The sequence below is a fragment of the Adiantum capillus-veneris genome, chromosome 21, assembly GCF_014529385.1.
Source record: "Adiantum capillus-veneris isolate H3 chromosome 21, ASM1452938v2, whole genome shotgun sequence".
NCBI lineage: Eukaryota > Viridiplantae > Streptophyta > Polypodiopsida > Polypodiales > Pteridaceae > Adiantum > Adiantum capillus-veneris.
Genome location: NC_140951.1, coordinates 100755682 through 100899860, shown reverse-complemented (window position 1 = coordinate 100899860; position 144179 = coordinate 100755682). Strand labels below are relative to the sequence as shown.

The window sequence follows — 144179 nt, the reverse complement described above, 5'->3', positions numbered from 1 at the left end:
TTATTTGGACAACAAAGATTAAATATCATTAACTCATCCATTAACCCTTTTATCCTACCCATGATACGATATGATCGTAATCTCGATGTTTTCATTTTTGTTTTGTTCTAACTATCTTTCATGAGTTCTCTCCATCACGTGTGTGTTTGTAAGGAAAAGTGAGCGGCTTCTTTGGCTACATTTCTTCTTTAGCTCTAGAATCTATGTTATCTACATCTTAGCTCTTTCTCATAACCCTTGAGCTTCCTCACAAACTCTCACAGCAAGAGGCCCGGTGCCTTCCTGGCAAGACCGCCTACTTCTTGACATATTTTTGGTGAACCCGACGTGAAACTACCAGGGTGAGAGTTTGTGCGTAACCATGGGTGATCATGTTGAGCAACAGGGTATGCATTTTGACCCAGCAACAATGCAAATGTTTCAAGCATGTGCAATGTTCATGCAACAACAACATGCTTCTGAAAGAAGGGAGATTTCAGCAATGAAGGCCATACAAGCGGTCGTCAACAGAATGGATCGGTTCAATAGCAAAGATGTAACCAAGTACTTACGCGAGTATGTGAAAGAGATGGAGCTGCATCGCGTGTCAGAAGGAGAGATGATTCAAAGCTTTGAGCTAGTTGTTGCTCTAGAAATTAGGGAGCATGTTAGGGCAATGAAATTGGGAAGAACTCAAAGTAGCTTTAAAGGAGGAATATTTCATGGAGGACTCGGAGAGAGTGACCAAAAGGACATTCTTAGAATGGGTATTTAAGCCAAAGCAAGGACTATCAATAACAGAGCTACTTAAGGAATTTGAGCGGCGCTGTGCACAACTCACTAGAACAGAAAGGGCCACACTAGATGTAGAGAAGACAGATCTTTTCTTACAAGCTGCAGGTAAAGAGTTTCAAGAAAATTTGGAGCTTCTCCTTGAAGATAAAGATGTTGAGCAAGGACTAAAGACCGACTAGAATGAAGTTAAAGGTGTTGTCTCATTGCTTGCCAAACGACAAAGAAGAAGGGACAAGATGGTAGTAAACACTACAAGACCTTCAACCTCAACTTCTGAATAAATGGTAAAGTCTACTTATATAGCTCCTAATTTTGATGATTCTATGCTAGATGAACTTGTGAAGGGAATGCGCGACTTGAAGGTGAAACTTGCAAAGATTGAAGAAAAAGGCACACCATCAGGGTCACTTCTTAGGCAAAGACAACAGCCCAAGGAAGGGTTTGTTAATAGATGTATTTGGTGTGATAGTACAGACCATGTAAGAAGGGATTGTGATGATTTTCGTGATGCTTTGTCAAAAGACGTTGTCTTTTTTAAGGATGGTAAAATCCACTTAAGAGAGACAGGTCTACCCTTGAGAACTAACTTTGGTAAGGGGGGAATGCAAACCTTAGTTGAAGATATGGCAACTAACCATGCCACCTCTTCAGTTGAGGCAGCTACTTATGGAGTAAAAATTGAGCATCTTACTGATGAAGAGGTGAGTGACCATCATGGTCAAATTTGGCCAAATGTCATGCAATTAGCTAAAAAGGGAAAGCTTACAAAAGAGATTCTACATGAAGCAGGTGATTGCATACGTCTAGAAATAGGATGGAATGATCCAGTGGACTCATTGTCAGTGCATGCCTACATTACAAAATGCCAACAAAATGAGGCGATTGTAGAAGAGAAGCACAGGTGTGAGAATGCTGATGAAGGACCATCAAAAAGAGCTTTTAGAAGTGGGGGAAGAAGCGACTCAATGCCTTCTCAAACACCCTCAACACAAGGAGCATCTCCACCTGAAGTACTCATGGAGGAGTCTACAACAGTAAAGAAGAAAGAGCCAACAAAAGGTAAGACAAAAGGCCCAACTTATAAACTACAATCTGATATTGAGGTTGCTACAGATTCTTGGAGGAAAGGATCTTGAATAGCAAGATTGAGTTTACTCTGGGAGAAGTTCTTGGCATTGCAAAGCGTGAATTCCATGAGGAGATCATTGACATCATCAAGAGGAAGAGGCAAACCCTTGCTGAAGTTTCTCGTCCACAGGTTGAAGGGGAAACCTCGAAGACACAAGGGATGCAGCTGCAAAATAAGGAGGATGATGGAGCTGTGGTAGGATGCTACCAATCTAGTGGGAGAGTGAAGCAAGTGCATTTCTCAAATGATGATGAAGAAGTTGAAGATATTCCTAGGAGCTACTATTCACGAAGTCACTGGGCAAGGGCTACTACAGAAACTTTGGTCAAGGTAGGTGATCTTGAAGAGCCATTTGTTGCCTTGATTGACCATGGTTCAGAAATAAACATAATCTCAAAGAGTCTCTACAACAAGTGCAAATGGCCGATGGACACAGATCATGGCTGGATGGTAAAAGTGGCAGACAATTCATCCGGTGAATTGTATGCAGCATGTCCAGGTGTGAAGGTGACAATAGGTGATGTAAAGATTGACCAAAACTTCTTTGTACAGGATACATCTTCATATCATCTCATCCTTGGATAGCCCTACATTGTGGGAGTTCGAATGGAAACAAAGGTAATGGACAACGGTTCATCATATTCTAGGATAGGTAGCAAAGATGGTAAACGTGCTGTCCAATTTCTCACAGTTTGTGTGAACCATGAAAGGAATAGTGACAACCTCAGAGAACATCCTCTACCAAAGGTGAGCAAAGAGTTTCATGACCATAGGGAAATGATGGGTTTTGGCCAAGTACCATTGTAAAGAGGGATTGCAGTGGTACAGAAAGAAAAAGGGTCTCGCCTGATCCAAAAATAGGTGAAACTTTTTCAACGAGCTCCTTGGTAACAAGGAATGGATCAGTATGTTTTACAAAACTTGAAGATTTGAAGAGATGTGAGAGGCAATATGTGCATAATGTACAAATAGGCATGAAAAAGAGTGGGTTGCTAGAGCCTACTGAAAATGTTTTGGGTTTGTGTGAACAAGTTTCTTTTGTAGATACTATGGGTGAGCTTGATGCTATAATGGGGTCTAGTTTGCATCTTGAAAATGAAGTTGTGGAAGTTTGCTCTATGGAACTGTATCAAGTAATAGAAGCCTTTAAAGAAAATCAAACAGTTGGCCCAGAAGTCCATGTTGAAACTAAATACAAGAGTGTAGCAAAGAAGGTGAAACCAGTAGCTTCACCCTTACCACCCAACAATAGGGAAAAGATTGAGCAGGCTTCTTTACAACCAAGTTTGAGGAATCCTAAAAAGATTGGGCATACCTTCACAAAGGAGTCTTTCCAAGAGTTGCAGATTGGTCGTGAGGAGTTTCTAACACAGGAGGAGACAAAGTGCTTCAAAGAAATGCTTTCAAAGCATGGTAAGGCTTTTGCATTTGAGCCACATGAAATAGGATGTGTTGATCCTTCTATTGTAGCTCCTATGGTAATTTTCACAATACCTCATGTGCCTTGGAATCTGCGGCCTATTCCGGTTCCAAAGGCTCATTTGCCAAAGTCAGTAGAGCTACTTAATGAGAAAATCAAAATAGGAATCTTGGAGCCGTCTTGTGCTCCATACTCAAACAGGTGGTTCACAGTTCCAAAGAAGAATGGTTCTCTACGCTTCATCCAAGATATGCAACCAGTGAACAAGGTGACAATTAGAAATGTAGGTACAGGCCCAATTGTGGATGAGTTTGCATAGGCGTTTGCAGGGAGGGCAATCTATTCAATGGGGGATCTCTACTCAGGGTATGATCAATTTCATCTTGCAATCGAAAGCAGAGACTTGACAACCATGAGGACACCTTTGGGTTTGGTAAGGATGTGTACCCTACCACCGGGAGCAACCAACTCGGTTGCACATATGATGAATGGGATGAATAAGGTCTTATGTGACTTTATTCCTCAAATCACAATGCCTTTCATTGATGATTTGCCTATTAAAGGATGTGAAGAAAGTGACAAAGATGAATCTTTGGATCTCAAGGGATGTTGCAGGTTTGTGGTAAATCACATAAATGATTGTGATAAAATTTTGTGTAGGCTGGAAGAAGTGAATCTTACATTGTAAGGGAAAAAGTCTATGTTTGGTGTCAATGAAGTGCTCATTGTGGGGCACATGTGCGGGCCATATGGTAGGAAACCTTGTCCAACAAAGATAGATTCCATCCAAAGAATGAAAGAAACATGCACTAGCATCACTGAGGTTAGAAGGTTTCTGGGAGCATGTGTCTTCTATGTTATTTGGATTCCACATTATGCACATGTAGTTGATCCTCTTTATCAGTTGCTTAGAAATAATCAAAAGTTTAAATGGACAGAAGCACATGTAAAATCCATGAAAAAGCTAAAGGAGTTGCTCCAGTCAGCAACAACGACTTTGAGAAAGGTAGACTATGAGTGTCACAGGCCAGTAATTGTGACAGTAGACACTAGTCCTACAGGGATTGGATGGGCAATAGGGCAAGATGACAAAGAAGGACACAGGTATGTGGTAAGATTTGGATCAAAGGTACTAAGTGCTCGCCAAAGAAACTATCCACAGATAAAGAGAGAGTTATGGGGTATGGTTATAGCCTTGAAAAGTGGGAAAGAGTACCTAATTGATGCATGTGTGGTTGTAGAAACAGATTGTCTACCACTTCTTGGGATGATTACAAGCTGCTCAACGCCACACATTGCTATGTTGCGGTGGATTGCCTACATTAAGTCCTTAAATCCCGAGTTCAAGCACATTGCAAGTAAAGACAATACAGTGGTAGATATGCTATCAAGGGCAAGGTATGAAGATGAGTCACAGATGATTGATGAGGGAGATGATGTGGGCACAAAGTTCTATTCCATCTCTCATGTCAAAGGTAACTATGTCTACATGACTAATACACTTGAATTGATCTTGAAAGATCTTTATGAAGGTGATTGGCTTCTTATTGGAAGCTACTTGAGTACTCTTACAAAAATGGATGATTGAACTGAACAAGAATTCAAGAGGATACGCAGGAAAGCATATGGGTTCTTTTTGAGGGATGGTTACTTGTGGAAGCATCCTAAACAAAAGGGTGCTACACCACAACAGGTTATATGTAAAAAAGAGACTCAAGTAAAGCTCATGCAAGAGTTTCATGAGAGTCTATGGGCTGGACACAGGGGTGTGTGGGCAACCTTCTCCAAGTTGAAAGAAAAATACTGGTGGAAGGGTATGTATAAAAATGTATCTCAATTTGTAGAGTCATGTGTAACCTGTCAAATGTATTCAAATGTCCGACATCGTGATGGATTGCACCCTACATATCCACTAGCCATGCACTATAAGTGGGTTGTGGATCTAGTCACAATGCCTTTAGGACTCTGGCAGATGAGATACTTGGTTCTTGTACGAGAGGACCTAACTAATCAGGTTGAAGGAAGAGCATTAAGAGCTAAAACCACAGAAGCTGTGTGCAAATTCCTTCTTGATGAGGTGATTTGCCGTTATGGTTGTGTGGGAAACATCACTACAGATAGAGGTGAGCTGGATGCTGAGGAAGCAAGGGAGTTCTTTACCATATTAGGAATCAAGCTTTCTCTTACCATAGCTTACAACCCTGAAGGAAATGGAAAGAGTGAAAGAGGGCATCCTCCTATCATCAAAGGTTTGGCCAAGGCTTGTGAAGGAAGAGTTGGTGAGTGGCCAAAACTGTTACCATATGCTTTATGGGTTGATCGTACAACACATAGCTCAGTAACTAGCTACATGCCTGCGGAGCTAATGTATGGTCAAAAGCCAGTGATGCCGATTGAAGATACAATTCCCACATGGAATGTACTACCTTGGCAAGAGGGGCTTAGCAGGGAAGATCTCCTTGCACTGCGTATAAGGCAAATAGAGAGAAGACCTAGAGACATTGAAGCTGCAAAAGAACGACTCAAAAATGAAAGGTTGAAAAACAAGGACTACTTTGATAAGCGACATCGACTCAAGAGCAAAGCAATTGACAATGGTGATTGGGTTTTAGTGTATGATAGTAGCCTTGATAACCAGCACATAGTCATGCGTAAGTTCTCAAAAAGATGGTTTGGACCGTATGTTGTAAAGCGTGTGCATGAAAATGCTACTTACAGCTTGTCTGAACTAGATGGTACAGAAGTAAAGATTCCCATTGCAGGAAAAAGGATCAAAATGTTTAAGAGAAGAGGAGACCATGATCTAGAAGATGTTGATGAGAAAGAAGAGCAAAACAAAGGTGAAGATCAAAGTGAACATGAAGCTCTGGAATCATCCAGTGAAGAAGAAAGCAAGGAAGATGTACAAGAGGGCAGATCTTACAAAGAGACAATATGGCACATAATGGAGGATGTGCAGGTTTAGAGGGGGTGGATGTCGTGTTGTGGCACGTATATAGTGGGAACAGGCATTAAACGATTTATCTTGTGACTTTTTGACGCATAAGTATACTTCATATAATACTCATATGCATAAATAAAAGCTTTCTACCATACCTTAGTATTAACCTTTGAAATAATATAAATGTACATTACTATTAGAAAGTACTACAAGCAAGTATCAATGATTGTGCCTCTTTTTGTCTGGGGGAAAAGAATTTGTATATTTCTTCTAATATCTCATCTATACCCTACCATATATAAATTATTTTCTTCTTTTAACATTTATCTAATAATGTAACCCTTCAATAATGCATACCTTCATGGATACATACAAGAGGGAAGGGCCTACTAGAAGACTTTATGAAAAGGAAGATCCAAAGCTTCTTGGACCATCCCAATTTGAAAATTTTGACTAAGGGCGTGGAGAAAATGCCAAAACCAATTCAATCTCTTTTAGTAGGCCAATTTTTCCTTTTGAAGCATGTCAATCCGAGTTACAGGTCAAAAGTTACAAGGAAACCAGTGAAAAACCCTCTCACAACTACACTGCAAGAAGAGATGGTAAACAAGTGAATCAAGTGAAAAGAGGTAATCTTGGTCTTTTTCCATAAAATAAGATATTTTGAGGATAAAATACATAAGCATGTGAATGTGACACCTCAAAGATGCCTTGAAGGACAAGACACACAAGTTGGGACCCCCTGCTGGAGCCACACAGAAGATGCCTAGGTGGGGCCCATATACATCATGCACCCACATGGAGCCTCAACGGCCAAAAATGCTGAATTTCACGATATTTTGAGTCCTAATCTAACCCATTTTAAGAAATATCCAAAGAACATTTGATTTGGGCTAACTCTTTAGCCTAATCAAGTGATTATGTAAAACATGGCTCCCTCACCTATAAAAAGGGCAACCTTCTCTTCATTGGGGGCAAGTTATGAGTGAGTGAGAATAGCTCAATTCCATAGTGACACACTCATCTTAGTGCCACTCTTTCTCTTGAAGAAAGGCTGAAGTCTTGCCTCATCTTCTCTCTCCATTAAGGTGGTGGTGATTGCTCTCATGTAAGATATATGTTGCTAGTTTTACTTTCATTTGCATATCTAGTCCAATACTTGTCTCTAACTCTATCTCTATCTCTCATTATCTATCTTTAATACCACCACCACACTTTAGATCTATCTCTAATTCTATCTTACTCCTCCTTTGATCTCTCTTGTTGTTTCCCAATTGTTTCATTGGAAGGTATTCAAGCAGCAACCTTGTCAATGTAATGGGTACAACCTTCTTGCGGGAAACAATTATGAGCACAAGGTTAGTAACCATATCTTCATCTTCCACAAGCATCTCTCTTTCTTAAGGTTCTCATTCTGTTCCACAAACTCTAGAATCTCCTTGCTGCATGTACTTCTCTCCCCGCAGTATCCTTATTGCCTAAGGGCAACAATAGGGCTTGGGAGAGAAACTCTCTTCTTCTTCTCCTTTCACTTCTTTCACACCTTTATCTTTGAACATACTAAGTATATCATTGATGAATAACCATAATCCACATAGAGGTAATTTCTTTCAATTCCATTCAGTGCAATCTATTAGGGTCAACATTTGGATTAGTCGAAAGATTCACTTTCAGCAACGCATAGTGTTTCTATTTGGTCCTGAAAGGCTCAACGAAATACTTCTCTCACCAGATCCCATCATACTACCTATTATTGACTATGACTTCTCTTTTGATGTGAATGTGGTTATTTTATTATGAATCAAGAGGATTTGTACTCACAACTAATCCCAATTGCTAGACAAAACATATCCATTATAGTAAGCACAAAGCTACAGTTCCAAAGAGCAATCCGCAGCTTATTTGGACAACAAAGATTAAATATCATTAACTCATCCATTAACCCTTTAATCCTACCCATGATACGATATGATCGTAATCTCGATGTTTTCATTTTTGTTTTGTTCTAACTATCTTTCATGAGTTCTCTCCATCACGTGTGTGTTTGTAAGGAAAAGTGAGCGGCTTCTTTGGCTACATGTCTTCTTTAGCTCTAGAAGCTATGTTATCTACATCTTAGCTCTTTCTCATAACCCTTGAGCTTCCTCACAAACTCTCACAGCAAGAGGCCCGGTGCCTTCCTGGCAAGACCGCCTACTTCTTGACAACGTGTCGCATCATAAAGTGTGACCTCGACAGCTATATTCAAGAAAATATAGTCGAAGCTAACCTAAAGAGAAGTGATACAAGAGCTATATGTATGTTGGACCCATGTTGACACCCATAGCTTATCAAGCTCTAAGAATGATTGATGACCTTCCAAAAGCAAAGTCCCAATTGGACCTTCTATAAAAGTAAAGCATAGTGTCAAAACGGTGGGGAGTGCTTCAACAACACCAACAAAGAGAAAGACACGCGGATCGAGTTCAAGAGTGCCCACCAAGATAGTGAAGCAACGGAGTCTGACATAGAGATCCACAAGGAGATCAAGAGGAAAGAGGACATTGCTTCTGAGTACCAGACAACAAAACAAGAAGAAAAAGAGACTCCTCTTATCAAGAAAAGGCCGTAGTAGGCGGAGTGCATTCCAAGAACACAAGTGAAAATATCAATGGAAGAAGCTCAAAGGCTAACAAAGGAATGGATTGCAAAGAAAACTAAAGAGCAAAAGAAAGCCATTGAAGCACACCATGTTTTCTTTTCCTCATATTCTAATGACTTTCAACTAGATACAAGGTTACAAAAGCTGAAAGAAGAGAGGACAAACTGCAAAAGACGACCGCAAGTTAATAGATGTTGCAAGATAGAGAATCCATAATTAGTTGAATCATAAAGCGGAGCAGAAGGAGGTGGAATCCAAGAGACATCAAATCTCAGAGCTAAACTCAATCCTGGATTCTCCTCAAAGACCACCTACACAGCATAAGGAGACTATTCCAAAAGCTGAAGCCACTGCAAATATAGTAGAGGGAATGGGGAAGACCACCTCTCCCAAAGAACCTTCTCTACCAACTATAAGTGTTCCTACGAAAGGACAACCATCTACACAACCTCTCTCTCAAGATAAAGCTATAATAGAACAACAAAATCTAGAATCTCAAAATGAAGAAGAAGTGCAAGACCAATTTGATGTAGAACCGCTACATCTAGAAGAGCATTACCATGCACAAGACGTAGTTGCCAACACATAAAGGTCTCCTCCACAACCAGAAGGATGTGTTGAGATATCACAAAGACAAGAGGACCAAATAACAAGAGATGTTCCCTCACTGTAGCCAGCATATGAAAAAGTGTCTATGTAGATAGTGGAAAAGTTTTAACCTCCGAAACACCCGAGACATGTTAGGAGGAAACTTCAGAAGAGCTTAAAGCATTCAAGGTTGATATGGAACAAGAGAAGTTGTAGAGGCAACTATTGATGGCTGGAATGCTCACAATTTAATTCCCAAAAGGAACAACATAACAACTTGCCAAAGCCATAGTAGATTGGATTGCCTAAGTTGAAATGCATGCTAAAAAGATAAAGGCCAAAGATGTGGATTTGGACGGTACTTCACAAGAACCTGTGTAAGGGTGCAGGCCATACTGGTCGGGCACCAACCGCCGCCCATCTAACTACAACATTACTTTTAATACAAAAAGAAATAAGGAGCAATGGATAGTAATCCACTATAGCTCCACCCACATAGAGTGTACACTCTTCTACACATACACTCCTACACCTGCACTCGCACGCATCTGCTCTACCTCCCAAGTGGTATCAAAGCACGGTGGCTCTCCCAGGTCCAACAACGATGCATTCACGAGTAGTGTTTTGAGCTAAGGGTCAAAGCCTTATAGTAGCTGATAATTATACAGACCTGTGAGGAGCTCGACTCTTTGCAGGAATGGAATTTTTTATAAGGAGCTTGGTTTGCAGACCCGATTGAAGCTAAATGTAGAAACATTTTAATTTGTCCTAATGTTGGCAGCTTGAAACAAAAGCACTACACAATAGCATTGCATTGGTATCTTTGCACTACAGAAGCAACTTTTACAACATGAATTTTAACGCTAAGAGCTCTCTGTAGAAAACGCTATGCAAGCAGTGCAAAAACAGTTAAAATTTCAAAACGTTGTGGTAGTGCTATAGTAGAGTTTCTGCAGCGCTGGGTTTTTTGCAGGACTACAAAGAGAGAGAGAGAGAGAGAGAGAGAGAGAGAGAGAGAGAGAGAGAATTTCTAGATGTGTGTGTAGAGAGAGAGAGAGCATAGAGATTATCACACACACACTATGTGTGTGGGATTCTTTGACAATGGCATCCAGTCTCCGGCTTTGGACTCTCAGCCATCGAGTCCGACTTCTCCAGCTCCGATATTGACACACATAGAGTGTGTGTGCACATCCAGCTTTCAACATCGATCAACTCCATCTCACATACTGTTGGTTTTCGGCATCAACTCTACTTGATATCAGTTTTTTGGCATCAACTCTACTCAAATCTCAATGTTCAGCATCAACTCTCATCGACAATCATTTTTGAATTGACTCTTCTCAACATCTCTGACATCCTCTTTTACGGCATCGACATCACTCTCAGACCCCAAACAAATTTTGGATGTATGCCTTTTGTGGTTTCTTGATGCATACACCTGTGGATTTTGCCTGAGTCCACGATTCCCACTATGAGCCATACTTTTGCTCGATTAGTGGGACATGGAGAGAGCAGCTAATTGTGCGCGTATGTCGCACGTGTCAATGCAAGGAACTTGCCGATACACCATGTGAAAGCCACAAATGGCTCCAAGCACACAACAAGCCTAAACTAGTAAGCTCAAAGAAAGCGATGGTGTGTCACTCACCGCTCTACGCTTGCTTTCGTGGAGGATTCCTCGCCCGCGAAAAAGAAGGAGCCGCCGTGCCGTCGTCGCAATGCTCAATCGCACTCTCTCTCTCTCTCTCACTCTCTCTCTCTCTCTCTCTCTCTCTCTCTCTCTCTCTCTCTCTCTCTCTCTCACGCATACACACACACACAAGGAGATGAAGAAGAAGAAGATGGAGATGGAGCAAGAGCGCTCTTCTATTGCACAAATGAGAGAATGAGTGAATTTTAGGTTTAGTTGACTTTTATATGAGCTCGCCCATTCACACTTGGGCGCCCATGCTTAGCCAGCTAATCCCTTGAATGTTCCAGTTAGAGTGCGCCTCAAATCCGCGATCACTCTTACTCTTTTCCTATTGGACCGACAAGCCCGGTACCTGACTCTACCAAATAAATAATACAATGTCCGCCGTAGGTTACAACGTCCATCGTAGGTGATAGGGTGTCCGTGAGCCGTGAGGGTTAACATGCCCCCCTTCCTGAAGTAGATTCCGTCCTCGGAAGCTATTGAGTTGAAGCTCGTTCGTCGAGGTGGAAGAGCATTTGAGATGAATATCCTTAGCCTTCTTCAGTCCTGCAAAATCAAACAACATTGGCAGAGTAATTGCATTCTCATAAGCGATTAAAAAGCATATGCAGTTTTAGACAGACAAATTGATTGGTAACAGAATTTTAAACAATTTGTCAGCAATAAACGTTAAATTGCAATATAATCAAATGCATAAACAGATGTAAAGGTAAAAAATTAAACAAGTCTGGGGTCGCTAATTTAACGGTCGAAAGGCACTAGAGATTGAGTATTAATACCATGGGTAAGCTTCTTAATTTTCTCTGGTCAATTAAGTTGTTTAATCGCGAGAGCCAAGTATTTCATGTTCGAGGGCTGACTAGAGGCTATACCTAGAAGACCTTGTAGTTAAGCTATGATAAAAGGAATTTCTCATGAAATCATTGCCTGACTGATTACCTTTTCTTTGACCCCCCAAAGTCTTTTCACAGTGATTCAATTTTGATATGTGTGCTTATTTTGTATGCCTTGGGTTTTTTGCTTTTCAAGGAAAAGCGCCCACACTGGGAACCTCTAGGGCTCTAGTACCATAGACGATACATGTGAGTGAAGTACCCAATCAAGCTGAGATTTCTCTTCCAGCTTAAGATTTTACAATGTGACACTTTGATTTTTTGTTTGTTCATTTTCAGCATTTTGATTTTGTAACTTTGGGGGGTCATATAACATTGATACACCTCCCCATGCTCATCACACAAGTAAACTCCCTTTATAATACTTAAGCTAAAGGTCAATAGGGTCAAGCCCATTAGAAAGCCCTAGTACATTTCACACAATGCTGCCTAAATCGGATTAAGAACCTAAGTAACCATTGATTATTAGGAAGGCATTCCCCATGGTATTAAGAGAAGATCTCTAACACCTAACTTGGTCAAACTAGCTTAGTCGGACTGCTTGATTTTTAAATCTAGACAAGTGATTATGACAAAAAATTCATTGAATTTAATGTTTGGTACTAAGCAAATGCGCTGAATATTATGCTACCAATCACAATCAAAGCAGACAAACATGGATGCAAAAAGATAAGGGGCAATGCTAATGGACAAGAAACACCTGTTTTTGTCGATGGTCGCGCTTGATTTGAAGTGTGAATGAGTGAAAGATCCCATGAAGGTCCAAATCCTAACAACAGCAACACGTTCTTGTACACACTAAGAAACACAAAGAATACCTCTAGGAGGCACATCAGTGGGAAAAGGTACCAACACTTATTGAACACAACAAAAAAAACATAAGGAATCCTAAACTAATTATTTGCACTCCCCCTAGAGAGTCAAGGGAATAGGATATTGTAGAGATTGGGGGGAAACCCTAAGGCTAAACCCCTATCCTTGTCGTCGAGATAAACAAAGTCATCATCCATGAGACCATATGTGCCATCCGTGTAGTCATGTAAATCTTCTTCTTCATCATAGGTACCCATGTTTACTAAGAAGGTCACTAGACGCCTATAGTCATCTTGGTCAAAAGGATAGGCTTGTGCAATGGGAGAAACGCTCTCTACTAAGTATGGATCAGTTGTGGTCAAGAGACGTATCAGCCACTCTAACTCCTCAAAATTCCTCTCACGTGCTAGCGTACTTACCAAATCCCATTCACATACAAGCACCAGAAAGACCATGTGAAACATTTGTGAAAAGTAACGAGGGTACCTCTCACCCAAGGCAAAGAGTGGATGACTCTAGCGTACTAGCCATATATGTACACGCAAATAGATGATGGTTAGAGTGCAAATATTACAAGGGTCGTGTTCTTGTGCATAATGTGTTTTTATGATTTTGTGTTATGGCTCTTGCTCTTTTACTTTTTTATCTTGTTTTTGTGAGTATAAGGCTTTATATATACATTCCCTAAGATTGGAGATTAAGAGGTCAGGGAGAAAGGTTGAGAGGGAAGCAAGTGAATGATGGATGTCAACAAACACTCCCCCCTTCCTTGGGTAGATCATACCGTTCGAAATGATGTCGTCACCCTTTGAAACCAGTTGTTCCAAGTTGTTATAGGTAAAGGCTTTAACCAATATTTTTCTATTACCTTAGGTGCCTCGTCGAGTCGCAAGGGTGGTAAGGTACTCTCCCAGGATCGAACTTGAAGTGGTTCACAGGTGATTCTTGAACACTGGGAGGTGTGGATTCCTTTGTAGCTTCATGGAGGTCCACTATTGTAGGTGGAGGCTGTGGAGAAGCTTTTACCTCTATGGTTGCATTACATGAGGAGCTAGAAGATTCATGGGACTTCCCCCTTCCTAAGCTAGATGGAACAAATTTTTCTTTCTTCGGTACCCAAACTAGCTCTGGAGCGGGTGTGTAGAAATCTGTGATTTTTTTCTTTCTATGATTGTTGATTCGTTTTGGAGCTACGGGATTGAGCTCACATGGGCCTGGTGACAAGTAAGAGCACAATTTACGTTTGGGCACCCAGATTTGATCATTTCCTTCATAGTAGCCTTGGGCTTCCAATAGTTTTTTAGGAATACACAGCAACGTTTCTTTACATTTCTTGGGGTGAATGGTATGTTTCTTACAAGGCTTCTATTTTTTAGCACTAGCTATGGTTGCTAAAGAAGTTCTAGGGACCCACTTGTATGTTTTCTTTGTTATATTGGGATGGATCTTATCAGAAGCTATATGCATTGCTTCTAGCATATTTAAGGGTACAGGCATTTCATCCCTCTCAGGTGTTACCCAGGTCGTCCCCCTATTTCCCCAAGTGTCTATGGTTGCTGCTAGGTGGACCCAATCCACATTGTCCGACTCAGTCATCCCAGGTAGTACATCCATATAAGGAGAATCTTCCCCAACATCAGTGTCCGCTTTACACGTGTAACAATACTGCAATGGGGCCGAGTGAACTGTGGTTTCAGATCTATGATCAATTATAAACCTGTTTCTAGAGGATGTGCTCGACCCATCACAAGATCCACTCGAATGACAGAATCTTGGAACTGCAGGTAGACATGGTTTTTGGACCAGTCATGCACCATTTTTGCTTCCCTCATGAAAGGACGTCCTAAGATCATCTCCGATGCCATAGTGTGTTTGGAGAAATCCATAACAATAAAGGTAATCCTTATTTTATGTCCAAAGACCTTGATCTTGCGATCTTCTAGCATCCCAATAGGTTTAACAATAGACCCATTGGCCATCTTCACTACTATGGTTGTGGTCACAAGGTGAGGTCTTCCCATAGTTTCCCAGCAATTTTTAGTCACAATGCTAACCCCAGCGCCACCATCAAGGATTCCCTTCACAGTTAATCCCTTAGTAGTGATTGGTATAGTCGCATTGGATTCATCACCCTCAAAGTATTGTCCCAACTTGTTAACAGGTATTTCTATAATAAGGTTCTCATCTAGGTTGGGTTGTGGATCTATGTATTCCTCCTCTATTGGCATCTCCCAGCTCCATCCATCTGTGCAAATTGTGGTAGCCCAAACTTCAGTTCTCCATTGAGGAAGGCTCGAAGAGCTGAGACTAGCTCAGGGTCTTTATATAGTTTGGACATGATGGTGGTTCTAACTTCTGAAGACATGAAATCCATCAATTTGGCAATGTTTAAAACGGCACCTTTTGGCCTTGAGTCCCTTGACGTGGGAAAGATGGGATCTCCATTTCTTCGATAGGATCAAGTAGTCCCTCTGTAAACATTCTTTCCATCAAGAAGTGAGTACGCCCACTTTCCCACGACTTTAAGTCACTTTCTTCTTGGATGACACTAGGTATGTCCAAGGTTCTATGGACTTGGTGAGGTTGTTGTTGCGTAGGGAACACGGTGTCTGTAATCTGGATCTTCCTAGGTGTTGGTTCTAGATCCCTTTGGGTATGTTCTACCAAACTCCTTAATTGCTTGACTTGCTCAATCTCCTCTATAGGGTTTGGGTAAGTTCCTATCTTCTTTTTGGATCCTGGCCATTGTGGCTCATGAAGATCTTCCTTGTTGGTTTCTATCTTAGTGGTCATTTTGGTCTCCATGGTTTCTCCTCAATCAGAATCCTCTTCAGCATCGTTCATATATACGGGGTCGTCACCAGTCCCTATGTTGGTCTTTGAATTGGGGTCTGACTTCGCTGCTTTTTGCGATCTCTTTCTTCGTGTTTTCTTCTTTTTCGTTTGAAGCTAAAATTCGTGTGAAGCTAAAATTCGTTTCTTAAAAAGGCGACTAAGGCCTAGGCGTGAGCGTGAGCTTGGACTTGGGTCTGGGAGATATTCTCGATCCCGGTCCTACCTTTAAATTTTTATTTTTTTTTTATTTTTTATTTTTTTTTTTTTTTTAAAAAGGATAAGGTCGCCGCAGCGTGCGCGAGAGCACACACACACTCTATCTACCTACTTCTAACTAATACACCTACTATTACACACTAACACACTCTATTAACTCTCACAGATCTACTTCCTACATACTGTACACAGAAAACTAACAACCTTAGTACACAGAGAATAAACACAGTACCTTTGAAAACTCCATTAACAAAGAAAACTAACAACCTTAGTACACAGAGAATAAACACAATACCTTTGAAAACTCCATTAACAAAAAAGACACACAGTATAACACCAAATCCGTCTTCTCAACACACACACACTCCTTCCTTACCTTTCCTACAATAGAAATTGCACCACGGAGGAGCACAGAGTGCTACTCGAGCTTAATGCACGGCAATCCCCGGCAACGGCGCCAAAAATGTGTGCGTATGTCGCACGTGTCAATGCAAGGAACTTGTCGATACACCGTGTGCGAGCCACAAATAGCTCCAAGCACACAACAAGCCTAAACTAGTAAGCTCAAAGAAAGCGATGGTGTGTCACTCACCGCTCTACGCTTGCTTTCGTGGAGGATTCCTCGCCGCGAAGAAGAAGGAGCCGCCGCTTCGCCGCGCTCAACCGCTTTGCCGCCGCCGTGCCATCATCGCAATGCTCGATCGCACTCTCTCTCTCTCTCTCTCTCTCTCTCTCTCTCTCTCTCTCTCTCTCTCTCTCTCTCTCTCTCTCTCTCACGCATACACACACACAAGGAGATGAAGAAGAAGAAGATGGAGAGGGAGCAAGAGCACTCTTCTATTACACAAATGAGAGAATGAGTGAATTTAGGTTTAGTTGACTTTTATATGAGCTCGCCCCATTCACACTTGGGCGCCCATGCTTAGCCAACAAATCCCTTGAATGTTTCAATTAGAGTACGCCTCTCATCGGCGATCACTCTTACTCTTTTCCTATTGGATCGACAAGCCCGGTACCTGACTCTACCAAATAAATAATACAATGTCCGCCGTAGGTTACAACGTCTGTCGTAGGTGATAGGGTTTCCGTGAGCCGTGAGGGTTAACACTAATCTCCGTGTTAGCGGTCTCTCAAGAGATGCAATTACTGAGCACACTACTCGCAGGTGTAGATTTGGCAACGACATTACAGGCATGGTGCTAGCGTTGGAGATCTGACCGTAGATCGCTTTTCAATCAAGGCATGGCATTCTGCATCGACATTACAAGTGGAGTTTTACAGGTTTACAAGTTTCCACATACACACAAGTACAACGTCTTTCATGCATTTTTTGTCCTAGCAAAATCTTGATTATGTCCCTTTTGTCGGTTTATGTGTTGATTTTGTCCTGTCGGGTTTGAGGAGACTCTACCCGATTTTTCTCGCGAGTCAACCATATGCATTCTTGACACACCTGAGTGCTTATAGCCAATGATTTTACCGTATTTTATCTTCAGTGTTTGCTCTCATTCTAGAGAAAACTTTGTCAAAATTCTCCCTTCACTTTTTTCCATAAATCTTTGGTCATTTTCTCTTCAGTTATGCTGCTAGTAGTGCTTCGGAAAGGGAAGGCTACTACATAAAGAAGTTTGGTGGCACAAATTTTACAATTTGGAAGCAACACATGCTTGATGTCTTGGTCAAAAGGACCTAGCAATGCCATTGAAAGAGCATAGAGAAAATGCTTACACCAATGATCAATGGGAAGAGCTAAATGTCCTTGCTAGCCACAATTAGATTACATATTGGTGAGACCATATTCTTCAAAAATTACGGACAACACTAATCCGGCAGAGTCTCCTTTGTATAAGGAGTCAGAACTCAACTCAAAAAGGACATAAATTGCTCAAAAGAACCACTGGGCATCAACTGCTCAAAAACCACTGATGTGTGACTGCCAACTCGGCGTCAAAAGCACAAAAAACCATGCAGATACATGTCCTATGGCGAGGGTGTCCTAAAGGGGAACTCCAGCTACCTGTATCACCAACGGTATCTCAACATTTGAGAATACCCCATCTCAAAGAGAACCTCAGGCTATCGACCCTATAAAGGCTAAAGGAGACACAAAAGGACTAGCCACAGTTTCAGAAAAGGCTCTTCCGGTTCGAGTCTCAGAAATGGTTGAGAAAAACTGCCAAAATAGCCAAAAATGGCTCCACATGAAATACAATGGGTAGTGTCCCCACAACTCAATGTACATGAGTGAACCGTGCTCAAACAGGCGCAAGAGTTGTTGCATGAAGTAAAAGTGATCTTTGCGAGGATATCTGCTCTCAAACAAGCTCAAATACCACTATGGTGTGCTAAAGCAAGCATGCATCTGTCAACGCATCTATCCCTGCAGAGAAACTGCTTTCGAAATGATTGCCAAAATTGCCTGAAAGGTGTTGTGTCTATAAATTTTTGGTAACCTAGAGAATCTGTTTGTAAACAGGCTTAAAAGTACCCCTTCAACCTGTAACCTGCATGCTGGTGTAGATATGTGCCGATTTTCATCGCCAGGCAAAAATGCGCTAGTCAAATAGCCACCAAAGGTTCTCAAAGTTGAAATGGTGCCGTAGAGCGTGATAAGTGCACTCGGTGCCAATGTCGGGTGCCACTCCTCTAAGGTAGAGGCACCTCACCCGTGCGTGTGGCAAGCATGACCATCCGCGGGAAGCACTCGTCCAAGAGAATGCTCGGTATGGGGATCGGATGTCAAAAATCCATTGCAATGAGAGGTGATGTTGAGCCAATGTCAAATCACAAGAGTCGGTGTCAAAATCGATGTGCTGGTGCGGAATGGCAAGTCGCTGATGTTGAGGCGGATGTCCGTGCCAACGTCGAGGTCGCTACACGAATGGTTATGTCAAAAATTCCGATGTCGAGGTTGCCAAAAACCTGCTCGTTCGCACTATCTCTCTCTCTCTCTCTCTCTCTCTCAAGTAGTATTCTATGATACTTCTGAGGAAATGCTCAGAGAAGTGGATTTATCACAAAGGGGGCTTACTAGAAACTCACAGGATAAAGAACACACTGATATGGGAGACATCTCATGGAGATGGCAACTATACATGGTTTGGCCATACTTAATGGTCTAGAGAATTTCCCTTTATCTGGGGGATTCACATGCTTCCCGCACAGGCATAGGGCCAGTACAGTGGATTATGTCATGACTTTACCAAGCTTTATGTCTAGTATCGAGGACTTTAAGGTGGGACCCAGACCGGTTGGGATTGCAGTGGATCAGGCTCTCTTGACCTTATCAATCTCCTTCCAATACAATGCCTCTCAAGTACAAAGGAAGAAGACACACACAAGATATACTTTCACGCCAGAGACTGATTCAGTCTATGTGGCAAAGATCTATAATAGGATGTGGGCAGCCGAGCCAGTATATACTGTAGAGGAGATTACTTCTCGTTAACAGAGATACTACATGGAGCAACACAAGAGGCATACCCACATACTCAACATGATCAGAAGAGAGGATCTGGGAACATGCCTCAAAACAGTTGGTATGACGAGGAATGCAGAGAGACGAGAACCTAGGTCCAGAAAGAGCTTACACTTGGGATCATCGCATATAAGCAGTCTCGGATTGCTCTTCGGCGTATAGTACATCGCAAGAAAAGGGCATTTTTAGCCAAACTGGAGAAGGATTTATATCAGCTCTTCTTGAGTCAGGACTCACATGAGGCCTGGCACTTATTTCACGAGCACTCACCGCCTCCGACGATTACTTCTGCTGAGATTTGGGGTCAATATGTAACATCATTATATATGGTATCTGGACAGCCTCCAGTACCAGATCCACTAGAGCCATGCCCTGCTACTAGTACTTTCTTTACTACGGAAATGGTGAAAAAATCCATTGATAAGATGAGGACAAGAAGAGCATATGATCATGATGGTTTAGTAGCAGAACATCTGATCCATGCTAGGGATCTACTTTCAAAAGTCCTTGCTTGTCTATTTAATCGGGTCATGTGTGAAGGATTACCTGAATCTTGGAAATTATCTACTATCGTACCTATTTTCAAGTTAGGGGATCCTATGATACCATACCATTATGGCAGGTCACACATTGACCCGACTGTACGCATCCATTCTTGAAAATAAATTGAGTAGATGGGCAGAGAATGAGGGCATAAGGGCAACAGGACAAGCTGGATTCAGGAGAGGATATTCCACTTTAGATCATATTCTTATGCTCAGAGCCATTATTGAGGAAGGAAGAGCAAGCGGGAGAAGGATGTATTGTTGCTTTGTGGATTTCCGGAAAGCTTTTGATACAGTACCAAGGGCCAGATTGATGCGCAGGATGCAAGAGTTAGGGGTCCCCAAAGAGATTATTTGAGGGATCATGGCCTTATACGGGTCAGTAATTATGTACGTACTCCAGAAGGGGATTTCGACATTGTTCATTCCACCGTTGGAGTAAAGCAGGGATGCCCACTGTCCCCTACTTTATTTGGTATGTACATAGATGAGGTATCAAATTACACTGATAGAGAGGGTGACAGAGGTGCTCAACTTGCAGGGTCATGGATCCCTTTGTTGTTGTATGCAAATGATATTGTATTGATAGCACAATCACCAGATGGAATGAGGAGGCAGCTACATGCATTACATAAATTCGTGGAGGACAGTGGACTGTCGGCAAACTTGGGTAAAACCAAAGTTATGGTGTTTAACACAACACCGTTTTGGGTTAGGAGATCGGCACCTACATTTGCATATGGCCAGGATACAGTAGAGTACACAGATGCATACACATACCTTGGTGTGGTATTTGCAGGACTGAAGTTTACTCTTAAGACAGCAGCGGATGCTAGATTGTCCAGAGCCTCTGCGGCCTTGGGAGGGTTGGAGAGGATGTGTTCACAAGTGCAGTTTCAGGAACCACGAACAAAACTTTGGCTCTTTGATACTGTGGTGGCTTCGGCTATGCTTTATGGGGTCCAGATTTGGGGACCATCTGTGGATCAGGATAATTGGAAGTCAATGGAGAGACCTTTGGTATCTATGATTTCCCGAATGATTAGAGTCAAGGCCTCCGTACCACATGCGATTACCCGAACGGAAATAGCTGCCCCTCCGATAGAAATTGAAGCTCTTACCAAATCATTGTCCTTTATACATGGTTTGTGCGATACAAATAATTGCCGATACACTAGACTGGCCCTCGAATCCTCTCGACAATTAGCAATGAAAGGGGATACATCATGCTGGTATGCACAACTGTCCTCGTGGTTTCAGAGACACGGTGATAGACCGCCTTTGGCGTGTACAAAGTAGCGTTTATATGCATGGTCATATGTACAAAAAGATGTAAATACATGCATTTGGGAGCTTTGCAAAGTGGTTTCAAGTTTGAAAAAAGGTGCAACGTGTGCACATTGTAAATATGCGTGCTTGCGTGTCGGCTGTCGTGCATACGTACATGCTTGGATAGGGTATCGGGGCCTTGGATATGGTTCTAGGTGGCTTATTTTGGCTCTAGATAATGTGTTTCACCTTTCTAAAATGTAAATAATGCAAGTGACAAGTGTGGGTACTCTCATCCCGCTCGAGAAGTTTGACACATGCGGTAACTGTCTATTTGTGGCGCCTGATCTACGCGGTGATATGTGCATCACCCTAGAAGTGGTCAAAAATGGAATGTGGGGATGTGGAAATGTGCTTTGGGTATCGAGGATCAAGTGAGAGAGTTGGTGAATTTTGGAGTCCGTTTGGGGTTTTTGCTGCGAAAAATGCCCGCCAGGGGTCAAAACTGGCCAAAAAAGGTCAAAAAAGGTGTGAAAAGGCATCAAAGTGCCACATCAGTGACGCTGCCATGACTTCTTGGGAAAAAGGAGCATTTTGGAAGCCAATTTTTGGCACTTTCACGTCTCTGTGTGGGGAGGGAAGCAGGGTTCCTACAGGTGGTCTAGTGCAGTCCCGTCTCGTTCGTGTCCTGTTTTCGAGCGTGTGGAGGAGTGAATGAGAGCTTTCTCTCTTCAATTTTGCACTTGGGAGAGTCTATGGAAGTTCTAAGGTTTCCATGGATGTGTGTGTGCGAGGAATTGAGGAAAGAAGGTGCGGCTTTCTGCAAGACTATGTGACCCTGTATCGGTGCCATTAGGATAGGCGCTACTCCAAAGAGTCCAACAGAGTGGAGTTTGGTGAAGCGTTTGCAATGGTTTGAGAGTGGACTTTTGTGGCTGGATTTTTTGGGTTTTTGATGGTTTTTCTTGTATATTTTGGTCACCATCAAGCGTGATTACCAATGTTGATCACCTCGACTCACCTTGTAGTGTCTGCGGGCAGGCAAGGGCTTGTAGGTCGAGGCGTTTGGAGTTTGAATTGAGCTTGTGGGTAGAGTTTTTAGGGAGCTTCTGAGTGGTAGTGAGTGAGGTGAGGAATTCAAGTAAATTCCTTGTGTTGTGTTGAGTTTTCTGGGTGTGTGAGTGTGCGCACGACATCTTTTGCTCCATCATCCTTTGGCGATCCCGCTAGGGAGCGGAAATTTGCCGGTTGTGCACGACATCTTTTGCTCCATCATCCTTTGGCGATCCCGTTGGGGAGTGGAAATTTGCCGGTTGTGCACCCAGGTGGAGCGGTTGTTGGGGTTAAGGCCTATGTGCCTTGACCGGTCGCCCAGATCATGGGCGCCCGCCCACTGTTACCCTATACTTATAGTGAGTATACTGTATAGGGGGAGCTGCCACTTCACAGTCTCCCCACCCACATCGTGTGTGTGTCTCCTTCTCTCTCTCTCACTCTCCATCTGTGGTGCTCCCCGATCCCCTTCAATTGGTATCAGAGCTATGGTGACCGCGGAGAGCATGACTGCTTTGAGAGCTTCGAGGCGATAGCTCGCTCGCTCTCGACGGTAGAGAGATTAAGAAAGCTTGGAAGCTTTGTGAAAATGCAATGGGATCTTCTGAGCTCAGTTGAGAGTGATGTATGCTCTTGTGGAAGCTCAGAAAGGAGTGTGGAAGACTGTGTGTAAGTGAAGGTGCTTCCCTAAAAAAAACTGTGTGCGCAGCAACACTGTTTTCAGATTCGTTTTTCTCCTTGTAGAATGCAGATCCGAGAATTTTGTCCAATCAACCCATCTGTTTCGACGTGGTCTACAACTTTGCAGAAGAAACTTTTTGCAAATTCCTCACCGTTTTGCTGATATTCAGCTCAGACTGACTGTATACAGAAATTCCAGATTTTCTGTTGTCGCATTGTGTGCGAGTTTGATGCACTTTTGGAAGCACGGGAGATGCTTGAAATTGAGTGCATAAATTCTGAGCTGAAGATGCAATTGCAGCTTGTGTTAAGCTTGTGGTTTGAGGGTTTTTTGGTAGACTTGGGCAACGAAGTACGGAGGCGTTTACACACCACCGAGGCGGTCTCTTGAGAGACGCAGTACGGAGGCGTTTACACACCACAGAGGTGGTCTTTGCGGATGGTTTGCATATGGTTATGGCGCATGGTTGATGCCCATTATACATGCATTTTGGCGAGCACTTTCAAGTGCCGGTGAGCTCTCTTGAGAGCATTGTTTTCGCATTGATCAAGTTTCCGAATTGCAAATCCTTTGGCGCTTGCTTATGCGCGGTCACTCCGTCGATGTACGTTGAGTGCGGATTGCCATTGTATGTGAAAATGTGGAGCCATTTTGGCATTTCTACTCATTGGCATTGAGTAGTGTTATGGTTTATGGTAGAGATTGTACTTGAGTTTTTTGCTCAGTTTTCAGGGGAAATTCTGTCAGATTTTTCCCAGATTCTCGCCATAGTTTGTGATCGAGTGTTTACTCTCACTTTGACAAGTTTTGTCAGTTTGGACACAGTTTTGTGTTTTTGTATCCACTCTCGCAAGGGTGAGGAGTTGTGTATCTTTCTTTGCTTGAGATAGTGGTTTGCTCTTGGGTGGGAGAGTCTTGTGATCTCGAGCATTGTTTGCCATAGTTTTGCAGAGCTTATGCATGTATGTTGAGTGTAGTTTGATGCACATTGATTGCTCATTGTATTGAGCTTGCAGGACAATGGTTATTTTGTGTTGATAGCCATTGTGCATCGAAACTCTGGCGAAATTTTCCCAGGAGTTTTATGCGTATCATTTATGCGATCTAGGTAGAGATTGCGGGTTGCACTCAACATTTGCGTGCGGTGTTCTCTGCAGGTGGGAGACTTGTGCGTGTGTATGCATCGATACCGCATAGTGTGGGCTTGGTGATTAGCTCACAGATTGCAGTGTGATACTAGAGCAAGCGAGGCTTGTATTGACATTGCGGGAGCTCTATTTTGGAGTGTGTCTCACAGGTTTTACATTGTGTTTCTGGCCATATTTGTAGACAGTTTCCAGGTGTTGTTGGTGAGGTGGTTTTGCTTTTTAGTTTGCTACATTGTGCTCATGGCAGAGACAGGTGATCGCTCAGATTATGATCTCTCCGAAATGTGCATGTTTGATGGGTCAGACTTTGCAGCATGGAGAGAGTGTATGCTTGATGCATTGACACAGCGAGGGTTGTATCGACCATTGAGTGGTGATGCAGGTAGACCTTCAAACATGTCTGACGATCAATGGCAGGAGCTAGAGGAAGGAGCTAGAGGAGATGGCACTATCTACACTCTCTTTGCACCTTGCGAAATCTGTATATGGTCTTGTTATGTATGAGACTACTTCGAGATCACTTTGGTGCACATTACATGATATGTATGATAGATCTGAGTCATCACAGACTCGTGTGAGACATGTACATTCACGAGCACGCCGACAGGTGACATGTTGGTATTGTGGTCATTCTGGACACGTTAGACGGCGTTGTTTTCGTCGTATGCGACATCGTAGGAGACATGGTAGTCTCAGAGATGTATGTAGTGATGCCATGGACTCAGTTGCTTTGACAGTTGAGGCAGATGTAGTGTCGGAGTATACTAGTGACGGGGATGTAACTTTTACCTCGAGCTATGCACGAGATGCTATACATGTGGATAGTGTTCGCAGTGGTTGCTAGACGCAGATGCTATGTTTCATGTCACGCCGCATCGTGAATGGTTTTGTAGCTATTCTAGCGGGATGCTTGGCAGTGTACATTTGACCAATGGATCGGTGCATGCGATAGCAGGTGCAGGAGATGTGAGACTGTCATTACCGAGTGGTGCATCTTACTTGTTACGACATGTGCGCTATGTACTAGATTTGACAGTGAGTTTGATCTCGATTGGTCAGCTTAGAGATTGTGGATGTCAGATTTCGCTACGAGAGCGAGATTTTGTGATGCATTTGGGTTCGCTAGTGATTGCGAGAGGTGCCAGGAGTGGTACGGGTTACCCATTGCATGTGGATCACGGGAGAGACGGTGTTGTCTCTGTGATCACGCAGCCAGGTAGAGAGCGAGAGAGCAGGCAAGTCTCTTTTTCTTGTGGGTTGCAGGATGCTTTGCATGGAGTGCAGAGCAGTGACTTTGTTGTGCAGGTTGCGTCTACGGATGCACAGGTAGAGCGGGACAGCTCTAGTGAGTCACAGCAGGATGAGTCATCAGAGGTGATGACAGAGATGACTCACATGGATGATGAGATGTCGGCTATTATGGAGTCATTTCTTGATATGCTTATGCCAGAGCTTAATGCAGATTCAGGACAGATGGATACTCTTGGTACACATGTGATATGTGGTGGGCACGAGGAGTCACTCCAGAGCTCGGAGTCAGAGTGCCATGGTCTCTATGATAGGGGACAAGATTTCCATGAGTTGAGTTCTGAGTTGGAGGTGGCAGAGGTTGCCAGGGTTGCATCAACGTTTGGTGTCCTCATGTACGAGATGCTGATCTCGAGGCCCGACATAGCAGCTGCAGTGGGAGTATTTGTAGCAGGGTTGATTAGTTGTTCGATGACTGATCTCGGCATAGAGCATAGGGGAGGTTTGCAAGTATTGGACCGATACTTGCAGGAGTGCATGAGCTCTTGTAGACTATTTGCAGAGCTTGGAGCTAGCTCTGTGTGGCTTCCGTAGCGGGATGTTTGTCTATCAGTAGAGCCGGATGCACTAGCTCATCGAGAGTCAGTGGGCATAGGTTGAGAGAATCTCTCACCTTCTATTAGTTGTACTCTAGTAGATCTTGCTTAAAGGCACATTGGCCTTTAAGTGGGAGGTTGTTGGGGTTAAGGCCTATGTGCCTTGACCGGCCGCCCAGATCATGGGCGCCCGCCCACCACTGTTACCCTATACTTATAGTGAGTATACTGTATAGGGGGAGCTGCCACTTCACAGTCTCCCCACCCACATCGTGTGTGTGTCTCCTTCTCTCTCTCTCACTCTCCGTCTGTGGTGCTCCCTGATCCCCTTCAGTGGTTTTGCTGTGAAGTTCGAGCTTCATTGAATAAAAGTGGTAGTTTGGTTAAGGTGAAAGACTTCAAATTTTGTGGAATTACTCACGCAAGGGAGAAGGGACTTCAAAGGGATGGCGTATAGTTGGTCAGTGTTTACAGGGAAGGAGGATGTGAAGGACTGGATTGCGGACTTTGAATGGCATACACTTGGTATGCACATTGTGAATGACGAAGCAAAGCTTCATGTATTTCCTCTTGCGTTCAAAGAAGAAGCTCGGGAGTGGTTTGAAGGTTTAGAGGAAGAAAAAAAGCAAACATGGGAGCAGGTGAAGCTGGCAATTTTTGACAGGTTTGGAAAGAAACTAACCGCAACAGAAGCGACAACAAAGTTGAGAGGTTTGCAGCAAGATGTTCATGCTAACTTTAAAGAGTTTTTGCAACACTTCAAAGGGATTTGGGTTCAATTAGAGGCGGCATCTCAAGTACCTCCAGGGGATTTTTTTAAAGTACGTCAGTTTATGGATTGTCTCCATCCAAGTGTAAGGGAGAAGGTCGATCAAGAGGAGCCTACTACATTTGAAAGAGCTATGGAAATTGCCGAGGCCAAGAGCAAGAAGATCAAGAGAACGTGGGAGCAAGGCCTGACACATACTAAGCCAGTTGTGGTGCAACCAATGGTCCCTGTGACAACGGATGATAGAGTGGAGCGAGTGGTTCAAGGTTCAAATCCCGTTACGGCCCGGGTTTTGCATGATCTTGCTGGTCAGTTGCAAGAATTAAGAATTAACATAATGAATAGGAACCAAAGAGAGGGGCGGCCAGCTGGGAGAGGCAGGGGACAAAGGCTACAAGGTAGATGCTACAATTGTGATGAAGAGGGTCATTATGCCCCTGATTGTCCTGAACCACCAAGGGAGAGAGGAGGGATATACCCCCTATATGGACGTGGTCAAGGAAGAATAGAAGAGAATCATCAAGAGCGGGCACTAGAAGCACCGCCGCCACAACAACCACCACAACTTTTGCCTGGAAATGGAGAAGGTAGGGCTATCAACATCATTACCCTTGAGCATCAAGATGTGGATGTTTTGGCCAATAAGAGAGCTAGGCATGATAGGGAGAAAGAGACAGAAGAAGAGAGGGAAACAAGAGCAAGGAAAGGAAACGCTAAGGTAGAAGACAAACCAGAAAGTAGCAAGAGGCGGCGAAGAAGGAAAATTGGTCCAAAGGACTACCTCCTTGGCCAAGGTGTTGAAGACTATGATATTGTCGACGACATATGAAATCAAAAGGCAAATATATCTTTTGGTCAGTTGGTGGCTTTGAACACTAAATTGAGGAGCCAATGGACCAAGTGTGTGAGTACGCGGCTTCCTTCCAAGAAGGAAAAGCGTCAAAGCATGGTGTCATCTTTGAGGGTTGGTCACCCAGTGGATATGGTGCCAATAGTTGAAGCTATGCTGGGAAAGAAGACGGAAGTGCAAGCATATGTGGATGGTGGTGCCCAGGTGTGTGTCATGACTGAGGCTATCATGAAGGAAGCAGGCGTTAAGATGACCGTGAATGCTTCGATCTGTATGAGGATGGCCAACCACAAAAAGGATGGCCAACCACAAAAAGGCAAGGTGTCTTGGAATAGCTGAAGATGTGAAGATAAAAGTCTTGGGGATTGAGTGCTTGGTTGATTGCTACGTGATGCAAGCGGGTGAGCTTATCCGATCATTTTAGGGAGGCCATGGCTTATAACCCTTGGTGCTAAGCAAGATTGGGGCACGGGCTTGATCACCATCCCCGACAAAGAGAAAGGAAGGACCATTGTCTACAACACGAAGACACACGAGAGCCGTACACAGCCCCTAGTGGAGATGCAAGATACGGATTCAACGGAAACCACATCATACGATAGTGATGCTTCGTCTACATCATCAGAAGAAAGTGTAGAGGAAGGCTTGATGCAATTATGTCCTGATCTTTTTGGGATAAGTGTTGAAAAGGAAGCATCAATGCATGATGTGAAGGTCAAGGAGGAGAAGGATAGTCCAAAAGCAATTGTAGAGCCTGCCAAAGTGAATGTAAGGAGCATGCTAGGAGAGGACTTGACAGAAAAAGAAAAAAAGGAGTATGAAGACATGTTTATAGAGTTTCCAAAGCTATTCGCCCCACTGAATATACAGAGTTGCAAGGAGCTAAAGGAGTCGAGCATAGAATTAATCTAAAAGAAGGTGCCAAGCCAAAGGTTCAAAAGCTTAGGAGGTTGGGGGTCATTCATGAGAAGGCACTTCATGAAGAGGTGACGAAGCTTTTGGAAGCAGATTTCATCTTTCGAGTGGAGGAGTCCGAATGGGTCTCTCCAGTTGTTATTGTGCCCAAGAAGAACGGAAGATTTAGGATATGTGTCGATTTCAAACCTTTGAATGCTGCCACAAAAAGGAATCATTATCCACTACCCTTTCTAGATGAAATCCTCAATCAGGTTGCAGGTCATGAACGTTACTCAATCATGGATGGATTTTCTGGCTACTTTCAGATCTTGATAGCGATTGAAGATCGATTGAAGACGACCTTCATTACTCCTTGGGGTTGTTTTGCCTACGAAAGAATGCCTTTTGGGCTGGTTAATGCATATGCTACCTTCCAAGGATGGATGAATAGAGTTTTTGGTCCCTACTTGGGTAAGTTCATTCATGTTTTCATGGATGACATTGGGTGTTATAGCTCAAGGGTCACACATTTGGAGAAGCTGAGGTTGAGTTTTGAAAGGCTTCAACAAGAGGGTGGGCAACTCAACCCAAAGAAGTGTAAGTTTTCTCATGCCAGAGTCCATTTGCTAGGACATGTGGTTTCCCAGAATGGAATAGAAGCTGACCCAGAGAAAGTTAAGGCTTTATTGCTTATGGATCCACCCAGCAACACAAAGGATTTGGCATCATTTGTGCATAAGCTCAGGTACTTGTCACGTTTTTTTTGGATGCTATGTCAGTATGTGTATCCTCTCCAGAAATTGAGTCAAAGAGTTCAAGGGTTTGAATGGAATGAAGACATGCAACAGCCTTTTGATGGCATCAAGGAGGTATTGTGTGCTTTACCAACAGTGAGTCCTCCCGACTTGCAGTAGATTTTCTATGTAAGCAAGGAAGGAACTTAAAGCCAGTTTATTTTGAGAGCAAGATGAAGAATGTAAGCGAGTTCTCCTACACGGAAATGGAATAGTGGGTATTCACCTTGATTCTTGCTTGTCAAAGGTTTAAAACCTATTTGTTGCCCCAAAAGTTCTATGTGCTCACCACATTGAATCTTTTGTCGGATGTAGTACAACATTTGAAGCCTAGCAAGCGCATCTTAAAGTGGACTTTGGAGCTTCAAGAGTATGAGTTTGAGTTTAAAGTGGATCATTCTGTTAAAGCTCACTTGGCAGACATAGTCGTACATAAGGGGGGCGAGCTTCCATCTTACCCAAGGGTTGACAAGGATGATCATGAAGAGGAAGTAGATATTACAGATGCGTATACAATGATGTTTGATGGTGCATACAGGAAATTTCTTCAAAAGGCAAGTGGTGGGGTAGTCATTAAGAACCCAAAAGGCGATGTAATCTTTTCTAGAGCTTACAATCTTGATGAAGCTGAAAGTAACAATGAGGCCGAGTATCTCACGCTTTTCCTTGGGTTGAAGCAGTGTTTTGAGTTTGGACTAAAGAGGGTCATTGCAAAAGGGGATGCATTGCTAGTCATGAATCAGTTGCTTGGTTTGTGGAATGTTAAGAAAGACAATTTGAAGGAGTGGTTCTATGGCATCAAGAATCTTTTGCATGAGTTTGAGAAGATACAGTTTAATCATGTTCCTCGTGAGCAGAATAAAGAAGCTGATGAGTTGGCTAGGGACAAGTTGGATGCATTGGTAGCTCCTTTAAAGGTCAAGGAAGCCTTGTATGCAGGAAGGGAATCATTGCAAGATGTAGAAGTATTTCTTAGTAAAGGGACATGTCCAGAGGGCATGTCAAAAGTTTGGCGTCAGAGAATAGTTGCAAAAGCAAGAAACTACACATTGGTAGGTGAGGATCTCATGCTTTATGGCAAGGATAGCATTTTGAGAAAAGTGCCGTACAAAGAAGAGATAGGCTTGATTTTGGAGCACTGCCATGAAGAAACAGGCCATCAAGGCAAGGATCAGGTTGTCTTTCGTGTTTTGAGAGTAGGTTACTGTTAGCCCTCTATGATGAGAGATGCTTATTTTTGGTGCAAGTCATGCCATGCATGCCAAGTAGTTGCAAATCGGAAGCTTTTGGCTGAGCCTCAAAAAGCTATAATGTCTTTTGATGCATTTGCAAAATGGGGAGTAGATGTTGTAGGTCCAATGCCGAGGACCAACAATGGCAAAAGGTATATCCTTGTGGCTGTGGACTATTTGACAAAATGGGTGGAGGCAAGAGCAATAAAAGATGTAACAGTAGGAAGAGTAGCCTCTTTTTTATATGAACAGGTGTGTTGCGGGTTTGGAGCTCCTATGGTTATTATTTTTAATCGTGGACCAGGGTTTAGGGGAAAACTTGTTGCTGCTCTCATGGAGAAATTGAAAATTCAACATAGGCACTCTTCTCCTTACTACCCACAGTGCAATGGGCTGGTTGAGAACTGCAATGGTCAAATTGTAAAGATGCTATCAAAGTATGCTAGAGAGCATCCTAAAGAGTGGGACTTGTTAAGTATGGAGCCTGATTTACCCTTGTAATTTTCTGTGGTAAAAGCGCACATTTATAAGGCCCCCATTATGACGAGAAGCCATCGTGCGTGAAGGAAAATCACTCACCGAAAACCAAAATTTTCACGGACAAGAATCAGGGGCAACTTTAAAGGCCTCGGGGGCGGAGGCCCTCGAAACCTTTTTTTTTCACCGGAATATTCCTTTTTGTCGGAATATTATGGCCGAACGGCGGTCGGAAAGTGGTCGGAAAACAACCGGTCGGTTGGCCGGTGGTCGAAAGTCAATGGCCGGTGGCCGGTGGCCGAATTCAAAAGCGGACTTGTCTTCTCAAGGGCGGCCACACATGGGCGGATTGGAGGGTCCGATTTGGACTTATTCGCACAAGGGCGGCTACACATGGTTGTCTCTCATAAGAGAGGACAGCCCTTTTGGCCTATAAAAGGAGGCCATTCCTACAAACATTTCATAGTGTGAAGTTGATGCAACAAGGTGAGTGTGAGGTGGTGAGAGTGAAGCAAGGCGGGAGCTCTATCAAGGGTTTACTTCCTTTGTAAACTACTTCTTCTTTTGAAGTGCTAAAGCCATTGAGTGGCTGCTTTCCCGTGGACGTAGCCCACATTGGGTGAACCACGTATATTGTGTGTACTCTCTCTCTCTCTCTCTCTCTCTCTCTCTCTCTCTCTCTCTATAATCTCTTGTGTGTGAAATCTATCTCTCTCCATTAAGTAATCTACTCAAAAATATATTTAGCTACGTCTTATTTCCTAACAGGACTTGGACTTGGAAAAGTGTTTGTGGGCTTATAGAACTGCGTATAGAGTGTCAACACAGTTTACACCATATGAACTTGTTTATGGAAAAGAAGCTCTTATGCCCATACAAGTGCAGTTAGATGCCTTGAAGTTGTTGTGCAAAATGCAAGGTGAGCATAATGACAAGTTGCAAGAAAGAATTCTTTCTCTAGAGTTGCTACGAATGAATAGAGAGAAAGCCAGTGATTATTATCTTCAACAAGCAGAGACAAGGATGGAAAAAATGAATAAGAGGCTACCAGAAAAAGAGATCAAAGAGGGAGATCTGGTGATGAAGTATGATTCTCACTTGGATTTTACTTTTCAAAAGAAGTTGAGGGACAAATGGTTGGGTCCCTACAGAGTGAAGCATGTATTTCATAATGGCACCTATGAGTTGGAAAAATTGTCTGGTGAACGTTTGCGCTACAGAATAAATGGGTATCAATTGAAGAAATATTTTGCAAAGAATGTGGTTCCAGATGCAAATAGTCTCTTGGTTGAGCATAAATGCTCTACCTAGAGGGTGGGCAATGATGATAGACCGCTTTTGGCGTGTACAAAGTAGCGTTTATATGCATGGTCATATGTACAAAAAGATGTAAATACATTCATTTGGGAGCTTTGCAAAGTGGTTTCAAGTTCGAAAAAAGGTGCAACGTGTGCACATTGTAAATATGCGTGCTTGCGTGTTGGCAGTCGTGCATACGTACATCCCTGGATAGGGTATCAGGGCCTTGGATATGGTTCTAGGTGGCTTATTTTGGCTCTAGATAATGTGTTTAAGCTTTCTAAAATGTAAATAATGCAAGTGACAAGTGTGGGTACTCTCATCCCGCTCGAGAAGTTTGACACATGCGGTAACTGTCTATTTGCGGCGCCTGATATGCGGTGATACGTGCATCACCCTAGAAGAGGTCAAAAATGGAATGTGGGGATGTAGAAATGTGCTTTGGGTATCGAGGATCAAGCGTGCGAAATTTGGTGAATTTTGGAGTCCGTTTGGCATTTTTGTTGCGAAAAATGCCCGCCAGGGGCCAAAACTAGGCCAAAAAAGATCCAAAAAGGTGTGAAAAGGCATCAAAGTGCCACATCAATGACGCTGCCGTGAGTGATTGGGCAAAAAGAGCATTCTAGAAGCCAAGTTTTGGCACTTTCACCTCTGTGTGTGGGGAGGGAAGCAGGGTTCCTACAAGTGGTCTAGTGCAGTCCCGTCGCGTTCGCGTCCTGTTTTCAAGTGTGTGGAGGAGTGAATGAGAGCTTTCTCTCTTCAATTTTGCACTTGGGAGAGTCTATGGAAGTTCTGAGGTTTCCATGGATGTGTGTGTGCGAGGAATTGAGGGAAGAAGGTGAGGCTTTCTGCAAGACTATGTGACCCTGTATCGGTGCCATTAGGGTTGGAGCTACTCCAAAGAGTCCAACAAAGTGGAGTTTGGTGAAGCTTTTGCAATGGTTTGAGAGTGGCCTTTTGTGGCTGGAGTTTTTGGGTTTTTGATGGTTTTTCTTGTATATTTTGGTCACCATCAAGCGTGATTTCCAATGTTGATCACCTCGACTCACCTTATAGTGTCTGCGGGTAGGCAAGGGCTTGTAGGTCAAGGCGTTTGGAGTTTGAATTGAGCTTGTGGGTAGAGTTTTTAGGGAGCTTCTGAGTGGTAGTGAGTGAGGTAAGGAATTCAAGTAAATTCGTTGTGTTGTGTTGAGTTGTCTGGGTGTGTGAGTGTGCGCACGACATCTTTTGCTCCATCAATGGGTTCAGTATGGAAAGATTACCCCCCTTCCAATACTCTCTTGAGGCTCCATCACTGGCAATTACACGAACGGAGATTAATAAAATCATCCATCAGGATCTTATACAGTTGGATACTAAGAGGACATGGGTAGACCCTACACAAGAATTGGGCACGAAGATGGCCGACTACAAAGAAAACTTCCTACAGCTATCTGAAGACGGATTTGTGATTCGCCCGAGCTATATGGATACCCACCTGTCTCATGGTTTGAGATGTGCTATTGGTCAGATCCGTACATCCTCACACCATTTGGAAATTGAATTTGGCAAATTTAGGGGAATCCCACCTGAGAGCAGAATTTGCAAGTTATGCGGAATGGAGCCGGAGACAGAATTACACTACATATGCCACTGCACCGTATACTATGAGATATGTGGGCGCTTCCATTGCCTATTTAAAGAAGGCTTTGGACCTCTTGATAGAGTTATGCAATACCAAGATCAAAGATGCTTAGGCTTGTACCTACTGGAACTACATCGGCACAAGGATAATCTAATGAGAAGACAAAGAGCACTACAGCCTCAGAGGCAGATCACAGATTTCTTCGGATCGAGAGAAGCAAGAGGCCAGTAGCCAGCACAAAGGAGTACCCACATTCATACCAAAGGCACCCTCATTGACAGGGCGATTGAGCTTAGGAAATCGAGACGACCACGATCGAGATGCAGAAGCACGCTTCACCGGAGGAGACTACAACAGAGGATTAGAAGCATTCTAGCCAGACACCCAGAAGGCTCATAAGAAGTTTATTTAATACTTTGTATTTAGTTTTGCACATTTATTTTCACACTTAGTACTTTAGTGCTAAGGTACCCAGACATTGTAACAGATTCACCACTTTTGTATCAGTTTGATCATATAGGTCATTCTGGCCTTATGAAGACGTTAATATAACATTTCATTTCATTTCTCTCTCTCCTTTGCTATCCCTCAAGCTTTAGACGAGAGTCGAGAGGAGGCAGTGAGAGAAGAGTGGATGGTCGAGGGCTCGGGGTGGGAGTAGCCCCTTGCACACAAGGAAGTGTGTGAGCTTAAAGTTTTTTTTTAAAAGAAATCTTGATTTTAAGCTCCCTATCGACTGTCGAATTTGGAATTCTAATGAAAAACTGAGGTGTGAGGCCGTGCTTCTTGTTGTTGACTTGCTCATGCTCATGGACCTGCAAGCATTAGCATTGACTTTGATTTGGATCTCCATGACTTGCTCAAGCTTTGCTTGCAAAGCTTACTTGTTGATGTCTGCTCCCTACTTGCTCACTTGCAGCTTCCAAAAGCTTGCTGAATTTCTTGCTGCTCGACATTGGTCAAGCTCACAGAACCCTATTGGGAGTGTGTGTGTGTGTGTGTGTGTGTGTAATCACACACATAAGCAAAAATACCTCTCTTTGCCTTAGACTTGCTCGGTGTTGCAGCTCACAATGCCTGTCTCCTACTTAGTGCAAGCAAATTTCCTCCTCTCTGCCTTGGTTGAGCTCGATTCACTTCGATTGCACAAGCTCATGGCTATGCTCAAAGCCGATTTGCTGCTCTGCATGTCTCCCTACTGCTCATGAGCCCGCTTCCTGCTGCGCACTTCGATTTGCTCTACTGCACGGCTACTGTCCAAGGCTTAAAGGCTTTAACACTCAAATTGCAGGGCTTGATTTCATTCACGCTGCAAACTGATCCGACTGCTTGCCCGAATCTCTCTTTGCAGAGCTTCAAGCTCCAATTCCATTTCCCTGACAGGGGTTGCTGCACACGCGGGTTCGAGCCCCGGTACCCTGTGCTCTGAAGGATCGTGGTGATCCATGCAAGAGAGGGAAGGAGAGAAGGGGAAAGGGAGCATGACAATAGACACAGGTTTTGGTGGAGCTTAGTGAGAAGTCTTTCTCACTCTCCTTATCAACCTTATAACCAAAAGAATAGATGGACGGACGCCATAACCGGCCACGGGCCATTGGCTTGAAACCTAACATAATTGTGGAATTTTGTGTTGGAAATATTGAGATTCTAGATGGCCTAGTCAATGGGGTCGATGGTATATTCAAAGTAGTGATGTGCAACTCCACAAAACAGACCATCTAGATTCACTTTCAAACCACTAAAGTAGGGCAAAAAGCTAGATATGAAAACCAACAACTATACAAAACATCAATACATAAGCAATGGACACCAATTCAAAAATAACACGTGAATTTCAAGTAAGAAAGAACTCCTAAACTCTATTACTAGAACACGATTCCCAATTCAACCTGTAATAGTTGTTAGGACCATACATCGTGCACAAGGCTTGACACTAGACACCAGCCAACATTCAAACTCACGGTCTCATGTACACTACCCTCTCTTGCATAAGGGATCCTAGTCATCTTTACCTCCTTACGAAATTTACTTTTGCCCATATTAAAGTAGACCAATCAGTTTTAGATGAGCTGCATAGCCTTAGAACACGAGCCAGTTGGCAACCTTCGCAACTTGACCTCCACTCTTTGCACGACAATCACTTGATAATACAATCTCTTAAAAATGCATCGCTTAAGAAACACTACAAAATCCTCATTCAGGATGATAACTTAATGGCTTCAACATTCTTTGTCTCCAAGGAAAAAAACTACGACATGCTGATACCATAGTGCTACATGGTTACAAACACACTCAAACATTCGGCCCCATAAGAGTGTCCCTCTTCACGTCAAAATAAAACATACATCTACAACACCATAGCATCATTTCCAAAAATGACATAGAAAGTATTACAACACTCTTCAGTACAACACATAGTCTGTCGATCACTCTAATAACATTGTACCGTAGACCCTCCGGTCCCACTCCCTTGTTGTTGCAAACATTGAGCACACTACTCACACCTCACCACCGACACACTCCTACCATTATGCTCGGTGACTTCAACATCAACGCTAATCACCAAACCACCGAATACATTACTACTTCTAACCTTCTCTCCACGCACAGCATAACATAGCAGATAACTCACAGCACAATGATCTACAATTCAACGTTGGACCACATTTGGACTACAAATTTGTTGTTTGGCATTGCAATAGAGACTAACTTCACATTTTGGTCGGGCCATTCCACTGTTTACTTACTGCTTCCACTACCCTGAGGCTGCGTGTATTGGATCCCTCTCATTGTGTTTCCTATCCGCGCATACAAATGCACCACCCTCCCTTGTGTTAAGAAATAAGACGTAGCTAAACTTGATTTTTGAGTAGATTACTTAATGGAGAGAGATAGATTTCACACACAAGAGATTATAGAGTAGAGAGAGAGAGAGAGAGAGTACACACGATATACGTGGTTCACCCAATGTGGGCTACGTCCACGGGAAAGCAGCCACTCAATGGCTTTAGTACTTCAAAACAAGAAGTAGTTTACAAAGGGATTATACCCTTAATGGAGCTCCCGCCTTGCTTCACTCTCACCACCTCACACTCACCTTGTTGCATCAACTTCACACTATAAAATGTGTGTAGAAATGGCCTCCTTTTATAGGCCAAAAGGGCTGCCCTCTCTAATGAGAGACAGCCATGTGTAGCCGCCCTTGTGCGAATAAGTCCAAATCGGACCCTCCAATCCGCCCATGTGTGGCCGCCCTTGAGAAGACAAGTCCGCTTTTGAATTCGGCCATCGGCCACCGGCCATTGACTTCCGACCACAGGCCACCGGCCATTGACTTCCGACCACCGGCCATCGGCCATTGACTACCGGCCACCGGTCAACCGACCGGTTGTTTTCCGACCACTTTCCGGCCGCCAGCCGGCCATAATATTCCGGCGAAAAGGAATATTCCGGTGAAAAAAAGCCTCAGGGGGCCTCCGCCCCCAAGGCCTCTAAAGTTGCCCCTGATTCTTGTCCGTGAAAATTTTTGGTTTCCGGTGAGTGATTTTCCTTCACGCACGATGGCTTCTCCTCATAATGGGGGCCTTACAAATGTGCGCTTTTACCACAAAAAATTACAAGGGTAAATCAAGCTCCATACTTACACCTTGCCCTTTGCAAGATTCCTTTCATTAGCAGGCCCTCGTGATCTCTCACCTTGTTTTATATAGGTTCTTCCATGTGCCTCTTTCATCTCTATTTCTTTCAAGCTTGTTGTAAACTAGAAGTTTTTTTTTTTTTTTTTTGATAATGAATTGCAAATCAAGTGGCATTCTATAAAATTTGGCAATCATCTAGCTTTTATACACCAAGAAGAAAGTCTATAAAAAGAGCTATTTCATCAAATAACAATTTTTTAAAATTCAAATTATTGAGTTTTTTCCTAATAACGAAGGAGTATGGAAAGTCTTTGAATAGAAAAGTTTCGATAACCAATGCGTGAGAAAGGTTTGCATCCAAGAAAAGACCAAATTGCTTCACCATGAATACTTGATCAAAGGACCTCAATGGGAGGAAATGGATGTGGTGATTAAGCACACCCAAAATACAATGCATGTTGATGATGATCAACACTAGCACAAGGCAAGAGTGTGAATTTCTTTCCCTGTGCAATCCCATACTTTAGAGACAAAGATAAACAAGGAGAGAGAGAGAGAGAGAGAGAGAGAGAGAGAGAGAAAGAGAGAGTAGAGAGAGCATGCAAGAGAGAACTCATGTATTGGAAGAACAAAGTGCATTGAGAGAGTGATACTACTATTATGGATTGCAATCTAGTGGCATTTTCTAAAGAAGTTAGCAATCTTCTTTGTTTGATGCACCGTCAATAATGATAGTTGGTGTTAAAACATTATTTTATATGTTTTAACATCATTGAACTTTCTTCTTAGATGAAGAAGGAGTGTGGAAGGTGTCACACCCAAATTGGATTTTGGTAGATCCCCATCAAATTTTAGTTATTGGAATTCATAAACTTACAACCTATAATGTTTCAAGGAAGTTGGAATAAAGTTGGAAGCTTCGAACATTATTTTCTCTCTCTAAGATAGAGAACTAAAATACTCCATAATGCTTAATGGAAATGGTTATGCTTGACTTCAGACGAGCTAGATGTTTTGGAACATTCAAAAGCCATTAATAATAGATCTATGTGATGTAAAGCTAATTTGAGCTTATTCAAAAGCCATTAAGAATAGATATATGTGATTTTAAGGTAATTTCTTGACAACCTACGATGATTTCAAAAGCCCTAGGTATGAAGCTCATTTTTTTGTAAATGGAAAAGGACACTTATCACTATCAGAAGGTTTATGAGTTTTGGAGCGTATGACTGAGAGCGACTACTATCATGTGCCTTGTAATCAATCTTTCTTGAGCTCTAGTAAGCTGATTTTGATTTCAAAACTTGCATTGTGTTCCTTGTCTACTACTCATTCATTTAAGTGTAATCATTGCCAATTATGTGGTGGTTCACAACTATGTGTTAGCGACCTAAATCGATTGTTTTGAGTACATTAATGGTTGTTTTTGACATTTTGACTATACAAGAGTGTTCCTAGATCATAGGGTGATCTTTTTGGTATATTTTGCAATTTTTAAGACCTTGATCATGATCATAGGGTGATCTTTCTAGTATATTCTGTTGCAATTTTTAGGACCTTGATCATGATGGATCATGATTTTGGTACTCCATCGGATTACAACCAAACTTGGTAGGAGTGTGCCCTTAGATGTCTTAGACCTCCTCCTAAACCCGTCATGAATGCCTCTTCAAATGTTTGCATGTAGTGTGAGGGAAAAAACATGATCCGTGCGTACAATCCCATGATGAAATTCTTGGGTGGAGTCTCCTATAGGTCTCAACGATGCCACTAGTGTCTTCAAGGAAGACATCCCATGTATGTTATGCTCTTCAATGCCATCAAACACTTCTATGCAAGTGATTATCATCCTTGCTATCTAGTATGCCATCTGGCATGTGAGGTTTGGTACATCTCACGGTAGTGTTATTGTAGCCCTGAGAGTATGTTGTGGGCTTTGTGTCGTATTTTGGATTGGCGAGAACAAGGTAGTTTAGTACCATTTTTTTTCTTGTTGTTCCACACTGCATATGTATCCTAGGATTTCCTTCTAGGGACTGGGCAATAACTTGGGCCAATCCTGAGATGTTGGGGTACATTTTTGTATATAGTTTCATCTTGAGGTTGCTTGTCGAACCATCTTTTTCTCTTGAAGGGTTGGCTCTCAAGGATGAGTAGTACTTGTTCTTTGGTAATTGTAACTCCTTCATAATCCCCGTGTGCATTGAGCTCTAAGGAAGGAAGTATTTTTTTTCCCATAGGTTGGCTTCTTGCGTCATTAGGGACAATGCCAACATGTCATGTCCAAAGTTCTTTAATTGCTCATCTGGTTGTATCATGAGAAGTGCCATAGACTCCATGACCTTTAGCTTGTATTTTATGTATTCCTTGGCTACCCCATTTGGAATGTTTGCTATTTATTGTTTAGAGCTCATCTTGAGCATCCACTTCTTGGCGGTCTTCTTCTAGATCATGAATGCCTCCCACAGTTGAAGTACCGAGTATGTATGTTAAGGAAAGCTAATCAACACTTTCAAACTCAACGTATGTGATTTGGGTGCCAAGTAGATAATTAGGTTGTGAGGCGGAGCGGATGCGTGCGAGTGCGGGTACATGAGTGCATCTGCAAGAGAGTGTACGCTCTATGTGGGTGGAGCTATAGTGGATTACTATCCACTCCTCCTTATTGCTTTTGAGGTTCCAAGTAGATGTTCAGGTTGTGAGGTGGAGCGAATGCGTGCAAGTGCGGGTGTAGGAGTGTGTATGCAAGAGAGTGTACGCTCTCTATGGGTGGAGCTATAGTGGATTAATTTCCACTCCTCCTTATTGCTTTTTGTATTAAAATAATAAGGTTGAAGTTAGATGGGCGGTGCCCGGCCAGTATGGCCTGCACCCTTACAATCTCCCACTTGAAGTCCATAGTGGCCCAAGTGGTCTATGTTAGTACAAACCTGTACAAATGTGATGCATCATAGGCTTCACCCTATGCCCATCATTTGAATGCAATGTGAAATCTGCTCTATGGCTAAGCTCTTCATAAGAGCATCTGTAGGGTTGTCATTCGTGTGAACTTTAGCTAACTCAATGCGTTTGCTAGCCAAATTATCCCATATCACATGATACCTGACCTCAATGTGTTTCAACTTAGAATGAAACACGGGGTTCTTTGCGAAGGCAGTTGCACTCTGGCTGTCACAATGTAGCACTAAAGTCTGGTGTATACCGAGGTCTTCCACTAGACGAGATAACCATACAACTTCCTTGCTAGCACTGGAAACTGCAACATTCTCAACCTTAGTGGTGGAAGACAAAGTGCAATTTTTCAGACATGATCTCCAAGAGACTACTGCTCTAGCAAATAAGAAAACATAGCCATATGTGGATCTCTTAGTGTCCATACAACCCGCATAATCCGAATCAGTGTATCCAACTATGGATGCATCACTATTCCCAAAGCGTAAGCACTTGTTGGCCACTCCCATTGCAAATGCAATATCTTGTCGTGTGCTAACCATGGCAAACATGAGACTGCCAACTATCAAAGAATATGCCACCTTTTCCACCTCTTCCTTTTCAACATCCTATTTGGGGCAATCATTCTTGCTAAGTTTTACATATGCATCCATTGGGGTACTCAATGCTTTCCCCCCTTGCATGTTAAAATGTTGCAAGAACTTGTGAATATACTCTTCCTATGATAGTTCAAGTATTCCACGCTTACGATCTCTCTTGATACACATGCCAAGAAAATGATGTGCATCACCCAAATCTTTCATTACAAACTGCTTGCTTAAAGCATCCTTGAGAAGTGCAATCTCATCTTTGGATTTTCCAGTTATAAGAATATCATCCGCATACAAGATTAGAATGAGGAGGGAACCACCATTCAACCTCCTTGTGTATAAGCATTGATCCTCTTGGCTCCTTAGATAACCTTGGGATTGAATGTACTTATCAAACTTGATGTGCCACTACCTTGAGCCTTGCTTTAGTCCATACAAAGCTTTCTTGAGTCTACACACCAATACTGCCCTTATTGGCTTCTCAGACTTGATCTCGAAACCTTCTGGTTGCTTCATGTAGACATCTTCTTCAAGATCCCCATGAAGAAAATTTGTCTTCACATCCATTTGGACCAATTCCATGTCCTCAGTGGCTACTAAACCAAGCACAAGACGTAGTGTAATCATCTTGACTACTGAAAAAAAAATCTCCTCGAAATCTATGCCTTTTTTTTTCTTGAAGCCTTTGGCAACCAATCTAGCTTTATACACTAATCTTGCAAAGCTCTTTGGGAATGTGTGAGAATGTTTCATACCTAAACACATGTAATCTATCATGAGTTGGCTTCTTGCCAGTCCATATCTCCTACAAAATCTTGAAATTCAACGGAGTACTAGGTGATCTATTTATGATGTGTATAGTTGTCATAACAGTCTCTTCCCAAAACTCAGGAGGTAAAATCGCCATAGATAACATGGTTGTGACTCTTTCTTGAATTGTGCGATTGATACACTCAGCAATGCTGTTATGAGCAAGTGTGTATGGCATAAACCTATTGCCGAATCCCTTGTTTACTACAAAAATTCTTGAACTCTGTGGAAACACACCCTCCACCATTCTCCGTTCAAAAAGATTTTAGATTTCTACCATATTGGTTCACAACCATGGCTAAGAATTTTTGAAATGTAGCAAACACTTTGTCTTTCCCCTTCAAAGGTAGACCCACACCTTTTGAGTAGAGTCATCTATAAATGTCAAGAAATACAGTGCTCCCCCTAGAGATTTGTGTGGCATAGGCCCACATAAATCGCTGTGAACAAAATCTAGAGGGTTTCCCAACTCTCAATGTATGGTCGAGGAAGTTTTCCTAGTTTGCTTGCCATAGATGTTATGCTCACATAAATTGAAATCAGAAAAGTTTAACACAGGTAAGTAGCCCAAACGTTGAAGGATTTTCATTCCTTTTTGGCTCATATGGCCTAGCCGACTATGCCACAACTCAGTTTGGCTACATAGATAGAACTCTCTTTGATTGAAGGGACATATAAAGAGTACAATGATCCAAATTTTTGACCTTTTATGACAACCAAGTTTGTCTTTTACACCATCCAAGAACCATTGTCAAAAACAATAAGACCATCAAAATGACCAATTGACACCAAACTCTTATTCAGTTTAGGAACATGTCTGACTCCACAAAGCATAAATTTAGTGCCATTCATCATGCATAACTTGCCATCTCCCATACCGCATATATCAAGCTGATAGGAATCTCCAAGCTTGATTGAACCATGCATAGCAGTATATGTGGAGAACCATTCCTTATGGGGAGTAACATGGAAGCTGTCACTTGAATCAATGATCCAATTTTTCACATAACTCTCATCAAGAGCCAATAACGCATCTAGACTCAAATCGGAAGTCAAAACATGCACATCTGCTGACGGCTGTTCCATGTCAAAAACAACCTGTGGAGATGGAGATTTATGATCTCCTCTATCCTTACACTGCACTTTGGAGCGTCATACTTCACTCCCTTCTCACGCTGTAAAGCACGAGAATCTTTCTTTCAATGGCCTTTCTTATCGTAGAGTGATAGCATTCGACATTTCTCAAGTCACGGCCTCGACTTTTGCTACGATTGTGGTCATTCTTACGATCCTATGAACGGTTGCGACTGCGGTTACGTCCACCTTTTTGCCTATGGCGATTATGGCCACTTGCCATATATGCATCTCCATGTCCACCACTATCTGAGATTAACGTCAAATCTCTTCAGTAAGCAATGCACTAATAACATCACTAAACTTCAGTTTATCACCTGGTACAGAGTTACTAATCGCAGTATTGAATGTATCCCAAGAAGAAGGCAAAGAGCATTACATTCCCACAAGTCCATTTTATGCGTTATTGGCACTTCTAACTATTCTTACACAGTTATTGTACTACATTTTGGTTCGAGTTTTTGCTCCTATTCTAGGGGAAACTCTGCCAAAATTATCCTAGGCAATTTGCCATAAAGTTTTTTTGCTACACTCTCTTGAATCATGGCTGCGAGTAGTGCTTCCGAAAGAGAAGAGTACTACATCAAAAATTTTGATGGTTCAAACTTTGTCATTTGGCGGCAGTGTATGCAAAATGTTTTGATCAACAAAGGCTTGATAGCACCCTTGCATGCAAGAAGAGAGAATGTGTACACTAATGATGGTGGGATGATTTGAATGAGCGTGCTATGGTGACCATTTGCCTACACCTTGGTGAATCCATTTACTTTACCATAATGGATAAGACCAATGCCAAAGATTTGTGGTATGCTCTATGTCAGGCTTGGGATGGCAACAATGCCTTGAACAAGGTTTTCTTGATGAAGTAATTGATGTGCATGAACATGAAAGAAGGCAATAATGTTAGTTCTCACTTGAACGAGTTCAACAACGTGTTTTCACAGCTTACTTCAAAAGGCCTCAATTTTGATGATGAAATGAAGGTTATTTTCTTACTATGTTCGCTACCATTGTCATGGGATCTCTTTAACATAGCCATAAGCAATTTTGCACCCAATGGAAAACTAGATTTCAGAGTTGTTGCTGGTGTGTTGCTCACTGAGGAGATTCAACATCAATCTCTTGATGCTAGTGGGCATGGTGATGTGTATGTGACTAGTAGCAATCGTGACAAGCAAAGGCAGTGTGGTCGTTCACAGGATCGCAGGTAAGGTCATAGCAAGAGTCGCAGCAAAGACATGTGAAATGTAGAGTGTTACTACTGCCATAAAAAGGGATACTTGAGAAAGATTGCCGCACAATGCAGCGTGATAAGGGCAAAGAGAAATCAAAGTCTGAAAAACCTAAAAGCAGTGTGAAAATTGAAGAGCTTGATGTAATTGAGTCTTCAACCATTGAAAAAGTTTTTGAAGTGCCAAATGATGTATTGATTTTCACATCGGATTTGAGACCTGATGCATTTTTAGCTCATGATGAGTGTTATGTGCAGAATTGGATTGTGGACTTGGGTGCTAGCTTCCATGTGACTCCTCATAAGGAGTGGTTTTCTACATACACTACCATGCATGGCACGATGAAGCTAGGCAATTCTTATGAGCTTGATATATGTGGTGTGGGTAGCGTGAAGTTTTCTATGTGTAATGGCATTGAGTTTATGCTACATAATGTCAAACATGTACCGAAATTGACAAAGAGTTTGATGTCAACTGCACAGCTAGATGATTTGGGTTACACTACTATATTTGCTCATGGTTCTTGGATCATCAAGAAGGGAAATATGATCATGCTTAAAGGCCAGAAGTCTGGCTCATTGTACTCACTTTATGTCTCTTCTATGAAAGAGAATTCTATTTGTGTAGCAGAGCTTCCGTCTACAGAGTTGTGGCATAGCCGGCTAGGACATATGAGTCAAAAGAGAATGAAAGTCTTGCAGCGTTCTGGTCATATCCTTGTTTTAGATCACTCTAATTTCTCTTCATTTGAGCATTGCATCTATGGCAAACATACTAGGTTGACATCAGCGCCTTTGGACAAGGAGTTATGGAGTCCTCTAGATCTCGTTCATAGCGAATTGTGTGGACCTATGCCATTCAAGTCTCTAGGGGGAGCATTATACTTCCTAATATTCATAGACGACTCTACTAGAAAGGTGTGGGTTTATCTCTTGAAGCAGAAGAGCGACGCCTTTAGTGTCTTTCAAAAGTTCCTAGCATTGGTAGAGAACCAATCGAGTAGAAAGCTTAAAGCTTTGCGCAGTGACAATGGTGGTGAGTACATCTTCTTCGAGTTCAAGGACTTTTTTCAGTAAAAGAGGTATTAGAAGATACTTTACCACGCCTTACACACCCACCCAAAACGGTGTGGTTGAGAGGATGAATAGAACCATTCAAGAACGGGCCACTTCTACGTTGTCTATGGCCAACTTACCTCGAGAATTTTTTAGAGAAGCTGTTACGACAACTGCTTACTTGATTAATCGGTCACCTAGTACACCACTAAATTACAAGGTTCCGTAGGAGATGTGGATGGGAAAAGAGCACAATTATGATAGATTACATGTATTGGGTGTGAGGCATTCTCACATGTGCCAAAAGCGTTTAGACAAAAGCTGGACCCCAAATCACACAAGTGCATCTTCATTGGAAATGGTGTAGATGAAGAGATGGGATATCTTTTTTGGCACCCTGAATCTAAGAAGGTCATATGCATCTCACAGGTGATATTCAACGATCTAAGATGCATAAAAGCTAGTGAAAGACATTGAGTATTGCAGAGTACGGTTTGAGAATGTTACCTCACCACCTATTACACAGAATGTTGGACGTGGTAATGATGCACCTTTCACTAGTACACACATAGCATGTGTTGCTGCAGAGGAGAGTGGAATCCAACAGTCAGGCACTTTGGAGATCTACTCGTACATCTCGTGCACCTGAGCATTTTGAGCCAGGATTGGACTACTAGTCACTTATTGCGGTGAATACACTTTCTACAAAGAGGCCATTCAAATGGATGATAACGTGAAGTGGGAGGAGGCTATGCAATATGATTATAACTCGATTTTAGCCAACAAAACTTGGAAATTGACAAAGTTACATGCGGGTAAATAGGCATTGCCATGCAAATGGGTGTACAAGAAAAAGTATATCACAGATGATCCCGAGCCTCAGTATAAGGCAAGATTGGTTGCTAAATTGTTCAAGCAAATGAAAGGCGTGGATTTCAATGAAATATCTTCGCCAGTGGTCAAGATACTATAGTGCATCTTGTGCTTGGTCTAGTAGCCATCAAGGACTTGAAATTGGTCCAAATGGTTGTGAAGATTTGGACGATGCATATCACTTTCTTGGTATATGTATCAAGAGAGATCACAAACGTGGTATACTTGAACTTTCACAGGAAGAGTATATTCACAAGGTCTTGCAACATTTTAATATGCAAGGGGGGAAAGCATTGAGTACCCCAATGGTAGCATACAAAAAACTTAGCAAGCATGATTGTTCCAAATCGGATGCTGAAAAGGCAGAGATGGCAAAGGTTCCATATTCTTTGGGAGTTGGCAGTCTTATGTTCGCCATTGTTAGCACATGGCCAGGCATTGCATATGCAGTGGGAGTGGTTAATAGGTTTATGGCAAATCCCAGGCAGAAAGCATTAGGAAGCAGTGAAACACATCTTGAGATACATCAAGGGCTCAGCTAGCAAGCACTTACGCTTTGGGAATAGTGATGCACCCATAGTTGGATACAGTGATTCGGATTATGCGGGTTTGTGGACACTAGGTGATCCACATATGGCTGCATTTTTTTGTTTGCTGTAGTGGAAGTTTCTTGGAGGTCATGTATCCAGAATTGCACTTTGTCTTACACCACTGAGGCAGAGTATGTTGCAATTTCTAGTTCCAGAAAGAAAGCTGTGTGGTTATCTCGTCTAGTGGGAGATTTTGATATACACCAGACTCCAGTGTTACGTTGTGACAGTCATAGTGTGATTGCCTTAGCAAAGAACCCCGTGTTTCACTCCAAGTCAAAACACATAGAGGTCAGGTATCATGTGGTACGGGATATTTTGGCTAGCAAACCCATTGAGTTAGTCAAAGTTCACATGGATGAAAACCCAGCGGCAGATGCTCTAACAAAGGGCCTAGCCTCAGAGCGGTTTTCACATTGCATAGAGATGACGGGCGTAGGGTGAAGCTACATTCATGCTTCACGTTTGTACACTTGTACATAGTAGCCCCTACATTATTTAGCCTCAGAGCAGTTTGCACATTGCATAGAGATGACGGGTGTAGGATGAAGCTACATTCATGCTTCACATTTGTACACTTGTACATAGTAGCCCCTACATTCTTTAGCCACTTGGGCCACGTTGACCTTCAAGAGGGAGATTGTTAGGTTTCAGGCCAATGGCTCGTGGGCGGTTATGATCAGGGGCGGGCAATCACCCATCTATTCTTTTGGTTATAAGGTTAATAAGGAGAGTGAGAAAGACTTCTCACTAAGATCCACCAAAACCTGTGTCTATTGTCATCCTCCACTTCCCCTTCTCTCCTTCCCTCTCTTGCACAAATCACCCCGATCCTTCAAATTAGTCATGGATTCAACTAAAGTTTTTTTGCGAGAAGTATATTTTCTGAAATCGTAGGGACAAAATACTGGACTAGCTTGGCAAAGATCACCACACATCAACACCACCGTATGGTTGGTCGTACCTCTTTTTTATCGCGTGCAGACGAGATTCTCCCATAGTGAAGACATTGCTTCCAATCAAGGAGACTTCATTGAAAACGACTAGCTAGAGGTCTCGATAAAGCAAATGTAGTTCAGTTAGCCTCTCAGATGAGAACGAAGTGCTAGATGATGTGATCGGCAGCAGGTGGAAGGCGGAGTGGATAGTGGTTCTGCTTATGTTAAAAGCAACCTTTCCTGTGTAGGCCATTAGCAAATCTTTCATTGTTGTTGGACTAGAATGTGACATGTGGTTATAGAAATGTAGAGGCCCCTGGATAATCAAAGGAAGGGTGAAAGTTTTTCCTATCCCTCCTGCCTCCATTTAGGAAAATGTGGATTGCTTCTGTAGGAAATACACCTTTTTTTTAGCATAATGTCATCAAATATTGGACATTGTTGGACATTAAGCTACAAAATGCTCTTGTAAAAAATATTGTTTGTTTGGAGCAATATTTTCATGGCTGTTACATTGTGTGCATGTAGTTGGCGGTGTTGTATATTTAGGTCTTGTGTGATGTCAACATGAATACGGGAGGGACTATCAAATAGTGTTGTAGACATTGAGGTGAACTTGTGCCTAATGAGATGGCGTTAAGGGTGTTTTGTATTGTTGCATCCTGTTGTATTCAGATTCATTTGCATTAATGACAATTTATTTTAATTGTATACATATTTCCATGTGAGTCCATTTGTTAGATGTCGATTTTTATTATTTATCCATGGTAGAAAACAAAAGACATTGCTCCCTATAATAATGAGTTGGGTTCTTTGTGGCATTATATCTGACGTACCATATAATTTTTGGTTTCTTACGTTTTTTGTATATGTTGTTTGCTGTAGTGTATGTGGAGGCAAATCCTGCCAATGATATGTCATTGAATTGAGCAGGCCGTGTACAATTTTTGTCTATGCTTGTTTCATAAAAGATTTCTGTGCTAGTCAGGTCTATGTGTTGCAGAAGATGTTTTCGCTTGAGAAGCATTGTTCTTTCTTGAGGAGGGTTTATGTTGTTGAATATAAACTCTCAAGTTGCATTGTAGAGAGGTGGAGAAAGGGCAATATATTTGTTGTGGGCTTATTTTTTGTGTGTTTAGTATTGTGTTTCCTACTTTTCAAAGTCTGTCAAATGTAGTTGCATTGTTTTGAACACAAGAATCAAATTCTTTCTTGATTGCTTTGATGAGTGTGTTATCAAATTTTGTTATATATGAGGTGCAATAGGTAGCTTCTCTAAAATGTATTGTATATCTGAATTTGCATCCCAAAGCTTTGAAATGGTTGGATTGAAATTATTTTTGTAGATATCTTTGATATTTCTTTTCAATAGAAGTGTGGGACATGAGATTGTGGATGCTATAGCTTGGATGTATTCTTCAAAGCGAAGGTCCATAGACAGAAGCCACTGTTTGAATGTAATATTTTCTTTATAATCTAGTAGCAACATATTATTTTTAATTTGTTTGTGTTTCTTTTTATTGTATTGGATGTTGGTATGCTGAGAGTGACAAGGTTCCAAAATCATAGTTAAAGGCATTGGGTAGCAAGGAACGTCAAATCGACATCATTTGCGTCTTCTGAAGCAAATCTTCCTATGTTTGTGTGTTTGAATTTCTTGCAAATCTAGAGGAAGAAGCATGGAATCAGTTGTTATGTACTTATCAATGAAAGCACAACATCTTCATTGGGATATTTTTCATAAATTGGAGCATTTTCTATCCATATTAGCCCTTGATCATGTTGGCTACCTCGACTCTAGAACTCGGTTACAAAAAAGTAATCTTTGAGTTTTCCTAATATATTTATATCCTTGGCTAGTAAACTCTTCATTCTATTAAACGATTTAGGTAAAAGCAGGCTGTTGTTGCAGGGTCACCTTGACCAACTCTCATATATATGATGCTTTTGTTTGCATACTTAGGCACAATTGGGTTGAGCTTAGCAAGTTCTTCAATCAAAGGTTTCCAACATTTCTCAGCCGTAGAAAATGTAACAAAGAATGTTGGGGGCCCATGTTGTCTAATAATACAAAGACATTTTTTTAAAAAAATTCTCTTTGTAGTCGGGTGATGTTCGCAATGCCTCAAAGTCACGATAGACAAGCTGAGAAGACAAAATCTTCTCAATGTTAGTATCTCCAACAACTTGCATAGCCACTAGTTTATTGTGATTCAGCTTGCCTTTGCGCATACATATCCAAATGGACCCCATGATTTTTTGAGTCATCACCTTCACTGTTTTGAAGAAAAGATTCTCTATATTTAGGGAAAATCTTATATCATGGTGCATAAGTTCCCATTGAGCCACATGTTGATACCTATGCTTAGCGAGTGTGTGGTATTTATGAGTCTCACTCAAGACCTTTGGAAATACTCAAAGAAATACTTCCCTCACAAGGAGCTACGAACAAAACTTTGTCGTTATGATCTACTACTTGCTGTGATGACTCAATTCCATGCAACATGACATATGTGGCTAGATCATCTTCTTCTGGTGGTTGATTGTTCTCGACAAAATCATTAGGCAGAGGGTACGATAGACTATGGAAATCACTTATCCACTCTTTATTTAGAGTAGTTTTTTTGTTCTTGTATAAAGACGTTTGCAATAGTTGAGTAGTGGCTTACATTGTAAGCAATGGACGAACAACTCCGGAAAGGTAGCAATGGTTGTACTGGAGACTGCATTGAATACTCACTAGTATCGAGGTTCCATCATGAATGAACCTTGGCAGTATTTGTTGTATTTTCTACAAGGACACCAAAACATTAACAACACTACCTCGCAATCCAAATTGACCATCGTATGTAAGCTCCTTAATTTTGGCAAAAGGTAGCTTGATACTAACAAGGCGACTTTCTATATGATTTAACTTATCCATTGCATCTAAGGGGGATTTTAATCCTATGGAATTCATTCAAGTGAGGAATGCACCATGGTCTTTCCTTTTACGTATGCAGGAAGTGCATACATAGTTCTTATGCATCTCGTTGGTTCTAGATCTCGTAAGTGTTGATCTGCACCCCTTCCGAACTAATTGTGAAAAAAACATTAAGCATCCACATTCATAACATTGATAAAATATAGGGATATCATCCGTCAACTGTTGAATAGGTTTGTTTGATGGGGAGGCTTTCTCAATGTCTATGTTCAAGCCAATTATGGGATGCAACTATTTTTTAAGTTTTTTTATTTTTGTTGTTATTGCACCTATTTCTAGGGTGGTTCTAGTACCCAAACAATTAAATTGCCTTGTGATGGAAATAGGGAGTTCATTTGGTTGTTGGAGAATCAAAACTTTCAATGATTCTGTTTCTTCATTGTTCCAGGTATGATACCTACATTTGCGCGAATCCTGATTCTCCCCTGTGTAAAAAAATAGGCAACCACTTCTATCGACAATGAAGATTTTGTGGAATGTTGTTGAATTGGCCCCACCATGCAATATTGTCCTTTGGGTGAAGATATTGGCACACCATAAATATGAACCTCGCATGGAATACTAAATCTAACGGAGAATACATGAATAATATCAAGCGCAATACCAATAGAATATAATGTATGGCTATTCAATACTTGGATCAAAATGGAGGAATCATGTTTGTTGGAAACCAAATGTGCTAGACAAGGTGTCAACATTGGTGTGCTCTCACCGCATCTATTATGATGCTCTTATTTTTTTGTAATGACGAGCGTGAATGGCTAGAAAAGCAATATTGATATCATTCTGAATGAGTGGCTCAAAAGATGCATCTTGGTTGCTTGAGGAACCCAAGTACGTATATATATTTTTTTGTTTGGCTACGGGGAGGGAGGAAGACAAAAAAATGAAACAGGCAGAGAGAGAGAGAGAGAGAGAGAGAGAGAGAGAGAGAGAGAGAGAGAGAGAGAGAGAGAGAGAGAGAGAGAGAGAGAGAGGAGAGAGAGGGGGGGGGGGGGGGGGGGGGGGGGGGGGGGATGGCGATTGCAATTTACAAGATGAATAATGGATGAAAGAAATATAATATAAAGAGGGCTTTTTTGTGTGGAGGTGATGGAGCTTCAATATTGTAGAGGAGGAGCGCTACTTTGTTCCTTCTACAAACAACGTGACATGACCTAACATGTTGACAGTGAATTGACCAATACGGACAAGTGAGGCTAGCATCTCACATACATCCAACACATCAAAATCATATAAGTCAACAAAGTTTTTGTCAAGATGCAACACTTTGTCAACTACGTGACCCACCAAAGAAACATCAATTGAGGAAGCCTTGCTCGTCAAAATCTTTCCTTCAAGCTTGGGCACCAAAACAATAATTGTAGCTTTTGAGAAAATAGAGAAAAAGTCTATAACGACAAAAATCTACAATTCCAAAGTGCGTACCAGTACCTTGTGCATGCAGGGATTGTGCCTCATCCAAAAATTAACGCACACTGTACTCTCTGGGTAGAAACTAAGATCGACTTTAAAAGGCTAAGTCTTCTCTACAACCGTGGATGCATTAAAAAATAGTACACAAGGAGATGTGCAAGCATCTGACTTATTCTTTCTCACAACTACATTCTCAATGTGCATAAAGTCTCCTATACTAAGGTTGTCAATGAACTGTGCAATAAATTGGTCGCTAACAACACAAGTGATGGTATCAGTGTTGAGTGCATCAACTAGATCTACCTTAAGGTAGCACATATACTTAGCAACTTCTAGGATTTGTTTGTAAGTCCCATTACCCCTTAAATGCGAACCGAGGGTAGGTCTCTGTGATGTCAATCAACAATGCGCAATAGTGGGATTTTTGCGGGAATATAAGGCACAAGAGAAGTTCAACTAGTGGGCACTACATCGTCATGATGGCACTCAACAATAATATCAGTGGTTGGCTCATCCAGTTTGGTAACCTCTTTAGCACTCTCATTTTTTATAGCTATAATTGGTGGACACTCCACACAAGGTTTGGCTTCCACACACAAAAAAAAACTCGTAAGGATGGACACAACATTACAATGTCTATGTGAGTTAAGCAAACCTTACTTAGTCCTATTGGTTCCTCGTATGTTTTGAAGAGCGTACGTGCTACCATACCTCTTTGGGCACATGTTTGAGGGATTTGGGCCCAATGCCAAGAGCATAAGAAACATCAAGCCTAGGTAGGCTTGTAGCGACTCTTGTGTGGTGAGGAGACACATGATTTGAAATGAGATCACTGTCCACTTCCAAGAATGATGCAGCCATGTCGCAATGCACTATTTTGTTCAATTATGGAGGAATAGAAAACAAAATGGCATTATTGTTAAGCACACACTAAGCATAATTGTCAAGCGGTTGAATTACCATCTTCAAACTCCATCGAGCGAACATCACTAGATTCATTGCACATAGGTTCCACATTGTTATCATTGCCATCATACTGTTTATCAAGTAGATTTGGTGAGGGGGAAGAGGAAACCATGTTAAGAGAGTGATAAAGAACAATCACACAACTATTACTTGATTAGTTCAAAAGAAGCAAAGGGAAAAGAACATCCTTTAGCCAAAGGGTAAATAAGTTCATACAACTAAATACTTCATACATTCACAGGAAGCTTAGGATGAATAAGGGAGAGGGATACTCTTAAACTAACTTTTGCACAAGCAACACCACTTATATAGATTGCCATCCTCCCTCCTCTCTCTCAATTTTTAAAAAGTCTTAAAGCTAACCTACTATGAAACCTTTTGTTCACTGATAATGTAGCCTTTAAAGAGGCTACCTATAATTGTACATGGTAGGCTCCTCAAACCCAAGCTGTACAAAAAGGGCACGTATACATGTGAGAAAAAGGTGAATCTTCATGAAATCTGATGATATCTACCAGAACATGACATCTTAATCAAACCAATTTGCCACCCTATATGAACATTACTGCCATTTTGTGGAAATGTAGAGCAGCCTCGAGAAGTTGGGCAAGCAAAGGTGTGTAAAAACTATAGAGAGAGAGAGAGAGAGAGAGAGAGAGAGAGAGTCTATGAGATATCTAGAGATGGAACAACAAGCACACTAGAGGCAGATCCTCGAGCGGGAAAAAAAGAACACTCTCATACTCCTTGCACCACCATAGATCAAGAAGAGAACCAGGCTGCACCTGCTTAATTAAGCAAACCTGGCTGTTCTGTACATATCAATCACAATAATCAAAGCATATGCTAGTTGAAGAACACACTAGAGCACAAAGTTGTGGTGAGATGGTGGTACAAACAAGCATACAAAGCCGCAAATATTTTGGCCCACAAATCACTAGAATAGGCCTATTACAAAAACACATGTTTCAAAATACTTTTGCCCCAAGTAAACCTGGAGTTGGATGCCCACCCTCAACCACACGTCCCATCAATGTCCTCGAGCCTGCATGACAATGAAAGCCAACAGACCCACATTTCAAGTCATAGGCCACATGCAATTAGAAGATCCTAGTGCTACGCACATGATGAATACATTTAAAAAAAAAGTAAGAATAGGAGCTAGACAACGTTAACTTTGTAGCCAAGCCATGCAAATAGAATAACATTTTCAATAGCAATGAATCAACCAATTCTATGAGCATTCAACTAGTCAATGGTGCCGCATGGAGACAATGCAGACCAAGAATTCGTAGCACACAGAATTGTAAATAGACACACCGCAACTTTTTGAGCCTGCATGCCAACAAAATCCTCATCTCACATGTCACATGCATAAAACCTGGTCATAGGCACATAAGATGCAAGGAAAAATATATGGGGTGCACCTAGGCACGTGGTAGAGAACGAGCCACAACAGCTCCCATGGCTGACTACCATCAAACCCGTTGAAGCAAGCCCCAACACGCATGGAAACCTTTTGGTTCACATACCATGATCACACTATGGAAAGATTACAAGAACCGCATGAGCAACACCTGCAAGAAAACGGGCCATAAACATCAAACCCATTAAATGAGTAGCACATGTGCATCTGTAGCAAGAATCCAAGGAACCTCGCAGGCCTTACACTGATTTGACACATATTTAGACACGCAAGAAAATGCAGCATGAAATTCAAAGGCATTAATGAACTAGTGGACGAAGCCACAACACACTTGCATTTACAAGCAAAAACCATGCAAAGAAAAGGTTAAATATACGCAGGCATCATTTCAAAAGAAAGAAATAAAGATCGCATAGACTTCCATGCACATCTGCCGCCTTCAACACATACCTATCCGCGCTTCGCGCTCTCTCGCAGAGGACTCTTAGGCCCGCCTTCTCCACAATCATCACGTAGGGTGGCATTCCACATGGCCACTGTGTTGTTAATGCCTGCGACACATCACCTACACCTGCAGCCTCTAAAAAATTGCCCTAAACCGTGGACGTCCATGTGGATGGGCTTCGTGAAAGTTCGCCTAAGCCAGCTCGATACTAAGGCCTTTCTTCAACAAACCAAAAATAGAGGAATAAGAGCTTCTCAATCTTAAAACAATAAAAATCCATTCAAAATTAGAGCCCCCTAAGCCAAAAATAGAGGAATTAAATTTAGCCCCCCAATTTATAAAAAGTAAAAATCCATTCAAAACATCTTGAATGCATAATTGAAGGGTGACTTTAGGAAATGTCAAAAGACTTTTTGTGTCCATATAAAGAGGTGGATGAATGCATATTGGTACATTTGAGTTTCTCTTCTCCTTTATTTTTCATTCAACTTTTTCTTCTCTTTAGAGTGTCCTTCCAACATGTAGGCAGTGAATAACTTTTTTTTGAAGCCTTTAAGAGCAATATTTGTTTTAAAAAAAGAGAAATTAGTGCGTTTAGTAATTTAAATGTCATTCAAAAAAGAAACTTCATGAAAAAGACTTCATTAACAAAATTGTGTTGGTCATGACATTGATTGATAGTCAGAGACTTTGAATGGACTAACAAATTAGATAAAATAGAATAGACTTCAGCATCGTGTGCATTTTTGGCACTCACCATTCAAAAATCTATGTAAATAATTTGCTTGCATGTGTATTTATGTATAATAAATCTCTAATTGGCATTGAAAAAAAAACAATCTTACTAGCATGTTCCTTATACTTAAGCTACATAAAATTCTAGGTAAGGCCATGGAGACAAAACTTCCAAACATGATGTAAGTAAAAATCTTTAAATTCTCTACTTTGAAAATGACAATGTAATGAATGAACACATTAAAACTTTGAGTATGCCATATTGTAGAAATGGGGGGAGGGTTGTGCCAAACCACCCATCAAGTACGATTGAAAGCGTTAAATTAGGAAAATTCTAACCGTGGTTAATACTTCATTGGGTATACACACCTATCATTGGAACACCATAACCATACCACATATCAACAAGACTACAACATCCCATTGACTTACTTCTCTTCATGTAGCGTTCATTCCTTTGTTAGGTACACACATCTATCAGTGGAACGCCATAATCACACCACATAACAAACAAGACTATGACATCCCATTGACTTACTTCTCTTCAAGTAGCTTTGTCTCACATGAGTACATTGCCATGCTACATGAATTCCTAACAATGTGATCAACAACAAATTGATCATAACAAAGCAATCGAGATACATTGATGGATGTACAATACTTATACTGGGTCTATTTTCACATTCCATAACATGGAATCTTCATGGATTCCATTTTCAAGTATGTAAGTGAACCCTCAACAATTCTCAAAATCACGATGCAAAAACTCCCAACACCTTGCGTTGTACAAAAAGCATTATGCACTAATCTAGTCCACCGTGAGCAGGTCATTGTTGGATACACGAGCCCCTCCCTATAAAATAAGAGATTTGGTTGTCCCCTCCCTGCTCGTCTGTCTCGCCATCCTCCCTCGTGCAAGGTCTGCGACCAAGCGACACCCTCGCTGTCTCACAGCCTCTAGCAGGCCCCTTGTGACCCTTGCTCGCCATCTAGCGACACTTCCATTTTCCTGCTTCATTGCTAAGGCGACATCTTTGAAGATCCACACGAATGAACCACTGTTCAATTGAAGGGTCCTATTGGAAGATACTAAAATAAAGTCTTTAACTACTCTAAAGATCCCCTCCCCCCTTTGACGATGTGCTACCCTTCAAATTCCCTCATGGACCCTACTGACACACCTCATGCGTCCTTGCAAGCCGACACCTCCGCCTCCCCTACGAGACTACAACTTCACTTCCCTACCACTCACGGATTGGTAGGGCCTCTAGCATGTGCGTGTCCACAAACAAGGAGAGAGAGAGAGAGAGAGAGAGAGAGAGAGAGAGAGCCCAAATTGGGAAGAGGAAAGCATGGCCTCCACGTGACTTGCCTCCCCCCTTCTCACTGTCCTCTGCATCTCCCGGTATCTTCTTAAGATTCTCACTAATTAAGCAATTAGGGACCCTCTTCTTAAGATTCTCACTAACCAAGCAATTCCTACTAGATAAAAAGTTGCTAGCCTGAAGTGTTGAACTCTCTTTCTCAATACAAACAGCCATGAGTGGTCATTGAGTCGGAATGAAATGGAGAGGGCCTTGAGGACATCAGCTCTCGCAGCAAGCCAAGCAGCTCACAAGAACCTGGTAGCTCTACTGCCTCACACCAAGCTTTTCACATGCAGAGGCCCTCTTCCTCCCAGGTTTCTCGTACAAGCTGCTGCCTTCACAAGCAGCAGCAAGTCATCGCCTTTTACTTCTCTGACACTTGCAGAGCGTGCAAAAAAATCACTGGGAAGAACACTCTCTTCTGTCGCCCCTCCATTTCAGGTAAGCTCCTAGCCATCTTTTTTGCTCGTCTGGATCGTGTGTGCGCGTGCACACATGTGACATGCTGTATGCTCATGTCTATGCTGGTACACCAGTTCTTTGAAAGAATACATGTGTGCACTGCTTTTGCCCTTCCTTCCAATCCTTTCAAGGAATGGCAAGCCAATTTTCGTTGAAATTAGGGGTTTGAAGATGGCTGCAGTTCAGTTCTTGTTCAAAACTTTAACCCTCAACTGTTTTCATGTGCATCAGTTGATGTTTGAAGAATTTGTTTTCCTTCAATGTTGAAGGTTTCAATTCTAGCCATTAGTTCCTCGAATATGCATATGAGAACGGGTGTTTTTTTTGGAGGTACAAGTTTCAAAACAAATGTTTGGATTTAGTATTCCAAAGAATTGTATTGAGGACTAAATTGAAGCAAGAGCTGAAGAACTTAATCAAAGTCCTATGAAGTCACATTTTAGAACGCTTAGTTAAGTGCCTCACTGGGAAATGTCAGCAAAAGATCTAAGGGAATATCAACAGGAGACGTAGTAGACCAGAGTGAAATCTAAGGTGATGATGCATGGGAGAGGGCGCGAAGCGGCAGAGAGCACAATTTTCAGCCGTGTATTTATAATGCTAGCTCTTTAAGCCGTTTGGGTTTTCCTTTCACATTGCAACGTGGCTACTTAGCATTTATAATTTGCTGGAGCTTAAGCTTAATGTAGCGTTTTTTTAAAATGCTGGCTCTTTACGGCTTTACATCGTTTTTGAAAACGCTTGTTGCTCTCTATGAGCAGTTCTCTGCCAGTAAGGTTGTCCAACCCGTAGAGTGGCACAAACAGTGGCCCAGCTGTAGAGCGGCATAGACAATGAGAGAAGCCCAAGGCAAAGGCTCTTGCGAGTGGCGTAGACTAGGATCTAAGGAGCGGATTGGACCCACTATGGAGCTTTTCTCTCGTCTTCCTTGTGAAATTGGCTTCCTCGTGAAATTGCCTCTCTCTGCAAGACTTTGGTACTATAATGCCTCCCCCTAGTTAAGCAAAGGTGATGAACTTACCTACGACAACTCATTGGAAATTGATCATGTGGCTGTGGTTTCTACAAAAAGGCTTGTAAGTTGTGGGACATCGTAGACGGGATGGAGGCAAGACCAGTGAGGTCCAACAACATAGATGGACTCGACTTTAGGATGAGGAGTTTCTTTTGATGGGGATGCGAGTATAGCAAAGGCCATGTTAACCATTGTTCTCGCACTCACAAAGGAAATATCTCCCCTAGTACAAACTTTGCAAACTGCTAGTGAAATATTTCAAAGTTCGGAGTTATGTTTGATTGAGACTCTACGATGCGAGTGGTCACGCTTCTTGGACAATTATTTTCCATCAAGTTTGAAGCCCGAACTTCCATGCAATCATTTTCGATGAAGGCAATGGTTATCCATGATCAACTCGACTATGGAAAGTGCATTGACTAGTAGTAAGTTAGTTGCTTTGGTACTTATGAAGTTGCCTGAGGTGTACGATGTAGTTACCGAGGAACGTCCCTCCCCCCTCAAGCTCTCAAGTGTATACGACACATGTTGGCCATAGTAAGGTTGAATGGTCTTCAAATCAAGTTTTTTGTGAGTATTAGAGTCATAGGACTCTGACACTACTATTATTCAATCACACATAGCTTAAAAATGCATTATTTGGGTGTTTTTATGCCTCTTGCCGTTCCCTTTCCGGACCCCTCACCGTTCCCCCGTTCCGAGGGGGATCCCGTCGCCGTTCCAACTTCCCATTCCGCATTCCGGGTAACTCTGGTGTACGAGATGGTGGAAAAGTGCATTGACTAGTAGTAAGTTAGTTGCCTTGGTACTTACAAAGTTGCCTGAGGTGCACGAGATGGTGGAAAAGGCATTACACTTGCAAATCATGAAGGGAAAGCTGGATTTTGATGATATCAACTCTTTTCTCATTGAGGAGGAAGCAGTCTTATTCTCCCAAGGCAAGGTTCGAGTTTCAAAAAGTGATGAATCGGCAAATGCTGAATCGGAACCTAAATAGAAGTCATTTACGAGTTATGATTGTGGAAGGCGTGGTCATTTGTCTTGGGATTGTACATCCAAAGGCAAAGGCAAGAGCTCTCAAAAGGACAAAGGCGAAGGCAAGCTTGATGAGGACAGCCATGACAATGATTCTACCAAGGACTCAACCAAGTCTGCTGGTGTGTTGCAAACTACATTGGAAATAGCTGCAGCTTTCTAGTCCATTGATGGGTGTACACAATTGCGACTGCTACTGACACTGCCAACTGCTCTTGCACATGAGATCATTGACATGGTCTCCACATGGGCTGCCCTAGCCTCTTGAGAAAGCGAGGCTCTGGAAGGATCTCCTCCTAGCAAGAGAATTGATCTGGGATGGAGATGGACATGCCTCATGGCAAGGGTGCCATCTAAAGAGCATAGGACATCTCCAGTCCGCTGCCTGCACCCTGGATGTGGTGCTCTGCATCAAGTTGCTCGGTGCTTTGAGAAGGGAAACGCAAGGAGGAATCCCCCTACTGCCCATCGTCTGCATGGTGGTGCTGGGTGCCCTACTGTTGGGGATGACAAACGCTAGGGCTGAATAGGAAAACACTGGGGCTGATCTATAGAAACTAGGCTGATCTTCACCCTCTGCCCACTGCCCATCCTAGTGCGCCAAAACCCCTGCTTGTAGGTCAAAAGTACACGTCTAGGACAGTTTCCCTTGCATTTTAGAAGCTTTCCGGTGAGCTGCAGGTCAATTCCAGCATGCTGTAATTTTCTGTTTTGGTCACTGTTGGGTGCCCAAAGCCCTGTATAAGCACCCCAAGGCTTGCCTTCGGTGTTATCTTGCAGTGTAGGTGCGACACCCTAAACCTGCAAATAAACACAACAGGCTGTAATTTTCTGTTTTGGATCGTTTTGAGTGGAGCAAACACGCCTACACGTGTCTCAGGGGCTCCCACACTCAATGGGACAATTCCCCTATGAATTGGAGAATTTGTCGCGATGGGAGTGTGCGTATCTTTGAGGGATTAGCAATTAGCTAATCCGGCTCCTGTTCAGAAGGCTCTTGCCTTGGCAAATGTGCGTAAAACCAATAGAATTGTACATGGTTATTTGAGAAGCTCAACTAGTGGGGCATTACCATATGTGCAAAGGGGGGAGAGATGCACGAGAGCAAATCTGTGACACGACATGGGAGAGAGAAATAGATTGATAAATAGGAAATACCGAGTACACAGAGTAGTCAAGCGAAACAGAGAATCTGTATTGATGTAAGATAATGATTACAGGAAGAGCGTAGCTTGTGACAACCCCTCGAGCTATCTCACTCTCAATCACAATCTCAATCTTGTGCACAATCTCAATCCCAATCACAATCACACTCAATCTCAGTCACACTCTCAATCACAATCACACTCGCAATCTCAATCACAATCTCAATCTTTGGATAGCAACCACAATCATAATCCGGGTCGCAATGTGATCACAATTTCAATCTCATGACACCTTACTGAGATTCCGTTTCACTCTGTTGAGTAGATCTCCCGTAGGTCTCTTCAACGCCTACAAAATAGCCAAAACAACATACTTGTGCGACCAGTTGCACACGATAATCAAATTAGAAAACATAATTTTACATTATCATAAAGGAGTACAATCACTTCTTGGTTGGGTCAAACAAAAGAGATATTACCTGTGTATATCTGTTTGTAGGCTAACCTATTGCTGCTGGCAATTTGTTTGTGTCATAACTTTGTCATACGAACTTAGAATATAGACTTCCAGGTACTCAAAACGACGGGAACAAGTCTTGATACCATTGTTATGTGTAGCGGAAGTGATTGACGATGAATGCTCAGGATTAGTGCTCAATGCGTACTCAAGGTTCCTTTTAAGGATTGAGAGACTTCCTTTTACTTCATGAGAGTTGTGCAAAAGACTAGAGAGAGAAAGAGAATGATACTGTGTAATAGACTTGGACACCCCAAGTCGGGATCTCGGCACGGCACAAGAAAGAGAGCAACTTGAAATCACTTCATAAACTTAATCACACTTTAAGAGAGATGACACGGCCTGGCATAGTTCCATGCCCAAAGGTATGGGCCCCAAAATCTGGCGCCCCTTTCGGTATTTCTTTTTATATTTATTTCTGAGCAAAGTAACAAGTCCGAGGGTCCTCTCTCTCTCTGCTCAGTGCTCCCAAGCCAAATTTGAGGGTGAGAGGCCTTGGCAATTCTTATATAGCATCTCAGGCCTAAAAGCAGTAGAAGAAAAGTCACGTAACACATCCAGCCCTATGTGTCCGTGGACAAGCTACACCATGATCAGGGTTCAGGCAGCCCAACGTTAGTGTTTTTCAGCCCTAGCCGCGTCAGAGAGGCAGCGTTTTTCAGCCTATGTGACAGTAGTAGAATCAGCCCCAATTGGATGCAGAAGTTTTCCCATTTTCAGCCCATAAAAACGCAGCCAAAACAGTCATTTTCAGCCACCGAAACAGTCCCGAAATTCAACAGTTAGAAGACCATAGATTTCAGCCATCAAGTCGTCGTCGTCACCACCGTCGTCGTCATCGGCATAGTCCAAGTTGCATCAGTCCATTGCATACGCATTGTACCAATTTGTGCAATCATAAGTAGAGCACTCTTGCCGACGAGAGTGGGGCCTTCGGAGGAGGGTTTTACAACGTCTCTGGTGTCGTATCTCTCTTCTCTCTCTATCTCTCAGTCTCATACACTTGCACGCACATTGTCCATTCACTTTGTTCGTGATCATAGCACTTTCCATTAAGAACGGAAGGCTCTCCCTTCCATAAGAACTAAAAGGAACCTTGATGTCACGTGACACATCCCAACCCTATGTGTCCGTGGACAAGCTACACCACATCAGGGTTCAGTCAGTCCGATCAAGTTAGATTAGCAATGATCTGGCACTTTTGTGAGTCTATTCGTAGACCGTGCATGCCCAGTCACTTAGCATAGATGCATATCCTCCGGTTGCACATAGCATGATCATCGGAATTCCCATCAGAATCCATTAGCATCAGTTAGGGGAATTTTCCAGTGCATTTAGCCTATTTTCCTATTTATTGGGATTTTCACTTATTATTTTCAAGTGACTTTCCAACAAAAGTAGGTAGGGCAATTTTGCTAAGTTAATATATAAGCAAACCAAAGTTCACACTTTTTGGCAGAAGAGGCAGTAGGAGCTTCCCGCTCAACAGGAAACTTCTCAGCAGTACCCCTCCGCAGCACCATCGCCAGCAGATCCCACTTCCATCCTTGGCGTTTTTACCAGATCGAGCCATCACCATTGGAGTTCCCTCTTCTGGCGTTGGTCCCCAGCAGATCAGCCCATCCTTGGAGTTTTCCCCCTTCAAGCAAGCCTATGAACCAGCGCTTTACCCCATTGGCAGCAGTACCATCAAAGATCACTAACGCTATGACTTGCTGGCAGATCTGCAACAATTTCAGCAAGTACTAACGCCAGAAAACCCTCATTAAACCAGCGTTTTTCTCTTCAGCTTTCAGCCATCAAAACGCAGCAGATCTGCAGTGTTTTGGCCTCCCCCATTCAACGTTTTACAGCAGCAGTATCAGCGTTTAACAGCAGATCTTAAGCAAGGAAAAACGCAGCCCATATGCCCATTTAGGTCAGCGTTTTTCATCCCCAAGTCACCCCTGGCAAAGACAGTGAATTTCAGCCATAAACCAGCCCGAAACAGTCATTTTCAGCCATCAAGAAGATCCCAGATTTCAACCTAAGTCGCCGCCGTCATCACCGTCGTCGTCATCGGCATAGTCCCATTGCATCAGTCCATTGCATTCGCATTGTATGCCTTTGTGCAATCAAGTAGACCACTCTCGCCGACGAGAGTGGGGCCTTCGGAGGAGGGTTTTACAACCTCTCGGTGTCGTATCTCTTCTCTCTCCTTCTCTCAGTCTCATTCACTTGCACGCACAATCCACTCACTTTGTTCGTGATCATAGCACTCTCCATAAGACGGAAAGCTCTCTGTTTCCCTAAGAACTGAAAGGAACCTTGAGCAATAAAGATCACTAATCTTGAGAAAATACAAGATTCATTCCGCTGCACCCAACATTGGTATGAGAGCTTTGGAAGTGTTCTGCATTACTCAAGGAAAGAACCACAAGAAGCAGAAGAATTTTTTTGCTTGTTGAGATCGCACGAACCCAAGTTTACTTGGGTGTGGCGATTCCTAATCGTGTTTTGTTATAGAGTGACAGGAATCCCAAGAAAGAAGGGCTTGTCCAGCCTCCCCTTGTGTCTCTTTTCACTCATTGAGAGCGGACTGTGCACTTAGCGGCCGGCCAATCGACGTGAGGTGGGAAAAAGCAACCTTGGTGTGAGCGCAAGGCCGCCAAGGGGTGCGCCCGCAGAAAGGAGTAGAACTCGGGTGAAGAGAAGATCCTTCTCCAACGCGATTTGCAAGCGAAAGAAAACCTCAAGAACCCCAAGAACCCCAGACTCTCAAGACTCAAGAACCTCAAGAACCCAGGATTCTCACGAATCAAGGACCTCAAGAACCTCAAGAATCTCAAGACCCTCAAGAACCCAAGTTCCTCGCGAGCTTAATACCCCAAGATCCTAGTGCATGGTCGTCACCCGAAGCGGCATGGATACTTCGCATTCAGGTGATGAGCATGAGAGAGGCGACGAAGGATTCTCCCCACCAGGAGATTTTTCCAACCCTCCCCCTTCGCCATCTACGCCACGAGTTGTCCTCACTCCTATGGAGATGATGGTCAAGTCGATGTTGGACATGATGGCACAACAACAAGAAACGAATCGAGTTGCCTTGGCACAACTCGCAAGCAAAGCAGAAGAACAAGCAGCAAAGGACCGTGCACAAGAAGCCAAGGACCGCGAGCGCGATGAAAGAAACGACAAACTTGCTGCAAAACAAGAAGAAAATCGACTTGCTCAGGAACGTGAGCGCATTGCGCTTGCCGCAAAACAAGAAGAACAGCGACTTGCTCTCGAACGCGAGCGCGTTGAACGAAAAGAACGCAAAGCAGAAAAGGAGGCCAAGCGTGAAGCTCAAAGGGAGCTTCGCAATCAAGAATTTATAGCCCAAATCCTAGCCTCGAAGACCGAACCACCCAAAGATCGTGGGAGTTTGTCAAGTGGCGCAAGCCACGATGTGGGTTCACACAACCCAGTCACATAAAAGTTGACTTTCAGTAAGTATGACGGTAAGATGGATGCTACTGTTATTCATTCTTGGTTGCATCAATTTAATGCTTATTTTGCGACAACTAAGAAAACAGGCAATAGCAAAGTTTTGACGGCAGCTATGTACCTTGCCAGTGATGCCATAAATTGGTACCAGGCATGGCAAGAGGCACAGCTAGCCGCGCACCTAGAGACAGCCGACGATTTCACGCCCCTCTCTTTTAGTTGGGCTGATTTCCAAGACAAGCTCAAGGCGTGGTTTATGCCACCTCAGTACCTTGCACGACTGAAGGACGATTGGTGAGCTCTCAAGCAAAACGGTATGCCGGTTATGTCTTTCTCTAATCGGGTTTTGCAGCTCGGCACTCACTCAATTACGCAAATCGGATGTGAAGCGCAAGGAGGCATTTCTTTACGGATTGGACGAGTATATCAGGTATGATGTCGAGGTACTCGATCCAATCGATCTCAACAAAGCGGTAGCCATTGCTCTCGCCCACGAGATGAAGCACAACAAAGGAAAGCCTAAGGAGAACAAGACTTCCACAAGTACCTCGCAGACTTCTCAGAACCCTCAGAACGGTAAGAATGATAACTCTTCTAACCAATCTTCCAACAGTATCTCATCAAAGAATTCTTCCAATGAATCTAAGGGTAAGGCTAACACAACTGCTAAACCTAAGCTTACTCCAGATGAAAAGGTAGCACAAGGAATTGTAGGAGGAAACATCACGTCGGAAGAACAAAATACTTATTCTAAAGAAGGTCGTTGTTGTCATTGTCACATTAAGGGTCACATAAAACGAACACGTCCTAAGCTTGAATCGAATGAATCTAAAGAACCCACAACACCCACTACATCAGTCAATGCAATGAATGATAACACGATTGTGCCCACAGTTTCTCAGGACCCTCCCATTGATGATTCTCTCATTAAATGTTATGGTCGTACGTCGGGGTCATATTGTTTGACCCAGGTAGTATGCATGATGTGATCAACCCCTCTCTTGTTGAGAGAGCCCGCCTCGAAGTTAGTTCGAGATCTCCTATCGAGGTCTTTGGCTTTCGTCCTGGTATGGACGCTCTTATCACGAAGGAGTGCCTTGATGTGTTGTTTGCAATCCAACAGACTGCCTTCACTAGAAGATTTATTGTTTCTCCTCTCTCAGGATGTGATATGATTTTAGGCATGAAATGTTTTCGTGAAATAAACCCTCTCGTTAATTGGGAGGCTAGCACTCTCAATGCCAAAAGTGATTCTCCTACTGTCTTTCATGGAGTGGATACGTCTCCTTCTCCATCTCTCATTGCTAATATGCAGGACAAGGTTGAAAGGATTCGAGATAAGGAGACTCTCTCCGTCTCTTTTTCTCCACAGCATGACACACAGGAATTGCATGATTATGAGAAGCATGAGGATTTGAATGATGAGTTGGATGAAAAAGACAAGCATGATGAATTGCATGAAGATGATGTGATTGTTCACAAGAATGATGTGTTAGTTGATGCTTTTTCTAGCGCAGCTAACCTCGTTGTAGATTCGATCAATCACGAAGATCCGATCTTGGCTTTCGAGTCGAGGTCCAAAGAACCCCCACAAGACGATTCGATCATTCAAGAAGAACCGATCTTGGCTCTCGAGCCTTGGTCCAAGGAACCATCACAGGAAGTATTATGTGTTCGCATGATTGATACGCACGCATTGTTTGAGTGTTTCATTCGTGAAGGTTTCTTGTATTTTAGTCAGCATCGTTATGTGGTCCCTTTTCCTAGGCATGACATACTGTATGTTGAGCACGTTTCTTTCATGGATGAGCACGTATGTATGCGGATTGTTCATGAAAAGCTGAAAAGTTTGTATGTAATGAAGTCGGATTCCATATCTCTTCCTTGGCATGACACAGTTTCTGAAGGAGCACATGATTGTATGAGCACCAAGCATGGGCATTTCCATTGTGATTTGCCACAGTTGATTGATTTCGATCAAACAGAAAAGATTCGATCGCATTGTTTGCATGTGTTTGATGAACGGGTTGTCACTCCGCCTATATGTTCATCTACATTGCATACGCAGTCTTTAGAGAAGACAATATTTTTTTCCTTCACTTTACATGGAATGGGTATGTTCTTGGTTTTGTGTTGGAGATGGTTTCAAGAATTTTCAGCCATGGAGATTCTTGAAGTTGAAGCAAGGAAGGAGATTCTGAAGACTTTGTGTTGCTTTCGGCGCCGCCCAAAGAAGCAAGCGTTGCAGACCTTTATGAAGTTCAAGTGCCGCACGACCCACACATCTGAGTGGGGTGGCGAAGAGTCCCTTCCAGGATTCCGGATACTGTTGGCAATCTCTATCGACGCCATACAGTTCGGTACCAGTACCTCACTTTGAAAAGGAGGGGATGTCACGTGACACATCCCAACCCTATGTGTCCGTGGACAAGCTACACCACAGCAGGGTTCAGTCAGTCCGATCAAGTTAGATTAGTGATCTGGCACTTTTGTGAGTCTATTCGTAGACCGTGCATGCCCAGTCACTTAGCATAGATGCATATCCTCCGGTTGCACACAACATGATCATCGGAATTCCCATCAGAATCCATTAGCATCAGTTAGGGGAATTTTCCAGTGCATTTAGCCTATTTTCCTATTTATTGGGATTTTCACTTATTATTTTTAAGTGACTTTCCAACAAAAGTAGGTAGGGCAATTTTACCAAGTTAATATATAAGCAAACCAAAGTTCACACTTTCTGGCAGAAGAGGCAGCAGGAGCTTCCCGCTCAACAGGCAACTTCTCAGCAGTACCTCCCCGCAGCACCATCGCCAGCAGATCCCGCTTCCATCCTTGGCGTTTTTACCAGATCCAACCATCACCATTGGAGTTCCCTCTTTTGGCGTTGGTCCCCAGCAGATCAGCCCATCCTTGGAGTTTTCCCCCTTCAAGCAAGCCTATGAACCAGTGCTTTACCCCATTGGCAGCAGTACCATCAAAGATCACTAACGCTATGACTTGCTGGCAGATCTGCAGCAATTTCAGCAAGTACTAATGCCAGAAAACCCTCATTAAACCAGCGTTTTTCTCTTCAGCTTTCAGCCATCAAAACGCAGCAGATCTGCAGTGTTTTGGCCTCCCCCATTCAGCGTTTTACAGCAGCAGTATCAGCGTTTAACAGCAGATCTTAAGCAAGGAAAAACGCAGCCCATATGCCCATTTAGGTCAGCGTTTTCATCCCCAAGTCACCCCCGGCAAAGACAGTGAATTTCAGCCATAGAACCAGCCTGAAACAGTCATTTCCAGCCATCAAGAAGATCCCATATTTCAGCCTAAGTCGCCGCCGTCATCACCGTCGTCGTCATCGGCATTGTCCCATTGCATCAGTCCATTGCATTCGCATTGTACGCCTTTGTGCAATCAAGTAGACCACTCTCGCCGATGAGAGTGGGGCCTTCGGAGGAGGGTTTTACAACCTCTCGGTGTCGTATCTCTTCTCTCTTCTTCTCTCAGTCTCATTCACTTGCACGCACAATCCACTCACTTTGTTCGTCATCATAGCACTCTCCATAAGATGGAAAGCTCTCTCTTTCCCTAAGAACTAAAAGGAACCTTGAGCAATAAAGATCACTAATCTTGAGAAAATACAACATTCATTCCGCTGCACCCAACACTTGAGCACAGTTCGGAGCACTCATCTTGAGCAAAGCGCAAACAATCATTCCGCTGCACCTAACATTGGTATCAGAGCTTTGGCAGTGTTGTGTATCACTCAAGGAAAGAACCACAAGAACCACAAGAATTCTTTTTGCTTGTTGAGGTCGCACGAACCCAAGTTCACTTGGGCGTGTCGATTCCTAATCGTGTTTTGTTGAAGAGTGACTGGAATCCCAAGAAAGAAGGGCTTGTCCAACCTCCCCTTGTGTCTTTTTTCACTCATTGAGAGCGGACTGTGCACTTAGCGGCCGGCCAGTCGACGTGAGGTGGGAAAAAGCAACCTTGGTGTGAGCGCAAGGTCGCCAAGGGGTGCACCCGTAGAAAGGAGTAGAACTCGGGTGAAGAGAAGATCCTTCTCAAACACGATTTGCAAGTGAAAGAAAACCTCAAGAACCTCAAGAACCAAGATCCGCAAGAACCGAAGTTCCTCGTGAACTTAAGAACCCAAGATCCCCAAGAACCCAAGTTCCTCGTGAACTTAAGAACCCACCAGAACCCACAAGAACCTACGATTGCAGAATGGTCATCACTCGAAGCGGAATGGATACTTCGCTTGGAGGTGATGAGCATGAGAGAGGCGAAGAAGAATTTTACCCACCCGGAGGTTTTTCAGACCGTTCTCCATCTACGACAAAGATTGCACTAACTCCTATGGAGGAGTTGGACCAAGAAAGAGAAGCAGGAAGAAAAGCCTACGAAGAAGATATGGCAACCATAGAGCGTCGATACAAAGAAAGAATGGCAGCCATAGCGCGTGAGAGCGAGCAAGCACGTTTGGAAGCCAAAGCAAGACAAGCAGAATTTGATCGTGAAAACAAAGCAATACAAGAACAGAGTGACCGACAAAACACAGAGTTCTGGCGACTCTATTCTCAAGTTCAGGAACAGATGCAAGAGATTTGGGGAAAGGAGACTGTCTCAGTCTCTTCTTCTCCAAAGCATGATACACAGGATTTGCATGATTGTGTGAAGCATGATGATGATTTGATTGACGATGATTTGCATGATGATAAGCATGATGATTTGTATGATAAGCATGATGATTTGGATGACAAAGATAAGCATGATGATTTGAATGATATTGCTAAGCATGATGATTTGGATGCCAATGACAAGCATGATAATTTGCATGATTAAGATGTGATTTCTCACAAGCATGATGAATTGCATGAAGATGATGTGATTGTTCACAAGGATGATGTGTTAATGGATGCTTTTTGTAGCGAAGCTAACCACGTTGTAGATCCGATCAATCACAAAGAACCGATCTTGGCTTTCGAGTCGAGGTCCAAAGAACCCCCACAGGACGATTCGATCATTCAGGAAGAACAGATCTTGGCTCTCGAGCCTAGGTCCACAGAACCATCACAGGAAGTATTATGTGTTTACATGATTGAGACGCACGCATTGTTCGAGTGTTTCATTCGTGACGGTTTCCTGTATTTTAGTCAACATCGTTATGTGATCCCTTTTCCTAGGCATGACATATTGTATGTTGAGCACGTTTCTCTTATGGATGAGCACAAATGTATGCGGATTTTTCGTGAAAAGTTGAAAAGTATGTATGTAAGGAAGTCACATTGCATGTCTCTTCCTTGGCATGACATAGTTTCCGAACGAGCACATGATAGTATGAGCACCAAGCATGGGCATTTCCATTGTGATTTGCCACAGTTGATTGATTTCGATCAAACAGAAAAGATTCGACCTCATTGTTTGCATGTGTTTAATGAACGGGTGGTCATTCCGTCTCTATGTTCATCTCCATTGCATACACAGTCTTTAGCGAAGACAAGATTTTTTCCAGTCACTTTACATGGAATAGGTATGTTCATGGTTTTGTGTTGGAAGTGGTTTCAGGAATTTTCAGCCATGGAGATTCTTGAAGAAGGAAGAAGCACGACTCTAGACGAAGTTGAAGCATCGAAGGAGCCACAGAAGACTTTGTGTCGCTTTCGGCGCAGCCCAAAGAAGCAAGCGTTGCAGACCTTTATGAAGTTCAAGTACCGCACGACCCACACATCAGAGTGGGCCGGCGAAGAGTCCCTTCCAGGATTCCGGATGCTATTGGCGATCTCCCTCGACGCCATACAGTTCGGTACCAGTACCTCACTTTGAAAAGGAAGGGATGTCACGTGACACATCCAGCCCTATGTGTCCGTGGACAAGCTACACCATGATCAGGGTTCAGGCAGCCCAGCGTTAGTGTTTTTCAGCCCTAGCCGCGTCAGAGAGGCAGCGTTTTTCAGCCTATGGGACAGCAGTAGAATCAGCCCCAATTGGATGTAGAAGTTTCCCCATTTTCAGCCCATAAAAAACGCAGCCAAAACAGTCATTTTCAGCCACCGAAACAGTCTCGAAATTTAGCAGTTAGAAGACCACAGATTTCAGCCATCAAGTCGTCGTCGTCACCACCGTCGTCGTCCGGCATAGTCCAAGTTGCATCAGTCCATTGCATACGCATTGTACCAATTTGTGCAATCATAAGTAGACCACTCTCGCCGACGAGAGTGGGGCCTTTGGAGGAGGGTTTTACAACGTCTTTGGTGTCGTATCTCTCTTTTCTCTCTATCTCTCAGTCTCATACACTTGCACGCACATTGTCCATTCACTTTGTTCGTGATCATAGCACTTTCCATTAAGAACGGAAGGCTCTCCCTTCCATAAGAACTAAAAGGAACCTTGAGCACAGTTCGGAGCACTCATCTTGAGCAAAGCGCAAACAATCATTCCGCTGTACCTAACAAAAAGCTTCAGTTCCCAAAAGCATTTGGTCTTTCAGCTAGCGCCAAAAGCTGCTTTCGTAATTCGCGCCGCAATTTACGAGCGTTCGTACAACATGCCATGTCAGCATGATTCGCGGAAAAACGTACTGCCTGCCACGTCAGCAACTCCACACAAAATTTGTCCTTGCTTTATTGTTAAAATCCTTGTGTCCCTTGGGCCCCATTGGACGGGACCCCATAAGTTGGAACAACCTAGGAAATTTATTTTATTTGCCCTTTTACTAGTGTCCATCCGGGTGGTCATGCCATGTCGTCACTTTGTGACATACCCCCCTTTTTGAAAGAATTGTAATCACCCTCAATTACGCCTACAAAATCAAACATAAGCCAGAAACCAGTTCAATAGACACTGACTCTAAGCACTGACGCACTAGACAACACATATCGAGCACTTGCACAAAGACTACAGTCACTGAACATTCAAATCACATTCATATCACTACTTCCATCGAGATATTGGATCATGATCAATTGGCAACGTATCTAGCAATCACATCTAGCTCTATCCCAAATCTCCACAGATGTCTCGATTGACTAAATCTTGTTACTATCATGTCCATTTCATCTCTCCGGAGACGCAAGACCGAAATGCTGCAGCCATTTCATCTTTCAAACATGCACTCAAACACTACTCACATGAGAGAGCACACACATATCAGATTCATTTTGAGAATTCTCAGTTCGAAGTACTTCTTTCATAAAGTCATATAGCAGAATACTATCAGCCCATCAGTATCTCTGAAATCCAAAAGGATATCAATGACTTTATCCAGCTAGGTAATCTGTGACAAAGGAGCGGAGTAACTCCCCTCTTGTGCAGTCGCGTCTGCACCAGATTCAACATTGTTGATCTCCGGGATCTTTCGGAATAGTGGAAGCTAGGCCGAAAGCCTCAAGGTAAAGTTCCAGTATTCGAGGAGTATTTGCCAGGTCCTCCTCCTCCATCCACTTCGCATCCAATGCCGGATAGTTCTTGAATTTAACTGCCGTATCACTTTACCTTTCCCTTTCCCTTTCCCTTCCTTTCCTTGTGAGCCAGTATCTGTTCTGGAACGAGAATCTCTTCGCTCTTTTCCACTTCAGGTTGCTCCTCAGGCTCCCTATCCACTGGTACCTCACCTTTGAAAGGTTTCAATAGACTCACATGAAAAGCATCATGAATCTTCTAAGTATCTGGCAACTTTAATTTGAAGGATATATCATTGATCTTCTCTTGAATCTAGAAAGGGGTATCACATACTGAGCTTTGGAAAAAGCCGCTCCTTTCCCTTTCGTTTCCTTAGGTGTGCCCTCAAACTGTAAGAGCACCTAGTCATCTTCCTTCAGCTGCAAGTCGCGTTGATGCTTATCCTCGATTAACTCAAATGGCACCTTCCCCGTCGATGAATGAACTGTTGTTGTAGGCAAACTCCACCAAGGGCAAATACTTTTCCCATTGAGTCTTCTGATCCGAATCAGAGGACTTCAACAAATTCAAAACTATTGAATTGGCTATCTCAGATTGCCCGTCTGTTTGTGGGTGGAACGAGGACGAGAACTGCAACCGCGTGCCAATGTTCTCCTAGATTGCCCTCCAAAACAAACTAGCAAATTGGGGATCTTTGTCCGAAACAATGGAATAGGCATACCATGTAATCAAAAAATCTGTGAAGCAGTTTCGCCAAAATAATCGGGCTTAATTGTCTTCTTTACCGGAATGAAGTGAGTTTGCTTACTGAATCTGTCGATGATTGTCCAAATGCCATCATGCCCACTGTGAGTCTTGGGAAGATCAAAAATAAAATCCATGGCAATGCTTTCCCAGGGACAAGAGGGTATGGGTAAAGACTGCAGGAGTCCTTGTGCCTTATGCTTGTCAAACTTGACCTTTTGGCATACCAAGCAACTGCGAACCAACTTGTCCACATCCTTTTTGAGCCTCGGCCAGAAGAAGTAACGCTCAACACCCTTCAAGGTGGTATCTATGCCGTGGTGGCCCAAAAAAGGTGGACAATGGCACTCGGTCAAAACCTTTTCCCTCAAAGGTTGTGTAACACACAAGATCGATTTCCACATCAAATAGCCGTCTGGATGGAATAGCCCGCAACTGTCTTCCCACTCTGTAACCGGTAAAAGTTTCGCAAAATTGGGATCAGTGGTGTACTGATCGACCATGTCCTCAAAGCTTCTATGATGGATCGCGGAAATAGCCAGAACCAAGGGCTTGCGAGACAACGCATCTGCCACTAAATTTTTTAAATTTTTTTTCGAAAAAATATCCTCCATTAGTTATGAAAAAGCTGCCCATGGGCCTACAAACCATCTCTTCTAGAGAGGGCTACATGAAAAGCATGGGGAGACTCTCCCAGTGGGAAAACAAAATATGTACAATGGGGCTAAATCACAAAATGGGAGGAGGAAAAAGCCACACAGGTGGCCGGTAGTGCCATCAGTGCACCGTGGACCATGGTGAAGAAGGGCCCTGGGCGCGAGAGTCGCAGGAAAGCCTCTTTGCGCTCCCGCATGCGGTCGGAGCTGCCCTGAAGTCTCTCGAATTGACCTCTGAGAGTATGGATCAACTCCAGCCTCAACTCCAGCCAAAAGTCACAAACAATCTTCGTCGGTGGGACAAGGCGAGCCTCGAAGATGCGGAATCAATGGGCCCGCCAAACGAACCAGAGTTTTACCACGGACGGAGCTCCCAACACCCCTCTCACTGCACCACTCGTTGGGGGGTAAGCTCTGTAGCAGGTCGAAGTGTAGGTCGACCCCCAGGATCACTATCATCGTGCTGGTGGAAGATAGCTCAAACTGGAGTGCAAGGCCCGCAAGGGTGGACCAAGCAGCAACACCCCAAGTGAGCTGTCGTGTTGTGGAAAGAGCTGGCATTAGCCGAAGAACCCGAAGCCAAACCTGCTGTGCCATGGGACGCAGAGTCTGAGAGTGAGAACCCTCCCACTCCCTTGTACTTCGAGCAAAGATTATTACAAAAAGAAATATAGAAAGGGGCGCCAGTCTTTGGGGCCAATACCTCTTGGCACGGAACTCCGCCAGGCCGTGTCGAATTAATTGTGAATTGTGAACTGTTTTGAAGTTAATCTCTGCTGTGTTGCGGTAGAATCTTGACTTGGAGTGTCCAAGTTTGTTACAGTGGTATTAGAGGGCGGCCGATTTCTCTTTTATCGGGAAATCCTATCCTTTTCTCGCGACACTTATGGATTCAAACAGAGATCAGTCCACTTCCTCTGCATCTAGGGATGCGGGAAGAGATCACGAAGAAGATTCTCACGAGGAGTACGGCCCGCCTCAGCCTACTTAGGCGGAGATTGAAGAGATGGAGTGTCGACAATTGGTTGACGATGCGAAGATGATGATCAATCTTGTGAAGGATCCGAAATATGCAAATTTTTTGACTCAGACATCCTTCGACGAAGTGCACTCTCAGTGGGGGCGGAAGGCCACAGAACCACCCCGCAAATCGCCACTCAAGAAACCTCTTACTCCGAGGATGTTTACAGAGGAAGAATTAGAAGAGGTGGTTGATACATGGATTACCCACTTTTTTACGCAAACAACAAAGCAAAAAAGCACGACAAAAAGTAGAAGAAAGGAAATGACTTCCCGGGTCATTTGGGTCGTCAATCTTTTGCCTCAGCACGATAGCAGAAGAAGCATGTGCGATTTGAAAGAGTGTCCAGTTCTTCTTCTTCTTCTTCTTTTGATAGTTCTTCTAGCTCTTCTGACTCGAGCGAAGAAGACAGGAAAGGCAAAAAGCGAAGCAAAAAGCAAAGCTTCGGAAAGGGCAAGAAAAAGGCAAAGAAGCCTAAGTTTTGCAGAGATTCTGACAGTTCTACAGAGGACTCATCTTCAGATAATTTGGACTCCGACGATCACAGATTTTATGCTAGGAAGAAAAAATTCTTAAAGCCAACCAGTATGACTTTCTGGAGAAGAAAAGCAAGAAAGTTCGAGAATTAAAAGAAGGTGGACAATCAATTAAATTTGACACTTTTTTTGGATTCCGAGATGCTTGGAGGGCTTTGGCCTTCATACAACAGCTTGATATAGCTTTCTCTCGAGGGTATTACTCAGAGCACTCCAAGATTTGGAGGGCTACCTCTTACTTCAAGGGAAATGCTCGAACATGGTGGTCCACTCTTCTATTTAACAAGAAAGCGCCAGTTAAATGGCTGAAATTTAAAAGGCTTTTTATTACTTCTTGGTTGACTCGGGAGCACAAACGCGACATACGAACTGCTTGGAATCATCTGTGGATGACCAAGAAAGATACTTTGAACGGATATTGCGAGAGATTTTAGAGCTCTTTTCTACCAGCTTCTTCATTTCAGAAGATCTCGTTTAAAGAACAGATTGAGCGGTTTAGCTGCGGACTTCCTATGGAGTTCCGAGATCACTGCTTAGAACAAAAGTCAGATTCTATTCAAGAACTGATGAGTCATGCGAAACGGGGCTTTGCCATACTCTCAGGCAGTTTGACTTACCCCACAAATGAGATCATGACGCAGAAAACCGAACAGACTTCTAAAAATGAAAGTAGAAAGAAGAAGAGCCCCCAAGATCAGAAAGATAAGGATGCACGACCCCGGATCATTCTTCGAGAGAGAGTCAACTACATCAAAGAGGGAGAGTGTTTTGGATGCTGGGAATCTGGGCACATCTTCGCGAAGTGCCCTAGAAAGCCAAAGAAAGAAAATGATAAAGAAAGGCCAGAGAGTTCGAAAGCAGATGAGGAACGTGGATGAAAAGGCAAGATGAAAGCAAGACTGGTTCCAGATTGCATGGGTATTGACCAAAGCACGATTGATGAAAGTACAGAACTTTGCCGAGCTTGGGGCAAAGTGAAAGATCAAGAAGCCCTCATTTTCTTTGATGGAGGAGCCAAGGCCAATTTCATTTCACCTGAATTGGCGGCGCAGCTCGAGATTACACCCGATCGGATGGGACCACAAGCAGAGACAGTTCTAGCGGCACCCGGCAGGGACGTGGCCATTACACCTGTCATTGGCAAACTTCGGTTGCATTGTCAGGGGTATTTGGGGCACGAGGACTTCTACATAATGTCCTTCGAAGGTTGTGATGTTTTCCTCGGAGTTTCTTGGTACCATAAGAACAACGCCGTGGTTGATTATCGTGCGAAGAAAGCGACACTAACTACTGAAAAGAGCCGAACCATTGTACTTGATGTGAAACTTAAGGGCGAGTCTGTCCCTATTGTATCGGCTTCGGCCGTTTCGAAATTAATGAAATCCAGTGTGTTTGTTTACTTGATCTTTTTGAAAGAGTTGAATGATGATCATAGGACAAATATGCTTGATCTAGAAAAAGAATGCCAAGGTTTTCTCCACACTCATACCGATTGCTTTTATGAGGGCTTGCCAGGCGAGTTGCCACCAGCTCGTCCTGAGGATCATACCATTGATCTGATACTTGGAAGCACACCACCGAACCGGCCACCTTACCGAGTGAGCCGAGCCCATAATGAAGAGATTATGAACCAAGTGAAAGACCTCGTGGAAAAGGTCGTATCCAGTCGAGTACTTCACCTTACTGCTCTCCAGTGTTGCTAGTTTTGAAGAAAGACGGATCTTGGAGAATGTGCATTGACTATAGAGCTCTCAACAAAATCACCATCAAGAACAGATTTTCGATTTTAGGATCAATGATATTCTAGACTGACTACAGGGATCCTCTTGTTTCAACAGGATCAATTTGAAGAGTAGATTTCATCAGATCCGAATCGCGCCGGGAGATGTCTACAAGACGGCTTTTCGGACAACCTTCGGTTTATTCGAGTTTTTGGTGATGCCTTTTGGCCTTACCAATGCTCCAGTGACCTTTAACCGAATGATGGACAAGATTTTCAGAGAGTAGAGATCTTTTCTGGGCACTTTCTTTGATGACATTATTGTCTTCTCCAAGGATGAGGCAGATCATAGAGCACATCTGCTACAGGTCTTTCAGGTATTGCGGGATCACAAGTTGGTGATCAATGCAAAGCAGATTGAATTTTTCCTACCAGAGATGATCTTTTTGGGACACATCGTCTAAGCAGCAGGAGTGCAGATGAACCCGGCCAAGATAGAGACTATCCGTGATTGGCCCGATTTAAAGAATGTCCATGAAGTTAGAAGCTTCTTGGGCTTATGTTCTTACTACCGGCGGTTCATTAGAAAGTTTACAGAGGTTGCTTCCCCTTTGCATATCTTGACACAGAAAGGAGTCCCTTTCTCGTGGGGACCCACAGAGATGACTACCTTTCAGACATTGAAAGAGAAATTGACTACATGACCAGTTTTGACTTTGCCGGATTTGTAGAAGTGATTCGAAGTATATTGTGATGCTTGTGGTTGTAGTGTCACAAAGTGATGACGTGGCTGCCCGAAACCCTAACCCTAAAATCACAAACCCTAACCTGTTGAAACCCTAACCCTAACCCTAACCCTAATTCTGCTGACAGCTGTACGGAGGGATTTGCTTTTCCCTACCCTTTGGAGAGAGAAAAAAGGCCTCTTTGCTTTATTTTAGCAAGAGAGAGAGAAAGAGATAGCTTCTGTGCTTTATTTATTAAAAGAAAGAGAGAGAAAGAACTTTTGCTTTATTTTTCAAAGCTTTTTGAGCTTTTGATTTTCAGCTTTTGGGGCTCTGCTTTTGGCATCCCTTGTAACTTTAAATATGTGAGCAGGCCTCTCACAACTCAGAGCATCTGGACGCTGAGTTTGAGTGTGAGTGCCTGCCCGCACTCTTGTACTTTGAATTCAGATTAATATAAAAAGAAATACCGAAATGGGCGCCAGTCTTTGAGGCCAATATCTCTAGGCACGGAACTCCGTCGGGCCAGTGTCGAATTAAATTGTGAACTGTGAACTGTTTTGAAGTGGTTATTTGGTGCTATCGCGGTAGATTCTTGACTTGGAGTGTCCAAGTCTGTTATAGTGGTATCAGAGCACGGCCGATTCCTCTTCTACGGGAAATCCGATCCAAATTTTTTTCCGCGGCACCTATGGCTTCAGGCAAAGATCAGTCGACTCCCTCTGCATCCGAAGATGCGGGAAGGGATCACAACGAAGATTCCGGCAAGGAGTATGGCCCGCCTCGGCCTACTGAGGTGGAGCGTCGAGAGATGGAGCATCGTCAATTGATCGGCGATGCAACAAAGATGATGCTCAATTTTGCGAAGGACCCAAAATTTGTTGAGCGAGACTTCTTTCCAAGAAGTGCACCCGCAGTGGCAGAAAACCACAACACCACCCCCAAAACCCGCTCTTAAGAAACCTTCTGCTCACAAGAAGTATACAGAGAAAGAATTAGAAGAGGTGGTTGATTCACGAATTGCTCAGCTTTTTGACGCGCAGAACAAAGCTAAAAAGCACGGCAAAAAGCAGAAGAAAGGCACTGACTTCCCGGGTTATTTGGGTCGTCAGTCGACATTGGAAAAGGCAAAGAAACAGAAGAAGCGTGTTCGATTTGAAGGAGTACCCATTTCTTCTTCTTCTTCTGACAGTTCTTCTAGCTCATCTGACTCGAGCGAAGAAGATCGAAAAGGCAAAAAGCGAAGCAAGAAACAACGTTTCGGAAAGGGGAAGAAAAAGGCAAAGAGGTCTAAATCTTGCCCAGTGAGTGACAGTTCTACAAAGGACTTGTCTACAGACCGTTCAGACTAGACGACAACAACTTTTATGAAAAGAAGAATAATTTTTTACAAAGCCAACCAGTATGACTTTTTGGAAGACAAAAGCAAGAAAGTCCGAGAGTTTAAGGAAGCTGGACAATCAATTAAATTTGACGCGTTTTCTGGTTATAGAGATACTTCGAAGGCCTTGTCTTTTGTACAGCAGTTTGACATCGCTTTCGTGGGAGGGCGTTACTCAGAGTACTTCAAGATTCGGAGAGCTGCCTCTTACTTTAAGGGCAATGCTCGAACTTGGTGGTCCACGCTTCTATTAAACAAGGCTGTGCTAGTTAAATGGTTACAATTCAAGAGGCTTTTTATTTCTTCTTGGCTGACTCGAGAGTAGGAACGTGATATACGAACTGCTTGGAACCATCTTCGAATGAGCAAGAAGGATACAGTGGAGGCTTATTGCGAGATATTCTGGAGCTCTTTTCTACCCGCCTCTTCATTTAAGAAGATCTCGTTCAAGGAACAGATTGAGCGGTTTACCTTGGGTCTTCCTACAGAGATCCGAGATCATTGCTTGGTACAGAAGTCAGCTTCCATTCAGGAGTTGATGAGTCATGCGAAACGGGGTTTTGCTATTCACTCTGGCAGTCTGCCCTACCCCACAAATGAGAACATGACACAAAGAGTTGAACAGACTTCGAAAAATGAAGTAGAAAGAGAAAGAGCAACCCAGAACAGAATGATAAGGATGCGCGACCCAAGCTTACCCCTCAAGAGAGGGCTCTCTACATAAAGGAGGGGAAGTGCTTTGAATGCGGGGAAATTGGGCATATCTCCGCGAAGTGCCCTAGTAAGGCACTGAATGAACAGGATGAAGAAAGACCAGAAAGTTCTAAAGCAGCCGAGGGAACCACATTGCGTGGGGCTTGAACCAAATCAAATGAATGAAAGTACAAACTTTGCCGCTTTTGGGGCAAAGTGAAAGATAAGGAAGCTCTTTTGAAGGAGCCAAAGCCAACTTCTTTTCACTTGGACTTGACGGCTCGATTTGGAATTACGTCTGATAGGCTGAGGCCCCAGGTGGAGGTAGTTCGAGTGGCACCCGGACGAGATGTTGCCATTACACCGAGCATTGGAAAACTTCGTTTGCAATGACAGGGGTGTTTAGGGCACGAGGAGTTTTACGTATTTTCCTTGGAAGGTTGTGACGTTCTACTCGAAATCCCTTGGTGTTAGGTGCAACGGAATGAATGTTTGCGCTTTGCTCAAGATGAGTGCTCCGAACTGTGCTCAAGGTTCCTTTTGTTCTTATGGAAGGGAGAGCCTTCCGTTCTTAATGAGAGAGTGCTATGATCACAAACAAAGTGAATGGACACTGTGCGTGCAAGTGTATGAGACTGAGAGATAGAGAGAGAAGAGAGATACGACACCAAAGACGTTGCAAAACCCTCGTCGGCGAGACTGGTCTACTATTGATTGCACAATCTGGTACAAATGGTATGCATGAGATTGATGCAAGTCTAGGCTATGTCGGTGATGACGAAGTCGACCTAATGGCTGAAATCTGCAATCTTCTACTGCCGTCCAAAAACGCTATGGGCTGAAATCTGCAACTGAGTCAAAAATGCTGCTGTTTTCTGTGGGTCTTTGTCACTGAAATTCTGCAGGTTTAGGGCTGAAAATTGAGGCTTCTTAAGGCTGAAAACTGAGGTTCTTACCGGGCTGAATGTGCTACACTTTAGGCTGAATCTTGTTGGTCTTTATCTACTGAAAAACGCTGCATGCTGTGATTGCAAGGGATGAGATTTGGACCAAAAACGCTAGAGCTGCTGAAGTCAAAAACGCTAGCTTGCCTGTGACTTCTTCTGCTGGCGATGGATGGTGATGCAAAACGCTATTGGCTGAGGGCTTCTGGCGATGGAGTGACGATGAAAAAACGCTAGCTTGAGATGCTTCTGTCAAAAACGCTAAGGGAGGTCCTTCTTGCTTGGTGGGGGAAAACCGCCAAGGTCTTTGTCTTGCTGAGAAGTTGCCTGCTGAGCTTGGCTCCTGTTGCCCATTTAGTGCTAGTCTAGGTTTGCTTATATAGCAAAAGGGGAAGATTTCCATGGCTGCCAAAATCTGCGTATCGTTGAAAACGCAGCAAAACAGCCCTGTAAACACGCATCTGATGCCTTCCAATGCTGAAAATGAGCTCCTTGGTCCTAGATAAGGTCATGGAAAGCTCAAAAATGAAGAGAAATGGCTAAAAATCACAGTTATCAGCCTCCAAAACTGCTCCAAAGAGTCAGTTACGAGTTCTGTTCTCCGAGACTTGGTAAATTGACCAAAAAGTGCCACTTGGCATTCATGCATACAATTTCCCCGCATTGGGCTTCCTGCTTAAAAGTCTCTCAACTGGTGCATCAATTGACTTTGCAGCAGAGTAATAAAATGTTTCCCTTGTCATACCGGAGGTAATGACGCGAACACATTTCACGGCCCAAAATAGCAGTTTCCTAAATTTTAGGAGATGCTTCCGTTGGGATCCCATTGGTCTTCTGACCATCTATCCTCGTTGGGACCGCATCCAAAAGTGCAATGTGGCCCAACTGTCGGATACATTCTGTTGGTGATCCCACCTTGACTTTATGCCTTTATTGAGTTCACTTCCTAGTATCCACCAACTTGCTAAGTGTGACGGGGGGACCTACATGATCTTGAACTGAGCCTAGACATCCTTTTACTTTACGAGTTCCAGTGCCGACCAACTTGCCATCTGCGGGTGAAACTACCGTTCACATTGGCCGTACAATGTCTGACCATTTGCAACTTCAAAAAGAGGGTCTCAAAAATTAAACAAAAATCATTGGAAAGAAACCAACAACTAAGGTTAGCAGTTGCCACGTCCTCGTGACATACCTCCCTCTTGAAATCGCAAACGTCCTCGATTGCATACCATAAATACATGCCATAGATGATCTTGTGTGGTAAGCACCCTTTTATCATCGCATGTATCCGCAAGAAAGACTGTCAAAACATATGTACAAATGACTTAATGAGACCTTCATACTTTTGTCAAACTGTACACTGTTGCTGCATTGAATCCATGAGTACATTTGATGTGCTAGCTCTATCATTACCCCTCCTCTGCAGACATTGGGTTGGGGCACACGTAGGATGTAACCCAAAGGCCTCAAGGTAAAGCTGCAATACATTTGGTGACTCTGACAGTTCATGCTCTTCCATCCACTTTGCATCCATAGGTGGATAGTTCTTGAACTTCACCACATAGCATCTTGCAACCTATCCCTTAACTTTTTACCTGTGCAAGAGGCTCTTGCCTTTGCAAACGAGCATAATTCCACAACACTGACGTACCACCCACGACCAACTAAGCTCAAATTTTAAGATGATTAACAAATGCGTCAAAGAATCCAAGCAATCGCCTCAGAGAATTGGCAAGCAGCGTGTCACCTGGCAGACCCACATCACTCCCGCAGGAGATCTAGTGGCCAATCTACCACCGTGAGACCTCTCTCTATCTCATCTTGGTTCATACTTGCAAACCCTAAAAACACAGCAGAAAATCAGCCCTAATTTGACCACTTTTTAGCAGGGCGTACATGCGGAATTTCCTTTCTGTCTTGTGAAGAGGAACCCTCTTCCATAATGCCCTTCCCTTTGTCGGGCCTAGTGTAATCCCGCATTCCTGTACTCTGTGTCTTTACTTAAAACAACCGAGGCTCACTCTTTGAGGAAAAAGTGATTGATATCCCGGCAATGGAACTTTGAAACCGGCCCGTAGTGGGGCGGTGGGCTTTGGCTTTCACCCGAAATTCTTTACTTTAGACACACACAATGAGCACTTTGCAAAGGAAACCTGCGATGGGAATTAACACTTGAATACACACACGGCTCGGAAGCTAGAATGCCTCGAGCAGACGCCGACAACCTGTAGGCCCCAAAATTGGCGCCCCTTTCGGTATTTCTTTATACTTTGAGAGGGTAAATTTACAAAGTAGTGTCCTGGGAATCCTTTGTCTATATCCAACTAGATACCACTTGTTTTGGCCAATTTCAACAGCATAACAGCCCCAAAACTTGCATGAAACCAATGCCCCTGTTGGAACTCTCTTCCACTGGCATAAATTCTCTGATTCTTGCCCAAAAACAATAAATTCAGCATGCTGTATTTACTGGTTTTTGCCCTGTTTTCAGACCCAAACAGTCCCCTAATTGTCCTCTGCCAGTGGGGCACTAGTCCCAATGGTTCTGGCGTCCGTATGGCTGAAAAACAGTCAATTTACAGTGCATACACAGCGTTGAAAACGCACCTGTACAGTGAGGTTATAACCCTCACCGGTGCCTGCTTTGGAGTAGCAACTAGCTACCCCTGTTCCTGCTCAAGGAGGCTCTTGCCTCAACACAAAAGCATGAACCCACACAGCTGTACATCAGTCAAACGAAGAGCCCTCTTGTGGGGCATCACATAACTGCACGTAGGGGGGAGAGAGAAGTGTGTAGTGTGCAGGGCATCACTCCTAGCACCACACTGTACATGGGAGGGAAAGAAAGCACTCCATAGCTCTTAACCTGTGACCAGTTTCTCAATGAAGCATCCCCCCAGCATAAATCGAGCGCCCCCTCTTCTACCCTTGACTTGTAATGCATCTGTGAACAAATAGATGCAAAAGGGGAAGATTCCCATGGCTGCCAAAACCTGCGTATCGCTGAAAATGCAGCAAAACAGCCCTGTAAACATGCATCTGATGCCTTCCAATGCTGAAAATGAGCTCCTTGGTCCTAGATAAGGTCATGGGAAGCCCAAAAATGAAGAGAACTGGCTAAAAATCACAGTTATCAGCCTCCAAAACTGCTCCAAAGAGTCAATTGCGAGTTTTGTTCTCCCAGACTTGGTAAATTGACCAAAAAGTGCCACTTGGCACTCATGCATGCAATTTCCCCGCATTGGGCTTCCTTCTTAAAAATCTGTCAAGTGCATCAGTTGACTTTGCAACAGAGTAATAAAATTTTTCCCTTGTCATACCGGAGGTAATGACGTGAACACATTTCACGGCCCAAAATAGCAGTTCCCTAAATTTTAGGAGATGCTTCCGTTGGGCTCCCATTGGTCTTCTGACCATCTATCCTCGTTGGGACCGCATTCAAAAGTGCAATGTGGCCCAACTGTCGGACACTTTCTGTTGGTGATCCCACCTTGACTTTATGCCTTTATTGAGTTCACTTCCTAGTATCCACCAATTTGCTAAGTGGGACGGGGGGACCTACATGATCTTGAACTGAGCCTAGACATCCTTTTACTTTACGAGTTCCAGTGCCGACCAACTTGCCATCTGCGGGTGAAACTACCGTTCACATTGGCCGTACAATGTCTGACCATTTGCAACTTCAAAAAGAGGGTCTCAAAAATTAAACGAAAATCATTGGAAAGAAACCAACAACTAAGGTTAGCAGTTGCCACGTCCTCGTGACACGAGTTACCACCCGCTTGTCTTGAAGATCATACTATTGATACCTGGAAGCACGCCACCGAACCGGCCACCTTACCGTGTGAGCCGAGCCCAGAACGAAGAGATTATGAACCAAGTGAAAGACCTCTTGGAAAAGGGTCTTGTCCAGCCTAGTACTTCACCGTATTGCCCTCCAGTGGTGTTGGTTTTGAAGAAAGACGGATCTTGGAGAATGTGCATCGATTATAGAGCTCTCAACAAAATCACCATTAAGAATAGATTTCCGATTCCTAGGATCGATGATATACTCGACAAATTATAGGGATCCTCGTGTTTTAGCAGGATTGATTTGAAGAGTGGATATATCATCAGATCCGAATCGCACCGGATGATGGACATGATTTTTTCGAGAGTACAGGCTATCTTTTGGCACTTTCTTTGACGATATCATTGTTTTCTCCAAGAATGAGGCAGAACATAGACATCATCTGCTTCAGGTCTTTCAGGCATTACGAGATCACAAGTTAGTGATTAATGCGAAGAAAAGTGAATTTTTCCTATCAAAGATACACTTTTGGGACAGTAGCAGGAGTGCAAATGGATCCGGCTAAGATAGAGACTATCCGTGATTGGCCTGATTTGAAGAATGTCCATGAAGTTAGAAGCTTCTTGGGATTGTGTTCGTACTATAGGCGGTTCATTAGAAAGTTTGTAGAGGTTGCTTCCCCTATGCATATCTTGACACAGAAAGGAGTCCCTTTCTGGTGAGGATCCACAGAGGTGACTGCCTTTCAAACTTTGAAAGAGAAATTGACTACGGGATCAGTTTTGACTTTGTCGGACTTGTAGAAGTCGTTTGAAGTATATTGTGATACTTGTGGTCGTAGTCTGGATGCGGTCTTAATGCAAGAAGGCCAATGTCATTGCCTATGAGAGCCGATTGTTCTAGAATTGATTGCACAGATTTGTAAGAAAGAGCTTTCGGCGGCTATCCATGCTCTTATTCTGAAACCGGCCTGTTCAATCCAAAAAGGGCGGTAGACTTTACTTTAAACCTTGATTTAGCTTTCACCCATTATTAGTCGTCTATTTTACCTGTACTTTCAAGACACTGCAAAGGGGAGAGGGATACAGGCTGCTAGATTGCACCTGTATGAGTAGACGGACACCAGATTGGCCCCTAACTTAGGCGCCCCTTTCGGTATTTCTTTATTATTCAAAAGAGGGAATAAACGCTGTGGTTCCTACAAGCTGCCCCGCACAAACTCGGCTGAATTTCCACTGTTCCAGCCCGATTTCGGCAGCATAACTGTACTAGAACCCTTCACGGTCAGTATTCCCACGCATTGACTAACTTTCCCGACGCATACGGGCACTTTGCAAAACCTGGCGAAAATCTGCAGCACGCTGAATTCTCTGTTTTCAGCCCTGAAAATGCTCCAGATCGCCTGTACAGCGGTCCCCTTGCGTCCCCGAACCTCCTGGGGGTATTAGGGTCCGTTTAGGGCCAAAACCCTAAACCTGCAAAAATACACAGCAGGCTGTAATTCACTGTTTCGGGCTCCGTTTCGCGTGCCGGTCGCATCCCTAGCAAGTCCTCGAGCTCCCGCACCTGTAGGGCTACCTGCCCTTTGAATCGGACGAGATTTCTGGCGGGAAACCTCTCCGAATTCACCTGTACCTGCGGGGGGATTAGCCGCTAGCTAATCCAGTACCTGTGCAAGAGGCTCTTGCCTCGGCAATCGCGCATGAACCCACACAACTGTACATTGGTCAAATGAAGAGCCCACTAGAGGGGCATAACATACTGCCAAAGGGGAGAGAGAGGGCAGTGCGTAGCGTGCAGGGCATCACTCCTGGCACCGCACTGTGCATAAGAGGGAAAGCAAGCACTCCATAGCTCTTAACCTGTGACAGAGACTTGCAAAATGAGCCTCCCAGCTATAAATCACGTTTTTGCCTTCTCTATAAGTAGTAAACTGGCCTCAGAGTGCCAAGTGTCACTCATTTGTGCATTTTCCCGCTTTAGACCCTCGGGTCTAAAAATATCTCACCTGCAGCCTCTGTTGACTTGGCCACAGAGTAACAAAATGATCCCCATGTCAAACTGCACGTAATGACGCGAAGACATTTTCAGGTCCCAAAATAGCAGTTCCCTAAATTTTAGGAGATGCTGCCATTATATCTTTCTAGGTCATCCGACCCTCTTTGTACACTGTGGCCACATCCAAAACTGAAATGTAGCCTCTGTAGCAAAGGATTCCACTTTGGCTAGTCAATGACCCCACTTGGCTAACCATAGTCCTTGTCCAACCTTAGTGCTCTCTTGCCCTCAGGCCTGGACTCCCTCTGGACAGTTCCACACTAGCTATGCAATGCAGGGCAGTTAGATTTCCCGAGGGGTGTTTCCAAAAAGTGAAAGTAAATAGATAATAAGAAAGAAATCAACAAAAAGGATAGATAGTAGTCACACGCTGGTGACATACCCCCCTCTTGAAATCTCAAACGTCCTCGTTTGCATCTATGTCGTCCATGCTTACTGTCAACACTGATGTATTCAACACATGTCGACACATATACGACACATACATGCTCATTGTCAACCCTGGTGTATTCAACACCTCGTCGACTCATGTATTGCTTGCGTGTGAACCCTGTCCCAATGACATAGTGGTAGCTTCGCACTCTGCCATTGCTTTGAGTCACTAACTTTCCAATGACAAAATGGTAGCTGCACATTTTGCCACTGTCTTATAGTACACGTTGGATCCCGTAACACTTTCGAGCATATCCAAACCGACAGTTTAAGAATGCAGTTACACGTACTCTTCAATAGAAGCAATCACTGTATCCTTGACAAACTGACAAGAAATACTCACTTCTATAGCACTAATCAAACTTTTGGACATTCCATAAGAGCAATTGCCAAACTGACAATCTGTACAGCTCTAACATTCATGTAACAGGTATTTGATTTGAGCTCACTTTAAATACCATGTACATCATTTGTTTCAGAAGCCATTGTCACACTGACAATCCATGTAGCTTTGAAACTCAAGGGGTCAAGGTAGGTTGCAAATCGAAGGCTTCCAGGTAGAGTGATAACACAGTTGGTGACTCTGCAAGTTCACCTTCTTCCATCCACTTAGCATCCATTGGTGGATAGTTTCTGAACTTTACCAAGTAACGCCTAGCAACCTTGCCTTTCACTTTCCTTTCTTTGTGTGCCAAAATCTGTTCAGGGACCAAGATCTCGTCAAGTTCCTCGACTTCCGGCTGATCTTCAGCTGGAATAGCTTCTGGCACATCACCCACATAGGGTCTGAGAAGACTCACATGAAACGCATTGTGAATCTTCCAACTGTCAGGCAATTTCAGCCTATATGCAACATCACTGATTATGTCGCACACTTGAAAAGGCCCATAGTAACGCATGCTGAGCTTTGGAAAGAGTCTTTCCTTGCCCTTCATCTTCTTTAACCTTGCCTTTTCAAACCGTAGAAGCACCCAATCACCAAGTGAATATACCACTTCACGACGGTGACGATCAGCTGCTTTCTTTTGCTTTGCCTGAGTCCTTTCTAAGGCCACTTTGACCTTCTTGTACATTTCATCCATGTCCTGAACATACTTATCTGCTTCAAATATCTTGTCCTTTGTATGCAGTATGGGAGGAACTTTCTTGCCACCTTCAACTATCTCAAAAGGTGCCTTGCCAGTTGATGAATGCACTGTATTATTGTATGCATACTCCACCAATGGCAAATACTGCTCCCACTTTCCTTTATGCTCTGACACATAGCACTTCAGCAGATCTAGGACAGTAGAATTTGCCTCTTCTGACTGTCCATCTGTTTGAGGATGAAATGACGAAGAGAATTTGAGCGTGGTACCCATATTCTCAAACAAGCCTCTCCAGAACAAACTAGTCATGCGTGGATCACGGTCGCTAATAATCGACTGTGGCATGCCATGATACTTGAAAATATTGCTCATAAACAAGCGTGCCATCTGATCTGGCTTTATCTTCTTCCTGACAGGAATAAAATGAGCCTGTTTGCTGAATCTGCAAATAATGGTCCAAATACCATCATTTCCTGTCTGCGTTCTTGGAAGATCAAAGATAAAATCCATAGCAATACTTTCCCATGGTTTATCTGGAATAGGTAGTGGTTGCAATAACCCTGGTGCCTTTTGCCTGTCAAACTTGACTTTTTGGCATATTAGGCATTCTCGCACAAAGGCATCCACATCCCTTCTCAATGTAGGCCAATAGAAGAATGTCTCTACCGCTTTAACTGTAGCATCGATACCACGATGCCCTGCATACGGTGGGACATGACTCTCTTCCATAACTTTGCGTCGCAATGGCTTTGTGACACACAATCTGCCATGCATCATCATGAACCCGTCTTTAAGAAGATAGTGTTCATGACGTTGTCCATCCAGTAGCTGCTCGAAGACCCTTGCAAAATCTTCATCATTTGCATACTGTTCTCTCATATCATCAAGTTCATGATGATAAGGAATTGACACAGCTGAAATTTGTGGCTTCCTTGACAAGGCATCGGCCACAACGTTCTTCTTGCCTTCCACATGCACAATCTGAAAATGGAACATGGACAAGATATTTGCCCATCGCATATGCTTCTCAGATAACTTTGTCTGTGTCAAGAAGTATCGCAAGGTCTGATGGTCCGTTTGGACAACAAAGTCTGCACCTAGCAGGTAGTGTTTCCAACTTAAGAGCGCATGAATCACAGCCAGTAACTCTTTCTCATAGACCTGCATGGTCATCTCTGGCCCTTGCAAAATTCTGCTCTCATAGGCTACTACCCTGCCATCTTGCATTAGCACAGCACCAATGCTACTACCGCAGGCATCACACTGGACCACAAATGACTTCCTAAGATCTGGCAACACAATGACTGGATCTGAAGTCATCTTTTCCTTTAAGAGATTAAAAGCTGAAATCTCTTTCTGTGTCCATCTAAAGGTGACTGCCTTCTTTTGAAGAGCATGTAAAGGTGAAGCAATCTCAGCGAAATTTCGGATAAACTTTCTGTAATAGGAGCATAGTCCCAAAAAGCTTCGGACATCATGCACCGTCTTCAAATTTGGCCATGACTTGATCGCTTCAACTTTTGCAGGATCCATTCTGACACCATCCTTTGAGACAATGTGTCCCAGAAAGTGAATCTCTTCCAGAAAAAACTCACTTTTCTTTGCATTGATGAGCAACCTATGACTGCGTAGCTCTTTGAACACAATGGCCAAGTGATGCCTATGCTCCTCTTCATTCTTTGAGTAGACTATCATGTCATCAAAGAACGTACCAACAAACTGCTGGTGTGGACGGAAAATTCTGTCCATCATCCTATTAAACGTAGCAGGAGCATTTGTGAGACCAAAGGGCATCACTAAAAATTCGTAAAGGCCAAACGTTGTTCTAAAAGCAGTCTTGTGCACATCCTCTGATCTAATGCGGATCTGATGATACCCACTCTTTAGATCTATCCTGCTAAACATAGCTGCTCCTTCTAATTTGTCCATAATATCATCAATTCTAGGTATAGGGAACCTATTCTTGATGGTATTCTTGTTCAGTGCACGGTAGTCGATGCACATACGCCATGAGCCATCCTTTTTCTGCACCAACAACACTGGAGAACAGAATGGAGATGAACTGGGCTGAATCAGCCCCTTTTCTAACAACTCCTGTACTTGGCCCATTATCTCTTTCTGCTGAGCCGCACTAACCCTGTACGGAGGCTTATTTGGTGGGCTACAACCTGGCACCAAATCTATCGCATGGTCCTCAGGTCTCTCTGGCGGTAATTGAGACGGTAATGAATCGGAAAAACAGTCACTATACTGTTGTAAAAACATTGACCTTTCTTTATCTAGCACAGATAAATTTGATTCATCACAATCTGACACTTCACGTGCAAAAACCAAGTACGCAGAAAGATGCTTTTTCATTACAGAAGTAATAGCAGAAGCTGATACAGTAGGAATAGACTCCCCTTTAAGCTTTACATCCAGAATGTGAGTCTTTCCCCTGCTCTGTACAGTGATCTTTTTGTTGTAGGCATCCATGATTCCCTGTACACGAAATAACCAAGGAATACCTAACAACACATCACATCCGTCCAGTGGCATGATGTAAAATTCTTCAGCATCTACATAGGACTGGATATGTAGACGCAACTTTCCAATGATGGGTGTCACAGCCTCTGTATGGCCAGGACATGCCAAACCTGCCTCTGCTGTATACCCCATCTCTTCAGGTCTGATTCCCAACTTTGAAGCCAATTCTGGGGAAATAAAGTTGGCTTTGGCACCTGGATCAAAGAAGATAAGCACTGTTTGATCCCTAACCTTTCCCCATGCTCTGCAAAGCTCACTTGCATCTGAATTTGGCTTGTCGCCCACCATATCTGGCACTAGACCAGCCATGGGCTTCTTTCCCTTCCTGTCCTCCTTGTCTTCAGAATCAGCTGGCCTTTTCTTTGTAGGACAGTTGTAAGCAATGTGGCCAGGCTGCTCACATATAAAGCATTTGTTCTCTGTCCTCAGGACCTTCTTTTGCTCTTCTGACTTGCGAGGAAAACGTCTTTTCCATTTCTTTGCGGGTCCTTTTTCTGATTCAGCCGTAGCTTTGTCTTTCCCTGCGTTGGCCGACTCCTGAGTCCCTTTAGGAGCCTCATTGGGAACGTGCTTCTTGGCTGAATTTTTCTTGCCTGATCCTGCCTTGACGCCAGTGTTAAATTCACAATCTTCTCCCTTGAGCAAACCATTGCCAGTGTTTGCTACCTCGATGAGCTGCGTCAAAGTAGTGACTTTTGTCTTCGTACAGTACTTTCTCAATCCTTTAGGTAGGCCACAACAGTATTTCTCAATCTGTTCTGTCAATGGCACAAACCTATAGGAAGTTACTGGAAGTAGAGCTTTCCAAAACTTCCGATTGTAATCATCCAGATTTCTGCAAGTGGTAGCATTAAGCTGGTGCCATTCTGTCATGACATCTGCTTCGAAATCATCAGATAACCATGCTGCTGCAAAAATCTGCTTGAAGTAAATCCATGTGGACGGAGCTTGCCCTTGAAGCAATAAAGTTGTCCACCATTGTCCCGCATTCCCTGTCAAGAAAGTGGCTGCCTTGCGGACCTTTGAAGCCTCTGTAAAGTTTCCCCCTGCATAGGCCTTATCAAACTGCTGGAGGAATGAAAGAGCCTTCTTCCTGTCATCAAACCCTGTAAAGGTCGTGAATGACACACCTTTGCCACCTTCTTTGTACGGAGTTGGCCTCTCCAGCGGCGTTAAATTGTCATATGGAAGTGACTGAAACATGGGAACACTATTAGGGTTCATCTGTGTTCCTTGGCCGCTATTAACTTGACTTGGAAATGCCATATTTGGCTGCTGATTTGTAATTCCAGCCATGCCAAAATTTGCTTGTGGCATCCCAAATTGGCCCTGAGTGCTCTGAAACCCTGGTTGCATACCCATGACACTGTACATGGGGTTAGGCATCATCGTTTGAGCACCCGCAAACACTGTTCCTGGCGTATAAAACTGATTTCCAGGTGCATGACCAGCCATGCTCTGGAATACCGATCCACCTCCAAAATAGCCAGGGTGTACTGAAGGTGGTGGGAAGACCTGTTGCATAGCCTGTAGGTTGCTTCCCTGCCCATTAGAACCAGCTATAGGCTGCTGAAAGATGGCGGGCTGAATTGGTACAGCTTGAAAAACTGGCATCTCAGCCACCTGTTCTTGCACCTTAGGCATACGTTGTGGAGACTGCATGTTCTCCGTCAAGTGTACAGGTGTTTCCATTGACTGTGCGGTATGAATCACTTGTGCCCGAGCCTTAACAGGCTTTTGAATATGATCCAGTGACCCAACTTGCTGAGACGGAACCGGAGGTTGCAGAAAGGCTAAAAACCTCGGATTCTGCATTACTTGTGTGAACATAGCCACAGCAGTAACCAACTGGGTCCTGAATATATCATCATCAGTCTGTGGTGGTCTTGAGGACTCACCCACTTCATGTGTCTGTTGACCCTGTGAAGAGGAAACCTCTTCAGTCACATCATCTGGTCTGTCAGCCATAGTTGCAATTCCCTGTGTCTGGTCTATGATCCCTTGTGTCTTCAAGCCCAAAACTGACCAAGGCTCACTTCTATGGGAAAAAGTAATTTAATCCCGTCGATGGAACCATGAAACCGGCCTGTTCAATCCAAAAAGGGCGGTAGACTTTACTTTAAACCTTGATTTAGCTTTCACCCATTATTAGTCGTCTATTTTACCTGTACTTTCAAGACACTGCAAAGGGGAGAGGGATACAGGCTGCTAGATTGCACCTGTATGAGTAGACGGACACCAGATTGGCCCCTAACTTAGGCGCCCCTTTCGGTATTTCTTTATTATTCAAAAGAGGGAATAAACGCTGTGGTTCCTACAAGCTGCCCCGCACAAACTCGGCTGAATTTCCACTGTTCCAGCCCGATTTCGGCAGCATAACTGTACTAGAACCCTTCACGGTCAGTATTCCCACGCATTGACTAACTTTCCCGACGCATACGGGCACTTTGCAAAACCTGGCGAGAATCTGCAGCACGCTGAATTCTCTGTTTTCAGCCCTGAAAATGCTCCAGATCGCCTGTACAGCGGTCCCCTTGCGTCCCCGAACCTCCTGGGGGTATTAGGGTCCGTTTAGGGCCAAAACCCTAAACCTGCAAAAATACACAGCAGGCTGTAATTCACTGTTTCGGGCTCCGTTTCGCGTGCCGGTCGCATCCCTAGCAAGTCCTCGAGCTCCCGCACCTGTAGGGCTACCTGCCCTTTGAATCGGACGAGATTTCTGGCGGGAAACCTCTCCGAATTCACCTGTACCTGCGGGGGGATTAGCCGCTAGCTAATCCAGTACCTGTGCAAGAGGCTCTTGCCTCGGCAATCGCGCATGAACCCACACAACTGTACATTGGTCAAATGAAGAGCCCACTAGAGGGGCATAACATACTGCCAAAGGGGAGAGAGAGGGCAGTGCGTAGCGTGCAGGGCATCACTCCTGGCACCGCACTGTGCATAAGAGGGAAAGCAAGCACTCCATAGCTCTTAACCTGTGACAGAGACTTGCAAAATGAGCCTCCCAGCTATAAATCACGTTTTTGCCTTCTCTATAAGTAGTAAACTGGCCTCAGAGTGCCAAGTGTCACTCATTTGTGCATTTTCCCGCTTTAGACCCTCGGGTCTAAAAATATCTCACCTGCAGCCTCTGTTGACTTGGCCACAGAGTAACAAAATGATCCCCATGTCAAACTGCACGTAATGACGCGAAGACATTTTCAGGTCCCAAAATAGCAGTTCCCTAAATTTTAGGAGATGCTGCCATTATATCTTTCTAGGTCATCCGACCCTCTTTGTACACTGTGGCCACATCCAAAACTGAAATGTAGCCTCTGTAGCAAAGGATTCCACTTTGGCTAGTCAATGACCCCACTTGGCTAACCATAGTCCTTGTCCAACCTTAGTGCTCTCTTGCCCTCAGGCCTGGACTCCCTCTGGACAGTTCCACACTAGCTATGCAATGCAGGGCAGTTAGATTTCCCGAGGGGTGTTTCCAAAAAGTGAAAGTAAATAGATAATAAGAAAGAAATCAACAAAAAGGATAGATAGTAGTCACACGCTGGTGACATATTCAGTGGCGACATTACCTACTCGGAGCCGATTTTACGGTTTTCACAAATGATGGGAGTTTATGCTGCTGCTTGTCACGGAAGCAGCTATTCGGAAAAAGCAGATGCGGTGGGCAAAACTTCTTGTCACGGTTTACTTCCTGATTGTCCATGTGCAAGGACAAAAGAAATTGGTGGCAAATACTCTGTCCCGAAAGCCGTTGGTTATGGCTATTTCCGCGATACATCATAGAAACTTTGAGGATATGGTCGGTCAGTACGCCACATAACAGATTTTGCAGATGTATTCAGTTGAATACAGCAAGGGGAGATAGTAGCGGATTATTCCATTCGGGATGGCTACTTAATGAAGAAAACCATGTTGTGCGTTACACAGCCGTTGAGGGAAAAGGTTCTAACCGCATGCCACTGTCCGCCTTTCATGGGTCATCGCGGCATTACTACCACCTTGAAAGGGGTAGAAAAATACGTCTTTTGGCCGAGACTCAAGAAGGATGTGGACGAGTTTGTGCGCAGTTGCTTGGTATGCCAGAAGGTCGAGTTTGACAGGCATAAAGCACAGGGATTGTTACAGCCTTTTTACCCATACCCACCCGCCCTGGGAAAGTATTGCAATGGATTTCATCTCCCGATAACACAACGTGGGCACGATTGTTTATTGCCCAGGTCTTCAGATTACATGGCATGCCTGAGATGATTGTCTCCGACAGGGCCCCAGGTTCACGAGTTTGTTTCCAACGGCTATTTGGGAGAAACTAGGCACGCGATTGCAGTTCTCGTTCCACTCGCAGACTGACGTGCAATTAGAGATTGCTAATTCAGTGGTTCTGGAGTTGTTGAAGTCTTCTTGGTTGGATCAAAAGACTACTCGAGAAAGGTTTGGTGGAATATGCCTACAGAAACACGTTTGACTCTTTGATGGGGAAGATGCCATTTGAGATGTTTGAATTTACTACGAAGGTTCTACCCTTCCTTAGCGCGAAAGATAAGACTTTTCTTTGAAGCCGACCAGTTTATGAGGGACTTGGTTCGGAAGGCTTTATAGAAATTTCAGGAAAGATAGAAAAAGGCAGCAGATCGCCATTGTCGCGATTTGAAATTGAAGGAGAAGAATTGGGTGCTCTTACATTATGGGAAGGCACGACCGAGAAAGAAAACAAAAGGAAAAGGAGCGGCTTCTTTGTAAGCTTAGCATGACATAGTGTGGATCTTTCCAGGTTTTCCGAAAAGATAAATGATCTCTCCTTTAGATTGAAGCTGCCAGAATACTTGGAGGATTCACAATGTTTTTTTTTTTCTTAATGTGAGTCTCTTAAAGCCTTTTGAAGGCGATGTGCGCGATGATGGGAAGCCAGAGGTGCAACCCGAATTGGACGGAAACGAGCAGATACTCGTTCTTGAACAGAAATTGGCACAGAAAGAAAGAAAGAAGGTAAGCGAACTGACGGTTCTTGGTTAAATTCAAGACCTACTTCGCATTGGATGCAAAGGGAATGGAGGAGGAAGACCTAGCAGATATTCCTCAGAATGTGAATCTTTACTCTGAAGCTTTTGGTTTAGCATAGTCTATTCCAAATGGACCCCATAATTCAGCTTGGCCGGAGATCTGGTGCAGTGGGTTTGCACAAGAGGGGAGTTACTCCGCTCCTTTGTCAATAGATGCCTCGATTTTCGAATACTAGTGACGGATGTCTCTTTGAGCTTCAGGGATATTGAGAGCTGATAGTATTCTGCTCGATGACTTTATGAAATGGAATTCCGGAATATGAAACTGATTTGTTCTTGACTTGTTTTTAAGTGCAGGAACTGATAGACGAAATGACTACAGTATTTTGGTATAATTGATCTCGAATAGACATGGTTGCAATAGGGGTTAGTCAATCGGGCATCGATAAGGTCCCGATTGGATCTAGATGCGATCGCTAGCTACATTGCCGATAAATCATGGTCTAAGATCCGAATGAATGTTGAATGTGATGTGATGTCGTGTGATGTGACTGTCGATTGGTACATGTGCTAGATGTGTGTTCCTAGTACGTAGGTACTAACAGTCAGTGTCTGCTAAGACGGTTTATGGCCTCTGTCTGTTTTGCAGGCGTAATCGAGGGTGATAACAATGCTTTCAAGAGGGGGGTATGTCACAAAGTGATGATGTGGCTGCCCGAAATCCTAATTTTGCTTAAACCCTAACCCTAAAATCAAAAGCCCTAATTCTGTTGAAACCCTAACCCTAACCGTAACCCTAATTCTGTTGGCAGCTATACGGATCTCCTTGATTTGCGGGCTGATGACGTGGCAGCAACATGCGGGAAAAAAAAGCACTGTTGCGTGGGCAGCTTTTGGCTACGCATGGGATTTGTTTTTCCTACGCTTTGGAGAGAGAGAAAAAAGGCCTCTTTGCTTTATTTTAGCAAGAGAGAGAAAGAGAAAGCCTCTCTGCTTTATTTATTAAAAGAAAGAGAGAGAAAGAACTTTTGCTTTATTTTTCAAAGCTTTTTGAGCTTTTGATTTTCAGCTTTTGGGGCTCTGCTTTTGGCATCCCTTGTAACTTTAAATATGTGAGCAGGCCTCTCACAACTCAGAGCATGTAGACGCACAGTCTGAGTGTGAGTGCGTGCCCGCACTCCTGTACTTTGAACTCAGATTAATATAAAAAGAAATACTGAAAGGGGCGTCAGTCTTTGGGGCCAATTTCTCTAGGCACGGAACTCCGCTGGGCCAGTGTCGAATTAAATTGTACTGTTTTGAAGTGGTTATTTGGGCTGTCGTGGTAGATTCTTTACTTGGAGTGTCCAAGTCTGTTACACGTCGTGTTGTGGCACGTATATAGTGGGAACGGGTATTAAACGATTTATCTTGTGACTTTTGACGCATAAGTATACTTCATATAATAACTCATATGTATAAATAAAAGCTTTCTACCATACCTTAGTATTACCTTTGAAGTAATATAAATGTACATTACTATTAGAAAGTACTCCAAGAGAAGTATCAATGATTGTGCCTCTTTTTGTCTGGGGGAAAAGCATTTGTATATTTCTTCTAATATCTCAGCTATACCCTACCATATATAAATTATTTTTTTCTTTTCACATTTATTTAATAATATAACCCTTCAATAATGCATACCTTCTTGGATACATACAAGAGGGAAGGGCCTACTAGAAGACTTTATGAAAAGGAAGATCCAAAGCTTCTTGGACCATCCCAATTTGAAAATCCCGACCTAAGGGCGTGGAGAAAAGGCCAAAACCAAGTCAAGCTCTTTTAGTAGGCCAATTTTGCCTTTTGAAGCATGTCAATCCGAGTTACAGGTCAAAAGTTACAGGGAAAAGAGTGAAAAATCCTCTCACAACTACACTGCAAGAAGAGATGGTAAACAGGTGAATCAAGTGAAAAGAGGTAATCTTGGTCTTTTTCCATAAAATAAGATATTTGGAGGGTAAAAGACGTAAGGATGTGAATGTGACACCTCAAAGATACCTTGAAGGACAAGACACACAAGTTGGGACCCCCTGCTGGAGCCACACAGAAGATGCCTAGGTGGGGCCCATATACATCATGCACCCACATGGAGCCTCAACGACCAAAAATGCTGAATTTCATGATATTTTGAGTCCTAATATTGCCCATTTTAAGAAATATCCAAAGAACATTTGATTTGGGCTAACTCTTTAGCGTAATCAAGTGATTATGTAAAACATGGCTCGTTCACCTATAAAAAGGGCAACCTTCTCTTCATTGAGGTAAGTTATGAGTGAGTGAGAATAGCTCAATTCCATTGTGACACACTCATCATAGTGTCACACTTTCTCTTGAAGAAAGGCTGAAGTCTTGCCTCATCTTCTCTCTCCATTAAGGTGGTTGCGATTGCTCTCATGTAAGATATATGTTGCTAGTTTTCCTTTCATTTTCATATCTAGTCCAATACTTGTCTCTAACTCTATCTCTATCCCTCATTATCTATCTTTAATACCACCACCACACTTAGATCTATCCCTAATTCTATCTTTACTACTCCTTTGATCTCTCTTGTTGTGTCCTAATTGTTTCATTGGAAGGTATTCAAGCAGCAACCTTGTCAATGTAATGGGTACAACCTTCTTACGGGAAACAACTATGTGCACAAGGTTAGTAACCATATCTTCATCTTCCACAAGCATCTCTCTCTCTTAAGATTCTCATTCTCTTCCACAAACTCTAGAATCTCCTTGCTACAGGTACTTCTCTCCCCGCAGTATCCTTATTGCCTAAGGGCAACAATAGGGCTTGGGAGAGAAACTCTCTTCTTCTTCTCCTTTCACTTCTTTCACACCTTTATCTTTGAATATACTAAGTATATCATTGATAAATAACCATAATCCACATAGAGGTAATTTCTTTCAATTCCATTTAGTGCAATCTATTAGGGTCAACATTTGGATTAGCCGGAAGATTCACTTTCAGCAACGCATAGTGTTTCTATTTGGTCCTGAAAGGCTCAACGAAGTACTTCTCTCACCAGATCCCATCATACCACCTATTATTGACTATGACTTCTCTTTTGATGTGAATGTGGTTATTTTATTATGAATCAAGAGGATTTGTACTCACAACTAATCCCAATCGCTAGACAAAACATATACATTATAGTAAGCACAAAGCTACAGTTCCAAAGAGCAATCCGTAGCTTATTTGGACAACAAAGATTAAATATCATTAACTCATCCATTAACCCTTTTATCCTACCCATGATACGATATGATCGTAATCTCGATGTTTTCATTTTTGTTATGTTCTGACTATCTTTCACGAGTTCTCTCCATCATGTGTGTGTTTATAAGGGAAAGTGAGCGGCTTCTTTGGCTACATTTCTTCTTTAGCTCTAGAAGCTATGTTATCTACATCTTAGCTCCTCCTCATAACCCTTGAGCTTCCTCACAAACTGCCCGGTGCCTTCCTGGCAAGACCGCCAACTTCTTGACAACGTAGTTTGGGTGCGGCCTACGAGAGCCGATTGTTCTAAAGGCCGGAATTGACAGCACAGATATATGAGAAAGAGCTTTTGGTGGTTATCCATGCTCTTACTTAGTGGCGACTTTACCTGCTTGGAGCCGATTTACGGTCTTCACAGATCACGAGAGTTTACGCTACTTCTTGTCATAGAAGCAGGTATCGGAAAAGCAGATGCGGTGGGCAAACATCTTGTCACAGTTTCAGTTTCAGATTGTCCATGTGCAGGGACAGAAGAATTTGGTGGCAGATGCTTTTTCTGGAAGCCGTTGGTTATGGCTATTTCCGCGACACACTATAGAAGCTTCGAGGATACGTGTTGCTAATTGGACTATTTTCTTATTTTTAATGATTAATTTCTTTTTTAGGATATTTTATTATGTGCACTAAGAACTGTTAAAAGATCGTAGCTACAGGAACTGTCATTAGGAACGGACAACTCTGATGTGTCATTTGATGGGTGACGGTAAACATCGCGAAGGAGTTTCCGTAAGTTCGGTGGAAAGGGCCGGGTTACGAGTGTCCCTGATGCGTCACATGATGGGTGACGGGTGCATCAGTAAGGGCGCATCCCGTAGGCTAAGGAGGAAATCCGAACTGAGTAAGAAAATACGCGTAAGAACGCAAGCACAAGAATAAAGATGGGTTCAATGAAGCTTTTTACGAAAAGGAGGAACAATCGCGGAAAGGCAGACGCTTTCCCGCGAGGAATCTGTGTTTGCATTGCATTCGTGCATGTGGTTGCATCCAGGGATGCCTGGGAAGTGTTGTTAAATGCATTGGTTTTAACTTATAAGGTTTTATTGAGTTTTTGGGCAGGTTCAGACCAATTTTAAAATATGCCGGCCGCCCACTTAATAAGTGGGCAGCCGCTTAGAAGATAAAGCAACAAAACCAGCCAGCGAATTCTCTCTCCCTATTTCGGGTAGAACAGCGCAAAAAAAAAAAAAGAAAAAAAAAAAGAAAAAGAAAAAAAAAAAGAACGGCCGCGATCTCTACGCGAGCAGTTATTCGTGCCGTGGCCAGGGAGCTATAAAAGCACCACATGCCCTCACTCACGGGAGGTATCAACATCAGCAAGAGAAGACTCTGCCGCAAGAGATCGCGAGACTACGAAGCACGGAAGTCGCTTTTCCCGTGCAAGAGCGACAGGTATCTATTGTGGATTCGCCATATGAATTGTTGTCGCGTGTTTGTGTGGTTTGTTTTGTAGGAATCTCTCGTCTTACGGGAAGGCCCTTCACGGGAAGTACGGCTTCACGCCTAAGTCCCTTACGGGAAAATACGGCTTCGCGCCTAAGTCCCTTACGGGAAGGAACGGCCTTGTGCCCAAGCCCTTTACTGGAAAGCACGACCTTCGGGTCTAAGATTAGAGAACGGAGGGGTTTCCTCGGGTTCTCGTGCTTGTATAAGAATTCTCCCTGAATAAAAGAATACTCTTAACGGGGGGGGGACCAGCCCATCTTCTAGTCCCCAATACTGTGTCGATCTTCTCCCTTCTCTCATGTTTTCAAAGAATTATAATTTTCAGATTTTCTAAGTGCTTGTGTACGCTCCCGTTTTGTGACAGTGGTATCAGAGCTCGGACTCCTCTCTTTCTCTGCAAAGAAGGACGATTCCGGGAAGAACGGGAAGAACCATGTCGAGCCAAGGGAGAAGCGTTGAAGAGGAGCTTCAACAAGTGCAAGCTCAGCTTGCGGAGTTGCAACAAATTTTACTGTTGCCAGACGTCCAAAAGCTTTTGGGGGGAATGAAGAAAACGAATGGAACCGATGCAGCGAAGCATCCAGACAACACTGTTGGCGTGAGACCACAGGAGGCAAGAGAAGAAGAACGTGCCGAGGTGCACAAAGGATCTACGGATCGGAATGAACGGCCTACTTCAAGGAAAGGCCAGGAAAAAGCGCTCTCTTTGCTAGACGAGAGCAAGGACATCTCTATCTCATCTCCATCTTACTCTCCTGATTATACTTCTACTTCTCGATCATCTCGTCAGAAGAAGGAAGCCGCTACTATTGCCACTACCCAACATCAACCTAAAGATAAACCTCGATTCAAGAAGCATGGTCGCAAGTCTCAACATCGCATGAGAGTCTTCAAATCGGGCGACAAGGACATCAAGTTCGAAACCTACAACGGACGGAGAGACATCTCCAAAGCACTGTCCTTCATCAGACAGTTTGAAGTCGCCTTTACCAATGGGCACTTCACAAAAAAATCCAAATTACGCCATGTGGGGATGCACCTCAAGGGAACGGCAAGTAATTGGTGGTTAGCCAAGATTCTGGAAGGTTCTCAGGCCAAAACTTGGGAGAGCTTCAAATCTGAATTTTATGAACAATTTCTTCCGCCTGACTTCGAGCAGGACATACGGAAGGAATGGGACTGGCTTGCCCAGAAGGAACATGAAAGAGTAACGACCTATGTGGACAAGTATTGGTCGGTTCTTCTGAAGGTCACTCCCTTCATGAAGATTGCCGACGAGGAAAAGAAACGAAAGTTCGAAGCGGGTCTCCAACCGCAGCTTCGAAAGAGTATGAAGGTGTATCCGCATGATACTCTTCAGAGGATGATGGAGTCAGCAATCATTGTTGAGGATTTGCACTCAACTGGGACGCCCAGAAAGATGGAGCATAGCACTTACCGTGCCAGACAAAGAGGGGTCTACGATGACCAAGGGGGCCAAGGAAGAAAACGTTCTCCATCTAGAGACGATGATCATTTTAAGAAGCCAGAGGGCACTGGCAAGAGAACTAAGTACCTTTCTCCTACTCAACTTCAAACTTTCAGAGAGGAAGGAAGATGCTTCTACTGTGGCGAGAAAGGACATATGAAACCGGACTGCCTGCTAAAGCAGCAACGGCAAGAGCAAGCCTCTACGAGGCAAGAGAAAGCAAGGAAGGAACCCGCACCACCAAGCTCGAACTCCATTCCAAATGTTCAAGGAAACATAGAAATGGAGAAAGGGAAGCGTCAACTTGTGAAGGGCTGGGGGTCTTTGAACAACTAGCGAGTACTGATTCTTTATGATCCAGGGTCCACGGATAACTTCATCTCCCTGGATACTGCAGAATGTTTGTGCCTCACACCGGCTTAGCTTGGCACACCGGTTACATCCGGATCGGCATTCGAGGGGTTGACAACCAATGCAACTCTCGTGCAAGGACAGCTCAATCTTCGGATTGGCGAGTACAAGGACCGCGAATCATTTTTGATGGCACCTATCGAGGGATGTGATATCATCTTGGGTATGCCATGGCACTTTCACATGACACCTATTCCCGATTATGTGGAAAAGACCCTCACTTTTGATCATGGGGGTAAGAAAATAAAGATTCAAGCTGATGTAGGAGATTGGCAGTTCCCAATTGTAAGCCATATCTCCATTAAGAAAGAAATGAAGAAGTGTGTTTTTGCTTACTTGATTTTTGCAAAGGATAAAACTAGTAGGGACTCTCTCTCTAGTCTGGAAATTAAGCGTCTTCAATTTATTGAAAAGTACAAGGATTGTTTCACGGAAACACTTCCTGATGAACTCCCTCCGGTACGCCCGGAAGATCATCGCATAGATCTCATATTGGGTAGCTCGCCTCCCAATCAACCCCCTTATCGGGTAAGTCTTGTTCAGCAAGAGGAAATTTTGAAGCAAGTCAACGAGCTTCTAGAGAAAGGGGTAGTACGGCCAAGTGCTTCACCCTACTGCTCTCCAGTTCTACTGGTGCAGAAGAAAGATGGCACGTTTCGAATGTGCATAGACTATCGGTCTTTAAACAAGATCACAATCAAGAATCGCGTTCCGATCCCTCGGATTGATGATATACTTGATAAGTTGCAGGGTGCAAGTGTCTTTAGTCGCATAGACTTAAAGAGTGGGTATCATCAGATACGGATCGCCCCTGAGGATGTCCATAAGACTGCTTTCCGCACAACCTTTGGACTATATGAATTCTTGGTAATGCCTTTCGGCTTGACCAATGCTCCTGCGACGTTCAATCGCATGATGGACCGCATTTTCAGCCCGTATCGAGCTTTTACGGGAGTATTCTTTGACGACATACTCATCTTCTCTAAATCAGAAGAGGAACATCGGAAGCACTTGGACTTAGTGTTTCAAGAATTGCGAAAGCATGAGTTGCATGTGAATGCAAAGAAGAGCGAGTTATTTCTCTCAGAGATACACTATCTCGGCCATATAGTCTCTCACAATCAAGTGAGTATGGATCCTGCCAAGATCCGAGTGGTAGAAGATTGGCCTATTCCCACTACGGTACATGATGTATGTAGTTTCCTGGGATTATGTTCGTATTATCGAAGGTTTGTCCAAGGATTTGCCCATGTAGCAGGACCACTTCATGATTTGACAAAGAAAAAAGATTCCTTTCAGATGGGGATCGAGACAACAAGGAGCTTTTGATCGGCTCAAGTACTTGCTAAGCCATGGACCTATTTTGATAGTGCCTGACTTAAGGAAACCATTTGAGGTTCACTGCGATGCTTCAGGTGATTGCATCGGAGCAGTGTTAAACCAAGAAGGCCATGCAGTGGCTTATGAAAGCAGACGGCTTAAGGATGCAGAGTTGCATGCATCAATCTACGAAAAGGAACTCTCGGTTGTGATTCATGCCTTATCCAACTGGAAGCACTATCTTCTAGGAGCGGATTTTGTGATCAAGACTGATCACTAGAGTTTGCGGTATTTTCTTACGCAACGGAAACTATCTGAGAAGCAGATGAGGTGGGCAAACTTTTTGTCTATGTTTCACTTCCAGATCCTTCACACGGCTGGGAGTAAGAATGTGGTCGCAGACGCATTGTCTAGGCGGCCAAGGGTGAACGCTATCACTTCGGTGTATCACCAAGAATTAGAAGCACTACCGGATTTGTATCCGAATGATCCAGACTTCTCCACCATTTGGGAAAAGCTACATCGTGGAGAGAATGAGTTTCCCTATTCCATTTGGGACGGTTATCTCTACCACCATCAGGCCATATGTGTGGCGGAACCATTAAGAAAGAAGATCATGGATGAAGCACACGCTTCGCCTTATGCGGGTCATCAGGGTATTCTCCCTACGACCTTAGCAATGGAAATATATTTCTTTTGGCCTGGCCTTAAAGCAGACATTGATAAGTATGTCAGGGAATGCTTGGTTTGCCAAAAAGTGAAGTATGATCGGCATAAGACGCCTGGGTTGCTACAACCATTGCCTGTGCCTAATGAACCTTGGGAAAGTATTGCCATCGACTTCATCATGGACCTCCCTAGAACTCAGACTGGAAATGACGCGATCTGGACCATTGTGGACCGGTTTACCAAGCAAGCACACTTTATACCAGTCAAGAAAACGATCAAAGCAGATCGTATGGCTAGGGTCTTTCTAGCACAGATCTTTAAGCATCATGGAATGCCTAAGTCTATTGTGAGCGATCGAGATCCTCGCATGACAGGAAATTTTTGGCGTGCCTTGATGGATAATCTTGGTACAAAGCTGAATTTTTCATCTGCCTACCATCCTCAAACGGACGTGCAAAGTGAGATAGCCAATTCCATAGTATTGGACATGTTAAAAGCTTATGTGTCAGACCGGCAATTTGACTGGGAGAAATATTTGCCTCTTGTCGAGTATGCGTATAACAATACCATACACTCATCGACGGGGAAAGCACCTTTTGAGATTCTCTATGGTAAGCCTTTGCTTCCACCCATCCTTTTAACTAAGGATAAGATCTTTGCAGCAGATGAGTTTGTCCGGGATTTGGACACCGCCTATGGGCAAGTTAGGAGAGCTATTCTACGCTCTCAGGAAAAGCATAAGAAAGCTGCAGACAAGCACAGAAGGAATCTAGACTTAACAGTCGGACAGTTAGTCTTACTCAAGTTTGAGAAGGCAAGACTTAAGAAACAAGCGTCTCATAAGGGGAAGGTGGTAAAACTTTCTACCCGTTACTATGAGCCGTTTAAGATCACTGAGCGAGTGAATGATGTCACCTTCCGATTAGAGCTACCGCTTTATTGGAAGATCCATAATGCTTTCCATGTCAGTTTATTCCGGCCATATGTGGGACCGCCTCCAAGCCAGCCTAGTGCCGAGGAACCTCCTGAGGTTGAGGAAACAGAAGAAATACTCCAACCGGAGCAGATAGTAAGTCATCAGGAGCGGCCTCTCAAATCCGGAAAGATAACACGGAAGTATTTGGTTAAGTTTAAGAACTACTCGAATCTAGATGCTCAGTGGATGACGCAGGAGGAATTAGCAGCTTATCCCGAGATATTGGGGGTATATGTCCAAGCACTACAGTTGAGGTCAACTGTTTAGAAGCCAGAGGGATGTTGCTAATTGGACTATTTTCTTATTTTTAATGATTAATTTCGTTTTTAGGATATTTTATTATGTGCACTAAGAACTGTTAAAAGATTGTAGCTACAGGAACTGTCATCAGGAACGGACAACTCTGATGTGTCATTTGATGGGTGACGGTAAACATCGCGAAGGAGTTTCCGTAAGTTCGGTGGAAAGGGCCGGGTTACGAGTGCCCTTGATGCGTCACATGATGGGTGACGGGTGCATCAGTAAGGGGGCATCCCGTAGGCTAAGGAGGAAATCCGAACTGAGTAAGAAAATACGCGTAAGAACGCAAGCACAAGAATAAAGATGGGTTCAATGAAGCTTTTTACGAAAAGCAGGAACAATCGCGGAAAGGTAGACGCTTTCCCGCGAGGAATCTATATTTGCATTGCATTCGTGCAATTGGTTGCATCCAGGGATGCCTGGGAAGTGTTGTTAAATGCATTGGTTTTAACTTATAAGGTTTTATTGAGTATTGGGCAGGTTCAGACCAATTTTAAAATATGCCGGCCGCCCACTTAATAAGTGGGCAGCCACTTAGAAGATAAAGCAACAAAACCAGCCAGCGAATTCTCTCTCCCTATTTCGGGTAGAACAGCGCAAAAAAAAAAGAAAAAAAAAGAACGGCCGCGATCTCTACGCGAGCAGTTATTCGTGCCGTGGCCAGGGAGCTATAAAAGCACCACATGCCCTCACTCACGGGAGGTACCAACATCAGCAAGAGAAGACTCTGCCGCAAGAGATCGCGAGACTACAAGCACGGAAGTCGCTTTTCCGGCGCAAGAGTGACAGGTATCTATTGTGGATTCGCCATACGAATTGTTGTCGCGTGTTTGTGTGGTTTGTTTTGCAGGAATCTCTCGTCTTACGGGAAGGCCCTTCACGGGAAGTACGGCTTCACGCTTAAGTCCCTTACGGGAAAGTACGGCTTCGCGCCTAAGTCCATTACGGGAAGGAACGGCCTTGTGTCCAAGCCCTTTACGGGAAAGCACGACCTTCGGGTCTAAGATTAGAGAACGGAGGGGTTTCCTCGGGTTCTCGTGCTTGTATAAGAATTCTCCCTGAATAAAAGAATACTCTTAACGGGGGGGGGGGGGGGGGGGGGGGACCAGCCCATCTTCTAGTCCCCAATACTGTGTCGATCTTCTCCCTTCTCTCATGTTTTTCAAAGAATTATAATTTTCAGATTTTCTAAGTGCTCGTGTACGCTCCCGTTTTGTGACAATATGGTCGATCAGTATGCCGCACATCCAAATTTTGCAGATGCATTCGGTCGAATACAGAATGGGGAGGTATTAGCGGGATATTCCATTCGGGATGGCTACTTAATGAAGAAAATGATGTTGTGTGTTACACAGCCGTTGAGGAAAAAGGTTTTAACCGAATGCCACTGTTCACTATTTACGGGTCACCGCGGCATTGCTACCACCTTAAAAGGTGTGGAGAGATACTTCTTTTGGCCGAGACTCAAGAAGGACGTGGACGATTTTGTTCGCAGTTGCTTGGTATGCGAGAAGGTCATGTTTGACAAGCATAAAGTACAAGGATTGTTACAGCCTTTACCCATACCCACCTGCCCTTGGGAAAGTATTGCAATGGATTTCACTTTCGATCTCCCGAAAACACAGAGTGGGCACGATGGTATCTGGGTTGTTATTGACAGATTTAACAAACAAGCTCATTCCATTCCAATGAAGAAGACAGTCAAGCCGGATCATTTAACATGACTGTTCATTGCCCAGATATTTAGTTTACATGGCATGCCTGAGACAATTGTCTCTGATAGAGATCCCCGATTCACGAGTTTGTTTTGGAAGGCTATTTGGGAGAACATTGGCACGCGGTTGCAGTTCTCATCATCTTTCCATCCGCAGACAGATAGGCAATCAAAGATTGCAAATTCAGTCGTACTGGATTTATTGAAGTCTTACATCTCGGATTAGAAGAACTCAATGGGAAAAGTATGTGCCCTTGGTGGAATTTGCTACAATAACATGATTCACTCTTCGACTGGGAAGGTGCCATTTCAGATTATTGAAGGTGCTACGAAGGTTCCACCCTTCCTAAGCATGAAAGATAAGATTTTTGAAGCCGACCAGTACACACGGGACTTGGACACTGCTTTTGCCAAGGTCCGAGAGGCTTTGGAGAATCTCAGGAAAGACAGAAAAAGGCAGCAGATCGACATCGTCGTGATTTGAAATGAAAGGAGAACGATTGGGTGCTCTTACGTTTTGAGAAGGCACGCCTGAGAAAGAAAAAGGGAAAGGAGTGGCTTTTTCCAAAGCTTAGCATGAGATACTATGGACCTTTTCAGATTTCCGAAAAGATAAATGATGTCTCCTTTAGATTGAAGCTGCCCGATACTTGCAGAATTCACAATGCTTTTCATGTAAGTCTCTTGAAGCCTTGTAAAGGCGATGTGTGCGATGATGGGGAGCCAGATGAGCAACCCGAAACCTTAGGATAAGTTAGTTAAAGGTATTCTTAAATGATTTGCGCTGGACCAAATGGTCGGACAAGTGCGAACAGGTAATGCCAGAGCATTGTTGGTACGGCAATGCGCTAGCGAGCAGATAAAGTTTTCATTTGTTGCATCTATGTGTGTAGTTGTGCACTTAATTGCACATTTCATTAACTAGCATAGGATTTTTAAAGTCAAAAAGTTGAATGGTTTAAAAGTTTTAAAGTAAGTGTGCCACTCGGCACACTTTCCAATGCAATCTCTCTCTCTCTCTCTCTCTCTCTCTCTCTCTCTCCCTCTCTTTATGCTAGCGTCCCCTCTTCTGGGAGGCTATAAGAGAGCAGCCCCTCCCCCTCTTGCCAGGTTGGCAGTGCACTACCCCCCCCAAGTTGACCATCCTCTACGCAGTGAAGCTCTCCATTGAAGCTTGAGAGCAGCACCTTGTGGTGTATGTGGAGTCTCTGAGTACCCATCACCTAGAACAAGGCCTCTCATGGTTGCTTGCAGCTTTGGGAGAAGTTTCATCGCGTAAAGTAGTAGAAAACTCTCTTTCTCCCTTGTCTAGCTGCTGCAAATTCCCTGTTTTCAGCCCCTAATCACCTGTATTAGGGTGAATTTCAGCAAAGTCTTAATAGAATCTCATTCCCCACTACCTACTCTACACATACACCAAGTTTGGAGCATTTCCATCGCGAAAAGGACCTCCATTTTGGCATTGGAACGCGCTCAGGTAACAATTTCTGGTTATGTGCAGAAAATTACAGCAAGCGTGTGTGTGTGTTTTGCATGTTTCTGTGGTTGGTTAATTGCAGGAATGATTACGCCGAAAGTGGCACAGTTAGCGGAAGATAGACCCTCATTCGTGAGAGCTTCCGATGAGTTTTGTGGAAGGTAGACTCTCCCCTACGAGAGCTTCCCAAAATCTTGCAGAAGAGGATAGATCCTCTCAGTAGTCAGAGAGCAGTTCTTCTACTCTCTCAATCAGAAGCAGAAAAAGGCGAAGAAAGAATAGAGGACGGGCTTTCGCCCCGTTCCTGTGCTTGTAAAGATTCTCCCTTAGTAATAAAGATATTCTCTTTATGGGGGGGGACCAGCCCATCTTCTGGTCCCCAATGAAGTGTCAAGCTTTCTCTCTCTCTCTCTCTCTCTCTCTCTCTCTCTCTCTCTCTCTAATTCTCTTGAGTATTTGAAGTGTAATTAAACGTCAGTTTTACGCTTTCGTATTTTTTGTGACAGTGGTATCAGAGCAAGGTCATTTCTCTCTTCCTTAAGGGATTGATGACTCTTGGCAGACTGCAAAAATGGGAGGACGCGAGATAGAGTTCTCTCTCCTTCAACAGCAGGTGGAAGAGTTGCAGAAAGCTCTCTCCCATCCAGAAGTCCAAAAGATTCTCCATACTCTTGAGAAAGGGAAGGAGAAAATGCCGATGGGGTCGGGAGAAATCCCGCAGAACCCAAAGGCGCCAGAACCAAGGAAAGATCCTTTGATTGGAACCTCCTGCATGCACGAGAGGCACAGGAAACCTCGAGAACGTCATGTGCGGTTTAACCCAAAGGTTCAAGAGCAGGATCCCCCTGATTCCCCTCAATTCTCTTTCATGAAGGATTTGGATGACATAGTTGCTCCGGAAGACATGTTTCTCGACGATCCGTCGCAGTAAGAAGTGCATTCAAGGGAAAGGACTCCTGTCCACAAGGAGTCTAAGCATAGAAAGAAGGAGCACCATAAGAAGAAGCACCACAGACAGAAAACATTCAAGTCGGGAGACAAAGATGTGAAATTCGACACCTACAATGGACGGCATGATAATGACAGCTTTGGCTTTCATCCGCCAATTCGAAGTTGCATTTGATGAGGGGAATTTTAAAGAAAGATCCAAGCTTCGGCATGTCAGTATGTACCTGAAAGACACCGCCAGCAGTTGGTGGTTAACCCTTATCCTGGAAGATCGCAAACCCCAAGATTGGACTGCTTTCAAGAAGGAGTTCTACGCACTGTTCCTTCCTCCAGACTATGAGGAAGAGGTAAAGAAAGAATGGGATCGACTTTCACAGTCAGAGAACGAAACTGTTTCACGCTATGTGGATAGGTTTTGGGACGTTCTCTTGAAAGTCACTCCATTCAAGAAGATTGACGATTTGGAGAAGATGCGCAAGTTTGAAGTAGGTTTGCATGAAGCCTTGCAAAAGGCTATGAAGCTTTACCCTCGAGGTAACTTGCAGATACTTATGGAATCAGCCCGCATAGCTGATGGAATACATGACAAGGGTACTCCTAGGAAGATGGAGCAAAGCACTTACCATGCCAAGCAGAAGGCTCTCCATGAGCAGCCTACCTCTGCTTCTTCTTCGCAAAAGAAGAAAAGAACCGCCTCCGAAGCAGAAGCAAAGCCAAATCAGCCCAAGAAAGGGAGATATCTCTCTCCTGCTGAGTTGCGAACTTACATTAGTGAAGGAAGATGCTTCAAGTGTGGACAAGTTGGTCATATGAAGGGTGACTGTCCTACCAAACCTCCACAATCACCCTCTTCCAATGCAGTCCAAGATGTACAAGGAAATACAACCAAGGATGGAAAAGAAAGAGCTCTTCTTAAAGCATGGGGTAGCATCAACAACCAACGGGCTCTCATTTTGTTTGACCCTGGCAGTACAGACAACTTCATCTCTACCAAGCTAGCTGATGACCTGAACTTGCAGCCCAATCGTTTTGGAGTTTCTATTCAAGCACAATCTGCTTTCAAAGGGCAGAACTCAAACTCTACTCCAATCATAGGGAAGTTGAATCTAAAGGTCGACGACTACAAAGATCAAAGAGTCTTTCTTACTAGCTTCACTTGAAGGATGCGATGTTATCTTGGGAATGCCTTGGCACTACAAGATGCATCCCATTCCTGACTATGTTCAGAAAACCTTATCCTTTGCTCATAAAGGAAAGGAGTATCTTGTACTTGCAGATGCAGGTGATTGGCGTATTCCTATCGCCAACCACATTGCCATCAAGAAAGAAATGAAAAAGTGTGTTTCAACGTACTTGATTTTTGCAAGAGAGAGAGATGTGTCTGTTTCACAACTTTCTTCCTCTTTAGAGCAAAAAAGACTTAAGTTATTAGAAAGTTATAAAGATTGTTTTGCAGATGAACTTCCAAATGAACTCCCACCTTCACGACCTGAGGATCATACAATTGATTTGATCCCAGGAAGTTCTCCTCCAAATCAGCCCCCTTATCGAGTTAGTCTAATGCAGCAAGAGGAAATTCTCAAGCAGGTTAACGAACTTTTGGAGCAGGGCTTAATAAGGCCTAGTACTTCTCCATATTGTTCACCTGTCTTGCTAGTACAGAAAAAGGATGGCACATTCCGCATGTGCATAGATTATAGATCTCTAAACAAGATCACAATCAAGAATCATTTTCCAATCCCTCGGATTGACGACATTCTTGACAAGTTACAAGGAGCAAGTGTTTTTAGTCGTATAGACTTGAAGAGCGGTTATCATCAAATCCGCGTAGCTCCTCAGGATGTGCATAAGACTTCATTTAGAACAACCTTCAGGTTGTATGAATTCTTAGTGATGCCTTTTGGACTCACTAATGCACCAGCCACATTCAACAGAATGATGGATAGAATCTTCCACTCATACAGAAGCTTCATAGGCGTTTTCTTTGATGACGTCTTAATCTTCTTAGAGACGGAAGACGAACACTATAAGCATCTCGCCTTAGTGTTTTAAGAATTACGCAAACACAAATTATTTGTGAATGCTAAGAAGAGTGAGTTCTTTCTAAAAGAAATCCACTATTTGGGCCATATAATATCTCACAATCAGGTGAGAATGGACCCTGATAAGATTCAAGCAGTTGTAGAATGGCCTACGCCAACTACAGTACATGATGTACGAAGTTTCCTTGGCCTCTATTCTTTTTATCGATGTTTCATTCGAGCTTTTGCCACGATAGCAGGTCCCCTCCATGACCTGACAAAGAAGCGGATTCCATTCCATTGGGGGTCTGGACAAAAACAAGCTTTCGAAAAGCTTAAGTATCTACTCAGTCACGGACCTGTTCTCACCGTCCCTGATCTTCGCAAACCTTTCGAGGTATATTGCGATGCATCTGGAGATTGTGTAGGAGCAGTTTTGAACCAAGAGGGTCACGTGATAGCCTATGAAAGTCGACGCCTTAAAGATGCAGAGTTGCATGTCTCCATATACGAGAAAGAGCTAATGGCAGTAATTTACGCTCTTTCCATTTGGAAACACTATCTATTAGGAGCTGATTTTATTATCAAGACAGATCATCAAAGTCTTCGCTACTTTCTCATACAGAGAAAGGTATCAGAAAAGCAGATGAGATGGGCCAACTTTCTTTCAATGTTCCATTTTCAGATTTTACACACTTCTGGAACGAAGAATGCAGTTGCAGATGCTCTCTCCAGGCGTCCAAAGATCAATGCACTAACAACAATTTATCATGAGGAACTAGAATCTCTCAGCGAGATGTATCCTCAAGATCCAGACTTCGCCACAATTTGGGCAGATCCTCAAGGTGGTCACTCAAGGCCACCTTATTCCATTAGGGATAATACACTCTATCGTCAACAAGCAATATGCATAGCTCAGCCCTTACGACAGAAGGTGATGGATGAAGCATATAATTCTCCTTATGTCGGGCATCGGGGAATTGCCTCCACCACTAGTGCCCTCGAAAGGTATTTCTTTTGGCCAACACTCCGTGCGGACATTGAAAAACATGTACGAGAGTGTTTAGTCTGCCAAAAAGTAAAATATGACAGATATTAAGTTTATGGCAAGCTTCAGCCGCTCCTTGTGCCTAACACGTCATGGGAAAGTATTGCCATGGATTTTATTACGGATCTTCCTAGATCCAAGAATGGAAATGATGCAATCTGGACTATAGTAGACAGATTCAGTAAGCAAGCACATTTTCTTCCAGTAAAGAAGACGATCAAAGCTGATCACATGGCTAGAATATTTCTAGCTCAGATTTTTAAACACCATGGATTGCCAAAGCTATTGTCAGCGATAGAGATCCTCGCATGACTAGTCTATTTTGGCAGGCATTGTTCGAAAACTTGGGAACTAAGCTTGATTTTTCATCAGCTTATCATCCTCAAACAGATGGTCAAAGCGAAATCTCTAATGCCACTATTTTAGACCTCCTCAAGTGATATGTTTCGGAACGACAATCATAATGGGAACAGTACTTACCAATAGTTGAGTTTGCGTATAATAATACCATACATTCCTCAACTGGTAAAGCTCCCTTCGAAATTATTTATGGGAAGCCACTCTTACTTCCTATTATGGTTACCAAAGAAAACATCTTCGCCGCAGATGAATTTGTGCGCAATATTGATATTGCCCATCAACAAGTAAAGCAAGCGATTCTTCGTACTCAAGAGCAACAAAAGAGAAAAGCAGACAAGCAAAGAAGGAATCTCAATCTTGAAAAAGGACAACATGTCCTGCTTCGGTTTGAGAAAGCTAGATTGAAAAAGCGGGTCGGTAAAGGGAAAGTTGTCAAACTTTCCCATAGAGTTTACGGCCCTTTCAAAATTACAGATAAAGTCAATGACGTGACTTTCAGATTGGATTTGCCTTCTAACTGGCGCATCCATAATGCTTTTCATGTCAGTCTCCTCCGACCATATGTTGGACCTCCTCCAGTGGCGCCAGTACAAGAAGATCCTCCAGAAGTCGAAGAGACTGAGGAAATCCTTCAACCTGAACAGATAATACACCACTCGGAGAGACAACTCAAGTCGGGAAGTCTACATCGAAAGTATTTAGTTAAGTTCAAGAATTACACTCCTTTAGATGCAAAGTGGATGACCGAGTCCGATCTTAAGGACTACCCAGACATCTTGCACAGTTATGTTGACGCTCTACAGTTGAGGTCAACTGTTTAGTACCAAGAGGGATGTAACTAAGTCAGACTTTGTAAACAATTAATTTATTTACGAGAAAAAAAAAATCTAATTAGTTGTGTGCACATCAGAATAGATTTAGCAGTTCTGGGGACTCAGGTGCGCCCAAGTTTGGGCTAGTACACCTCAGGGAGACCCTAGCAGAAAATACCCTGAAGCCCTAGCGATTGGGAAATCGGGTCTTCAATGAAGGGGTAGATAGTAGCCTCAGATTTCAGGCTCAGAATATTACGCGCGCTAGTGCCAACACAGGAATGAGATGGGGTCCTTAGAATAATAACCCCAAGGCCTGATTATTTTACGGCCTTAGGATAAGTTAGTTAAAAGTATTCTTAAATGATTTGCGCTGGACCAAATGGCCGGACAAGTGCGAACAGGTAATGCCAGAGCATTGCTGGTACGGCAATGCGCTAGCGAGCAGATAAAGTTTTCATTTGTTGCATCTATGTGTGTAGTTGTGCACTTAATTGCACATTTAATTAACTAGCATAGGATTTTTAAAGTCAAAAGTTGAATGGTTTAAAAGTTTTAAAGTGTGCCACTTGGCACACTTTCCCATGCAATCTCTCTCTCTCTCTCTCTCTCTCTCTCTCTCTCTCTCTCTCTCTCTCTTCATGCTAGCGCCCCCTCTTCTGGGAGGCTATAAGAGAGCAGCCCCTCCCCCTCTTGCCAGGTTGGCAGTGCACTACCCCCCCCCCCCCCCCAAGTTGACCATCCTCTACGCAGTGAAGCTCTCCATTGAAGCTTGAGAGCAGCACCTTGTGGTGTATGTGGAGTCTCTGAGTACCCATCACCTAGAACAAGGCCTCTCATGGTTGCTTGCAGCTTTGGGAGAAGTTTCATCGCGTAAAGTAGTAGAAAACTCTCTTTCTCCCTTGTCTAGCTGCTGCAAATTCCCTGTTTTCAGCCCCTAATCACCTGTATTAGGGTGAATTTCAGCAAAGTCTTAATAGAATCTCATTCCCCACTACCTACTCTACACATACACCAAGTTTGGAGCATTTCCATCGCGAAAAGGACCTCCATTTTGGCATTGGAACGCGCTCAGGTAACAATTTCTGGTTATGTGCAGAAAATTACAGCAAGCGTGTGTGTGTGTTTTGCATGTTTCTGTGGTTGGTTAATTGCAGGAATGATTACGCCGAAAGTGGCACAGTTAGCGGAAGATAGACCCTCATTCGTGAGAGCTTCCGATGAGTTTTGTGGAAGGTAGACTCTCCCCTACGAGAGCTTCCCAAAATCTTGCAGAAGAGGATAGATCCTCTCAGTAGTCAGAGAGCAGTTCTTCTACTCTCTCAGTCAGAAGCAGAAAAAGACCAAGAAAGAATAGAGGACGGGCTTTCGCCCCGTTCCTGTGCTTGTAAAGATTCTCCCTTAGTAATAAAGATATTCTCTATATGGGGGGGGGACCAGCCCATCTTCTGGTCCCCAATGAAGTGTCAAGCTTTCTCTCTCTCTCTCTCTCTCTCTCTCTCTCTCTCTCTCTCTCTCTCTCTCTAATTCTCTTGAGTATTTGAAGTGTAATTAAACGTCAGTTTTACGCTTCCGTATTTTTTGTGACACTGGATCTAGATGCGATTGCTAAATACATTGCCGATTAATCATGGTCTGAGATCCGAATGAATTTTGAATGTGATTTGTCATGTGATGTCAAGTGATGTCCTGTGATGTGACTGTCGATTGGTACATGTGCTAGATGTGTTTTCCTAGTACGTCGGTACTAACAGTCGGTGTCTGCTAAGACAGTTTATGGCCTCTGTCTGTTTTGCAGGTGTAATCAAGGGCAATTACAATGCTTTCAAGAGGGGGGTATGTCACAAATGGGTGACGTGGCAGCAGATACACACACACACCCCGGTTGTAGTATCCCGGAAATTTCGCAAGATGCTGACGTGGCAGTACCGTACGGACTCCCGTAAATCGTGGCGCATATTGCGACAACATGCTGATGTGGCTGAGCATACGGAATCCCGCTTTTTGGCCGATTTGCGTAGGGAAAAGCAAATGAAATTTCTATGCAAGCTTTTGGAATAAGCTTGGGATAAGTTGCTTTATTTTAAGAACTTTTAAAAGGAAGCTTTTGGCGCTCTACTTTTGGGCATCCCTTGTAATCAATAAATAAGTGGGTTGGGCTCTCACAACTCAGAGCATCTGGACGCAGAGTCTGAGAGTGAGAATCCTCCCACTCCCTTGTACTTTGAGCACAGATTATTACAAAAAAAAAAACCGAAAGGGGCGCCAGTCTTTGGGGCCAATACCTCTTGGCACAGAACTCCACCGGGCCGTGTCGAATCAATTGTGAATTGTGAACTGTTTTGAAATGAATCTCTGCTGTGTCGTGGTAGAAATTTGACTTGGAGTGTCCAAGTTTGTTACAGTGTTTTGCTGCGCTCTGAGCTTTCGGGGTGTGTGTGTGTGTGTGTGTGTGTGTGAGAGAGAGAGAGAGAGAGAGAGAGAGAGAGAGAGAGAGAGAGAGAGAGAGAGAGAGAGAGAGAGAGAGAGAGAGAGAGAGAGTGCTTGTGTGTGTGCGTGGATGCATGTCCTTCGAGTTTTCTGTTCTTGTTTTTTCCTTTCTGTTGCTTTTGTTTTTGTTTTTTTTTGTTTGTTTTCTCTCTCCTTGCTCTCCTAGGACTCCTCGGACGACTTTCACTTGGACGCAGTTTTCAGAGCATCTTGCACTGTCTCCCTGGAGTTCCCTCTCCTGGCTGTCCTACGACTCTTCGGCACTGCTCGCTCTTCTCGATGAAAGCTCCTTGTCTGCGTAGGTGCGGAGCTTTGTTACCACCTTGTGCCATCCTGCTGAAGTCTCTTGGTGATGTCAGTTGCCTCTTCACCCTCACCTTCGTATCCAACTGCTCTCTCCCTCATGTTCCTCCATTACCTTTTGCTATCAGATTTTACCATTTGGCGGGCTTTGCCCGAGGGCCGACACCGAGCTTCTCGTAGCTGCTCATTGTTATCTTCACCGCTGGTGGCTTTTGGTGGTTCTGGTTCTTGATTTACAGTTGTGAATGGGCTTTTCGTCGAAGTGCCTATCTTTCAAAGGCTACTGTCATCCTCTCTCCATTTAGCTTGCCAAGGCACTTTTTACTCTCTTTACGAGAGGTTTTAAACCCTGGCCTTCAGTGTTTTCTATTTGGCCATGTGCCTAGTTGTATCTCGTTTTATGGTTTTCCATTTGATGCCTACGGGCCTGCTATGTAAACAACGATGTACTTGTTCTCAGAATAGGCACCATTTGGGCGTTCTGGGAGATTTTCAAGTAATAGAATCAGCCTCTTTCCTAGAGAGAGAGAGAGAGAGAGAGAGAGAGAGAGAGATTTGATTTGATTGATTTGATATTTACGTCCTCGGGGGGCCAAAATGACCCATGGGACCCTCGAAAACTCTAAGCAAACTCCCCTTGCGGGTGTGTGTGGTGTGTAGCACCCTTTGCCTTTTCCATGCGTAGTGTGTGATGTTCTAGAATACTGGCTAGGTATATGCCTAGAGCTGTAGGAGATGGGTCGGTTTTAGAGAGCAATTCCTCAAGAGTAGTGCATCCCCTTGTAAGCTGCTGAAAATCAGCGCGTATGTCGGTGTATGCGGGGCATTCTAGATTCACATGTGTCTCATCCTCAATCTTTTGTAAACTGCATTGGGTGCATTTTCTTTGTCTTGCATCAATTTTCAGCCATCCTCGTGTCTCTACTTTCAGCGTGTGAGCTCTCATACGCATCATAGTGATGGCTCTTCTTGCTCGGTGACACATAGGAGTTCTTATGTGAACTTGTGTTTCTGACATTTTGTATGCCTCCCAATACTTTGTGTGTACATGTTTGCAGTAGTATTCAAATTTAGATCTGTGTGTAGCCGTCTTCCATTTGTTGTGGAGACTGTCTAGCGCTGTCAGCTCAAAATTCAGCATATAATCTCCTTCTTCTCCTTCTTCGATAGGCATGTCTACATATGCTTCCACATTCCATCTTGCAAACCATCTCTTGATGTCTTGTACCAGACTTGAGGAGAGGATTTTGCTCTTGTTGGTTTTTTGTGGTGCACAACCGACTCCCCATGCCACTTGTGGTATTCTATTGGGAGACATCTTCTTCACTTTCATAATGTATTTGTACATTCTCTGCAATGCTTTCATTTCTAATGGCCTGTTGCCTGTTTCCAACATCATCACGGAGTATGGTGTCGTCGTTTTGACCCCAAGATGTCTACATAAGAACTTCTTTTGTATCTTTTCTATTTCGTTCCATGTACTGGCCGATATGCTAGCACCCCAAACTTCCACCCCGTATGGTATGGTCTGTACTACGCATGTTTCAAATACCATTGCTTTGATCTCCCATCTTCGGATATTGCTTTGTGTACACATATTCTCAAATTGGTAGTATTTGGCCTTGCCCGCATCAAGTCTGCTTCTTACACAACTTCCCCATGCATGATTGGAAGGAACATCACCTTGGGCTGATTTTCTATTTTGTGTGTTCTTATGGACATAATCTTCGTCTTTTTCACATTGACAGCTAAGCCCGTAGCTTCACAGAAAGCATGCACGGCATCCATTGATCTTTGTAATGACCTGAGGTTATATGCAAAAAGGACTACATCATCCGCATATATGAGAAGCCAAAGCATCCATTGATCTTTGTAATGACCTGAGGTTATATGCAAAAAGGACTACATCATCCGCATATATGAGAAGCCAAAGTATGAAAGCTCCAATACTTGGTCTATCTTCTTCTTGTGCGAGTGCTTGTTGTATGAAGTCCTCAAGTTGATCTATGCGTAATCCAAAAAGTGTTGGGGACAGAGGGCAGCCTTGTTTCACTCCCATGTTACTTTCGAACTCTTGGGAGAAACCCGTTTGCATTTTCAACATGCATCTCACCTTTTTGTAGAGACGAGCCACCGCCGCTCTAAGGTGTATCGGTACTCTAATGTTTTCCATTCTTTTCCACAAACCATCTCTGCAAATTGTGTCGAACGCTTTTTTGAAGTCCACAAAACAACAATACAGTTTTGCCCTTCAATTGGCTTTCTTCCATCAATACTTTGAGCGACATGAGGTGATCTATAGTGCTGTATTGACATCTAAAGCTTGCTTGACCAATTGCACGTTTGTCATTACATTCAGCCCATACATTGATCTCTTTTTCCAAAATGCTACCCAAGAGTTTTGCCATGCATGAACCAACCATAATAGTGCGATAGTTTTTTGGCTGATTTCTGTCCCCACTTTTGAATAAGGCCTTAATCCAGTTTTCTTGCCAATCTGCGTGGCTGCTTGATTTAGGAGTCTATGGATCCATTCCTTGGCCACCTTGCCTGACCATTTCAGCATTTCCGAGCTCATGTTATTGGTGTCTAGTGCTTTCCCATTCTCAAGCTTTTGTATACCTTTTAGAGTTGCCTTCATAGTCAAGGGTTCTTTCGTTTGCAACTCGGGTTGATTTCCAATCATTTCCTTAGCATCTTTGTGTACATAAAGTTGTTCCACATAAGCATACATGTCTTCTTGGCTGATGTCTCCCATGATATCCTGTCGTTTCCCTTTCATTTTCCGCCATGCCCCTTTCGGGTTCTCTTTGAAATGCTTGATCTCTTTTTGTTCTTTTTCCAGCTCATATCTTCTTCTTTTCTTTCGTAGGAGTGCATTATATTCTTTGACTAAAGGTGTCCATTCCTCCTCTGATTTGAGTGTCATTCTCAACCTGTGTTTGGCTGCCTTACATTCTTCATCAAACCATGAATTATGTGGCATGCCTTTTGCATCTTTCTTCTGTTTGCGAGCTCTACCCATTACAACTTCAAGAGTTGTGATCATTGCTTGTTTGAAAATTAGCCACGTGTCTTCAACATTGCAGGGCATGTCATGTACCATGAGTATGCTATCAAGAAAAGTCGCATATTCCTTTTTCTTGTCTATTTGCATTTTGTATGACCAAGTCGGCTCTGCTGCTATCTTTTCCTTCCTTTGTGTGGGCACTCGTAACCATACGTGAATGGGTGTGGTGTCCGAGTTTGGGGATCGTTCTCCCACCGCAAAATCATGTATTATGTGTGATCCATCATAACTAACCAACATGTAGTCAATGGTGCTCATCCCTTTATTGGCCGTGTAGCATGTGTATTTACCCGAGTTTGCAAATTTCCGCGATCCATTTATGACTAACATTTGCATGGAGTTCATCATGCTGATCAAGGCTGATCCTTGTGGATTTGTTATTTGGTCATGAGAGCACCTCTCCCACATAGGATCGGGGGTGTCATATCCCTCCTTATTGGCAGGATGTAGTGTGAAATCCACAACTTGCATTTGAGTGTGTGCTATACGAGCATTCAAGTCTCCCATAAGCATGACTATGCCCTCTTGTGTGTAGGTTTCAATATCTGCATACAATTCTCCAAAAGGATCTCCTTTGTCTATTTTGAAGGCATTATAGAATGACGACTCTCTATGCGGTATGTAGCATCCAGCAAGGAATATTGGCTTATCCTTTGTCTCAATTTTGATCCAGATATATCTTTTATATTCATCAACCTTGCTTATTTTGATCACCTTGTGCAATTCCTCCTTGTACATTACTACAACCCCGCCTTGACCCCTCATTTTCATACTTGGCATCCATATGGATTGTGTCATATATCCCTCAATGCAAGGGATACGGCATGCATCATGTTCCCATGTTTCAAGCAAAAAAAGTACATCTGCTTTAGGCAAAACTTCTTGCAGACCATCTCCTTTGTGCTAGGGGAAACCCCGACAATTCCAACTTGTTACGTGTATATCTGTGATCCCATGGGTCCCTACCTGTCATGCCTCCTGTGATGTCCCCGTAGTAGGAGATGCGTTCTTCTTTATGCGTTCTTCATATGCTTGTCTCCGTTTTTTTGGTTGCATGGGCGTCCTGTCCTCACTAATGTAGATTGTGCTATCTTTTAAGAAAATCCGTGCATTCTCAAGGATGATGGCTCGTTTGCGCGCATCTAACAATGTGCATACAATCGCATGATTGCCCTCGGCTCTTTTTTGGCCCACACGGTGTGCCCCCCCGCCCCGTATACGACCACGTCTTGCATTCCAAACTTGTCTATGATGATATCTGTTACATCCGTGTTCAATGTGAGCACTTTTTCATTGTCAGATTCGGGTACGCCACGAATCACAATGTTCATATTGCGTTTCTCGCGTTCATGGTATTCTGTCTCATCCACATTTACATACCCATCTGTCGCATGTGATATAGCATGTGAATTCGCATGGCCATTCCTTACTACATTTGCCCATGAGTTTGCATGCCCAAGTACATTTTGTTGTGTGTCGCATACATTTGCAAGCTTCTCCTCTTGGGTAGTTACCTGCTTGTTTAAAGTGTCTTGTAATGCTTGAAATTTCTCCTCTTGTTGCGTGATTTTCAGGTCCTGCATCTTGATTGTGTGCTCTAATTCCTGGTTTTTGAGAGCAAGTTTCTTAACGTCCTCACTCTGCCTCATCATCATTTCTTGCATAGATGTAATGAGAGAGAGAGAGAGAGAGAGAGAGAGAGAGAGAGAGAGATTGATATAGTATTTCTTTTCAGAGGGATGGAAAGTTCCAACCGAACAAAGCTACACTGGCTGCCATTGGTGCAGCAGTTCTCGGCATGGCCATATTCGCAGTACTTTTTAAGCCTACAGATAGATCAGGTGGTTCAGTGGAAGACCTTGTGAAAAGGGGCCAGTTGAGATCAGACAGAAGATCCAGGTAAGGTTTGGTCCTATGACACACCTATATCATTTGAATTTTGAAGCTTTGTTGCTTTATCACAAAGCGATGAGTTTAGTGCTGGGTTTCCTTTGATTCTCACCTTCATGGAGCATCTTTGGAATGTGGCTTGTGTCAGCAACATTCCGGCCTTTCAACTATTATCATTATATGTTATTTCGTTTTTACTTTGCCATTTTTCTTTACTTGCCCATTAGAGATTTAGCAACAAACTTTTTGGGGTGCTCTCTCTCTCTCTCTCTCTCTCTCTCTCTCTGAACACGCATGTATATGTGTAATGCGTACTTCTGTATGGTTCAAATGTTATCTGATGTGCTGAAAACCAGTGCGTCTGGGGTTTTTGAACAGCTCTAGGCCATTGAAGTATGAAGACCCTTTCAACAATCCAATGGTGAAAGTTGGTGAGAAAAATGCGGTTGTGAAAATGTATGGAAAAGCCTTCAGGCTGCAGCCTGTAACTTTGACTGAAGAAAAGATGTTGAGTCATCAAAATAGGAGAGTCCAAGCATATCAGTGGAAGAGACCCACTGTCTTTTTAGTTGAAGGAGAGCAGATTCCAGACGGTGCTGATCCTGATACTGTCAGATGGATACCACCGAATCATCCATTTGCGACGGCTCGAAATGACTTTGATGAAGTGGCTGCAGAGAAGAATGTATATCAAACTAGAGGAGTGCCATCTCGAGTAAGAGCAGAGCACGAGGCTCTTCGCAAGAGAATGCAGGAGGCAGCAGAAAAGGTTGAAAATAAAATTACCTAACCCCCCCGCCCCCTCTTCAAAAAATAAAAAATCAATTAGATGAATCATATTTCTGTTATGAAGAAAAAATCTTGCAATGGTTAGCTTATGTCCACCATACTTTTGTATTTGTATTGTACAGGAATGTGAAATGCAAATACCAGCTTTTGACTTCAATCCAAGAGAAGAAAAGACGAGATTTGACAGGCCTTTCCCAGCAAGTTCGGAGCAGTCAGACATTGGGCTTGGATCGAGGCCCATCAAGCCATTTGAGAAGTCAGATGGGGAATTCTCAGCCAAAGATTAATGTGGAAAGTTTTCAGTTTATTGCTAAATGGCTGTGTATCCGTTGTGCGGAAACTGGTGGAGTTGGAGTTGCAGGCACCACAAATATCGATGTACTTGGAGAAGGATAGTTGAGCGAGGAGAATTTTCTGCGGTCATCATGAAGTTGGTACAAAGTGAAGGTGGGAATCCTGTCTGGCCCATTTTGCTTTTTGCTTTCCCCAGCCAAGTTGTTGCAGCATGCGTGGTTTCAAGTGTCCCAAGATTTTTATGTTGGAAATTGTTTATTCCCTAGTATTCTTCTCCAGCATGTTCAACTCCAAAGTGTATCCGCTTGTAATAATTGCCATTGGAGTGGCATCTATCAAATGATGTACCATGGTCTCTCTCTCTCTCTCTCTCTCTCTCTCTCTCTCTCCACCCTTATAGTCTGTGTTAAAACTCAGGGAACTGTAATCAAGAGGAGGAAAAAGGAAATTTTGTCCTTAATTGTACTTTTAAGAGTGAGATTATGAAAATTTTTCATCTAAGATTTTCTCAGGGGTGTGCATTATTACAGTTTTGGTTGGACGTTGGTCTATCACATTCCTTCATGTCCAGATTCTGGTCTGGGACCTGCGGAAGAGCCGTTGGATGTTGTACTTCATGTGGTCATGCTGGGCTTTCGGTAGGTACATCATAGGTGGGTTGGTAGTGCTGGACATGATCTGACTTGCACCAAATTTACATTACATATGGATGACACTGTTAGCCATTGTCTTTGGGTATGTCCTCATGCTCATCTGGCCCTCCACACAGGGGAGCAGTATGCTGGTTGTTGACGTTTCCAGGTTCTCACCTTATGAGGGGGAAGGGGAGGACGCTATTTTCCTTATGAGGGGGAAGGGGAGGACCCTGTTTCCTGGGGATGGGCCAGGCCGGTACAGAGTTATGGCAAAGCTGGCGCTACTTCTGGGTTGCGCTTTGCGGCAATGGGAACGTGGTCTAGGGTAAGTTTGAAGTTTGAAAGGCTTGTAACTTCGTCGGGGCTTCGTCTGTAGAACTGAGAGTCGGCGCTCGTTAGTCCTTCCTCGTCGAGATGACCTTCAGGGCTTCGTCGAGATGATTGCCTGCAGGGCGGGAGAGAATTGTCGCAGCTTGAAGGTGTCTTGTGGGTCGAGAGAGGGAGAGATCAGCGGCAGGTCAGCGCTCTGAGTTTAGAGATGGAGGGTGAACTTGAGGGCTTAATGCCCCTCCACAGGCCCGCCCTTGAACCTGGGAGGGACAGCGGGTGCGACAGAGTCGGTGCTCAAGGTTCGACGAGAGAGAGAGAGAGAGAGAGAGAGTCGGAGTTCTGCCCTTGGTACCACACAGGGTGTCACAACGACTATCCATGCACCCTTCACCTGGACATATGACCTGACTACGAAGGACCTAGCTAGCATCGAAACGGCCAGCAGACATAACCGGGCCGGACACTGGTTGGGCGCATGGTGGGCGTCTCCCCTTCACCTAGCACAGCTTGAGAGTGGCCCTTGGTGGCTTCCCAAGGCAGCATATTGGAGCTCATAATGCTGGGCCATGGCATCTTTTAGGTGCAGCTCTGAGATGATCGTTGCGTTGAGTCTCTTGCTCTCTCCTCACCGTCTCTCTCTCGCTCTCGCTCTCGCTCACCCTCCCTGCCATGCGCTGCAGAAGAATCTCGCCCTCTCTCTTAACACACACACACACACACACACACACACACACACACTCACACTCTCCCTCCCTCTCCCTCTCTTTTCCCCCTCCCTCGCTCATTGTCCCGCTCACGCTCTCGTTCTCGTGTCGGCAACCCGCCAGGCAACGCAGTGCAAAGGACTCTCTCTCTCTCTCTCTCTCTCACGCACACACACACACACACGCACACACACACACACACACTTACCCACTCCACCTCTCACTCACGTTCTCTCTCCCTCTCTCTTCTCTGTGTAACCGAGCCAGTAAGCATGAAAAATAATAAAAAATAATAATCTCTCTCTCTCTCTCTCTCGTTCCCACACACACTTGTCGGCGCACCCATCCACTCACACACACACACACACACACAACCCCATACACACGCTCCCACACACTCCCTCGGCCTCTTACTCACCCACATACACTCCCTCGCCTTTTTGAACACCCATATATTATACACACGCACACACCCACACACGCTTTGTGCACACACAACACGTACATACACGTATGTATACGCACATATGCACAAACACGTAAAGCGAAGGAAGAAGGAAATGAGCGCTACGCCATCGACAAAAGAAGACGACGACCAAAAGCACACGGAAGCAGCAACAAATCGAAGATCGACGTTGAAGGCATGTCCCGGCCGACCTCGAAAGTGACGCGTTGTCGTGCCGCTCCGCTCCCATGACAAGAAAATGAGCAAAGGAATGCTGTTCAAGAGTATTTGAATCTTGCATGGTTAATCGGCAGTTATCAGGGCTTGCTAACAAGCCAATTTATAAGCTAAAAGTGTGTCAGATGCGACTATAAGGGTCAGAAGATGTCTTGGTAATGCTAAACAGTGAGTATTCTTGAAGTGGTCATAGCTGGGATTTTATTAATCCAAGTTGAAGTACTCAAAAAGCTCTACATGCCTGTCTTTACGGCTCGTTAATCGGAGCTACGGATAAGAAGTTATGACAATTTTAAGTTGAGTCAGTAGCAGATCCGTACCGGATTGGGCAACTGCAGCTGAGGGGACAAAACTGGAATGAATGCATCAGGTTGAAGTGCTCACTTTGTGGAGCATGTCGGTCTTTTCAGATCGGAGATCGGGTTTATGGTCACCAAGTTATTGGCCGTTAAAGTATCACCGGGGGTCAGGTTCGAACCGCCCTGGTCGCCTTGATCAGTTACATTCTCTGGCTTAATGCAGTGCGGTGCCCAATGTGTATGTCAAATGTGGGCCGATGCGGAAGCAATTTTTATCATATGCCTAGCTTTGACGGACACAAATACTTGCATCTTGGAAGCCATGGTGCCATTCAACACACTAGAGTGGGCAGTAGAATTCACGGTGATATTGCTAATCAGTGGATGTGGGAAATGATGTCATGGAGGCAATGCCTTAACTGATATGTGCCAAAAGTGGTGCTGTTACGAATGCACAATTTTTTTTTCTTGTTGAGTTCTCTCTCAAAAATGTCGTCTTTTGGAATGCAATGATTGCGGGGAAAGGCCAACACGTCCTTGGCCGGATTGTATACGAAATGCTGTGCTTGACAATGCCTTAGCCGATATGTATGCCAAATGTGGTACCGTTATGAAAGCACAAAAAGCTCTTGATGAGCTCATCATCCGAAATGACGTATTGTGGAGTGCATTGAGTAGAGAATTTCGACTTTGCTGGTGCCTTGGTTAATTTTACATGCCAATCGGTGCCTTGGTTAAGTTGTTTGCCAAATGTGATGCCCACTAAGGCCAGCCGCCCAAGGAGCTAAGCCAAGGGCTGCCACTAATCTGTGGCCAACTAAGGGCCATGGGCTAAGTAATGTGAGCCAAATGAGAGGCCATTAAACATTGGCCAAGGGCTCAAATAAAGGCCGCCACACCCTAGATGGGCTAGTCCGCCCAAGTCAACCAAGGCCGCCCAAGGACACATAAAAGGGCCGCGCGTTTAAAGGAGGTTTTTTTTTTTACTTAGTGTGAAGCCAAGCAAAGGGAAAAAGAAAAACCGTGGCGTGGCAGCGCGCAGAAGGCGCAGGAGGAAAAGAAAGAGGACGCGCTGGGTGCCCTGGTGCTCGGACGAACCCGCTGCAGAGACGGAAATTTCTCATGACGCCGGCGCGAGCAATTTTGGCACCACTCCCGCGCGATTCCGTGCTGGTCATCCGCCTGGCTACCACGTCATCAAGCAGCCATTCCCATTAGCGATGTCGCTAATGGGATGGCTAAAAATAGAAATCTCATGCACACAAGAGGAACGACTCTGGCTACTCACCTGATCATCTGGTGGTTGAGTTCCTCTCTCTGAAGGGGGAAGCCAAGGCCGATGTAAGCTCTCTTAACCTACTCTTAACGACATAAGCCAGGATTAACCTACTGGAAGCCAAGCTTGGATACGGGAGCCTCCTCCTAATCATCGTGAGTTCTCCTCCTCCTGATAAGCTTGATAACTTAAGCTAATCCTCCTCATAAGCTCGATATTCTTAAGCTAATCTCCTCGAGATAGGCTCTTAAGCCTCCTCCTAATCTCCTCCACATATCTTGAAGCTCGTGAGCTCTTAAGCTCCCTAATCTCGTAAGCTTAACCTATTTGCTCTTAAGCCATTCCTAAACCTAATCGAATTCCTAAGCTTCTTAATCTCAAAATCTTGAGCCAAGCTCTATACATCAAGCCTAATCTCTCGAGCTAGTTCTCGACAAGGCACGCAAGCAAGGAAGATGGAGGTCGAAGCTTGAGAAGAAGCCTGTCAAGGGTTAAAAGCAAGTAAGGAATTGAAGCCTGGAGGATCCACGGAGCCGATGCCTAATCTCTTAAACCATTAGCCGAGCCTAAACCCATTCAATTCTGGAAGACAAATCAGATGGCCATTGGAAGAGGAAGGCAGTATTAAGCAGGTCATTATCACTTTTTTTTCATTAGCACCTGGTTTAAGCCAGGATTCATCTTGTAAGGAGCATTAAGCCTCCATTAATGATTGATTAATGATGATTACGGTTGACTAACTGGAATTAAGAGAACCGTTTGTTTTGAGCACTATAGTTGTTAATTGTGCCTGCTGCACCTCTTTCCCCGCACCTCTCACATCCAGGGGCCAAGTGCCTTCCCGGCTCACCTTTCGCACAATTATCCCCCGACATCGTAGCATCTCGACATCAGCAAAACACCATGAACGGCAGCATTAACCTCACACCGGCCACCCGAACCATCAACAACACCCATTGTAAATGCCCCGATCACCACTCTTCTCTAATAACCTAGCCAACGGCTAGTGGATTGTAAAAAAAACTCCCCACCCCACTCTTATCTCCCTTCTCTCTATCTCTACCTTCTCTGCCTTTCTATCTCTCTTACTCGAGAGGCATCTAGACTCTCTACAGTGACCAGTGGATATTTGCAAGGACCATTAGGTAAGGACCACCTCTCAGGCTTATATAAAGAGGCCTCCACTAAGCACAAAAGCACACTAGAGGCACCACCGAGGCTCCATGCACTCTACATTCCATGCACCACTAAGCGCATAATACACCTCCCAAGCTAGGGAGCTCATGGTGTTATGCTTGTTGCAAGTATGGGCGTTTTAGCATTGGCAACATCATCACCACCACCAATCTCCACCCACAACATGGTTGATTTACTCGTCATGACCACCCCATGCACATAACACACTTACTATCACCCTGCAAGGCAACATGAGCACGTTAGGATTGAATGCACCGACACCATACTACCCCGGGCCACTCTTGATGCTAGTGATTGACGTCGCCGGCAGCTGCATCGTCTTGATGTTTCCCTCAACTAACCTCCCGCTAATGTGCTAACACCGCTAACTCCAAAGTTCGCCATGCACCATATGGCGCTCACATTTCATCATGTATCCCCAGTGTTAGGAGCAAAGGTTGGTAACAGCTAAGGCCACTGTTTGTAAGTAGCATCATCATCAATAAAGTGTGAAACTCTATCATGATCTTTGAGTCCATTCTCTCTTCTCCTTAGCTTTGTTTTCCCCATATCCGTGGAATGATTCTCCCCTTGTATATCACTCTGATTGTGCTTCATCATGTGCGCCATCACCAGTCGGTCATGCTCCATTTTGACCTTGTCACATACCTCTCTCGTGCACACACTCCTGATTGTTGATTAGGCATTTTTTTTATATCTAGACGTTTGCTATATCATCGTTTCATGTTGACTACCTAGATGGCATCTCACTCCTGCCACTGTAGGTAATCTATGTCTGCGTCCTAGCCGCACTTATGCTAGGTGGTGCCCCCTTATAGTTATAAGATAACTCCTACCTTGAGATGATGCTTGAGGAAGTTCATGCTATGTGTGGTGTAGATGCCACCCCATCTGGCATGTCATTTCCTAACATCACCCTCGGTCCATCTTTTAGGTTGTGTCGTTGGTGTAGCCACTAGGTGGGGCTTGGCTATACCAGGTTCACTGGCTACAAAGATCGGCACACCACAAATACATGTTTATGCTCATGGAGACACCCATTTCAGGTTTACGCTCCTGAAGACACCTATTTCACGGATATAGGTTTACGCTCCTGAAGACACCCATTTTTCGGATACAATACGACTTCGCGATCCCACCACAAAGGAGGTTCGTCTACAAACATTGGTGATTACTGGTCATCCAGAACAGTGTCTTAGATGCCATCAATTTGGGCACATGGTGAGAGACTGCCCTTCCCACCCACCTCATCGTCCTAAGCCACAACATCCATACCTTTCGGTGGGTGCCTCCTCCAACACCACATCCACTAGCTTGACAGCCTGCCTCCTCGACTATCTCACAAGTTTCAGCTACTCAACGAATTTTGTCCCTACCGGCGGACATACCCTCTACTTCCACGCATCCGTCGAGAGCTACCTCACAATTAGCTATGGAGACTGAATTTCCACCTCTACCATCTTCCCTAGCCCCTTCTCCCATTCCACCCCTACCCAACAACACTTTAGCTCCATCACCCCCTGGCACCCACCCCAACCCCCCCAACCTTCCTCATGGCATACCACCCTCTCCACCTCTTTTGTGCTCCCCACCACCCCCCTATGCTCCTCGATCCTTCATAGCTTCTATACCGTGAGCTTGGCAATTTTTTAGAGCTGAGTGCAACGGTGATAGCATTGGTCGCTTATTGGTTCGGCTGTACATTTTACGGTGTGCGTAGAAGGCACACTCTCTTCTAGGTAGTCGATAGAGTCCCATGCTCTTGCTCTCCCTACCTTTTGTTGGCACGGAGATATGGACATAAGGTTTAGTGATGGATTTGTTATTCGCCACACATTGCAGACTTGGGCATGCTGCATTCCATCATGCATAGCTGGAGATACATTGGCACAAGGCATAGGAACTACACAGTGGCTACGCACAGAGGAATGCTATGGTTCACCATTGGTTCTATTAGTGGACCATACCACCCCGATCCCTTGCACCATTCGAGTATGGTAGGAGTCGACAGTAGTCTCCACACTACGATGCTCTTCTGATTACTTTGGTTCTTGGTTTATAGTTACTTTGTTAGGAGCAAGCTAACGCAGATATCATTTTTCGGAGTTCTCATTGTAAAACAATTATTATTTTGAAAAATCGAGAATATTGTAACTCCTATTTTCTTGGTAAACTTTGTAATTAATGAGCCGGGGCTACAAGCTTCTAGATTGTATCAACCATTCAATTCCCAGCTTTGGTAGAACTCCAGATTATTACTTTTGACCACTCAAAAACCTTGGCTAAGGTATAAAAGCCAATTTTTGTAAGTTTTATATAAGTTTTTGAATAAAAAATACACATCGTGAGCTAACGGCGCTCACTTCTCTCCTTTTCGTGCTTCCTACTCCCTCTCCGGTTGTCACATTACGAATGCGTTTGTTGTATTGCAACCGCAGGTAAGAGCTCTACGCATTGACGTAAGCCATTCACAGTATTTCGTAGTTTTTGGCCATTGCTCTCTCTGAAAGAATCAAGTGTGAGTTCTTATGTAAAGTTGTAAAATTTCAGGTCTACGGCTAGAAATAGCACGAAAAGACTCGAATTCACTCAATCCAACTGGGGAGTAAGCCTAAGAGTTGTCTGAACTAGTGGGTAAGCTCAAGGATACTTCGAGGTAAAAATTTCAAGAAGTTGACCAAAACTCAGATTATTTGCTTTTTCTTGACATTTTAAGCCAAATTGAGTTTTGACTTGATTTATAGGTTTAAAAAACATCATAAAAGGACTGTCTTTGAGAAAATTGCAAGAAAGTGCTCATTTCAATCCTCAAGTTAATAATCGCGATTATTAACTTTTTGCTCTAAATTAGCCAAGACTCATATCATTGACTTATGACATGTGTACAAACAACTTTTGTAAAGGCCCAAAAGATTTGGATCACTCGAATGAAAACTGTAACAAAAATTGCAAAGTTAGTCTACGGACAGATAATTGATGACCATTTGACCAAAAATTGTCCAAACTTGATGAAAATTGGCTAGTGACCTTAACATAAGGTGCTTAATAGATCTGTGTCAAAGTTGGGACAAAAATTTGTAAAATATTATCAAGAGTAAATAATCGCGATTATTTACATCTGCTTCAAAACTTGGTGATTTTGCAAATTTGAGTATACCACAAGGTCAAGCACATCAAGAAGACCCCACAAATCAATTTTGGTGAAATTTGGACCACAAAAGTGAGATTTAAGCTAGATTCTCAAAATTAGAGTCTACGGATACGGAACAGTGGGTAAACTTGATAAAATTTTGTTCAAACTTGTTCAAATTTGCCCAAGGGCTTTAAGAAGTTGTATACTTGCCAAACCAATCCAAAAAGTGCAAAAAAGTGACAAAAGTAAATAATCGTGAATCACGATTATTTACTTTTGCTATCCAGAGACTTCAATTTTGACTTTTGGGCTTATAGAGTGTTAGATTAGCATAATATAAGGCCATAGGGAAATTTTGGGTTCAATCGCATCAAAATTGGTACAGATACACTCAGTTTACAGGTTGCGGATTAGACCTTTGATTTGCTAAGCTGGATCTGAAAGTCAAAATTTTGACTTCCATAGCACGAATTGAAGTGAAATACAGAGACCAATCACTGGAGTTCTTAAGAACTCTACTGTTCTTATAGAAAAATAGCTAATTTGATTAATTTTGTACAGAAATCAGGTTGCAGACAAGGAGTCAATGGCTTGACAGAAAGTTGCAATTGAATCAAGTGAAAATTGACGACAAGTCAATCTAAGGTGAGTACTCAATCTAGGTCTTCATAAGTCTATATGAACCTTAGATCCAGTCGTGTAATAAGAAATCAAGGCCTATTCGGAGAAAACACCGGTAGAGTATCCACTGAAGAAAGCGTAAATCAAGGCAATTCCTTGCACACAATTCCTGAAGAAGTCTCAAACACTTTTTCAGATTCAACATCCGAAATGTCTTCTTACTCGACTCACTCGGAAACCGGAACGACTATGCGCTATAAGCATATACTCTCTTTTTACAAGACTAATCGTCATGGAGCTCAGGTTTACTTGGATCCTAACGAAGAATATGCTATTCGCATTGATGATCATGGTATTGAGTTCAAAGAAGAGGTTAGAGCAAACAAACAAGGAAAAATGTACATGGATTGAAACGGAATTGAATATGTACAAGTCGAAAACCCTGAAGTGGTAGACAAATGGGGATTAGAAGTAAACACTATAATCCCAGAAATGTCAGCAAAAGAAGGATCACCAACTTTGGAATTCGAGGGATACGATCAAGTAGACTTGAAGCCTTTGAAACGGCTTAGTACGGATAATCCTAGGATCGGAGTTTATTGTTGGGAAGATAGAAACATAAAAGATCTTTTGTGGACTTCTCATGCTAAACTAGGATAATTAACAGCCATGAAGATAATCTATATCTTCAAAATCAGAGATAAGGGATCTGTGGATCTACCAACTTACTTGTTTCAGGATTGTTGTAACAACAATTTTGTTATGATGACTCCTGAGGAGGTAGAACAAACCAAATACTAGGGGTATTCCATACGGGATTGGATATTGGGTCAAGGACCAGAAACCACTCCAAGAGATGAACATCGTGAGAGATCATCTGAGAGTAATGTGAAGAAACCAGAAGCCACCTCATCACGTAGAAAAACGAATGATACTAAGGCCAGTCTAGGGCTACATGAGTCACTATGTTCGACAGACTGGTTTGAAGGACTCGGAACAGAACCAACTCCCAGAAAACTTGGAGTTGAACCAAATAGACGTGTCAGATCAGCTGATTTTCAAAAATGGGCGAGAAAATACAGTGGATCAGGTGATCCATATGACCACTTAGCAAGCTTTAAGCAAGTGCTAAGAGCAGAGCGTATATTCGATTTCCATACTCAATTCGAGGGGTTTGGAATGACATTAGAAGGAAAAGCTTTGACATGGTTCCAAAATATTCCACCAAGGTCAATCATGGATTTGAATACATTAGCTCAAGGATTTGTAGCTGCTTGTTCTAAAACGGGGATTAAACATAATACGGTAGCTCAAATCTACAGCTTTAAATCGAAACATGGTGAGTCTGTTAGGGATTGTGCAACTCGAATGAAACAATACATTGCCAGATGCCCAGAGATGAAGATACCTGCAGAGGAGCGACTTGTATCATTGTTTCTGGAGGGACTGCTAAACAAAGAACTTCATGCTATACTATGTAGTAAAAAGCATACAACCCTAGAGGCGTGTGTGTCTGATGCTATCGACCTAGGAGACAAGTGTGAGATCTTTAATGAAGAGGATGTCCCTAAGGATAACCAAAGCGAGAAGACTGCATCCACAAAACCAGCACAAGTGGGAAGGGCTGTTGCGGCACCACTCTCAGCTATAAAAGATATGCTAAAAAGGATGAATGACATGATGAACAATATGCAAAAAGCACCTATAAGAGGACCAGGACAGGGGATATCCCCACAAGGACAACCGATTAGGCCACAAAAATGGTGTGCAATCGAGGGTAAATGGACCAACCACGAGACCCACGAGTGCTACTTCAGACCAAAGTATGATGTGAAAGTTCCGTACGTGCCCATGAGGGCCCAGGGACAACCCATGTACAAATATCAGCCTAATATGGCTCAAGTCCAAAGACCACCAATGGGTATGGAGAGACCTCAACCTGTGTTGGGACAACAACCTCCTTACCCAGGACATAATGCGGTGCCTGTAAAGTACCTGCACTCAGAAGGAGTCATAGATGAACAAGCATTAGTGCCTGTTACACCCTATGCAGAGCCTAGTCCATCTACGATAATGGTAGAGGGAGATTAGGATAGTCCACACCCACCACCAATGGAGGAAACCATGATTTATGCTCCACCAGAGCTCGCACCAATGTATTATGTAGCTAATCAAGGTGTCAGACCTCCCATGGGAAGACCCATGATGAAGCCCAGAATAGGAAACTGTCGTAAATGTGGTGCTGATGACCATTGGAAGAACGAATGTCCAGAGCCTGACAAAAACCTCAAACCAATTGAAGACTATTGCATACAATGTTGCAAAAAGGAAGGACACTTTCCGGAAGATTTTCCTAAGCATCCTTTGAACAAGGGAAAAACTGTAGTCAACGTAGTTCAAGTGATGCCTAGTAGCTCATCAAAGAGCGAACCGATTGTTCCAATCAAGGTAATCACTAGAGCCCAAGCAAAGAAAAAGAAACAAAATTACTTTGATGATTCGGAGAACACGAAATTTTCTTCTCAAAGAATCAAAAGGAGCAGAAGCAAAAGATATGAGATGAGAAAACAAAAACAACGGGTTGAAAACAAAGAGAAAGCAAAAATTCTAGCCCAGGACAAGTTGAAAGAAACTGACACTGAATTCAAGGAAACAACCGTGAAATCTGGAGGATCCATTCTGGTTGATAAAATTTTTGAGCCTATCAATGCCGCCTTGGAAGCCTACCAAGCAGAACTTAAAGCATGCCAAAACATGGAAAACAAATGGAAAAACTATCCATCTCCAGACATGGAAGCAGCTGAGCTGGAAGCTTATCAAAATTTGGTAAGAATCACGCAGGAAATGCTGGATAAACAAAAACCCAAGCTTGAAAGTATTGCAAAACCGGGAGAGCTTGCGGTAGAAGAAACGAAACCAAATCCGATGTGGTGGCAGAACTCCACCTTGAAACAAATGAACCAGAGCGTATAGTGCCGGATAGTGAAGATGCCTTAGACGGAATTCCATTCGTAGAGGAAGACTGGCCAGGACACTTATGGGAAAAGGTAAGGGAGATCAATAATGGGAGTCTAACTTTAAAGTCAGCTCCTATAGAGGAAGTCTGGTTGGATAACCTACCATCTGATATGAACATGGATTTACAATCCTTATACGGGGATTGCAGATCGGAGGCTTCAGGAGTATCTAAACCGATGACATTAAAAACATTACCTTCTTACTTGGGAGATAACGAAGATGAATCTATCATTTGCAAAACCACTCAAATAAAGAGCCAAACAGACCCTAGAAGTAGACAACATTCATTCAATCATGTCTACACCTGTCCAATGCACTCTTACTCTGGGAGCTATTGAAACTCAGGCCATACTTATGGAATGATTTACAGAAAACCCTAGAGAAGGTGGGGATATTTGGGTTAATCTCTAAGAATCTAGGAAACTCAAAATATGAAACGGAAAACAAAGAGATTCGATCAGTTCCTATGAACAAGGTCGGAGAATATTATGAAGGGGAAGAAGAAAACACTACCCTCCCAGTGAAATATAATGACATTGAAACCATGGAAATACTAGATAGTGGAGCGGACATAGCCATAGCCACTAAAGCAGTATGGGAATCCTGGGGACAGCTAGCCATTAGACAAATGCGAATGAAATTGCAGTTGGCTGACGGACACATTGAAAGACCACTAGGGCTACTAGAAAAAGTGATAGTCAACTCCTGTGGAATTGAATATCAACACACTTTTGCCATAGTAGACTTTGGGAAAAAACTCAACTATGGAATCATATTGGGAAGACCTTTCATGTGACAGGTACAGCTTATCCAAGATTGGGGAAATGACTATTTGTACTTGAAGCAGGTGGGATCTATAACAAGAGTCAATCTAAAAGACCACACCTATAGAGATGTCTTGAAAACACCCATCCAAGAGTTTGATTCAGTCTCTTCGGCTGAAACTAAACTTCCATCTTGGCTAAACAAAGACACTCCTATTTTGATGTGTGGAGCTTTAGAAAATGGAATCTTGAGACGAGAGGAATGTATCCTAGAAAGGGACTGTATAGATGAAGCCTACATACCTGAACCCTTTCCAGAACATTTATTCGAACCATTCGACTGGACTCAAATTTTAGCGACAATGGATGTATGTGTGAATACGTCTATGCGTACTCAATTTTGCAATGAGGATGGCTACGATATAATTCCCATCCAAGTGATGATCCTCCTTAACATTGAAAATAAGGATGAGGTGAAGTCGCGGAGCGGAGTGTATATCGACTCACACACACACACACACACACACACACACACACAGATACACAGAGAGCTTACACAGTACGCAGAGAATTCGTTTAAACCTAAATCTTATTATCCACAAAAGTATAAGTGAGTATATACAAAGAGTTAGTGATAAGTGAGTTAGGCGGGCGGTCGGCCATATCCGTATAAGAGACCACTTGGGCTTTAATCCCAACAACCTCCCTCTTAAAGTCCAACGTGGCACTTTAAGTAATTGTAAATCTATGAACATAAATCTACAAAGATTTACATGGCTGCCATCTATCCAATGCCCAATAACTCATGACAATGCACAAAGCCCTCTCCTGGAAGTCCCTTTGTGAGTAGATCAACAGGATTGTCCTTGGCGTGGATCTTCAACAGTTGTATCTGCTTGTCTTCAAGTACATCCCTAATGAAGTGATATTTCACATCAATATGATTAGTCTTCGAATGGAACACTGGATTCTTTGCCAATTGTATAGCACTTTGACTATCACAATATAACTCTGGCATATCTACTTTGATTCCCAAGTTTGCTACCAATCTACCAAGCCAAATAGCTTCTTTGCATGCCTCATTTGCTGCAACATACTCAGCTTCTGTAGTAGACTGCGTAATACAATCTTGTAATCGCGATCGCCATGATATGGCACCTCCAGCCAATGTAAGGACATAGCCTGATGTAGATCTCCTCTTATCCAAGTCTCCTGCATAATCTGAGTCAGTGTATCCTCTGACACTCAAATCCTGATTACCATAGCATATGCGCATACTCTTTGTATGTTTTAAGTATCTCATGATACCTGTCACTGCCTCCCAATGTTTCTTGCCGGGATTTGACATAGTATCTGCTAACCACTCCCACTGCAAATGCAATATCCGTACGTGTAGCAATCATTGCATACATCAAACTCCCACATGAAGACGTATATGGCACCTTATCCATTTCAACCTTTTCCACCTCAGACTGTGGGGAATCTTGGTTTCTTAGTTTCACATATGACGGCAATGGTGTCATCAATGCCTTTCCCCTGTCCATATGGAAACGTTGCAACACCTTGTCAATATACTCTTCCTAAGATAAGTAAAGGATTTTCTTTGACCCATCTCGTTGGATACTCATACCCAGTATATGACTTGCCTCACCCATGTCTTTCATGTCAAAAACCTTTGCCATTTTTGACTTAAGAGCTGAAATTTCTGCCATTTGTCTACCAACAAGTAACATGTCATCCACATACAAGATGAGGATGATCAAGCTACCATCCTTAGCTTGTCGAGTATACAGGCAATGATCTGTCTCACTTCTCTTGTATCCTTGAGAAAGCATAAATTGGTGAAACTTCTTGTACCATTCTCTTGGTGCTTGTTTCAAGCCATAGAGACTCTTTCTCAAACTACATACCAATTTCTCTTTGCCTTTCTCAGCATACCCTTCTGGCTGCTGCATATAAACTTCCTCATGAAAATCTCCATGAAGAAATGCCGTTTTCACATCCATCTGATGTAAATGCAGATCATGTTTGGAAACCAAAGCAAGTACACTTCTCAATGTTGTCATCTTGACAACTAGTGAAAAGACTCCATCAAAATCTATTCCGTGTTCTTGCTTAAAACCCTTAGCAACCAACCGTGCTTTGTATTTTGGCTGTCCATCATGAGGAGTAAGCTTATACCTGTAAACCCACTTACAAGGTAAAGCTTTCTTGCCCTCTGGCAATTGAACCAAATCCCACGTTTGATTCTTATGCAGAGCCGTCATCTCTGATTGCATGGCCAACTGCCATTTTTTCAAGTCAACCACTTGTAATGCCTCCTTGTAACATGATGGTTCTCCGCAATCTGTGAGCATGACATAATTTAGAGATGGCACATCACGATCAGGTTGTTTGGAGACACGCTCAAAATGTCTCACCACAACTGATTCTGCCTCTCTAGCCACTATAGGTTGTTCCTGAGTCTAACCATGCTGTCTTGATGTGCTAGCACTAGGTCCATCTTCCCTGAACACAACTCTTCTGATCTCCTCTGTCTTCTTTGGCTTAGCGTGAAACTTGGCTTCATTGAAATGCACATCATTGCTACGAATAACTTTTCTGGACTCAGGATCCCAAAGCCAGTAACCCATCTCGCCGATTCTCCGTAGCCAAGAAATATACACTTCTTGCTCTTTGGTTTTAACTTATTCCTGAACTCCTTAGGAATATGGCTATAAGATTCACAACCAAAGACTCTGAGATGCTTATACGAAGGGTGCCTTGCCTGTCCATAGCATCTCGGCCACTTCACTCTTATCCAGAACCCTACTAGGAGACCTGTTGATCAAATGGACTGTTGTAGCCACTGCTTCCGCCCAAAATCCATCAGGCAACTTAGCATTTGACAACATGCTTCTGACCTTCTCTTGTATGGTCCTATTCATTTGTTCTGCAACTCCATTTTGTGAAGGATTTTATGGTGCAGTAAGTTCCCGTTTTATCCCTTTTGCTTCAGAAAAGTCTTGGAAAGCCTTGGAAACATACTCTCTACCATTGTCAGTTCTCAAGCACTTCAGCTTCTGACCACTCTGAGTCTCCACAAGCTGCAAAAATGTCTTAAAGACCTTGAGCACCTCATCCTTGTGCTTTAAGAAGTAAACCCAAAATTTGCGAGAATAGTCATCTATGAATATACAAAAGTACGATGCTCCCCCTAGTGACAAACTAGGCATTGGTCTGCATAGATCACTGTGCACAAGAGCTAACCGTTTGTCCCTACAATTCCTCTTTGATCTGTGCGGTTCCTATGTTTGCTTACCATAAACACAATGCTCACAAAACTCAAAATATTGAAATGAAAAGCCAGACAAATAACCATAACGAGAAAGTATTTCCATTCCTCTTTTTGACATATGTCCCAGCCTGCGATGCCATAGTGACACACTTGGCTGCTCAATCACATTAATTACACGGTTTTTAACCTCTGAAACATGTAAAGTGTACAGAGTTCCTGACTTGATTCCATGTGCTATAATCATCGAACCTTTGGAGATCTTCCAAGCGCTGTTCACAAAAACTGTCACATAACCTGCATCATCCAACTTCCCTGTACTGATCAAGCTCTTTCGGATTGCTGGAACATGTCTGACATTATTGAGTCATAAAGAAGATCAATTCTGAAACTTCAACTACACATCTCCCACTCTAAGTATGTCACAAACCTGCTCATTGCCAAGTCTGACATAATCTTTAGTAGTCACATATGATGTAAACCACTCTTTGTGCGGAGAAACATGTAAACATGCCCCTGAGTTGATAATCCAATCACTCATAGCATGTCCATCCTCTGCAGTCAAGAAAACAGAATCAAGATTGCTTGTGAGGAAGATGTCACCAGCTGCTATACCAGAATCACTGTCTGAACCAGATCCTGTGACATTCATCTCTTCAATCTTCACTGAACTCTTCTTTTCATCTTGCTCAGAACTTTTTGTTTTGCCTTTTTCTTGTTTTCACTTCGTACAGTCTCTCTTCATGTGACCCTTCTTGCCACAATGGTAGCATACTATGTCATCCTTTGACTTCGAGTCACGAGACTTACTTTGGTTTTGTGCCTTCTTACCCTTCTTCTCTTTAGACTGTTGTCTCCCTCGAACGAACAAAGCACTGTTGCCTTTGCCTTTGTCAATGTTCTTCCTGTTCACTTCCTCTGTGAGCAAGCTGCCTTCTACATTGGCACTTGTAAGACCTTTTGGCACGACATAATTACTTAACGCTGTGCGAAAAGTATCTTAACTTTCTGGCAAAGTGATTAAGAGAAACATAGCCTTCACTGAATCTGGAAAGACTATCTCCTGTGTTGTTAATTGGCTGAAAATTGTGTGAAATTCATTGAGATGATTTGACATGGATGTCCCTTCCTTCATCTTCAAATCCACCAATTTCTTGAGCCAGTAAATTTGAGAAGCAACACTTTGTTTCTCGTACATACCACATAGCTTTTGCCATACGCCATACACTGTAGTCTCTTCTGCTACGCTGAAGTAAACATTTTCTGCCAGTGTCAGCATGATTGTGGAACAAACTAACTCATTAAGCTCTTCCCATTCATCTTCAGCCATACCTTCTGGTCTCTCCCCTTTGAGCTTCAGTGGCTTCACTTGTTTTTTCTGCGTCAAAATCTGCCAAATCTGCTTCTTCCAGAATGGAAAGTTTGCGCCATACAACTTCTTTATGTTGTAAAGAGTCTCACTTTGAGAAGATGCCATATCTGCCAAACTGTTTACTTCTAGGAAAATTCCGGCAGAGTTTCCCCTGTAAACTGGCCTCTGTACACAATAAACAAGCTGTAAACAACAAGCTGAACACCTCTCCTCAAGAACTGTCAGTATTTTGAAAATTTTTGACAGAGTCTCCCCTATAAACTGAGCTCTGGAAACCAAAAGATAGCTCAAAAACAACCATAAATAGCTGACCACTGACAAATCTAAGAATCTCTGTAATATGCTATCCTGTAAGCATACAGTGTCTCCTGTCTGGGCGATCACAGAACCTGTATCTGTCTCAAGACTGAACCCTGAACAATGCCTCAACGGCTTGACGCATAAGATGAAATCCAATGTGTACACAAAGTCATACATCGTATGGGATAAGAGTTGCCAAAGAGGATGCGTGTAGAGGGGAACTCCAGCAACCAAATCCACCTCACACTAGGTAACCCAGCCCCAAGTGCTTGGATTCAAAAAACCTCACACACGATCCTCTCAGATGGCTCAACAAATTTTCCAGAACTAGCATACACCCTGCAATAGACCAATCACTGTCCTATGACCGCTGCGGCGGTCTGTCTGCTAGCGTGACTCACAACTAGAAGACCCACAATCACAGTACATCAATCTGCAATACATGCCAGTGGTGTCAAGCCGTCATATGGCCACACCTCCCCTATAACTTGGCAAGCACAAGAAGTAGCAATGTAGACTGCAATATATATATCTGATGATATATATGTGTACCTGGTCTATAGATGATACTTTGAAGACTAATGAATGATGTATGTCGATGCCGATATTGATGCCAACCACCTCCTGCTTGCCAATCTACACAAGACGGGTTTCTTTGCGGCTGAAACCTATCTTCTGATGTAGTGCTCAGAACGAAATTCTGAGGGCATAAACAACTTTGAAAGGGGGGTAAAACCCCAGTTTGCGTGGTGGAAATGCTCCCAGAACGCCGAGTGTGAATTTCCAAGCTCCGGATCCAGAATCTGTCTGAAAAGTGTACGCGCGCGCGATTACGCAAAACCGCACTGCACCTCGCTCTGATACCAATTGAAGTCGCAGAGCGGAGCGTAGATCGACCCACACACACACACACACACACACACACACACACACACACACACACACACAGATACACACAGAGCTTACACAGTACACAGAGAATTTGTTTGAAGGGTTATCTCCCAAATCTTATTATCCACAAAAGTATAAGTGAGTATATACAAAGAGTTAGTGATAAGTGAGTTAGGCGGGCGGGCGTCCATATCCGTATAAGAGGCCACTTGGGCTTTAATCCCAACATGAGGAAACAAAGGACTTGATGAAAGCTCAACAAGTCTTTTCTGACCTCTATTACGATGCAACTGACGAGTTAGATGAACACTCAGCTACCTCAGAAGATTCGGGATCAGAAAAAGAGCACACGAGGGCTCAATTACTCTTAAAGGGAGGGGAGGAAAAGTCTTTAGACTTTCCAAACCAGAAATCAAGAAGACAAAAATGGTATAGAAGAAAGTGGGACACTAACATTGTGTAAGCACGACCTATGCCATCAGTCTCCAGTAAAACACAATTCCTGATGCAGATAGATGCCAATGATTGTGTCAAGGACAAAATAATTGGCAGATATCCTTCAAACGGAAACTCAAAAATATCTCAGACATCGAAAAAAATAAGGAAGGGGTACTCACGAAGAACATAAGGATAAAAAATCACTCATGACTAGAGTCGAGCGAAGAAGAGAAATATCAAGAGTTGAAAAAATCTCTAAAGAAGATATACACCACCAAAATGGAAACCACGGAAGAGGATGGTAAGGATGTAATGCATGTTCCATCCCATTACAAAAAGTATACTCTCCAAGATTGGAAAATCATAACCAAACAACCTGTTAGGGAACTACGGAAACAAGGTGAGTCTTACGAAGGACCTAAAAACGCTAGCTGAACCAGGAGAAGAGCCTAGACCAAGAGCCTAGACCGGCTTACATTGTAAATGACCTAACAGAAGAAGAAGAAAAGCTTTTGCTAAGCTTGTTAAAGGAATACCGGGATATCTTTGCTTGGTCTTACAAGGATCTCAAGGGTGTTGATCCAGAAATCTGTCAACATACTATACCCATGAGAGATGATGCAAAACCAAGTAGATAGAGACCATACACTTATAACGAAACATTTGCCAGGAAGATCAAAGAAGAGATTGAAAAACTAAAGGAAGCTGAATTCATTTATGAAATTGAACACATTGATTGGGTGTCTCCAATTGTGGTAGTACCTAAGAAGAATGGGAAATTACGAGTGTGCGTTAATCTCAAAAAAGTGAATGCAGCTACCATTAGAGACAACTTTCCTCTTCCGATAACTGAGCATGTTTTAGAACAAGTGGCAGGAAAAGAAGCTTACAGCTTCCTAAATGGCTTTTAGGGATACAATCAACGTTTGGTTGACCCAAAAGATCAACATAAAACTGCTTTTGCAACAGAATGGGATATATTTGCCTATCGGGTTATGCCGTTTGGGTTAACTAATGCTCCAACCACATTTCAGAGATTGATGAGCCATGCTTTCAAAAAGTATCTTCGGAAATTCTTAGAAGTATACATGGATGATTTATGCGTACATTCATCAATCCGAGCAGATAATTTTGAACACCTCAAAAAGGTATTCAAGAAATGTAGACTTTACAGGATTTGCTTAAACCCTGAAAAGTGCACATTCATAGGAAGACAAGGGAAAATCCTTGGACATATAGTGTTTAAAAATGGCATAGATGTCATTGCTGATTTTCCTAGACCAACAACAGTCAAAGGGGTATAAGCCTTCATGGGACATTGTGGATATTACTGACGGTTCATCTACATGTATGCTATAATTGCAAAACCCATGTACAACTTGATTACGCACTTTGAATGGACTGAGGCATGTGAAGAATCCTTGATGAAGCTTAAGCAAGCTCTCACCTCAGCTCCAATATTGAAAGCACCCGATTGGGATAAGGTATTCCACATACATGTAGATGCTTCAAACTTTGCTATTGGTTGTATACCCAACTAGGAGATGGAAAAATTGACTTTCCTATTTCTTATGCTAGCCGACAATTAAATATGGTAGAAAAGAACTACACCACCACTAAAAGAGAAGGACTAGGAATAATCTATGTCATTAAAAAGTATAGACATTACCTACTGGCCAACAAGTTTGTGTTCTTTATGGACCACCAAGCTTTGTTATATTTGGTCAACAAGGCATGCAACACAGGAAGAATAGTGAGATGGTTCATCATTCTTTTTGAATTTGATTTCACTGTGGTTGTAAAAAAAGGCACTACACACCAAAGAGTAGATCATTTGTCCAGGATTGTTTCAGGGGAATCACCTAAAGGGGTAGATGATGATCTACCAGATGCCTATTTGTTCTCCGTGGAAATGATACCTAGATGGTCGAAAAAAATTGTGTCATTAATGACGATAGCTCAAGTGGATTCACCACTTCCTATCACAATTGATTTAATCGAGCAATCGGCTATGTATCAATTACTAGTTGGGAGGCTATATAAAAGGAATTGAGAAGGGATATTGCTGTTATGCATTAACCCTGAAGAAAAGGATCTGTACCTAGGTCAAGCACATGTTACCATAGTAGGACTTCACTTTGCGAAAGAACAAACTATGCAACGAATCTTAAGACTTGGAGTATTCTGGCCAACTATGAAGAGAGATGTTCGATCTTTTGTAAAACATTACCTTCAACGTCAGAAACAACCACCCATTCCTCATGTAACATCATTTCAAATGTCACCTGTTCCTAAGTGGAGTAACTATTTGGTTACTTACTTATCGAGCTTTCTTGAGGATATGAGTAAATGCCGTCAAAGAGCAATTGAAACGGAAGCAAGAGACTATGCTCTCATTGGGAACCAATTGTATCGGAGAGGTGAAGATCAACATTTGCGTCTTTGTGCAAATGAAAACGAGTATATTCCGATTATAGAACAAGCACATGTTGGATTAGCTGGAGGTCACTTTTCTAGTGAGACCACCGCAAGAGCAATCTTGATGGCAGGCATATGGTGGCCAACACTTTTTGCAGATGCCAAAGAATATGTTCGAAGATGTGATGCTTGTCAACGAGCAAAAAGGCCAACACGAGTAGACAACATGTCCTTAAGACTGATGATGGGGGTTAGAGCCTTCGTAAAATGGGGTATAATTTTGTTGGACCGATACAGCTTCCTG

The 144179-nt window shown here is 43.4% G+C and overlaps 1 protein-coding gene and 1 long non-coding RNA gene across 2 annotated transcripts; one reads left to right on the top strand and one right to left on the bottom strand.

Moving 5' to 3' along the window:
* Positions 1 to 53853: 53853 nt before the first annotated feature.
* Positions 53854 to 55168, bottom strand: LOC147431436 (uncharacterized). The gene is made up of 3 exons (XR_015185627.1): positions 54964 to 55168; positions 54515 to 54664; positions 53854 to 54132 (listed from the first exon to the last, which is right to left on the bottom strand). It is a non-coding gene; the product is annotated as an uncharacterized LOC147431436 (long non-coding RNA).
* A 1875-nt stretch (positions 55169 to 57043) lies between these two features.
* Positions 57044 to 122882, top strand: MCD1 (multiple chloroplast division site 1). The gene is made up of 4 exons (XM_086494041.1): positions 57044 to 57501; positions 121286 to 121449; positions 121819 to 122209; positions 122352 to 122882. The coding sequence occupies exons 1-4, from the start codon at positions 57259 to 57261 to the stop codon at positions 122514 to 122516; spliced, it is 963 nt and encodes a 320-aa protein (XP_086350167.1). The 5' UTR covers positions 57044 to 57258; the 3' UTR covers positions 122517 to 122882.
* The last annotated feature ends 21297 nt before the right edge of the window (positions 122883 to 144179 follow it).

Excerpts from the sequence above, each read along its gene's own strand:
- MCD1 (XM_086494041.1), top strand. The coding sequence starts at position 57,259 with ATGGAGAGGGCCTTGAGGACATCAGCTCTCGCAGCAAGCCAAGCAGCT. Across the intron at positions 57,502-121,285 it reads CTGTCGCCCCTCCATTTCAG|AGGGATGGAAAGTTCCAACC; the intron begins GTAAGCTCCTAG and ends ATTTCTTTTCAG. Across the intron at positions 122,210-122,351 it reads TGCAGGAGGCAGCAGAAAAG|GAATGTGAAATGCAAATACC; the intron begins GTTGAAAATAAA and ends TGTATTGTACAG.